Here is a 114898-nt window from a genome sequence, read left to right as displayed (position 1 = left end):
AGCCAGGTACTTATTAATTTGAGGAATTTAGGGTGAAGCGCTGGGGATTCCCTTTCCCTTCTATGTGTTTTTTTTTTTTCCCATGATTTTTTATTCTACAGCCAACCTCCATCCCAAGTGATTCAGAAACAGCCAGGACTGGTGAATCACCTGTAGCAAAGCACCTTCTGAGGCTCAGAGTACAAAGAATAAAGAGAAGAAAATGTGTTTTCCCACCTGGCAAAGGAGACGTTCCTTGTAACAGGTGAAGCACTCCCAGGGAAGCCAGGCTGCCATGCAGGCACCTTCAAAAGTCATTCCAAGGAACAAGCCATCCTCGTGCTGCCAGTCACAGGGGCCCAGCACATTCCCTGGTCTCTGCACCACCACCACACGCTGGATTTCCTGAGAAGGAAAGCTCCTCTCCAGTGACCCTCCCTGCAATGCCCAGTGTCAACTCACCCTGGTACCAAGAGCCACTCCTGGTACTCCTGGCATTAGGGAAGCACAACTTCATGACTTGAATCAAAACACAGGAGCAGTGGCTAATTAACAAAGATAACTGAGGGATTTTATTCCTTTCCGAGGAAGTCAGAGCTAAAGGTTTTAGTACATGTTTAAATTTTGGCCTAAAACGAGCTCTAGCCTTTAAACAGGAGCTCTTTGCTCTCCGTGAGTTCCAAACGTTTAAAATTATAAAGCTGCTTTAAAAGAAAAATATCTTCTTTCAAATAATTCCATGAATCTGGTCGCCCCTCTGGCAGAATAATGTGGAAAACCTGACATTTTACAGCTCAGATCTGCAGCACAATACAGAAATATACAACAGACCAAAATTCCACATGTTCCCAGGACAAGAACCCATTTATACAAGGAAAACCCATTAAAGCATCACACAAAAGACTGGCACTTGAAGGAAGCAGACTACAGGGAACACTGGAAGGACCTGTGGCAGCCAGATTCCCACATGTGCATGCAGCCTGACACAGCCCCCACATGCCAACACCACCGGGGAGCACAACGGGCACTTCCCGGTGTCACAAGAAATACTGGAGGAATAACAGAGTCACACAGTCACATTCAAATTTATAAACGCTTCCATATGATGACTTTTTGTTTTCAATTATTAAAAAAGCTTCCAACCCCTTTCTAGACGTGCCATTCCCAAGCTGTTTCTCCCTTTCTCACCAGCTCCAGCAGGAAAAGGTTTTGAATGTGAAATTCTGGAATACAGCTGTGCTAGAGTGTTCCTGGCCACCAGCACCGGCTGCTTCTACACATTGATAAATTCTCCCCCAATTAACCCACCTTCCCCTCTAATTTTGGGTAAGTCTTATCCAATACAGAGGACTAGAACTGTGAGAGGTAACTCCTGCATCCTGCTCAAGTCACTTTTACCACTGAGAGAACTGGGAATTCCATCCCTGTAACACCAGGTTTCACAACTATCTCCACCCCATATTTGGTCTCCCTGGGAGCTGGACTCCTGTGATCCTTGTGGGTCCCTTCCAACTCAGAGTACTGAGATACTGTGATTTAAACAGGAATCTCACGTGGTGCTCTGGGGACACATGATACACAGGATGTTAAAAACGTGGGATGCACGAATGAGGAGCACAGGAGCAGCCAGAGCAGCTGCAGCAGTGTGACAGCAGCTGTGCAAGGGAACACGAAATGCAGCAGGTGATGGTGCCTGTTGGATCACAGGGCAAGGGACACAGGAGCAGCAGCAATCAGGGACACCCTCTCCCAGCAGGCAACAAAGGTCTCTCACAGCGCCACCAGTGATGCAAAGAAATCCCTTCTTTCTCTGGCACTTCTCATTCTGCCTTTGGGGGAACAAATCTCCCTGGGAGGTCTGTGCTCTGGCATCATCACTCAGCACAGGGGACAACCCAGGCCACCAGGCCTCTGGTGACTGCTGTGACATCCCTTGGCTGGCCAGCTGAGAGTGACCTGCTGCTGTGCGAGGGGTGTGGAGCCTCCCAAAGCCACTGGATGGGCCACTGACCACCACAACACAGGCCACAGACACAGGAGCAGAGGAAAACAGGGAAAAAGTCCGCAGATTTAGACACCCCCCAGTAACTGCAATGACAAATGGCACAACGGTGGACAAAGCAAGCAGCAGAAATCCCATGGAAAACAAGACACTCCTGTACACTCAGAAGAGCTGCACCCACTGTCCAAGGTGCCACGTGCAGCCACTTCCCAGCTGATCCATGACTGCAGGGGATGTCCCCCCCCTTCCAAGGCAGCTCATGCTCCGAGTTGACAGCAGCAGGCACCTTTCCCAGGTGAGGCATGCTGGTGTCACCGACGGCACGGATCCACCGCTGGATCTGACCACGAAAGCAGAGGTGACCATCTCTTCGCCTTCAGGAAACCCCTGGAGCTCCCCTGGAGCTCAGAGCCGCTGGCAGTAGAGTTCATACAAGCTCTTGGCCATCCTCTGGGTCTCCTGGAAAGCCTCACAGCTCTGCTCCCAGCTCGGGGGCACCTGCTCCTCGCCGTAGTAAGCGCCGGCGATGGCCCCCGCCATGGTGGCGATGGTGTCCGTGTCCCCCCCCAGGGAGATGCAGTAGATGATGGTTCTCTGCAGGGCATTGTAGTGCTCGGGAATGTCGGGATCAGTGTCCATGCAGCGCAGGAAGGAGTAAATGGCAGTGGGGACGGAGCGCAGAGCAGCGATGCCATTGCCTGGAACACACCCGGCCATTACCCTCAGGGCTCCCTTCCCTCTTCCAACTGCAACTTCCTGCTGCCACTGACCTTCCATACCAGTATCATGGATTTTATCAGGAAAAGGTGCAAAGGTTTGTGCCTCAGAAATCCCCTCTGTTCCCCAGTATCACTCACATCCCAGAGAGCAACTCCCAGTTACACCAGTATAGTCTGGCCATACACATCTACCTGTTCCCATTCAACATGACAACCCACTGGCCACTAACAGATCTTTGAATATTAAGATGTATTATGCAAGATAAGTTTTCCTTAGCAAGACACAACAGAGAGTGGGAATCACTGGGTAGAGACTTGCAATTCCTGACAGGTCAGCACAGGCAGCTTTTCCAGCACACTCTGTGCCCAACAGGCAGCACAAAGAGAACTCTAGGGGAAGACACACCTACCAGGCTTGCTGAGGTAGTCTTGCTTCCAGCTCTTCCCTAATGCTAACAGTAAGAAAGGTACTCACCTAACTCAAACAACACATCTTCTTTGGGAACGCTGCTGAACTCCAAAAACTCCTTGATTTTCTTCAGACGCCTGGAAAACGGTAAATCCTCAAATCCCAGCCTGCAAGCAGAGAGGGAAGGGGGGGAGAACGTGAAGAGCCAGAACAAACCACCACAGCAGAGCTGGCGCTTCCCCCACAGCTACTCACGCCCGGGCGTCGCTGAGAGACTTGTCATCCGCCTCCACGTGCTCCATGTGGCCGATGAGCTGCTCCAGGAAGGTTTCCCTGCTGAGCCCTCCCTGCAGCGCCAGGTGCACGGCCAGGGCCTGCAGGATGGCCCCGTTGTAGCCCAGGGAGTTGGCGTGGGTCAGCTCCGCGCTCAGCTTGGCGAACTGCCAAGGAAATCCTGGTGTCAGCACAGCTTCCCAGGGGGCTGCCCCGGCACCAGGGACACCCCGGGGAGCCCAGAACGTTCCAGCACCTTCTTGACGTCCTGGGTGTCGGCGTAGACGAGGGGGATGCCGGCCACCCTCATGGCCCCGCCGTTCCCGTAGGAGCCCTTCCCGTTGAACTGGGCCCTCGCGGGCTCGAACACGTCGCTGCACTTGGGGCTCAGCAGCTTCTTGAACACGTTGACCACGGCCATCCCATAACCCCTGTTGGGCTCCTTCTTGTACTCCTCAGCAAACCTGGCGTGGGCAGGGCAGGGCAAACACATGGGGGGTTTGGTCTGTTACTGGTGTTTGCTTGTCTTGCTAAACTGAATTAATAACACACGTGTGAGTCAGTGACAGTCAGGGGTCAGGGGTTCAGTTCTGCAAGGAAACAATTCCTGAAAAAGTGTGAAAGGAGGAAAGGGTATATAAACACCACCTTCCACAACTCACTTGTTTCCCTCTCAGCTTTGCCTCGAAATAGAAGCAAACTGGAAACATTTCCGTGGGTCGCAACCACAAGGAAAGTCTTTTGTTCAAGTTCAATGGAAGAGTTTTCTAAACAAAGAAACGCTCTCCCTTAAGTGGAACCAAATGCTCCCAGGGCTGGGGATTCCAGAGGGAAATGGATCATAAACAAAGCCAAGCTGAGCTCACTCCTATTCCCTCACTAAATTGAGGGCAGCACAAACATAAATAGCAACAAATAAACATGAAATTAAGTGTTTCTGAACTCTCCAGGCATTCTGTTCCCCAAAGGTGAACACACAGAGGGCTGACATGTCCAGGCAGACTCTGACCCCACGCTGCAGCCAATGCTGCTGCAGGTCCAGGGCAGGGCCAAGCACACACCAAATTACAGGATTAACCACCACTGTCCTGACTTTTTTCCCCTCCACAAATTACCAGTGACTCCACAGAGAGCCACAGTGATGGTTTCACCTTCAGGAGGCTCCGTCCTCACCTCTTGGCCATGTCAACCTCGTCGAACTCCCCCCTGGCCAGCAGGGACTGCACCACCGACCTGCTCATGGCTGTGTCGTCCGTGTAGGGCAGCGACTCTGCGACAGGAGGGACAGGGTGACACCCCCAGCCAGGGACAAACTGCTCCTGCCCTCTGCCAGCACCTCCCTGATCCCCAAGGCCTGACTGGCACAGGTTGCCCAGCTGCCCCATCCCTGAAAGTGTCCAAGGCCAGGTTGGACAGGGCTTGGAGCAACCTGGGACAGTGGGAGGTGTCCCTGCCCATGGCAGGGGGTGGAATGAGATGTTTTTAAGGTCCTTTCCAACCAAAACCTCCACAGCTAAAACCAGAGAGAATGTACTTCATGGTTAACAGGATCCAGGACAGAGTGTTTGATATCTAGAGGCGCATAAGAGTCAGGTCAACACAGAACCACAGTATCCCAGATTGGGAGATTCTATGGGGGAAGGAGGGGGACAGCACTCCAACACCTGATCCTGGGTGGTATAAGGGTTCAACTCGAATCTCCGGGGTGCTGAGCTGGGTGCGTGAAGGGGCGGGACAAGCCGATCTTCCCTCACCCACCTCCTCGCGCGCTCCCCGCCGCCTCTCCCCCTTCCTCCTCAGGCGGCGCCGGTTCCAGCCCTCTGAGGAAACTCAGCAGCTCCGGCAGCTTCACGACGCTTCTGCCTTCGAAAACAGCTCCCAGGCAATCCCCCAACAACGCCCCGGCCAAACAGCCCCGGAAACGAGCGGGGCCGGGCCGGGGACGAGCCGGGAGCCGCCCAGGGCCCGAGGCCGGACCGGCGGCCGCCATCTTGTCCCGAGCTGCGTCTTCTTCCTCCGGGACGCTAGGGGGCAGTGTCCGCGGAAACGCCTTCCGGCGTTTCCGCGGACACTGCCCCCTAGCGTCCCGGAGGACCGAGGTGCAGACAGCAAACCCGCCTTGAAAATCCCTCCTGGAATCCACATGGATTTAATCCCCCTCGGATGACCACTGGGGACAAGCTGCTTTTGTTTTTTATTGTTTATAAATCTCCTCGGAGCGCGGGAGGCTGTAAACATCATCCAAGGGGCAGAGAGTTATAAAAGAAAACCAAGGAGGTGGGGTGTGTGGCGGGGGGGGGGGGGGAGAATTCCATTCTCCTAACGCGGCGCAGATGCCGCTTGTTCTCCATCCACCCCCCCCTCCTCCTGGCTCTATGGAGTCGTGTCACCACCGGGAGTTTTTGCGCGATTCCCAAACTAAGCCAGCTCCAGCTGACTGTTCCTCGGGAGGTTCCTGGTCCGGTTGACGGCGTCAACCTCTGGATCAAATTTCTCCACGGGGATCACGAGTTTCCTCCGGGTGTCCATGCACTTGTTGTCCAGCTGCAGGGAGTTGGTTTTGTAGCCAATGTCGGTCTGGATGCGGTGAAGTTGTCTGTATAGAGCGTCCAAGGCATTCCTGGGAACGAGGGGAAGGGAGAGGAGTTGGGATTAAACACTGCATTGCCCACCAGGGAAGTGGTTACAGCCCCAAACCTGCCAGAACTCAAGGAGTGTTTGGACAACACTCTCAGGGACAGGGTGGGATTTTGGCGTGTCTGTGCAGAGCCAAGAGTTGGACTCGATGATTCTTGAGGGTCCCTTCCAACTCAGGATATTCCATAATTCTAAATTGGACAGGACACACCCAACTTCCCACCTTCTTCACAGAGCATTTGGCCCTGTGCAAACAGCGAACTCATCAGATACTCCTTGGTGTGAGACACTCCTTGTTTGGGGCAGGGAATAGTGAGCCCATACCCTGGCAGCTGCCAGCCCACAGCAGCATTTCTCTTGCTTCCTCTTCACCCTCCTTTTTGCCCCTTTTGGAACCGTCTGTGCCTCGATGAAGTCAGAGTCGAGCAGGGGCCGTGGGAGTCCTGCTCCCCTCCAACCACACCGACCCCTGGTGCTGTGCCTCGTGCCCACCGAGCCCATCCCGTCCCTCAGAGGGAGCAGGACACTCACTGTGACTCTGTCCGCTTCTGCTGGAGCACTCGGATCGCTGCCTCCAGATCCTGCACCTCCCCTGTCAGCCCGAACTGCGCCTGCAGGGGGGACCAGGGATGGTTTGACAAAGGCCACACTTGTCCCATTTCCCCTCCACCCCAGCTGTGACATTGTTTCCTTGCTTTGCTCTGTCACTGTAGGATCCATTGCTCAGCCCCTCCAAAACTCATCCAGGTTTTGCAGAGCCCCTGTCCCGCACAGGGGCTGTGCCAGGGGAGGTACCTGGTCCCTGCAGAGCTCCACGTGGGGCCGGTACGTGCGGGTCTCCAGGCGGGTGTGAGCCACTTTCAGATCCAGCGTTCTCTTCCGGAGATCTTCCTCCAGCTGCCGGATTTCCTCCTCCATCTCAGCAATTTCCTCCAAAGTCTGAGGAGATAAAGATGTGTCATGAGGGACGGCCCGGGAGACAGGCTGGGACACAGCCCCCATGGCTCTGGGGATTTCACTGTGCTGGGGATGGGTTTCTGAGGATTTCTGAGAACTGAACCCTCTGCTTCCACAAGCTGCTTTCCATGTAACCAACAGCCTTTTGGATTCCATTCCCAGCCAGGGCTGTGGTGGATGACCAAAGAAATACCACTTACATTCTTCTCCTGCCATCTCAGTTCACTAAGGGCTCCTTCCATGTCTCTAATCCTCTTCCTCAAGGCAAACTCCGTAGCTATCCGCTGAGCATCCAGCTCATTGTTTGTCTGGGGAGGGAACAGGCTCCAGTCACACGTGGCTACAAGGTGTCTGTGCCCCCCAGCTGTGCCTAGGAGGTTGGGGCAAGCCCAGGAGCAAAACCAGCTGGGTTTGGCCACTGCCACAGGCGTGCAGGTCACCCTCCCCTGGTAGCCAGAAGGCAGGGATCGGTGGACAGGTACATGCCCTCCAGCTTGCTGACACTGCTGCATGCTCCACAGCACAGCCAAGCTCCTCTCTTATACCAGGAGGGCAGCTGCTCCCAGACAGACCCAGAGACATGCCTGCCACTCTCCCACACTGGATCCAGGACAGCACCATGGATCCACAGCCGAGGGAGCATTACCTGGGCAATGGTGAGCATGATGGCTCCTCGGAGATCAATCGAGGCTTTCATTTCTGCATCAGCACGATCCTTGTTGCACTGGCTGTTCAGTTCCCACTCACGAAGTGCAGTTGTTCTGTCAACAAATCAGTTAAGAAAATAAACTTGAGTGTTTGCAAGACAGCTCAAAGGAACCACCTGCTGCAGATGAGGATGGCTTTGTGCAGCACAAAACAATTCCAGAAATCTGGAGGTCACGTCCTGCCTCACCTCCTCAGAGACTGAACCCCACTGAGCCCAACAGCTGCTCCACCAGGGACACATCCAAGCCACGGAAGGGAATGCCAAGTGAAAATGTGCAGCAGCTCCCCCATGAGCTGTGCCAGGGGTGACACCACACCACTGAGTGTCACCTACAGCCAGGCAGGAGGCCCAGCAGCTGGCCTGGGTTTGTGGTGACGAATTAGCTAGCTCCCAAAAGTCTGTGGCTTCACCATTCCACAGCAAATCCCAGAGCCAAATCCTGTTCTGAGCTCTCTCCAAAGCTGTACCCATCAAACCAGGATACAGCACAGAAGGAAAAAGCGTCTCAGGGCTCTTCCAGGCACCAGCACAGATTTGGCCACACAAGGGCAGGTTCTTTCCTTACCCGTCTGGGATCCGCGTTGGGTTGACCTTGAAGGAGATGTTGCCGGAGGTGACGTTGAAGGACAAGCACTGCCGATCCAGATCCAACGCCTCCACCTTGTGCCGGTGGTCACAGTTCAGCTGCTGCCGAGCTTCCTTCAGGAGGCTGCGGAGAGCAGGGCTGGAGTCAGTGGGAGCAGGCCAAGGGGAGTGGCAGCTCTCAATTCCCGAAGCTTCATCACCATGCCAGTCATCTCTGAAATGAGGGATGACCTCCCACCCCACCGGGAACTGGGCCTGCCCCCCCCCAGCACTGCCTGTGCTGGCATCGCCCTGGAAAATGGAGCTGCAAAGGATTCCCATGGAGGATTAGGGCCTGGGACCTTTAACACCTCCCAGCTGCTGATTCCTGAACCAAGGCAGGTGGCACAAGAGATCTGTCTGGGCCAAAATTTCCTGAGGGTGCTTGTGAAGTCTCCCTTGACACACTCTCCCTTGCCAGTCCCCAGACCTTGACAATAACCATCCAAGGCTCCTGTGTGGTTCCCTGCCTGCCCGTCTCAGCGTGGAATTAGAGGCACGTTAAATATCTGGGGCCAAGCAAGGAGGGCAGAGTTTGGCCAAAAGCTGTCACTCCTCACCAGAGCTGTGTGAAGGCTTCATCCACTCGCTGCTGCAGCTCCTTCTTGGCTTTCTCGATCACCTTCACCTCCCTGTGCAGCTCCTCCTCCACAGGGTCCCTCACCACGTCGATGTCGCGGCGGCTCTCGCGGAACGTCAGGCACTCGATGGCAACATCCAAACACAAGTTCTTTGCCTGGAGGGCATCTTCTGCTGCCTCCTTCACCTGGAAGAAGCAGTCAGCCAGGTGTGTGTGTGGGGAACCTTTAGGGATGGGAGGAAGAAAGGAAGGGGAACCCACCCATGCCCTCATTAAGAGGGGCTCACACTGCCCATCTTTGCAGTTCTGAAACCTTTTAGCAGGTCTGGAATAAAAATTGCCAGAGCCAAACATCTTAGTCCTCTACACCTGCCACTGCCATTGGGAATCACCCCTTGCTGGGGATAAACAACTCAAGGAGCAGCAGGTTTAGAACTCACAGAATCAGAGATGTCCCACTGCTATTCTCTAGTTAAAACCAAACATTTTTGAGGGACGGTGTTAACATATTTTTCATTTTCCTTCAGAGCTCTAAAAAAAGCCCAAACAACAAAAAAGCCACCCAGAAACCCAAACAGGAGCATGCAGTGCATGGCTCCATATCATGGCTTGGCTCAGCCAAGAACACACAGTGGTTTGTCTTCCAGGAAGTCATTCCATCAGCTATGGATCCCAGTATAAAATATACATATATATATATATATATACACAAATATATCTAGTGAAAAGGCCTCCTTGAAATCCAGATGGGCTTGCCCATTGCACAAGACAAGCCTCAATTATTTCACATCCCACGTTGAGAGTGTAAGTTGATTTCCAGCCATCTGTTTTCCCAACATACTTTGGTTAAGGCATCGATTTCCAAGTCTATGTCTGTGAGGCATTTGGCCAGGACCTCTCTCCATCTGTCCACGCTGGTAATACGATCCTTCAGGCGGGTTCGGGTTTCACACTCATCCCATTTCGCCTGGAATTAGAGAGAAGTGCCGTTACTCTTTTCAAAATTGCATTTATGCACCTTGCTGAAGCCTCGCCTTGTTTTTGGGACTGACTGACCCTACACAGGAGCACAACACGTTGCCATTTGGTCTAACAGCCACTTACACAAACAGAGAGCACAGTTGCAACAGACATGAGAATCACACCTGAGGATTTCCTGACTGTACAGACACATCACTGCAGGCAGATTTACAGGACATAAATGCACATATTTAGCAGCTTCTGTACGGGTCCATACACCCAGATCCAGACACTCTCCCATGCTCTTGAGCCCGCTATCCCGACAAACCTGGGAGCAGCCCCCCTGCCAGAAGGCGCACCTGGTTGCCGGTGTCGTTGCGGAGAGCTCGTGCTTCCTGCCGGATTTGGTGGGAAGTAGAACGCTGGTGTTCGGCATCGGCCGAGATGCGGTGGGCGTTGTTCTGCCAGTCCGGCAGGGTGAACCGCTGGCCCGGCTTTACGCTCAGCGAGGCCATCTCGCTCAGCAGGTGACTGCATGGGAGTGGAAGATTTATCTGTTTATTCGTGGAAGTACGCCCGAAATGGAGCTGCAGCCACAAACTGCAGAGCTCTTCAAGAGAAAAGCAGCGGCAAACGGTAACCTGGCACCTGGCCTAACACAGACACGTGTCCTCACAACGGGGAGCATAAGGACAGGTGGTCGGTGCCGTTCCTCTGCCCCAGGTCAGGGGAAAGCCCTGTGCACCGGTCCCTCTCTGGGGAACGGAGCAGGGACAAGGAGCTGCTCACAGCACTGAGCTTGGACAAAATGGCTGATGATGTGACTGATTCTGCCGTGCTACAGCTGCAGGCTGAGCCCAGGGCTGTGATCCCGGGGCACTCCAAGGCTTTGCAGGGACAGCAGAGTTTGCAGCCATCTCCCTCGTTACCCAGCACATCCTGCACAGCGGGCAGGAACTGCAGGGCCCACTCCACAGACCCAGAGCGGGTCCCGAGGGGGCTGCAGGTGCCCAGCCCCACGGTCAGGGGCAGTTCTGGGGCGGGGTCCCCGTCTGTGGGATACCCCCTGTGGGATACCCCCCGTACCCGCAGCCCCCTCGGGCACGGCCACCGACACCACCGGCTGACGGGGAAGCGCAGACCGGGCATCCCCCAAGGGAAGGGAGCGCGGAGGGAGGGCACAAAGGGCCGCGGGGCACAGCGGTGGAGGGGGCTCGGCACCTCCGAGCCTCTCTCTCTCGGGCAACCCTGCTCCGCTCCCCACCTCAGGACCGGTCCCGACCCCTTCTCTCCCCTCACAGCCCGGGCCGGTCCCGACCCCTTCTCTCCCCCCTTAGAGTCGGTCCCGGCCCCGCTCTCTCCCCGCCCCAGGGCAGCTCCCGGCCCCGCTCGCCCCCCCTCAGGGCCGGTCCGGGCCGTGCTCCCCTCACAGCCCGGGCTGGTGCCGATCCCGCGCTCTCCCCCGCTCAGGACCGCCCGTGGCCCCGCTGTCCCCTCTCACCGTTCGCGGCCGATCCCCGGTCTGCCCTCACCGTTCCCGGCTCCCCCCAGGCTCGCGCGGGGCCGTTGCCGGGCGGTCCCGGGCAGCGGCGGGTGCGGCGGGTGCAGCACCGGCTGCAGGGCGGGTGTCGGGGACAGGGGCACCGCAAACCGCAGCCAAGTGGCACCCAAGGCAGCTAAGGATGATGATAATAATACTTTAAAAAATCCCAACAAAATGACCCATAGAGCAGGAGGGAGCGCCCAGACCCAGAGCACCTTCCCCACCCCACAGCAGCCATCCCTTCCCAGGATTCCTGCAGGTGGTCACAGGATTTAAACCACAACTTGAGCATTTCAAGCTCGGCCCCGTTCGGGGTTGGTTTGTTTGTTCGTTAAACTAAACGGCATTAAAATAAAATCAAACAGAAAAGACCAGAAGTAAGTGGTTTTCTGGCATGGGTGTGCCTGGAGCTCCCCACAGATCCCACCACCCAGCCCGACACCTCCACCTCCATCCGATCCTGGCTCTGGGAATAAATTAAAATGATGCAAGTAGAAATAAAATAAAGTATCATAGATGCATTTCAAAAAAAATTTATTTTTCAAATGAATACGGTTCGTTTACAATACACTCAAGTTGATGGTATCTATAGCCAGCAGAGATCGATGACTGCTGTGTCCTATACACAGTCGTACAGAGGTACAGATGCCTACGAGAGGGAAGGAACAGTGAAAGAAGTCGACATTTTACTGTGCTGGAAAGAAAGCAACTCTTGCAACAGGTAGAAAATTTTGGCAAGAACAATTTTTCCGGAAAGGGAGAAGGGGCAGAGGACACGGCTTCTGCTTAGCAAGTACATCTCAAACACCAACACGTTCCCTCCCACCCCGCACGGCTGCAGCCCACGCCCGCGGTACAAAGAGGCACACATGGTCAAGATGGTTAAGTAAAAATAAAGGCTTTTACCAGTTTGTTTGCCACCCATCTACAATCTATTTGTGCAACGTCTCAAGTCACAGCTCTGCTTTACTCCTGAAAATAATTCCCTTTTGCTTCGAAAGCCCCCAGGACCTTCACGGTGGGAACACATTCACGCTCCTGCCGAAGCAACGGGACACCAGAACAGGGGAGCAGTTACCAGCATATGAGAGAGAGCAGACACATGGGAGGGGATGGATCCCCCGGGCTGGTTTATTAGAATTTTATTGGGAAAAGGAATCCCAAACAGCATGATTTCTTTTTTTCTTTCTTTTTTTTTTTTAATAACAATTTAAACACATGATCTTAAATACGCAAGATTTCTACGCGCTACATTTCTTCCAGCAGTTTCCAAAACTAACCCAGCTCACTGGCCAACGATGTGTATGGCACCCACGATGCCACCTGAGCCACCTTCTTCTGAAGATCCTTTCTAGATTGGCTCATACCAAATGCTACTGATTTCTGTGAAAGCTTTAAAGGACAACGTTCTTGTCCATGATCAGACACCTCCAGCCAGGTAAACAGCCCAGTTTTTCCCCAACAAGCACCATTTATCCACCACGAGGTTACCTGGGGGAGCTGAACTGCTCCCACCAAGGGAAGGGACAAGAACAACAGACAGGAGGGTCTGTACCCTGTGAGCCCAAAGCGTCACCGCATCCATGGAATGCTGATCCGCACGCCAGTGCCTGTACACCCAACATTTCCAACCCAAAACTCGCTCTGCCAGCTCCACTGCTGTGCTGCAGCTCCCTTTTCACACCTGCCTGCAAACAGACACCGAACGCAGCGAGCTAGAAGCAGGTTTTTTCTACAGGAAAACAACATGAAGTTGTCTCAAGGTGAGATTCAACACTGAAAACTGCAAAAATCAGAAGATTTCGCTGCAAAACAGAAGTCAAGTCAAAGAAAGCTAAACACTACAGCCACAGGAGGGGAGTGATGTACAAAACTGAGTACCCAGGAGAAGCCATTCTTCGCTGCAAAGTTGCTTCCTCTCACCGAGTTCTGTGGGTGTTCAATTCTCCTCACTACCTGAAGAGCACTACTCAAGTTTCCACTTTGCTGGCACTCCATTGGGTTCCAAAACTCCCAAAAGTCCTTTAAATTCTCCACTGCTCCAGTGGGCATCACTTTGCTATTAGGTCTGAGCGGACACTAACCAGCAAGACACGGATTTTTCTATCAAAGAAACTAGTTTTGAAGATATTCAAGAGATTTGCAAGTGTAAGCATAAGGAAACTTCATTAGTAACTATTTTAAAAGCTAATTTTTGCACACCTGTATGTAAATGGGTTGTGGACCTATGATTTATGGGCCAGCATAGCCCTAAACTCAACACAGTCTGTGTATTTGTGTTGCTAGATAGTGTTACAGTGTTAATTTTTCAACTGCCACATGTGTTTGAAAGACCTGTATACTTCTCAGCAATGAAAAAAGCCCCTCCATTTAAATAAACTTGCCTTCTGACTGTCTGTTTTACAAGAAATGGATTATTTGAAAAGAAAGCAACATGTCAAACATCACGGGATCGACCCCGAGTGCCTTCGGCCTCGGGCAGAGCTGTGATGGGAGGGAAGAGCACAGGCTCCAAACAGAACCAGATTCACTGCAGATGCAAACGTGCAAGAGGTGCACAGGTTTGTATCAAGCAGTTACCATTGCCACGACACAGTTCAACCCCAGAACACCCAGTAACTCACTCTCATAAGGCGACAGGAACCATCACCAACATTTTCTAGATGAAAAACGAGGCAGTCGCTTCCCCCAGGTCAGAGAGGGAACTCGCTCCAGAGCCAGCTGGTATTGGAGCTCCTGGCTGGACAACTCCCCAGTATCTCAAAACTGCATCAAATAGAACCTGATGGAAAAACTCTTCCATTTTGGTCTGAAAATCCACTTTTTTTAGCAGCTTTAAGCCCAAACTGGCATCTAAGGACACAGGTGTCTAATTCTGCACAGCACACTGTCTAAAACAGGTACCTGGTGTCAGAGGATGAGGGATTGTTCCTCCCCTCACACCACTTTGTCTCTCCCAAGCGACCACATGATTCTGTTCCCTGCTGTTGGCAAACTGCTTCTTGAGGAATTATCTGTGATGTTTAACCCTCACCTCCACATTCCCACTGAATCAGAGCTCTGCACTGCTCCCCGACATTCACTGGACAATATTCCCCACATCCCTGAGAGGGGAGAAGCAATGGAGTGTATGGAAAGCTGCAGGAGCACAGGAAAGAGTGAGGACATCACTGGACAGGCAACATTCAAAGAAAGGCAGAATTAATGATTTTCACTGGATAAACACATCAAGGTTAAATTTTATCTTAAAAAAATTGCAAGTCTACCAGGAAGTAGGTTTATTTGATGACATTGTTCTTCAGAAACCACTTATTTTAAAAGCTTCTCCTCTCTGGGTAGTTCTAATTCACAAATAATTCAGGGCTCGCTTTGATTAAATAATTCAAACACAAAACCAACTCCATTCTGACCAAGCACTTCTAGCTTTAAAAACAGTTCCAGAAAAACACTAACCATCCTACCAATGCAAACACAGTTTTTTCCAGCTCTGTTCCTGGTCAGAAAAAGGCACATGCTTGCTCTCAGTGAGTTCAAGTCCAGCACAAACAGTTCAGGACCACCAAGCTCATGGCTGACGTCCCCATCAATGTCCCTGAAGGGCTCGAGCTGATCACAGCTCACCCAACACCCACCTCCTACCCAGTCCTTCATTTCTACAGGCTCTTGTCACCATCACAGCCCCACCCTCAGATCCAGAGCTGGCCTGTGTTCCACACAGCTACAGCATCTCAACATGGCTAATTCCACACAGGCAGGGGAGGGAGAGTGAGCCTGGTCAGGGAAAGGGGAGGGAGGCAAGAGCTGAGGAGGAGCAGAGCAACTGTAGTGCTGCAGCAGAATTACCTCTACCCCTGCCTGCTGCTGTTCCCGGGAGCCAGACACACCTCAGGGCAACCAGGAATCTGTCAGGGCTTCTGTGTTGGCTGGAGGGGTCAGATATTGCTCAGAAGCCCCTCGGGTCTGTTGGTTCAGGTAGCACCAATCTACTGGAACCTGCACCCGGTTTGATCCAAGTAAAGGAGTTCCAAGGTCTGGATAAACCACAGTTTGATTTCAGGGTGCAGCTATTCCAGGCACTGCCACCTGCTCACAGCACAGTCCTGGAGGAGAACAGGCACCGTTAAAATACACAGGAAAATGCTTTTCTCCTCATGTGATCACAGAATCAGAAAATAGTTTGGGTTGGAAAGGACCTTTTAAATGTCATCCAGTTCCAACCCAGGGACACCTTCCACTGTCCCAGGTTGCTCCAAGCCCTGTCCAATCTGGCCTTGGACACTTCCAGGGATGGGGCAGCCACAGCTTCTCTGGGCAACCTGTGCCAGGGCCTCCCCACCCTCATGATAAAAAGCATCTTAGATATAATCAGAATTGACCCTCCTTCAGTTTAAAACCATCACCCCTTGTCCTATGGCAACAAGCCCTGCTAAAAGTTCATCCTCATTGTTATCAAAGGGCCCTTCAAGTACTGAAAGGTACTGAAGGAAAACATCAGCTGTCAAACTTCTTTAGTACAGGAAGCAAAGAAGGCTCTGCTGCCTCTTTATCAGCTTCAACATTCCATTTAGATTCTCCCACTTGATGATTTTTAAAGCAGTTTGAATAACTTCTACTGGGCTCTGTTACTTTGAGTCTGCTCTTGCTGCCTCTTTCCAACACTTTTCTTCCTCTTGCAGAGCTGCCCCAGCAGCTGCAGGATCTCAATGTCCCACAGGTTCTCCATCTCCCTGACAAGGCCCTCCCTGTCCACCCACAGCTGCTCCTTGGGGTGTTTTGATTTGCTGTTTGGTTGTTTTTTTTTTAATTTGAAGTATTTTAGTAGTGTCTCTTTTCAGTGGTTTATTAGCTCCTATTTAATTTGGATACTTTACATCATCATACACCCTCAAATGACTGAAACAGAAACATTTCTGCTGGAATTAAACCTCGTGTGCAGCAGCTCATTGACACCAAGGCAAGAGATTTACGTCCAACAGAAACCTGCTTTGTCAGGTTCTTCTGTCATTTCTTTTGATAGAAAGAAAAGGCAGCAACTTCCTTCTAAATCTCAACAGCTCCAGTATTAGCTAAATGTAGGGAGAAACAAACCAGTTCACAGGTGAGGGAGGAGATGGAGAATATTGCTGCAAACAAGCTGATGGTGCAAGATTTTTGGCCCTTTTTAGTCTAAAAGATAAAAACAGCTACTACTAAAAAGGACAGGAGACACAGTTTTGGCTCAGAACTTAGACTGAAAAATGCTTTCTAAACCCTACTCTAGTAACACTAAGAAATTGGGAATATAAAACAATTGAACATCATGGCAAGCTTAAATACCAACACAGTGGCATTGGGCACTGTAATAAGACAAGAAAGTTGGTAACAAACTACAAGAGACTCACGTCTCGAAGTTGAATCAGAAGAAATTACAGAGCAAAAAGAGTCAACTTGTGTCTGGGGAGCGGAGCAGGGGCTGCACCGCAGGTCCTCGGGCAGCGTCCCCTCACAAGGAGGTGTGAGCACTCAGCAGGGGCACTGCCCCACGCTGGCACTCTGGGCCCTACGTATTTCATTGAGGATGTCCAGAAGCTCTGCTTGCTCCCAGAAAAAATCTGGACATGTACCCATTCCTGCAAAGATACCACTTGGAATTACTCAGCGAGTTCTGCGAGTTAAGCTCCTGATATTCAAACCTACCCTGACTGATGTCAAGTTATTCCACATCTTAAATGCCCAACGTTATAAACAGTAATAAAATGCACAAAATCATTTTAGTTGTAAAGAAACAAGGTACCAATGAAGCCTCTGTCTATGGTGAGTGGGTTTATTGGCTCCTCTCAAACACGACTGGTTAAGCTGAATTCGGAAAAGAAAACCAAAACATTCAGAAACTTCTCCCGCCTAAAAATAAAGTGTTAAAAGCAACACACAGAGCAGACACACAGACCTATGAGCTGCACACAGACCACCAATAAATATACAGAAATATCACAAGAAAGGACGAGGCTCATCATAAAAGAAAAGTCCCATAACTGCTACTCAGACCAAAGGAAAGGGAAGTGTGTGTTTTTTGCAGGCATGTGCAAGCACATTACAGTGTCATCAAAGCACAACTTTGCTATTATTATTACTTTATGCAGCATTACAAGGTTACTGAGGTGCAGTGTTTAATAGTCTAGTCTACAGCTTTTCCTGACTGGAGGAACGCTCACCAAACTCACCAGGAACCCACCCCCTCCATGGCACCCCCCACCCCCCAACCCACTCCCATCCAGAGCACCCAACTCCCAGCTGGGAATCAGAAGGACCCAGTGATCCATGACATTCCTCCTGGACACACACAAGCCATGTGAGGACCCACCATCTCCTAAGCCATCCTTAAGACATCCTCCTAAGACACCTTTCAGTTTGTCTTGATCTTTGGGATGTCTCTACCCCTAAGAGATGACATCCTCCAGTAGCTATGGATTCCTTTGGACACTAACCACATCCCTAGAGCTTCTCCCACACCCTAAACCCCACACCCCCTCAATATGAAGAGGCAAATCACATTGACCAAACCCAGCCCAAGCCCAGCCTACCAGCTGAATTTGGTGATCGCTCCTCAATGCCTCTCCCTCCAAAGGAAAACACCTTCCTGGTTATTCTTGGTCCTGACTCAGAGAAGCTGATGCTTGAAAGTACCTAAAAGATACTATCAAACACTTGGCATTTTTCAATAATTTATCTTAAATTTGCAGCCACGTACAACTGGAAAATAAAAATCTACAGCACCATCTTCTAAAAAGGCACTTTCTGAGGACTGTCTTGCTTAAAAAAAAAATAAAAGTCATTCCAAGTTTTAAACAGTGGAACTGCTTTGTTTGAAAAGAACCCTACAGTAACGACCCGTGGCAGGTGAGGGGGTACCTCAGACAGGATTTGAAAGGCCAGGGCACGTGGGGTGCAGAGATGGATGGAGTCTCCCCAGCACCCTCATTTCTGCCAAACCCATGCTTTGATATTTTCCCCTCACAAACCTCTCGCTTACAACTCCTTCCCCTCCACATGCACCTTTGCCTAGTCAGGGACAACAGTTTGGGTTTTAGTGTCACACAGATCAGGATTCTTAAGACTCTGCTTGGGAGGTAAAATGTAGGATCCTGTATCCATCTCGCTCATACCTCAACTACAGAAAGTACAAAATCTTCTACCAGCAGAAAGCATCAACGAGCTCAAGCTCTAACCATGATATTGTATAAAAACCAGGAGTGAATTGGCTAAGTGAAGTTGGATTTCAACATGTGCCAAAATAAAAATGATATTCTGACACCCAGCATCAACCTAAAGTACCATCTTTGGGTAGAAAAAGACAGGAATCTTTCCCTTTGATTTTTTCAATAGATCCAACCAACCTGCCAGTAGCAGCCACAAAACCCCACGGCACTGAAAGGGACAGGGCATCAGCCTGGCCTGGCCAGAGACCACGATGGCCATTTAGAAACAACCTCCTCTGAAAACTGAATTTACAGGTCTGACATACATAATCTGAGCTTGTGATTTCTTGGGTTATAAAAGTGCTTCGAGAAAGGTTCTAAACCCTCAGTTCAAAAAACAGGGAAAATATCACAACAGGACAAGATATGAAGAAAGTGTAGAAAAACAAAAGGCCTCAAGCTTGAGCTTGGAATTTCACCAGAGTGAACTTTAAGACTAGTAGAACACCAGTATTTGTAGCTGGAATTTGTACAGCAGATGACTGTCTGGTATTTCATGTTGAGCATTTTTTAGGACAAGAATTCATACATGAATAAGTGAAAATCATTGAGGACCAAGAGCATCTTGAAATAATTTGACTGACAGCTTCCAGAAACCCATTTAACTCCTGAAAACCCATTTCTGTGGCCAAACAAACTTCCAGAAGGATGCCGGAATGAACCCTATAAAAATAACTTTTGGACACGTGTAACCAGATGACACATTGAACAGTGACACAGCGATCCTGAGTCAAATGACCACGGCTGAAATCCCTACCAAGGAGAAAAGGCGACTTAGGGAGTCACTCGGTCTGTCTGCAGATGTCACAAGTTTAATGCCTCGACCACAAAACATTCCAGGGTTCCCTCCAACTGTGGATCTACCAGTGGCCAGATGGCAGGATTGGGCACAGCTGGCTCCAGGTGAGGAGGGGCACTGATGGCACCCCAGGGTCCATCCCCATGGCCAGCACCATTCCAGCAATACCCTACAGCCACTCCTGGCCCAGCCCTGGGGCTGCTCCCACCACGGGAGCACTTAGTGGCACTTGTTAAGTACAAGTGAGGTCTCAGTGTCTGAGGAGCCGGGAACTGCTTTTCCCGACAGGCATAAACCCGGTGTCTGCAAAGCAAGAAGAATCATCAGCCTGTGCCCACGTCCCTCTCTGGACTATCCACAGCCAGCTCCCACCAGGAGAGGGGGGATCTGCTGTGCCACTCAAGATTTCCTCAAACGGCACATAAAATCTGAGAATTTTTTTTTTCTTTTTAAAGGAGAGCAGGTACAAAAATAAAAGAAATCCATATACTCTGAAAATATACTGGAAACTGCCACCACAGATGAGGTACCATTTATCCCGACCCCCCACCCCCAAACTGCAAACATCAAAATATATATGTTTTTAAACAAAAGAAGAATATCTGGCTATTTAATCTCAGTTAAAATGACAGCACCCTTTGTTACACTTGATATTTCACACCATTATTTCTCTTTTGAAAAAAAACCCAAGATATCTAACTAACCTTGATTCCTTGCTTTTCTCCTCATTCCTTAGTGCAGTAATTGTCCATCTCCATTTAAATAAATATAGCAGCTACAGCATCATTAATGTGTGGCCCTCACAACGTCAGTAACTTGATATCGTAATACAAAGAAGTATCGGCACTTGACGTAGATATTTGCAAAACCAAGAAGAGAGATTAAAACTTCCAAATACTCTTCACATGAAAACCAGGTACAACGTTACCTTGACAACTGAAGTCACTTTGCCAATGAAGGTTCTTTAGTTTTTGGTGAAAGCAGCGAGCAAAAAAGCTTCTCAAATCCGAGTTGCCGAGCGTGGGTGGGATGAGAAGCATCCAGCAGCTTTGAAAGGAGAGTCAAAAGGCTTTGTAAAAAGGAGTTTTCACCTAGATGCCAGAACTCCACAAGAACTCCTTGTAAAACAGAGAATTTTTTAAAAAAAAAATAAAATTATTTTAAAACAAATTTCTGTAAAAAGCCTAAGCTGAACCTGTTACAAACGGCACCGGGAGAGGCTTTAGGAGAAAACTGTCAGGTCACAGACTGGGAAAAACATCTGAGAGACTTATTGAGAAACCACCTTGCTCAAAGGACTCTGTCCCACCCACCTCCCTGCACCAGGTTTCTCTGAAGGTGCTGAGAGGGAACAGCCCTGGCTCCAGGGGTTCCTGATCCCTTGGGATCTGCTGAACCCCCCAACCACCCCCCACCTCCTCTCCGAGCACCCCCAGCCCTGCCCACCCTCACGACTGTTTTCAGTGCAGTTTTAACTTTGCCAGGTTAGTCTGTTTCCATTATTTTCCTTGATTTTGGGAGATAAAATAAGTATCTACACTAACTGTTAGTAAAGCTCCTGTGGACAGTTGTGAGCAGCACTACGGACATTTCCATACAATATACAAATGCACAAAATACAGTACTTGGTTTTCTGGCAGAAAAAAGGGGAGGTTCATGCCTGGTGAAGCAAAACGGGCTCAGATTTTAGGCTCAAAATACAGTATATTGGCAAACAGTGGATTTGGTGAGAAAAGAGGAGAGAAGCTACTTAGACCAACCCACTGGTTTTCATGTGAGAGCAGGTGGAGGTCAGGAGGGCTGGGATCAACAGCAATGCCCATACAAACAGCTGCAGTAAATATACTATGAACCAGTGCAAATAAAAACAGTCAAAAATGCAGTTCACGAGTTTACAAAGTGCAAAACTCCCCAGTCCCCTCGTTGAATAAACGCTTGTCTCTGACATCTTAAACATTGGTTTTAAAGTGGAATGAAAGAGTCTCATCGGTTTGATTCACATTTCAGCGATTTAACATGTTAGAACTATCCCAGCCCTCTTTATTTGCAAAGTGAAATGAAGTTACCAATAACTTAATTTTAAAAGGAAAGTCATTATCAAAGAGGAAAAAAGCCTAAAAACTTTTATTAATTCCAGACATTTTACTGATGTCAAATAGGTTTAACTAAGCATGTAAAAACTGAGATCTTAATACAAAACCCTTTCCATTTAATTCAAATATGCTCCACATTTCAAAGCCAAAAATAAGGCCAATTCCTTTGTTAAATCAAAAGACTGCAGCGACAAGTAAAGCTTGCAGAAGTCTAGAAGCATTTTTGTAATTTTTTTTTTTTTTGATTTAAAAAAGGAAAATTCAAGATTCCTTCTGACTATAAAACTTTCCTTTCAAAATTAAGGCTTTTACTTTGTCCTTTTAAAATCCTGGAGGTGTCCATTCTCCCACGGTCCGTGGTACAGACACTGCTTCAGTACAGCTCAATGGACACAGTTTTTCTTTAGAACGCTTATTGCACTAAAAGATAGCAAAACAAGTTGTCAGTTTCTTTTTTTAAAAATAAACATGGTTACACTTCTAAAAAATAAAAGTTGATGTTGACCACATGTTCTGTAATAATTAAATTAAAGCATTATTATTACTCTAATAAATATAAAAGAAACAAAAGGAAGCTAAACTTCAAACACACATACATATGAATCACATTAAGGTGTGAGAGGCAGCAAGTAAACTAGCAGGTTTCTTTTTTTTTTTTTTCCAAAAAGACCTTAGCTCTAAAGTTTCAGTTCTGGTGGTTACTGTACGTCATCCCAGAAAACCTGGAACGTTGGATCTCACGTGAAGCTTCAACAGATTGGACTTGCCAGATAGGAAAAATTGAAACTTTCGGACTAGGTGAAACAGCAGCTTTAGTAAATTCCCCGGGGAGCAAGAAGAGTTGGGTCACTACTGCCTGCACATGAACCACGAGCTTCTTGGATTGCTTTTGAAAGGGAACTCTTGGAGCTGAGAACTCCAAAGCTGTGAGAAAAGACACAAAGGCAGCCGTTGGCTAAATTAGGTTCAAATTATTGGATTAGTGTGCAAAACTTCTTCCCCCCTCTCTGTTTCCTAGCTAGTGCTGCACATTCCAATGCACTCGGATATGTTCACATTCGAATGCTCGATGGCAATACTGGGAGAAGGATTCCTCAACGCACGGGGGTTAAAAACTTAATTATTTTCTTTTTTTTTGCACACTTCCCTCCCTCCAAACAATCACTGTGATTGTTCCTAAAAGGTGGTTTGCTTTTTGTTTTTAAATTCCACGACAGATTTTAGTTTATTATTACTATTTTTTTTTTTTTTTTTTTTGCAACAATAGTTGTGCTGCCGAGCAACTTGAGGTAAGGCAGAAGAAGAGGGTTAAACTACGAGAAATAATAATTAAAAAAAAAAACCAACAAAAATGACGGCGGCGCTTCCCACGGGAGCCCGCCCCAAAAAAGCAGTTGGCTGGTTTCATATTGCATAATAGTGCTGTGTTCCTGGATGAAGTAAACAATCTTCCTCGTGTCAATTTAAGGGTGAGCCTCTCGCCCCCTGCACAGCGTCAGCTCCAGCACGATGGGAGGCACAGCCCCTAAACCAACCCCCTGGAAACATACATTGTATGTGGCTTAAGTTCTCAAGTTCTCCTCTCGGTGAGTGTCTCCCGGGTCATTGACTTAAGCGAAGTACATCGTGCGTAAGGTGTCTTGGTGAATCTGTACAGCCTTCGCCAGGGCCTGGGGGTCTCGCCCGTTGCTCTGTCCTGACACGTGGCTCCCTTCAGCACTGCAGGGAACGAGGGAGAGACAGGCAGGGCTGTAAATTGTATTAATTTGGATCAAAAAGCTGCTTTTGCATCTCTCCCGACAGAATCGCAGGATCACCGAGGATGGAAAAGACCTCCAAGATCAGAGTCCAACTGTGCCTCATCCCCACCTTGTCCCCCAGCCCAGAGCACTGAGTGCCACGGCCAGGCCTTCCTGGGCACCTCCAGGGCTGGGCACTCCAAACCTCCCTGGGCAGCCCCTTCCAACACCTGACTGCCCTTTCCAGGCAGAAATTCCTCCTGATGTCCAACCTGAGCCTCCCCTGGCACAGCTGGAGGCCGTTCCCTCTCCTCCTGTCCCTTGTTCCCTGGGAGCAGAGCCCGACCCCCCCCCGGCTCCCCCCTCCTGTCAGGGGGTTGCAGAGGCCAGAAGGTCCCCCCTGAGCCTCCTTTTCTCCAGGCTGAGCCCCCCCAGCTCCCTCAGCCCCTCCTCATATGACTCTCCAGACCCTTCACCAACGTTCAGCAGAGCAACACAGCACCAGGAAGAGAACTGAATACTGAGGAGAATCAACTCTTCTATTCACCCAGCAACCTCGAGGCTTTTCACAAATCCCTCCACTGTGGCTGCTCAGCTTGTTCATCTAAAAATAAGCCTGTTATAAATATATTGATGGCTTGAAGGTTATAAAATATTTCTGACGTACGGAGTTAGATAAGTGGAAGCACTTAACATTTGGTTCATTCGTGACAACTCCAATCCTAAGCAAATAACTAAATGCGTTGCTTGATTCCCTCAGACCACGTCAAAGTCATAACAAAACACTTCAGTGAACTACACTTGATTCTTTCAATCTGAGTGTTATTCCACAGAATCCACCAACCCACCCTGGCCTGATGCAGAGCAGCAGCTGTCAGCAGTGATGATCTAAAGGCTGGTCCCAGAGGTAACAAAAACTAAACGCAAACCCAGGTGGGTTTTTTTTTTTAACCGCAGTCAGGTGGCTTTAGGCCTGACAGTGGAACAGAGGTCAGTGGGGACACAAACCTGAGCACACAGTCACTTACCTGTCGTGTTCCTTGTCCACGAGGTGGTACCTGGCCCGGAATGCCACCAGGTGAGCGTAGTAGGCTGGGGCTGGGATGGACACGGAGCGGGTGCAGCGCACGTAGGTGTGGCACAGCTGGTACGTGAGGAGCTGCAGCTCATCCGCTGTGAAACAGTTGTCATCCCACAGCACGTGGTAGTGGGAGGGCCGGCTGGTTCCCTGTGAGAGGGGAACATCCATTCACTCACCTGGTTCCAGACAAACAAGTCACACCAAGTTCAGAAGGGGTCAGACTGTCCTGTCTGAACTCCCACGGAACAGCAGCTGATGAACATTCAGTCTCATGTCAGCCCTAAAAGCACTTAAAGATGAGTAAGTAACATTTACCTGATTATACTGCTGTAATTATTCTTGCTTGGATAAAACCCCACCTGCCTTCTACATAACCTTCAATGATCTACACCTGCTCCCAACACGACCAAACCATGATTACACCACTTCTTACCCACCTTCAGTTAAACTGTTTCTCACCAAGACACATTTCCCAGAGAAATAACTGCTGCTTTTACTTCTTTGCAATTCCTGAGCATCCTAATTTCAAGTATGAACACTAGAAACTACAGTTAAATCTTACATTGCACCTGAATTAGGTCAATAGTTGTGCTTTAGCCAGGTAACAAGTCTCTCTTTTCAAAAAATGTATTGAAAACATAAATTTACTTGCGGCCCTTTTGTGGCTTGCTGTATTAAAATATAAATTAAAATGAGCTGAAACTACATCTGGCAATTTCTGCTTCAACTTATATTGATACAATTCTTTTTTCCAAAGGGCCAAAAACCAGCTTGCCCAGACCTAGGGACAGACAAAAAACCACAGCAATGACTCAAAACTGGAAAAGAAATCATGCCCATCCAACCTAAACAAAACTCATTATAATGTTGTCACACTTACATGATAAAAATTAAGGAGTTAATTTTTTTCCATTTTAAGCAATATCCTGATACAAGTAGCAAGTTTTATTTTCAGAAATAAAAAACGTACAAAAAAAAAGTGACCCCTTTAAAATAAACTTTAAAAAGCATCACTTACCATCAGTGCAAGTTTAAAGGTGCAGAAGACACCACCACCTCTTAAGCAAATAACACTTAGTCCCAAAATAATGTGATATCATATAAAACTGAGATAAAATGACATTTCCCTCCCAAATAACTGTTTGCAAACAGGCGTCGCAAAACGGAGAAAAACAACACGTTCTAAATTCACATTTACTTACAAAGAAGCAACTGTACCTGTATTCCAGCATGGCTACAGAGGTAAAAATCGAACTCGTAGGGGTGTGTAATGTCTGTATCTACAGTTGTCCCCGCTGGAATATTGCCACTCCGTCCGACCTGGGGAGAAGGTTTGTTAAGTGCGGCCTCAGCTGTTCTTACAGCTCAACCCTAATGGAAAACACAAGTTTCTATTCACCACTGGCAAGGGTTTGGTGCAAGAAGTGCCTCAGGAATGTGCCACTAGAGCAGCCTGGGAGGTTTGACAAGGACACTGGATGGCTCTCCAGCACCTCAGCACTGCACCTACAGCACTTCAGAGCTTTCCAGCTCAGCCTCAAGAGCTGCACAGACATTTGTATTTCCAATTGTCAGCTTCAGCTTGGATCGACTGACTCAGAAAAAAGGCTCCACCATTTTGTACTTTCTGCTGTTCCAATTGCTGGGGACTGGTCCTGGTTACTCACAGGAACGTCACCTCCAGTGGGGATGTGTGGGGTCTTTTAACCTACTTAGGTCAATGATTTTTCCATTTGGGGCCACATTTTATCAGTCCAACACTTCCCTAAGTGCACAGACAACCAGATGGACAGAGAAGCCCACACTATATTTCCTCCAGCAGCATAAGAGCTTGACATGAAGCTTTCCCACAAGGCTCCTAGGAGAGGGCAGTGCTCACCCTTTCTGTTCTGTCAGCACAGAACAACCGCGTGTGGTGTCGCTTCTGCACCACGATGTAGGTGATCCCAGGCTGGTAATCCTTCTCCAGACTGATGCAGGCTTCTCTAATGGCCAGCAGCTCATAATACAAAACCTACAAGAACAGAAGAGTTCAGGCTTTCCTTCCTTTGCATTCTACACACAACACCTAATAAAGGGGCTGTAGTTAACAACACCAAGTGCAACTCTGCTTTAGTAATCTTAGGAAGCACCTAGAAATACGTGGTTTCCCAAGTTCTAGGACTTCCCCTTCCCAGACAGGAAAGAAGCAGCAACTCTTCTTACCCAATGTGATTAAGAAATTCTTGACCTCAAAGTCTCAATTACTTTCTGCTATCTTGGTGGTAAGCAACTCAAACAGCACAAAAATGAGACCTGGAGTTACTGTGGAGCAACAAACCCCTCCAAGAAACCCCCAACTGAACCCACCTGTCGGAACTGTCCCTCAGAGACCCCGTCCCTGTAGAAGATGATACGGGTGGGCTTGAACCGTGTTGACTTGTAGAACTGGATGAGCAGCTCCCTGACCATGGAGGCCAGGTCCTGGATGATCTCCTGCCGGGGCCGCTGGACCCTCACCGTGGCACAGTACCGGCTGGGGTGGGCATCCATGCTGCCTACAACCTGTGGGCACAGCACGGCAGCCAAGGCTTCAAGATCCAATCCATCCAAAGAAATCAACAGCAAAAAACCCAAGAGCAGCAATTTTCAAGTAAAAGATGCTTATGTGATGCAAGAGTAATCTGGAGTAGGTACAGGTTTAACACCTTCTGAGAAGAGGTAACAAAAATTGCCCTCAAGCACCCTGAAATGCATCTACAGAATTTGCCTTCCCCTCTGTCCCACACCTCATCAATGCACGTTCTTATAATCCAGACAGACTTTTTCCTGTGAAGTTTTCTCACTTTTTACATGGCCAAACACCTCAGTTTCCCTCAGTCACTTTAAACACGGACACAGTTTCCATAACTGCAATCAATGACATCTAAAATACCAAGGGGACAAAACAGAAGAGGACTGACCAAGCCTCCAACCATCACCTTCATCTCCTGGACTGTACCAACACAAAAGGTAAGAAGTATCAAAAATATTTCTGCCAAACCAGGCCTTTAGTTACATTTTTTTCCTTTAAAAAGACAAGGACATTATTAGCTAACATTATTAGCTAAAAGTTGAGAACATTTTTGCAGAAATATATTATTTAGCAATGCTATCTTACCTCGATTTAAAAATTAAAGAGCTAAGAAACCAGACAGAAGTATCAAACATTGTTTTTTCCTTTTAAAGACATGACTTTTAGTATCATTGGGAATGTGTACAAAGAACTGGCATAAGCCCTGACAGGTATTTGACACAGACACAGTCCATGAGTTGTATTTTGTATTCTAACATTTACCTAAGATGAAAAAACACGTTAATGTAACAAAACTCACAGCAGCGATGGAGGGCTTCTTTCCATCTCCAGCTGGAGGGTGAGTGACATCAGCTCCCAAAAAGATCACTGGCTGCTGGAACACAGAAGGTCTTCAAAAAGAAAAAAGTGCTAAGTCACACTCGTAGCTGAGCAGCTGCCACAAGGTCGTCGCTCTCGGGGGCTGTTTCTGCCTCAGCCCTGTCAGGTACTGGGGCCAAGGCTCAGCAAGGGGGTCTCTGACAGGAGGTGAACCTGGAACCTGCCCCAGCACAGAGTCCAACACACACTGGGAACACACTGCCAGAACTGGGGCAGGATTCTGGTGAGGAACAGCCATGGAGCTGTTCCAGGGGGGATTCTGGTGGGGAACAGCCACAGAGTTACACCTCAGTGGCACATCCAGCTGCTTCCAGAGCCTGCCATGCTGCAGGTGATCAAAGCAGTGCCTGGAGATCACCCAAGCCCCACTGTGGTACAGCATCAGCCCTGCAGCTGGGAGCAGTGGCACACACACTACTCTGGTTTACAGGACTTAGAGCAGGATGGTCTCCCAGGGCCTTTAAAATACTCTCCCACACAACCACTGCTTCACATTTCACCTTTGATACTCATCAAACTTGGCTTAGGACCGAACTCACAGGCCAACAACCACTCAGAACCTGTGCTGGAAGGAACTGAATTCTACCTCAAATATCATGTACTACTACCAGAAGAATGTTTCAACTTAAAACTTGGCCATATTTAAATTTTGGGTGCAAAGTAGCAAAAGTAACCACGCCTGTTAAAAGAAAGCCCGAGTCAGTCTCCAGAGTCTTACCGTTGATGAGGTACAAGGATGTTGTTGATTCCTCCTAGTTTAACATTGATCTTCAGGCACAGATTTGAGAGGGTCTGTGGAGATGTTTTGATGACGTTCTTGACCTGAACACACTGTGTGGCCATTCCCAACAACGTATCTCCCACGCGCTTCACCTCCGCTGGGAAGCAAACAGGAGGAGACAACCTGAGTCCATCTGAGGTTACTGCTGCATTTTGATCTTAGATTAAGTCACAATAATTTCAGTGCACATACTCTGCAGTAACTTTCGACTTACCTGCGTGCTCAGACCTGCTTCCAGTTTATCTTCAGACACAAAACACTGGTTTCTAGTGCCTAAAGAACGGTCCTAAATAATTTTCTAACGTACGCTGGGCAGCAAATTTCTCCCAACGATACCTGACCAACCCGGCAGAGACAGAGGTGTGCCCTTACCATACACAGGTGTTTTCCCTGGCAGGATGACAATGATGAGCTGAAGGCCCGAATAGGTGTTCTTGAGGTGTCGGAACATGGGCTCCACACTGTCTGCACCCTGGGCGTACTTGCAGAAGCAGGGCTGGCCCTGGATGGGCATCCCGGCGTCCTTGGAGATCTTGCGCAGCTGGTCTGTGAAACCCCTGAAGAGCAGCACAGTTTTGGGTTTTTGCAGTAGCAACAGCACACAACAACCAAAGCAGAAGGGGACCAAAGAACTGTGGTAGTCAAATGACAACAATTCCAAATAGCTTTTTAAGAAAACATTCACTATGTGGAGGTTGTGCAGCTGTGAAACACCACAGGCCAGAACGAGGGGGAAAACCCCAACACATTTAGACACCTTAAGTATTTCATTCAAGATACCAGAAGGGACAGGACCAACACCCCACAAGGCTCCCAGGCACAGTGTTTTGACTATAGCTTCCAGCAAGGAAGCAAATCAGCCTGGATTCTCTCTGTAACACCTCAGATGATTAACCCAGGTAAATGCTCATTAGAAATCCTGTACTCGTGTTTCACTTCATTAAGAGAACAGTCCAAAGCCTGAACCACGACATGCCTTACTTCAATATTTCTTCTCTGCATTGTCTCTGTGTTGCAAAGCAAGCTATAGCCCACATCTTGATCTCCACACCAGTGTGGAACTGCTTCCCTCTCATGTCCCACACTCCATGGCTTGGGGTTGCCACAGTTCGATTCTGGGGAAACAAAAGCAACAGACATTTAAGTGGCTGCAAAAGAAGCTGCCTGTGCTACCTGCAGTTTCAGGATAACAAAAACCCAATTTATCATTCAAACTCTTATCCCTGTTTAGTCAAGGTGCACAGGAAATCCCTCCTCAAAATGGAAAGGAAAGGAAAAGCCAAAGCCTCACCCGTCCCCCGTACTGCAGCATCGGGGCTGGGAGCACGCGCCCCGTCACATGGGCCATCTCATCCCGCACCTTGAACTGGAACTCTTGGACAAAGGGATCTGCATCATAATTTGCACTTCTCACCTAGAAGAAGAGGTTCTCCACGTTACAGAAGTACCTGATTATAACTCATATAACAAACAACAGACTAACAGGAACACTGCAGAAGTGTTCTACAACAATTTCGCTGGAAAAGGCTCGGATTTAACTGCTCAACACAATCCCCAGTAAAAACAATTACTACCATGAGTTATCTTGGATGACATGTTTTTTTTGTTCCCACTTGTTACTGAAGTGCTCACTTGTAGTTTGCCTATTCAAAAGCATTTTGTTTCCTCACAGTAAATAAAACACCAACTTGGAATTAATTGTAGAGGTGATAATGCAAGAGCCTGTACTACAGACTCAAGCTATTGTTGAAGGCTACTGTAAATAAGTCCTATTAAGAAAGTAGTTACAATCTGTTAAGTTGAAGGACAAGAAGGAATGAAAAGCCTAGGTTGGTGTATAAGAAGTTTTGCACTGATGGAATCTAGCCCAGTGTCACCCCCAGCTGGGCTCAGGGACTCACCAATCTGCTGATCTCCTCCTGCCTGTCTGGGGCAGACCTGGCTGTGGCTTTTATCATGGTCGAGGTCTGATTGTCCGTGAGCTTCTTGATGCACCTCTGGCCAGCCACGATGTTACACACCTGCAGGGGAGAGCCAGAGGCATTAATCCACAACAGGAGCACTCAAACCCCAACACACCACACACACAACACCACGCTGTCACCATAAACCACAACCCCAGCGTGTCTAAGCAACTGCATGCTCAGACTTTCTTGTAGCTCTAACCCTTAAAGCACTTTAAGATACAGACAGTCTCTAGTGAAATTAAAGTAATGAACATGTAAATCTGCAAACAAGCTCATGCTGCAAAGAGCACTGATTCTTAAACTTTTTGCAAACTGACAGAACCTACCCCAAACCCTTCTGATTTATCAGAGTAGGGCCCTTACTTCTAAAGGCAGGTAGGTGTGTTTTTGTTCTTGTCCCACTTGCAGACAAGGAAGGTGAGGGTATTTCAGCTGGAGGTTGTATTTCTCTCTGAAATACTGTGCTACTGTCCTCTCCACAGTCTGGCCATTTTCCAGCTGCAAAGGAAAGCTGAAAAGACAGACATTTTAGTAAAGTCTTAGTTGCCAAATACCATCATCTCCAGAATTAATGAAACATCAGGTCCTGTTGCACACTCAGTGTGAAGCTCTCACACACTCCAGGCTCTGACAAAAAGCCTCTTACGTTTGATGACTTGCAGGTCGCCTCGTGACGTTGCAGACACGGTACTTCCTTCTCATCGTCCCACAGTGAGTCACTTCTACCTTCAGACCTGCAGGAAAGCATCAAAACCTGGTGTCATAACTACCCAAAAATGTGCACAGGAGACACAAGGTTTCAAATGACAGAACACGACAGCTTTGGGGTCAGCATCGAATAGCACAAACATAAGGAATTATTATTCTCTAAACATTTTTGCTTTCATTATAATTTGAATTCTGACTAATCCTGATTACTACCCTCAAAAAGAAATTATGATGTATAACACTTAACGTTCAGTGTCTTCTGAATTTCCTGTAGCACTTTCATTTAACAGGCACTGACTGAACTCAGAGGCCTGTTTTCACCATATCCTCTTGTTCTCATTCTCAACCTCGTGCACCCTCTTCAAACTACCAGTTCCAATGTAATTGAAATTAAGAGGGCAAACCCATATTTCTACTTTATTGTCTTCCCCCCCCCTCAGCTTTATGGCCACATTCAGCCTGTAACTTTCTTTAATTCCACTGTCCAGGTTTAACTTTGGATTTTGAGCATCTCATCTCAAAGCACTCAGCCTCCAGAGCAGAGCCTCTCCTGACTTATCTCTACCCATGATCATCATGACAGTGGCAGTTCCAAAATCAGGTCCCCATGTACCAGACAGCAGACTGTGCTTGGTTTACTGGGGACAGAGACATCCCAAAGAAGCACCAACTGTACTTCTTTGCTCCCTGACAACACTAATTGCATCAATAACATCAGTATTACTCAGAGGACGGTACAGTCAAAAATAAACCACCACTGCCCTGACAGAGCATTAAGAGAAAACAAAGAAAAGAAACCACGGGGCACTGTGACCACAGAAAAGGGCTGTGAACACATATCTGGAACCCATCTCTGCTCTGCCATTTCTCTGCTGTGACACTACCAAGGCACTGCCCTCCCACAGTGCTGCTCACACACTGCCAGTGCTCTGATGCAGGGTTTGTTTTGCTCTATGTGGTCACAGCCTGGATGGATTTCCCAGATCCTACAGCAGCAAAGACAAGTTTCAGAGCAAAGGTAGTATTTCAGTATTTTCTGACTATGGTAACAGAGTTTCTGAGGCACCTGAGATCAAGCAGAGGCAGCTCCTCGCTCTCCAGTTACCCATCCTCCAGGACAAAGACAGATAAATGTAAAAGGAGGCATGTTAGGACTACTACAAAACAATTCCTTTAAGGTTTTTTTCACTAATGACTATGCTATGAACACATCCCTTTATGACTACAGTTCAAATTTACTTTTTAGCTGCCCAGTATTTCAGTAGAGTCTAATCTTGCATCAGTGTTTAAGAGCTGAGCTCCTTCAAGGCTTCTCTCTCTGCAAGTTACACTGGAATGAAGGATATGGGAAAATGCAGGCCCAAGTAGCATATATGGAGTGAAACCACTCAAACCAGCAGCTTATGCAATTCCTTTGGAATGGAATTTGGCCTTCAGCTGCAAGTGGTACTTGTTTTTCCACAAGGCCATCAGTTATTAGAAGCCACTGCAACAGCATTCTTTCAAAGAATCAGCGTTAGCCTCGACATCAACGTTCACTTTGCCACAGGACTGGAACAGCAAGAGCCCACACACAATGCCAGGTGGCCTCAGGGACCCTGGCTCAGGAGGGGTTGGCACCAGCCACCTACCTCTGCCCAGGCAATGAACAACATGCTCTCTCTTTCCCTCTAAGCCACTGGGAATGTTTTTCAGCTTTCATTTCCGCAGAGCCGCATTGTTCCATTCCGGATTAGAACTACAAACATGGATACTGCAATTCCCTTGGCAGTTCCAGGCCCTTCTGATGCATGCTATAGCCAGGCTTCCAGTTAAAACAAATCCCTTAGGATTACTTTGATTGTGTTACCTGAGACCAAACAGATCCATTTCTACTCACCCTTTATCTCTTTGGTGAATTTTACCCGATGAGAGTCAGTCAGAGGTCTTGGTTGTTCATCAATATTATGAATGTCAAGGACTTCACACATGAACTGAATTACGGGTTGTGCTTTGTAGAAGGCAGTGGCAGAAACTACAAAGAGCAAAATATTAAGTGTAAAAAAAAAAAACCCAACCCAGTCAGAGTGTTGTGAAGCAGCACATAAACGAAGGCTTCTTAGAATTCCACGCAAACCTCAAGAAAAATGCTTGTTTAAAAACAGGTCAGCAAACCCTGCCACAGTGAAGCATCCAAATGCCAGTGGAGGGGCCATGGTGACACATCAGTCTCCAGCACAGTCATCCTGCTACTGCTTTGCATTTCAGAGGTTTGAAGGGTTTTTCCCCAGGGAACATTTATTTCTAGAGAGCTGCAATGCCCCAGAGAGACATTCTCCTTCACCTCTGTATAGAGCTGCAGACACAGGATTAATATCTCTCTACTGCACTTTTTTATATTAAAAGCTAACATTATTCAACATGCAAAATAATTTTGTCAGTTATACAATCTACTCAATTACTGAACCAGTACTTGGTAGAGACACGAGCACTACTTTGACTACACACAAATTGTGTTGGTGTAGTGGGGAGTGCAATCCTTGATCCACTCCAATCTCTGCCCCTCCCCACATGCTAATGACACCCTCACTTTGACAGTATGCTGGTTTTAAGCAGGACAGTTAATTCATTCCATGGAAGATCATAAATCATCTACTTGACAAAGTTACAAGAAACTGGAACAACACCTCTAGTAGGGAAGAGTGAGGTGGCACCAGATAGAGCTCAGTCCCATCCTGCTTCACACACTGAAAACTTCAATTGGCAACAACAGAAAAGACATACTCGACAAGCATTTATCAGTTTCCCAGATCTCATGTACCAAACCTGCCACATCTGTGCTCACACAACCCAACATTCCTCAGACGTGTGTCACTTGAGCCGGCTGCCAACTCCCCGTGACGCACCAGCCACCTCCGGGCGCCTCAGTTACTGAGGGACCCCAAAGCCTCACACTCCCCTCCCTGGCAGCGTGTGGGTTGTCTCCCACAGCAACACTTTCACAGAGAACCTGGTACAAATGAAGCAACCAAAAACATCTCCAGTGATGGGATTTGGAGGCAGTTTCACAGCCTCAGACCACGACCCAGAGTGACGGCTCACAAAGGGCTCGGGTTTCCCACTCACAGGAAGGACTGAAAGATTTCTACTCCAAGAGTTGCTACTTCACTTGCTACTGCTGGTAAGAAAAACTTGCTTCACAGCACAGTACATCATCAATTGGTATAAATTCATGCCCTTCTCCTGCCTGAATTGCAGCTCTCTCAGCACCTTGCACAGAGAGAGACCAGCACTGGTTATTTCTGAGACAGGTAAGATTTTGACATTTGTTTTTCAAACCACAGCTGATGCTAGAAAGGCAATTTTACAAGAGCAAACCCATCTGAAGCCACGTGAGTATCACCCACAATTTAGGTAACCCAGAACACGCAGACTTGCAAATTTTCAGTGTGAAAGCTCAGTATCTCTGATATTTTATTCTGCTCCAAGACAGATGCGAAACACAACCTGACTGTCTAACCTGGAGCAAGACAGACTATTTACCTTGGGTTTATAGAGCATTTCAGACAGTGAGAACTGAATGTGAATCAGAGGAAAATTCAGGCAGCACCTGCACCTCCACCACTGGCACTTTTCAATGGGGGTTTAACAACTAAACAGACTCAAGTGCTCAGAGTCTCACACAGGCACCAGTTGCTCTCAGATCCATTCATCTGGGACTCAATACAGTGGTGCAGAGCAGATCTGCTTTTGCATAAGAAAGCCCAACCCAATCAGCCCTATTCACAGAAGTGTTTGGGATATGTTTTACAGAGTTTTCTTAGAAATACTGAGTGCTGCTCTCTGTGTACAGCTGCACAGAGACAACCTGCCCCTGTCACTGGGGATGGACCAATACAGAAATTCAGCAGGAAAACAAGCCATGTGCAATTCCTTCCTATCCAGGAATATTGGTTTTTATATGGCAGTTAAATTTCGGCTCAAACACCAACATGATGACAAATCCAGAGGAAAAAAAGACTAGGATTTCTAGGCAGCCTTTGCCATATAGGTCTGGTCAGAATCTCTGCCCTGAATCTCAACTTACCATCGATGTTGAGCATCATCTTCCACATGGCAGGTCGGACTGACTGATGGAATCCAAACCAGACCTCCCTGCCCCCTCCCAGGGGGTGGTCATAGCCTTCTGGAGCTGAGAAGAAGGAGCGGCCCACAGGGGTGTACCTGGTGAAACAGGTGGCCACACGTTTTTGCTCTTGCCTTCCAAACATAAAATTTATGCAATCAAGATTATAACACAGAGCACTGTTATTTTTTGGAATTTTGTGCACCAGGAATCTGCGCCAAGAAGCAAGTTTAAACAAAATTCCCTGAATGCTCCTGTTCCCATCACAGTGCTTTCAAATTCAGACAAAACATTTACTATTTTTAGAAATGAACAACCACTTTCATTTTTTACAACAAATCAAAAACTAAATGAACTTACCCTTCCTGATTTTCTACCTCAAGAAGGTAAAGTCTCCATCACAGCAGAGTCTGTACAACAGCCCTGTCTATACTGCCCTGACCCTCCAACACCATTTTGCCTGTTTCACTAAGGAACTTTTTTAATACAGGGTGCACCAACAGAAGCAAAAGCTGTGGGGAAAAAAAAGAACTAGAGGAACTACTGCTTCTCTCTCTGGTAGAAAACAGCTGCTCCTGAACCTCCACACCTCCTCAGTTTTGTAATCACAGGCATTAGTACAGAGGTTAACATCTAAATGTTTCCTTCAGCTCCAGGGAAGCTGAGGAACACTGGCTTCCATAAAACCACAAGCCCCTTTTTTTAAGAGCCAGTTACAGCCAGTGAAACCTCCCAGAGCAAAGCCATCCTGGTGCCTAAAGCCAGCCAACTTCAAAAGTAACTCTCACTGACCAAATCAAGCAAAATTAACTTCTCTCATTTGTTATTTTTACCTCAAACCCCTGAAATTTAGAGACTGTTAGGATGTGTATCTAGTCCCAGCCACGTATTTCAGCCCTGAGAAACTCACACTGGTGATGGGTGTCAGTGGATTGAAGAGACTCCTCCTGCCTTTCCACAGCCACTGCCATCAAGTGCAGACACTTGGCTCAAGCTGAGCAGAACCAGGACAGCAGAGCTCCAGCTCATGGAACCTCTCAGCATGGCAATTAAGGCCTATTATCAATGCCTCCTGTTCCCTCCTCTCTTCAAACACACATCACCTGCTCTGCCCACAGAAACACACTGGTACACAGCTGGCTCCAATCTCCCCCCTCAGCTCACCAGCTGTGCTGCACAAGGGGCATGAGCAGCTCTCCTTTTCACCTGTGAAGAAACAGGGACGAAGGTGTCCCAGTGGGGATACTTCAGGTAAAGACAGACTGCAGGAAGACAGTGAACCTACTTCATGGAGGGGAGGTGTCGTAGCACCACATCGACAGCATGAACAGGGTTAGTGCTGATAGGTTTGTCTAGTTCCAGAGGCTCAGGCAAGGTTCTTCCTGTCAAAACTTCATGCAGCAAGTGCCAGCTCACCCGAGAAACAAACTTTATTGACACTTTGAAGGGACGGTCTTTTCCACCTTCTCCCGGTAGTGTCACATCCAAATCCACCTGGGCAGGGGAGGGAAGAGAGAAATAAAAACCAGCTGTTTAACCTGGACTCTGGCAGCCTTGAGTTTCCACTCCTCCCCATAACTGGGCCAGAGACTCAAACTCAGATATGGAGGACAGAGCACATTTGATAAAATACATTATAAAATGCACAGAGTGAAGAGAACTGGGCCCTGACCAAACAGAAGAGAATCATGTAACTTGTTGTCACCTCAAATCAGAAACTCTTCATTCCAGAAAAAACATGGTTTGATTTTTTAATTCATCCTAAGAGCATGTTTTACAGTCTGCAAAACCGAGTGTTTAACAGATTTTGCTGTACAAAGTGGCTACTAAATCCTAGGGGAGGTTCTATTGCCTCTAAACCATTACCTGCACATTTACACACACTGGAACTTGCAGGAAATACATCACAAGGACTCTGTTTCAGCACAGCTACTGTAAGACACGTCCAGTTTTTCTGAACTCTTTTTCCTTCCCACGAAGCTGCCAGCAGTACAACGTTTTCCCAGTTATCTTACCCCAGTAGTGGCCACAGGAAGTGGATTGGCTGTATAGAGGCTTCTTTTCCCATCATAAACTGGTCTACGGTCCCCAAATATTGTCACTTTAAAATGCTGCACCATGGAGTCCACCACATCCCTGGAAAAGGGGATATTTTTACATTGAGGATGTTTCCAAAGAAGGATCAGACTGGAGCTGGCTCCCAACCCCTGCCCCATATTTTGCTGAAGTAGTTTCAATAAACAGCACTCAGTGATTTATAAACACCCACTGGGTATTCCAAAAGGTGCTTCACAGGCTTCAACTAAAATAATAAATAAACACTAAATAATAAAATCAGAATCAAAGCAAATGCTCAAATATTGGGAAATATTGGAACTGAAATAACTTCAGAAACTCCTAGAAATGACTGAGGCCTTTGTGTCACCTTTATTACGGAGAATGAGGACACAGTTACCTTGGAAGAAACCCACAAGATGGTATTGTGATAAAAACCAGTACAAACTCCCAGCTGGAAGCTCTGCCAGCTCACTGTACAGTCTGCAGCAATGTTCACCTGCTCTTCAATTAACAAGAATTTTGAATTCTGCCTACGCTGGTTATAAACATGTGGTACCCTAACAAAAAAGTCTTGGCTTTAAGTCCTTAATAACCTGAGTTTTTACCACAAAATTAAGTAAAAGCCTGATCAAATTTGCACACAATTAAAGATTCATCTCCCTTGCTTTATTATAAGTTGATGGCAATAAAGATTAACCTGATATAAGCACTGAAATCAGACTTGAAAAAACACCATAAAATTTTTATACAAAAAAGGCTTCTTGACACAAGTAGTAAATAGAACCAGAGAGACTTCTGCAAGACCTCTGACTGAAACCTGCCCTCAGGATCTGAATTCTTTGGGGAGCCTTTGTGTTTCTGTGGCACAACAGCCATATCTCACTTGACACACAATTCCCTTATTCTACAGAATGGAAACACTTTCCTTAGGCACCTGCAAACCAAAATTCCTGCACAGCAGCAGCTTCCAGGCACCATTTCCTGGCCAGGCAATATTAACCCAAAGCACTTCAGGAAGATGATAAATATTGACTTCCTCTTCAAGCTACGTGAGCAGCAGCACTTTCACCTCCCAGCTGGGACGTGGGGAAAGGAATTCTCCCTTTCACAGTTCCTGATGGTACTGAACATTCACACTGGCACAATGCACAAGATGAACTTCATCTTCTCACCTGTTCACCCTCCGAGGACACTTATCTGGTTTGATGTCCACCTCATAGAGGTAGACATCAATCTTTGGGATTTCAACTTGGAAGCAGTTGGCCAGCAGTTTAATGGGCTTGCCCATGGTGCCATAGCCGGGACGTCTGGGCACCATGAGCAGGGGCTGTGCCCCGACGGGTCCTGCGGAAGGAAAAACCCCACAGATTAGGAGAGAAGCACAAGAGACAATCCCCTGACCCAGCTCCCAGGACAACCGGGTGGGCAAACGGGACATCAGCCGTCTCCAAGAGCACACATCCAGCAGCCTGCTGCCCGCCACCTTCCAAACAAACACGTGCCCATTTTTAATTCTGAAGCCTCCACCCACATCTAGGCTGTTCTCCTACCGATGAGCTTCTGGGATTAGCACGAATAAAACCAGGAGATTCTGGTGAGGAGATTTCCTGAACGAAAATCAACCGAGCAAAACCAAAACCAAAACAACAAAACCACCCCGTAAAAATATCAGAGGAAGTTTTACCAGTCTGTCCTGAACACCCTGGTAATAACAAAGTGGCTGCAGAGTACAAAAATGCATTAGTAGTTCTGGACTGATGCACAGGGTTTGTGATAAACTCTTCATTTCAGTGCCATTATCAGCTTAGTCTCGGAAGACAGATTATTCTTGAACTTTGCTGGCTGAAAATGGATGAAGAGTAAGACCATTACCTCCTGTCTAACTGCCCCCACAAAGCCAATTTGCCAGAAGAGTAAAGACTCAGATTAAGACGCAGGATTGTAAAACTCTTGATTACTCATAGACTAGAGAATACTCAGAGCTGCTCAGAGAAACATCCAAATCTGCAGTGAGATGGGTATTTTCAAAGTCAGCTAAAAACACCTGCCCAGTAATCTGGTCCACTCTCATCTATTTAATTTACTTTGCACCACTTAGATGAGAATCCTGCACTCCAGATCTGCATTACTCATGCCTTACAAGCCAAACACAGTAGTAAACATAGTCCATTTCCAAGAATTTCTACTGATATTTCCACTTAAAAATACCTCTTTCCAGTCAAGAAGCAACAACAAACCCAAAACCCTTTGTAGCCTGAATTATAAGAAGCTGCTCGTGGTACAAATGCCCTGATTTACAGAGCACTCCAGTGAGTTAGTGCAAAGTTCTCCCCTCTCCTCCTACTCGGTGACGCAGGCGACTCCAGCCCACTCCTTTTCATAGCAGAGTTAAAATGTCAAGTGCTGGGAAAAATGTTTTTTATTTGCCTTCTGATTAATCTCCATAATTCCTGGAAAAAGAACCTGCATTGTCTTGAAGGAAACCGTGTCCTGAGAACAGGTGAACATCAAAGCCAAGTTCCCCTGTAACATTTGTCTGGCTCTACCCAGAAACCTCCCGAAAAATTCTGAGTGAGGCTGGCGTGGAGCCACGAGATAAAACAAAACAGAAACCAAGAAGCATCATTTAAAACCCGCTCACAGACTCTGCTTATGCAAAACTTGTTCCAAGCATCTGCTCTCTTCAACTTTCCCTTCGTTTTAATACTCTCACACGAGTACAAGCAGCTCTACAATTCACTCCAGCTACACTGCAGAATATAATAAGCATATGCAAAAAGCAGTTACTACTAAACATTTGAGTGGCATAAAGGACTCAATAGCTCATTTTAATATTCCAAAGACATACACACCACAGTTGGTTTATATTTAGTTCCTATCTGTGGGAAAGACTAACAAAACTGCCCAAATAAAGATAACGCTTAAAAGGTTATTTCAGTCTGGCCTGCCCTGTGTACCCCTCACCCAGCTCAGCCTGGAAGGCTCAGATTTTGGCAGCTGGGGATTAAGTGACCAATAAATGAATAAGAAGTGCAGGTCTACACACTGTTCAGGCATAATTTTTAGAAATTCAGCTATTTTGCTGTCACTGGACACATGTTCCCTTGGACAAATTAACTTAAAAAACCCGAGTGTGCTGTAAGTCAGTTCTGCCATTACTGCCCACTCAGAAGATCCTGCTTTCCAGAAGACACTGAACTGCCAGATTGTGTGTTGTGAAAGTCTGTGTCACTGGCTTCAAAGCTGTGACTCAAAGCCCAGCAAAACACAAATAAACCAGCGACGCTCTGGGGCCGGTGCTGCTGCCCAGCTCTCGGTGACTCAGCCCACCTCATGCCTGAGTCCTGTGTCAAACTCATGGAAATAAACACACAAACCAAAAATACTCCAAGCAGCTTCGATCTGCAGAGCTCAGGGCGAGCGAGGGGCAGGCTCCTTCCTCCAAGGCATTTAACCACTGCAAAAACAGGGTGGGCAAAGTCTCAAAACCCTTTGTCAAGGCAGCAGCTCTGCGGGGCCTCCTCCTGCTGCTCCTCGGTGCTTCCAGACAGCAGCTCTGCCCTGCTCAGCTGCCCACAAATTCTAGAGGAGAAACTTCTTTGTGTTGAAGAAACCACTCTACTCTGCCATTACAGCCTCAGGAATGTACACATCATGGAATCACAGAATGGGTTGGGTTGGAAGGGACCTTAAGGATCATCCAGTGCCACCCCCTGCCATGGGCAGGGACACCTTCCACTAATCCCAGGTTGCTCCAAGCCCCGTCCAACCTGGCCTTGGACACTTCCAGGGATGGAGCAGCCACAGCTTCTCTGGGCAACCTGTGCCAGGGCCTCCCCACCCTCACAAGGAAGAATCTCTTCCTAACAACCAACCTAAACCTCCTCTCTGCCAGTGGGAAGCCATTCCCCCCTGTCCTGTCACTCCAGGCCCTTGTAAACAGCCTCTCTCCATCTTTCTTGTAGGCTCCCTTAAGGTAAACACCAAAGATGTTCTTAAAAACCCAAGGAAAACCCTCTAACCCAAGCCTGGCTCAGCGTGCCAGAGCAGAGCTCAATTCATAAAACCCGCTCAGGAAGGTCCCCAGCACTAAAAGTCACCTGATTTATAACAGAAAACAAGGAACACACAGAGAGGAACTAAAACTGGTGCCTGGGACAGATTCTTGGAAGGCTTTTGTGCAGCCAGGGAGCACATCTGGGGACAGCTTGGGCTGGAAGGGACCTTAAAGCTCACCCAGATCCAGCCCCCTGTGGAAGCCCCTCTAAAGGTTTGGAGGAGCTCTGAAGGCAAATCTTTGCCTCTGTGGGATTATCGATGCTCTGATCAGGAATCCTGGCCCGGGGCCAAACACCACCTGCATCCACCTTGGCAACCAGAGGAAGCCCTGCTGGGATGAAGCCTGAGCACAGCGAGCAGGGCTCAGAGACCTGCAGCTGCTCCCAGCACACCCCTGCACGGACAACTGAGGCTGCTGGCAGGCACGACAGCTCCACAGCACCGAGCAGAATCCTGAGCCCTGGCAGGATGCTCATAGGAACTGCAGATTTCCTTACATGATCCTTTCCTTACAGAAAGGCCTCCCAGCAGAAAATTATCCTCTCTCCTACCGTTGCTTCAGCATTACAAAACCAGACTGCATTATCAGAGACAACAGTTTTATTTTTGTTTATGCAACCATTCTAAATTTCTAACTGAACGGGTGATGGAACAGACCAAAAGAGACCATTGAGGCCTGAGCAGGTAAAATACAATTTAAACTCTGGCTCAGGACCACGAGGCAGATTTGTGGAACAGATCCCAGCCTCAGGCTGGAGCTGCACCCGGGAGAGCTCCCCACGGAGGGGGAAAAATAAAAGATTCCCTTGCAGAGGGCCCCTGGCCTCTGCCTGGACTCAGAGGCCCAGCCTGTGGAGCTCTAAGAAAATCCTAACACTACCAAAAAATAACTTAATTCTAGATTAAAAAAAAACACATAGGGAAGATCAGATTCAAACGTTGGTTTCAATAATCGAGCTCCTCCTGCCAGAAATCCAGAATTGCCTCATTTCTGTCGCTGTGGCCTCGCTGGGTGGCATTACATTATTTATGAGTAATGCAATCCACGTTTTCTAAACATTCCTCCTTGCAATTTAGGGTTTGGGGTTTTTTCAAGGTTTCAGGTATTCAGTCATGTTAAAACTCATCAAAAGCCAACATTTTGATGCCATGCTCAGTGACTGCCAACTGCACAAGCAAACACTGGCGTGGTAACTCAGTTCTGGCCCAATGGAGTTACAGAAAACACAGTGAAGTGTTTTGGGAGCATTTACAAGACAATAAATGCTCCTGAACCATTAAAAAAAAATCTAAATACTAAGAGCTTTAAGCTCAAAACAGCAGTTTATATGCACATAGTGAAGTTAATACCCAACTGCTCTGGGAGAAGGGAACAGGCCAGCCCACACAAACCCTGGAAGACTTTTCCCTGGAAGGTATTTCCACAGACCAAAATCAGGAAGGTAAAAATTAGCTCAAGAAATACTCTTGACACCTTCCTGCCCGAGAAAGCAAAGCTCTGAGGACGAAACAATTTGTAAAGTTCATACTGTGAGTCAAACAGCTTCCACAGCAACCCCAAAGGAAATCTGCCATTGTATCTCACAGCACAGAGGAACTTTTGAAGGCACCTATGAATCACCCCCTTCCCTCCTCTACCCCACCCACAAAAATGGGACTTTTAATGGGCCTCCCAAATCACTACTCTGAACTCAGAAAGAGAAAAGCAGCTTCTCAGGATTTTCTCTGCCAGTTTGTACAGAAAAGCAAATGGAATATTAAAAGTGCCTGTTAAAAAATAGAGCAAAAACTCCAAACAACAATTTAACACTTTTAGCACAAAAACCTGTGAGCTCTGAAGGAACAATGCAGACATGGAAATAAAGACACACACAGCACTGATCCAACTCGGTTACACCATGGAGCATCCCCAGCTGGTTGAATCTCTCTGCCTTTTAGAAGTTTACTTCCCATTCTCCTGGTGGAAGTGCAATGTGAGACACTGGATTCAAGTACCAAGAGCTGCTTTTCCTTCACTGTACCTTCTCCCAGTGAACATTTTACTCCTATTCCTCAGTCATTTGACTTCACCACGACTTGCACCCTGAGCAGCCACCTTCACATCCTGCTCCTGCTTTAAGCCATGTTCCAATTCCACAGACTGGGAGAGCCATATTTTCTAGATTTCACAGGCTGAGCCTCTCACACAAACAGGACATCACCCACAGCACTGCTTCACCTGAGATGTGCCTGCACACGCTCCCACACTTCACTCCAGGGATACTCACACCCCCACCTCTGCTCCCTTCTGCTTGTTCTATCCCGTGTTTTCAGTGTCCTCCTTTTGATGACAAAGCTTTAACCCTCGTTTGTTCTGCCAAGGATGTTTTGTGTCCTCCTGTTCCAACACCCCAAAACATCACACTTAACACTTCCCTCATCACACAGCAGAGGTGGAAGAGTCACCCATTGTGCTGGACACAGGCTGAGCCCACCAGGAACTCAACTTTGCTAAAATCCAACATCTTGCAGCCCAACAACAGGTAAACTCATTCCAAAGGGAAACTAAAGGGTTTAGGGGCTGCTCTTGCAAATCTCTTCATCAGGAGACAACTACCATTGCAGCAGGTTATAATTAAAGTTAACAGATGAGTGTATCACCTGAATTCCACCAGACTGCTAAAATCCTGCATCTTCCTAAGATATTTTCAACTCCTCATCAAGCCAGGCAACAGCTGAGATAGGGAGTTTTTCCAGCCAAATCCATCCTTGTCCTTAAATCTCCAAGTAAGTTACAAAAGGCTCTACACATGGAGGTGAAAAAGCACATTTTGTGTTGGCACCTTCAGTCTCATACTCATATGTTCAGCACCTGTGGCACCTCTTGATGTGACAGACACAGAACTCCAGGTGGCTTTGGACATTCCCTTTGCCATCCAGGTTCAGTCAGGGAACTGCTGATTAAACACTGCCCAAACCTGAACTGTTCTGCCAACCTTGGAGACAAATTCTTTCGACAGACCAAAGAAGAAATTCCTTCTCTGATACTCAAAACCCATTTAAAACACAAAGCTTATAAACACCAAGCACGTGCTTCTCTGGTAAAGGGATCAAACGGCCAAAATGTGAAGATCCTCATAGAACAGTCTGGGCTGGAAGGGGCCTTAAAGCCCATCCAGTCCCACCCCCTCCCATGGGCAGAGGCACCTTCCACTATCCCAGACTGCTCCAAGCCCCTTCCAGCTTGGCCTTGGACACTCCCAGGGATGGGGCAGCCACAGCTTCCCCGGGCAATAACCACCCTGGCGACTGCGGAGCAGCACACCCAGAGGCGCAGGAATCAGCCTTAAAACTCAGCGTGCTCCGCAGCGGGGCCCCGTCCCGGGGGAGCCCTGGCGGGCCGGTCCCGGCTCGGGGCGGGTTACGCAAGGCGGGCGCTCGGGTTATGAAATACCGACCGTGCCCTCGGCCCCGCGCGGGGAACCCGCTCCCTCGGCCCCGGGGCCGTGCCCGTGGGGTTCCCCGGCCCCTCCCGGCCCCTCCCGGCCCCTCCCGGCCCCGGGGGCTGCGCGGCGCGGGGGGACCCGCTGCGGGTGTCCGCGGTGGCCCCGCCGGGCCCGGACTCACCTGCGCTGCCGATTTCCATTCATGGAGCTGGGGCGCAGCCGCTCGGGGGCTGCGGCGGCGGGCGCGGGGCTGCGCTGGGCGGCGGCTCCCCCGCCGCGCTCCCGGGTGTTCCCGGCGCCGCTCCCGGGTGTTCGCGGTGCGTTTCCCGGTGCCGCTGCCGGCGGTGCCGGCCCCTGGCGCGGCGGCGGCGGCGGAAGTGGCGTGGCCGCCCCGCAGCCCCGGCTCCCCGCGCGGCCGCTCCCGCTCCCGCCCCGCTCCCGCCGGAAATCCCGCCCGCGCTTCCCCTTCCCCCGCGCGCGCCCCGGCCCTTTCCGGGGGAAGCGGAAGCGGGAGGGGCGCGGGGCCGCCGCGGTTGCCACGGAAACGGGGGGGCCGCGGGGCCCGGGCGGCGCGGGGGGAGCCCCGCAGGCACCGGCGGGTCCGTCCGTGCGGGAAGACCGGGCCTGGGACACCCCCGACACCGCGGGCAGAACGCGGCACGTCCCGCGCGCGGGGCCGGGCCGGGACACGGCGACGCTTCCCTGGAGCTGCGGGACCGGGGACACACGGACCCCCCAGAGGGTGCTGGGGCACTGACCAGGCTCCCCGGGGTTTGGTCACGGCCCCAAGGCCGACAGAGCTCCAGCAGTGTTTGGACAACGCTCTGAGGGACAGAGTGGGATTGTTGGGGTGTCTGTGCAGGGCCAGGAGTTGGGCTGGTGATCCTTGGGGGTCCCTTCCAGCTCAGGATGTTGATTCAGATGTACCAGGGTCAGTGCTGGGTTAGGCAATGGCACCTTTATCATTTCCTCTGCCCCTAGAAGATAATTTTTTCATAAGAACAGTGAATTGAGACTTGTTCAAGTGGGTTTGAACCTGCTACCTGTGAAGTCACTTTTTCTGATGGTGAGAGGGGCCTTTCCCCAGGGAAACAGCTGAGGAACTGGAACTTTGGGCCATCAGGAATTTGAGATTCATAATCCAAATTTCAGGATCATTATTAAGAATGACCATCTTGGACTCTGCTAAATGAAGTCTGTAAAAGCCTAAGTGAGCAACACAGTAAGGTTTCTAAACCTATGCAAATTAAAGGTAAATTATTAGAGAATTTCCTTAACTGAAATCCGGAGCAGGAAGGGGGAATGTGATCACTGAGATGAAGCAGATATGTGGGAGGGAGGGATCCCTGTAAACACACATCCCTCAGGGGCAGCACGTCTAGTCCTGCAGCTGTAACCAGAACCAGGGCCGGGGCTCAAATGCCAATCTAACACCTGAAACCAGTTTTCTGACCCGTTTTCCAGACTCCAGACCCAGCTGCACGAGGCACGATTTGCTGTGAAACCTCTCACAGAAACAGCCCCCTTAAAACCGCAGAAGATTTCTGTTATGTAGTAGAACCCATTTCAAACAGGTGATACAACCCACAAAGCAGCCGATGAGTGCAGAACTTGTGCTGCTGCCCAGCTCAGGACAGAACGTTCTGGTGCTGCAGTTCAGGTAATTAACTAACGAGTGCCTGCCTGCCATTAGTGAGCACTTCCCTAAAATTCCTTGGCATTATTCAAAACCCAGTTAGAGCTCAATTGCTGAATCATTCATCAGGAAAGGTCTGTCCCTGCACCTTTGTGAGGTAAAACATGGCCAAAAAACTCAGAGGGTCCAGTTCTGGACCCTAAAAGTCAACCATAAGCTGTTGGCACTGGAGAGGACTAGGATGTTTGCAAGAATTCTGAAGCTGGGAAATGTAAAACCTGATGGGAAATGTAAAACAGGATGGGAAATGTAAAACATGAGGCAGTACAGAAACCCAGAGGATCAAGTTTAACCTCAATCCAAGAGGCGTCTGAAGTCTGTCCTTGAAGCACCTCGGAGGCAGCAGCCCCCGAAGCGCTCGGTGAGGCTGCAGGAGCAGCACATTTTGATGTCCATTTCTGACAGAACCCAGGAGCCCCAGTCCAGTCAGTTCTCAGATGACACTTTAATAAAAAGTAGAACTGGTTACTGTATTCCCAGAAGTCTTAAGCACGTATTTGTTTACTGAAGTGTTTCTCTCATTAAATGGAGATCTGGACAGTGAGGGGTGTTGGATCCTCTGCAGTATCTGATGCAATTCAGCTCCAGGCAGCGTTTCCCTGCTTGTCCCCAGCCTTTCCCAAGGGAACGGGATGCACGTGTCCCTTCCCCTTCACACGATGTGACTCAGGAGTGTCACCCCGACATATTCACATTGCTTTTATTTAGGTCTTCCGCCAACAGTTACAGGTAACAGACACTTGGGACTGCAAAGTTGAAGTTGCAAGCAAAAATCAGGACCAAGGCAAAAAAAAAATAAAATCCACAAAGGCAATTAAATCAAATCCAATATAAATACAATGTTCTGGAGCTCTTTAATCATACTGCTTTCTTTAATAAAGAGGTGGTTATGATCTTACAGTATTTTCTTTTGGCCTAATCCAAGGATTTTGTTACTCTTTACCAGTCTTAATTCCACACATACAAAAAAAACCTGATATTCAACCTTTAAAATATAAGCCATATTTTCTTAATAAAATAAGTTTTGTGCTGCTGCTTGTTTAGTAAGTACTGTACATCAGCTGTTCACGGCTATTTAACAAATGGACCATACAGAGTTCAAGCTAGAGCAAAAAAAACCCACAAGAAAAGTAACAACCCAAAGGGAGCATCCTGTAAACACCCTATGTACAGTCCCACACTTGCTCGTAGAAAGGAGGTACGAAAGGGGCTGGAAATCGAACACAAAAGCACTGGAGTCCTGGAAATTTTCTTTCACAACTATTGAAGTGCAAATCACTCAGGCAAGATATGAATTTCACTTGTTTATTGCTCTCCTGCTGTCTGGCTTCCCTTCCTGAAACAATCACATTCTTTTTATTTCACACTGATTTTCCAAGAAGAAAACCTTCCGCGAGGCAACGCTGGGTGACACTGAGACATCGGGTCGGACACGTGCGATCCCAGAACACCCCGACCGCCCTGGAGCTGCGGGGAGAGGGCAGAGCAGACCTCCCGCCCCGTTCTGTCCAGATATGAGATAAGGGGAACAACAGCATTCAACAGGCAAACGAAAGCCACTCCTCTTCCCACAGGACTGCATGCACCCGGCGGCGCTTCCAGTCGCAGACGAGCTCGTGCGCACGGAGAAGGCAGAGGCTCGGAGCCCATCGGGATGTCCGTGGGGGGGTTGTGGCTAACTACAGTCCTGGCATGTACCTGGGTAACACCTATCGCCTACGGCAGCAAAACGCACCTCCACATGCAGCTACTCGTTTGCATCTCGGACAAGGGGGAAATGCCGGTGCCGGAGCGCGGACAGGGCACGGTGCATAGTCCGGTAGAGAAAACATGCGGGTCACTCCAACCTCTCTAAAGTTCTTCAAAGTGGAAACTGGGTTTAAAGGGCACAGCAGCTACTGAGTTTGGCTTTTTTTATTTATCCAAAACCATGAAAACCCAACGCAGAGGGTGAAATAAGGGCAGAACACGATCTGCAAGTCAACAGCTGAGAGTTTCAGAAGCTGTGAAGCTTTTGTGTAGTTAAAATTGCTGTTAAAAGTAGGTGCTACATCAGCAAGTCTTCATTCATAGTTTTCTATGAACAGCCACCTTACAAATGAGTGCAAATCTTAAAGGTCCATTTTACATTTCAAGTCTCAAGGTTAAAAAAAATTGTTACAGAGCAACAAGCTGTTTCTGTAAATACCCACACTATCTCTTTTCAAATGGTTAAAAATGGCACGTGCTATGCCACAGCTACTAAAAGACATTTCAGAATTCTAGACCCAACTAAAACACTAAAATAAAAACGAGGAACCAAAATCCCTTTGCCCCTCGCTGCAGAGCAGCAGCCAGGCGCGTTCCGGTGTAATGCTGGTGAACAAACTGATTTGCAGAGAGAACCTTGACCTTGACCCCGATTTTATTCTTAATGAGAAGCTTTCTACCACCAGGTGAGCGGGAACAGCCCCTCTGAGATCGTTTTGCTTTCAATGAACACAAGCCAGAGTTCGGAGGATGAGATGGAGGTGCTGATTGGTGTCACTATGCAGGCACTTGTGTAGAGGAATGTAGGCTTCTCATGTTGACACTTAGTGTTGATGCGTTCCCTACGCTCTAAAAGCCTTCCTAAGAGTTCCCTACCTACTGACCACGGACAGTTCCTGGTCTCCTCCTCGTCACCTTGAGGATATACAGCAGTGGAGGTTGACACAAGGTGCAAAGGAGAATATGAACCAAACACTGTGGTCTTGAGGAAAAATAGGACTGTGCTAAACGTAGGATCTTCACCAAACGTGACATCAGTGGGCTCAGCACTTAGTTTGCATAGCATAGTGATGTCTTCACTGTTCACAAACACGTTGCCCCAAAAGAAAACGGGAAGAGTGAATTCCCGGGGTTAGGACAGCTCAACAGGCCAACATGACCGGTGTGTTTCTCGTGAAGGCAAGGCAAGTTTCCGCGTCAGAAAGTACAAACCAAAGAGGTGTGGATGTGCTCCTGTCCGCGCGCGGGCCGGGGCAGCGCTCGCGCGGGGCTGCCTGGGGCACGCGTCGGGCAGGAAAATGAGACCAGAGCTCTTCCCCGCAGAGCGTGCGCCTCGTTCGTCCCTTGAAGGAGGCGCTGGGAGCACTTTCATCTCAAAAACCCCAGATAATCTGCCCGGATGATATCGGTACTGAGCTGCCCCCACGGCCCCGCCGCCGTGCGTGCGGTCGCTGCGCAGCAAAACGGGCCTGAAAAGCAGTGACCAGGTTCCTGCGGGGAAAAAGGCTGTTTTCCTGCTACACACACAAATCAGGAGTTTCCCCCGTGACAACAACAAGGATTTCATCATTCTAAGGAATGATCTGGTGTGCTTTCAGAATCAAAACCCTGGGCATGAGAGCAGTGATACTGTGACACGAAGAGCAGCAAAACTGAGCAGCAGAGAGAGTGAGCCGGGAGGTGCTGGAGGTGGGGGATGTGGTAGTTGGAAAGCAGCCAGCCCGGGCAGACACATGCTGGATGCACAGGGACCACGGGCACTGCGGAGCGCCCGGCACGGAACGGGCTGCAGGCGGCAACACTCATCGGACAGGAAACGCTGGAAAGCTCTGGCATGAGCACACAGCCTCAGGAAGTGCGGGGATGTAAACTCTGAGAATGTTAATGACTTGTGGATTTTGGCAACAGACTCAGTATCATATAAAAATAATGTCTAGTAAAAAAATCCCGGTGTCCCATCATAAAAATTCGGGGGGGAAGAAAAAAAAAAAAAAGAAAGAAAAAATGGATAGTGCTTTCTCTCCTCATGGGATGGAGATGCCCCCATTTGTCAGAACAGTTTTAAATAACAAGTAGTACATTGGAAACAAAAATGGGTCAGCAGCCATTAAACGTGTCCTGTATGAAAGTGCACATCTTTCAATGGGGTTTAACCACCGTGAGGTCGTGATCTGACACAAACTGCAACTGAGGACCATAGAAATTAACTCCTTCTGATGGAAATATGGACCACCATCAAGACAAGATTACTAGTTTCCTTACAAGATTAAAAACATTGAAATTTTGCAGCATCATAGTAAGGCACTCACCCATGGAATAGTCTGTGACTGTTGCTTCGAGCGGCAGCAGCTGACTAGCTTGTAACACGAGGAAGACAGTTTTCAGTTCTGAGCTAAGTGCTAGGGTGCCTTACATTATCCGGGGGGAATTACTCGGGGGCGGGGAACTGTTAGTGTTAGAATTCTCCTATAAACTAGTTGTTTTTTTTTTTTTCCCCCTTAACCCATTAAAGCATCTCATAATCTAAAATATTAGTTTTATAAATCTAGTCTTCTGTTTTAAGGCTCTAAAAATCCCCTCCCCCCAACCCCCACAAAAAATACCTACCAGCGCCTGGTGGGCAACGGAGGACCAAAGCCGCCAGTTCACAGTCAGGAGTCTCTAGTATTGCATCTTAAAAATGAAAACCTGCTTCCGCCTCCCGGGAGTTTTATCCCTTCCCTTGAATGCCTTCATGTGTTTGGTCAGGTCAAAATTTTGCAAAGCCAGAAAAAACTAAAAAAATAATCATCATCATCACCATCATCATCATCATCATCATCAGTCTCTTTCTTCCAATCCGACACAGGTGTTGGATCGTTCTGTCCCGTGGTGCTGGTCTCCTGCCTCGAGTCGACGCTGCCTGCCCTGCAGTGATTTCTCATTGGAAAAAAAAAACAAGGTGTCCCAATGCTTCCTTTTTTGTATGGCTCCTACAAATCTGAAAGCTTTCTTGAGTGAGGTAACAAAAGTTAGGCTTTCAAGCAAAGTACATGGTACGTAAAGTGTCCTGATGAACCTGCACAGCCTTCGCCAAGGCCTGGGGGTCTCTGCCGTTGCTCTGTCCAGATATATGGCTGCCCTCGCCGCTGAAAATCAAGGAAATCGCTGCATAATTATTTCATATTTTCCCCCCAGGAACTCCCCTGGAGATGGGAGTCAGCTGAGTGCTGGCAGCACAGGAAGGCACCTCACTGCAGCACATGGAGATGCTGCATGTGACAGTGCCTGTGCCTGGACTGCAGAGATTCCAGCACCTCGAGGCAGCTGGGAATGCTCAGACAGGCCAGGGATGCTCCCGCTGGCTGAGATGAGCTCAGGATGGGATTTAACCCTCCGCTACCCCTGCTGCCCCCGTGCTGGGACTTAAGAGGATGCAGCTACATGCAGGTCTCCCCCCCAGAAAGGCTGTGCTGCAGCACCACTCGGACACAGACACTTTCATGCCCCTTGTCCCCTGCCCATACCTGGCTGTGCCCTCCCAGGGCCACAGGCTGAGCCCCTCACCTGTCGTGCTCCTTGTCCACGAGGTGGTACCTGGCCCGGAATGCCACCAGCCGGGCGTAGTAGGCTGGGGCTGGGATGGACACGGAGCGGGTGCAGCGCACGTAGGTGTGGCACAGCTGGTACGTGAGGATCTGCAGCTCATCCGCCGTGAACCGGTTGTCATCCCACAGCACGTAGTAGTGGGACGGCCGGCTCGTGCCCTGGGAAGGAGGGGGGCAGTGTGAGAGGTGCTGCCAGCACACGGACATGGGCAGCCACAGGCAGCTGCCTCGCACCCTCAGGATCCCCGCCCTGATCCAAATGATCTCTCAGACAGCCTGGGCAGGAGAGAGGCCTGTGCTTCCCTGCTGTGAGAGCCCCACGGGGTGAGGCAGGAAAGCCCTTGGCACCGAGGTGCAAAGCAGCACTAACGCCACTGCCCGGTGCCTGTTCCCTGTGTGCCGCTGCTCCCGGCGTGGCACAGCCCACGGGATCCCCACCGACCCCGGCCAGCTCCCACTGTCCACGCAGGGGAGGGGAGGCCAAGCAGCCTTCCTTGTGGAAGCAGCTGCAGATTAAGTGAGAGCAGTTTTTCCAGCCTGGTTTCTGACTAATCTTGGCTGCCTGCAGCCAGGCAGCTGCAGAGCAGGCAGGGACGGCTGGCCCAGCTCTGCCGCCCACGGCCAGACAGCAGGTCCCTGCTGACAACCGGGTGCCTGGCGAGCCCAGCACGCTCAGACACCAGCTGACAAGCTGCTGAATTGGCTGCTCTGAAGGAGGAAAATCTCTTAGGAGAGATCCTTGGCTCCAGGAGAGAAATGGAGTACGTGCCACACAATGCAGCAGCAGTGCGGGCCCGGCACCTGCTCGCCAAACCACCGCAGTGGCAGCTTGGATCCAGCTGCCCTCTCTCCATGCCAGAGGGAGGCTGGGACAGGGCTGGGACAGATGCATGAGAGCAGAGTCTGCCACACCAGCCAAAAAACCCTACAGCACCACAACAGCCATCGCTGCAGCGCGGTACCTGAATGCCTGCATGACTGCACAGGTAGAAGTCGAACTCAAAGGGGTGGGTGATGTTTGTATCCACTGTTGTTCCTGCTGGGATGTTCCCGCTCTTCCCAATCTACAGGGAATAGAAAGAGAGATCTAAGTGCTGCAGAGCTGGGTTATTTCCAGGTGCCCAGAGCACCATCCCTAACACAGCTGCCCCAGGGCCCCAGCGCAGGGTCCCCGTGTCAGTGTGAGAGCAGCATGGAGAGCCACTCCCCAAGTGTCGGTTCCAGGGGGACTCAGGCAGCTCTTCCTGCTCTGCTCCCTGTGTAAACAGGCCTGCTGGCATTCTCTGCAGGCAGCAACATGGGGACAGAGCCAACAGCAGGGTGAGGGTTGGGCACTGGCCCATCCTACTGCAGAGATGAGGCTTAAGTGAGCAAAACTCCAGGGTTCTCTGCAGAACATGTGCTGGAGTCTGTGCCACAAGATACTGGGGCTTTTACATCCTGATCAGAACAGTCCTCAGTTCCCAGGATTAAATCTTGCTGCTCTAACTAGAGCAGAGTCTGGTTAGACTCGATCTACCCACTAAATTCAGATGACATCTAGGAAAAGCGACAGCATCAACATTGCTGCAGAGCACACACAAACAAGCTGTGAGCAAGGGGTTATTCAGCCTGTCACGTCAGCAGCTCCAGCTATCACCAAAACAACAGATGTTTTCAAGCTGACAGAGGTTATTTCAAGAGTCACCAGGATCATCAGCACCCAGTAACTCATAATAACAGCAAACAGCTGGCTGGGGTTCTAGAGGCAGCCTAATCCACGTGGCTGTGGGAGTCCAGCGAGCAGCACGTTTCATTCAGAACAAGCTCTCGCTGCCAGTGTTGAGATTCCCCCTTGGCAAAGCCAGGGCTGGCTCTTCCATCAGACAGAGATGAATCAGCTGCCTCCCACCCCACAGTGCTCACCCTCTCGTTCTTGTCTGCACAGAAGAGACGGGTGTGATGCCTCTTCTGGACGACGATGTAGGTGATGCCAGGCTGGTAATCTTTTTCCAGTTTGATGCAGGCGTCTCGGATCGCCAGGAGCTCATAGTGAAGGATCTGGAGAGACAAGGGCACAGAGTGTGGGGATACACCAGCACCCAGCTGTCCCTGGCACCCTTGGGGAGCCCTGCAGGAGTTGGTGCATCCCTGCTGCCCGACAGGGATCTGGGGGGTCCTCACCTGTGGGAGCTGCCCCTCGGGAACACCATCGCGGTAGAAGATGATCCTGGTGGGTTTGAAGCGGGTGGATTTGTAGAACTGGATGAGGAGCTCCCTCACCATGTAGGACAGGTCCTCGATGATTTCCTGGCGCGGGCGCTGCACGCGCACCGTGGCACAGTACCGGCTGGGGTGGGCGTCCATGCTGCCCACGACCTGCAGCGACAGGCCAGGCCCGAGTGTTACACCGGCAAGGACAGCTGGCCGTGGGCAGAGCACCTGAGCTCACAGATCAGATGGGACAGCAAATACTGTACAGGCAACCAGCACCCAAAAGGGACATCCCTGGTCGTGGCCACATCCCGGTGTCACAGTCTACCATGACCTTTGCAACATTTACAGGAATTTCCAGTGAGACAACTTTGGCTGGTGCCACTGAGTGACGTGGCTGTGGGGGCTGCTGCTGCTCTGCCCAGTGGTGAGGGGGAGCAGGGCTGCCCCGGACAGCCACGGGCTGTCCGAGGACACGGTGGGTCAAGTCACCTCAGAGACGTCAGAGCAAGAGGCCAAGAGCAGCCAGGCTCGGCTGTGACACAGGGACAGGGGTGCAGTGTGAAGCAGGTGCTGGCCCACCCTTGGGGACATGCCTGGCTGCTGTGACTTTGCTGTGTGCCCCATGTCCCCCTGAGCAAGGGGGAAGCACCACATATCCCCCCCATCCCAGCAGTGTGAACCTGCTGCCCTTCCCCAGAGCTTTCACTTTTGCTTCACAAACAGCTCTGGGGTTGGGGCTGCTGCACTGGAGCCAAGGCACACAACAGAAATAGTTCCTCCAGCCGTGGACTCCCCTTGCCTAATCAACAACACACCAAGGACAAGGTCAAGTCCCTCTGAAGGCTCTACCCTTCTCCTCCCCTGCAGCTTCAAAAAAGCTTTCATAAAAAGTAAGAAAAAAGCCCCAGTGGTCCTGCACAAACCACAGAAGATGTTTTCAGAGGGGAAGTGTCGCCGCCAGGAAACAGACTGTTCTGTCCCACCCACACCTACAGCAAACAGCCCAAAGCCTTTCCCAACCCCTTCTAATTAAGAAAAAACACTCTTCCAAAGATGCATTTGCATGCCAAGGAAAACCTGAGCTGTGAGTCCTGGAAAGTTAAGAACTTAATAGGAAAATGCTGACGTGCTTAATTAAAACAGACTCTGAGAGAACCTGACACTCTCCTGTGCTCCAAAGAGCAGAGGGCAGCGTCTCCCAGCCTGAGAGAGGGCACGAGCTGCCCCCAGTCCCACTGGCACTGAGCAGCACTTCGCTCCTGGATGCTCATTATTCATTTGAGGAGAAAGCAAATCCTCCTTCCCAAAAGGCTCAGAAGCCCAGTCACCCCAGTTTCCCCCATCTCCAAAATCCCAGCTCTCCCGCCGGGGGAAGGTCCCTCCGGGGCTGCAGCTGGCCCAGGATGCTCCAGGATGACTTGGTGCAGCTCCAAGCTCCCTGCACGTCACGAGCCCCATCTGGTGGCAGCTGCCAGCTCTCCCTGTATCTCCCCAAAACTGCAGCTCCTCTGCCGAGAGGCAGAAGAGGATCAGGGAACCACCTCCCCAGGAATGGGATGAAACACCCGACAGAGCACAGGGCCACCCTAATAACTGCCACCATGGGGACAGCAGTGACACAGCCCCCTCAAGGACACATGAGTCCCATTCCAGCTCCTGCACCCTTGCAGGGCTTTTGGGCACCAAACTGGGAACTTACAGCCGTTATGGAGGGTTTCTTCCCATCTCCTGCCGGTGGGTGAGTGACATCGGCCCCAAGGAAAATCACCGGCTGCTGAAAGACAGCAGAGCTGGTGGGAGAGGAGAAAAAACCACAGTCAGCCTTTAGGACCACCTCAGGGTGATGCCAGCCCAATGGAGACGAGAGATGACACCAAGGACATCTCCTGACCTCCAGCTCTAGTCTGGGCACATCAACAAGATGAGACAGGCTGCAAACCCGCATTTGAAAGAGCTGCTTTATGCAGGCCCCCTCATAAAGCCAGGCAGGCAGCACCACCAGGGACTTGGAAACAGCCCCAAAACTGTGAGAGGCAGTGGCAGTACGAACCGCTGGTGAGGCACAAGGATGTTGTTGATCCCGCCAAGCTTGACGTTGATCTTGAGGCAGAGGTTGGAAAGGGTCTGAGGGGAGGTTTTCACCACGTTCTTGACCTGGACACACTGCGTGGCCATTCCCAGGAGAGTGTCCCCAACACGCTTCACCTCAGCTGCAGGCAGAGGAAGCGGGTGAGCACATAGGCAACCAGCACCACACTGCTCCCAGCAGCACCCTCAGGAATGGGGAGAGAGAGCACCATGGGAGCCAACCCTGCTGAGGCAGAGCAAAGCCCTTCTCCTCTCTCTGCTCGCCCCAGACGCACCGTACACCGGCGTCTTCCCTGGCAGGATGACAATGATGAGCTGAAGGCCCGAATAGGTGTTCTTGAGGTGTCGGAACATGGGCTCCACACTGTCTGCACCCTGGGCGTACTTGCAGAAGCAGGGCTGGCCCTGGATGGGCATCCCGGCGTCCTTGGAGATCTTGCGCAGCTGGTCTGTGAAGTTCCTGTGCCGGGAGGAGAAGCCGTGAGCCCCGAGCCCTCCCGATGGCAGCTGTGCCATCCCGGCACCGAGCACGGAGCCCCTCGGCCGAGGGCTGCCTACGGGACAGAGACAGGGCCATCCCAGCATCCTGCCATGGCTCTACAGCACCCACCAAGTGCACACGACCAGCATGTGTTAGAGCTCAACTGCCCCCTCTCTGTGCCCTCTTACCCATGTACTGACTCTTCCTGAAATGACAGAGCCCTTCTCTGTTGGGAAGCTGGAGAAGCAGGGAACGGACCTGCTGCCTGGGACAGATAATTTCCAGGTGATTGCAAAGCTGTTGCCAGCCTCACAAAGTGCTCAGCCAGACTCTGGATTTTTGGATTGCCAAGGATGGATCTGATGCAGTAAGAGCCAGAAGGAGCACGGGGCTCTCAGCTCTGCCCCAAAAGGGGCATGGGAGGAGCATGGTGCCACTCCCACCTGCACCCAGGTACTGCAGACATGGACACTCTGAGCTGTTCCAAAACCCAAACTGACCATGCCAAACACCCAGAAGAGGCACACAAAGCGCTTGCCTTAATGCATCCACTCTCAGTCAGGAGAAACAGAGGCCCCATCAGAATCCAACACAAAAGTGCCCATTTCCCGAAATCAAATAAATTGTCACTGCTCTACATCCCTTCACTACAGAAGCAGTTTCTCTAAGCTACCAAAGCTTTTCAGAAAGCCCAAAACTTCTCCATAATAACCCATGAGAACTTGAGATGCTTCCTACATGAATTATGTTATTTCAGACAGATTATCGAGGAAACTCTAAATCAAATATCCCTCACAACCCCTTCTCTCTGAGGAGATTCAGCTAGAAGAGTTCAATACAGCTTTAGTGCTGACAGTATCAGCTCACAATACTGCAGCTCCCTGATGCAAAGAGCAGATTGAGGAGAGCCTGACAGGCAGCTCACAGGTGCTCACTCTAACCTGGCAGCTTTGGGATGGCTCAGGGACTGTTTGCAGCCAGGACAACCAGCCAGGCCCTCTGGATAAACCAACAGCAACAGGAACTGAACACCCCAGATCAGACTGGTACCACGAGCAGTGGAGCTCTGTGCAGCTCCAGCACCGGTGATGCTGGATGTGCAGCCCCAGGCTGGGAGCAGCAGGGTGGCCACAACAGGAGCCACAGCCCTCCCAGCTCCCCCAACCCACACGGGCTGCCCCTTTCCTTACTTCAGCACCTCCTCTCGACACTGCTTCTGCGGGGCAAAGCAGGCAATGGCCCAGACTTTGATCTCAATGCCGTTGTAGAACTGCTTCCCTCGCATGTCCCACACGCCCTGGTTGGGAGTTGCAATGGCCCGGTTCTGCAAGGCAAACAGAGGGTCAGAGCACTGCAGCCTGCCCAGCCCCGCAGCCCAGAGCCCGCACGGGCCAGGCTGTGCTCCCTGTCACGGCGCCAGAGCCGACTGCTGGCACTGCTGGTGATGGGCAACCCACAGCCTCAGCTCCTCAGCAGTGACAGCAAATTCACCCGACCTGCCCTACCCTGAGCATCCCTCTCCCCTTCACCTCTTGGTTTTGTCACCAGTGACTCTCGGCTACAACTTCCAGACCAGTTATATTGCAAAAAACCCAAAACCCACAAACCGGAGGCACTCTGATAAAAAATTCCAGCTCTAACCTACAAATGTGAAGGTAAGACAAATTTTGTTGAGAAGCAGCGTTTTCAGGTGTGACAGCATCTCCCTCACAGTGCAGCTGAACCCAGGCAGGGCAGCCTTGCTTACCCGGCCTCCATACTGCAGGATGGGCGCCGGCAGGACCCGCCCCGTCACCTCCGTCATGTCATCCTTCACCTTGATCCCAAACTCCTGAATGTATGGATCCAGGTTGTAGCTGGCGTTCTTCATCTGCAGAGGGAAGGAAGGGCCATGGGAGGGAGTGAGACCAACTGCTGCATCCCAGGCAGTTGCAGCTGGCTGGGAACTGTGGGCATTTGTGGGAAGTCCTCTGTCAGGGGAGAGTGAGTGGGTTAACACAAAGGCCCAGACCCCGTCCTCCAAACTGACCCACGGGGACCTGATTTTGGAATACACTGACCAATGCAACTAAGAGCAGAGCCTGCTCCTGAGATTTAAGGCTTCAACAGAAGGGTTCAGACTGGAGAGACTTATCAAGAGTCCCAGAAGGAATATCAAATGTCTCTGGCTTTGAAAGCCCAGGGACAGCCGTTTGGGGAACAACAGCCCCATTAACCAGCAGCCAGGCACAGATAGAGTTCCTGTACTGCAGCCCCACCATGCACAGCCCCACGTACACCCACAGCCGGGGGCATTTCTCTAATTTTTTTCCCTATTTTTAGTTCCAGCTCCCTTTGGGTCAGGTTCCATCAGCACGAGGACCTGAATTTGCCATACACGCATTTCTATGGTCACTCTGAGCTGGGCTCCCCTGTGCCAGTGTCCATTACACACATGCAGGCACCTCTGACTGCAGATTCAGTGGGAAGAGGGGGATAAACCCACTCCATTAACCCCACCAGCACCTTCTGAGCAGGTCACAGCTCCCTGGTGCAGAGCAGCTGAGGAGCAGGACCACGGCAAGGTCCATCACGGACACAGTGCTGTAACCTGCCCTCGGAGCCGCAGCCCCAACAGGTCCCTCAGGGACTCGTGCCACGTACCAGGCGACTGATCTCCTCCTGCCTGTCTGGGGCAGACCTGGCTGTTGCTTTTATCATGGTTGACGTTTGATTGTCCGTGAGCTTCTTGATGCACCGCTGGCCAGCCACGATGTTACACACCTGCACGGGAGGGGACAGCACGTGTTGGGGACAGGTGAGACATGAGGGACCACGGCTGAGCACAGCACTCGGGCCCTGCAGCCAGCCCCAGACTGGAGGTGCCAACACTCACCTCCAAGGGCAGGTACGTGTGTTTCTGCTCCTGGCCAACCTGGAGACAGGGCAGGTGGGGGTATTTCAGCTGCAGGTTGTATTTCTGCTTAAAGTACTGAGCCACTGTGCACTCCACAGTCTGACCGCTCTCCAGCTGCAGAGGGAACCTGGCAGAGGCAGGACATGAGGGATGCACCTACTCAGAACAGACACTTCCAGGCCTCAGGCACTATATACTGTGCCTGGGAAGAGGGAGCTGCCAGGCTCCCACCCTGAGCTGCCGTACAACAAAATAAAAGGCATAACGGTGTATTTCAGAAATGGAGTCAGGAATACTCTGACCCAGTGTGGGACTGAGGTCCCTAAATAAAGCTCTCCCTCACTAATCCAGCTAATCAGGGCAAATGTTTATTGCAGGACGTGCCACACATGCCACAGTCAGGTACAGAAATACAGCACACTGGCACTTGGGAGGGCTTGTGTGCCCGGTGCCCTCCCTGGGAGCTGAGCTGAGCTCCAGAGACAGGCAGACAGGCCTCTCCTAGTGTGGGGCAGCAGCCCCAGGGTGGGCAGAGTGTGGGGGGCAGGAGGGGACATTTCCCTTCAAAAACACAGAAAAAAAAAATCCACCTTCCTGGCTGCAGGGCTGAGGGGTGCCACAACACCCACAGCCGGAGCATGATACCCAGTCTCACCCAGCACCAGCTGCTCCCAGCTCCATAAAGAGCTCCGTGAAAATGCAGAATTGACTTGATATTCTTTATGGAGCCAAAATTAGACAGGAGAGCCAGGCTGAACACCCTGGTGAGGCACCACATTCCTCCTGTGCTTGCCAAGCTCTGGGGCTGTGACCCAGGGATGCTGGAGCACAGGGGACACCGAGGGGTGCCGAGGCCCAGCCTGCTCCCAGGCACACGCGAATAATTCCAAGGCAGACACTCATGTTATCCCCTGACAAAGCCTCTGCTCTGGCAGCGGCTATTTTAAGAAAGAAGAAAACCAAACTCGGAGGTAAAAACTAGGACAATTCCTGGCACGTCAGCTCCCGCCCGCCGCCGCGCTCCGCCTGCCAGACACAGCATCCTCTGTGCTCCCACCTCCCTGCATCCTGCTCCGCGTGTGGCACAGGGCTCCAGAGCCTCCCACACGTCTCCTTCTGCCATCAAAGGCTGGAGCTCCCTGTCCAGCTCTCCCTAACGACACCAGCAGCTGTTAACAAGGAGAACAGCGTGGATTTTTCCAAGGGCACTGCCCACCCGCCTTACGTCTGGTGGCTGGCCGGCCGCCGGGTAACGTTACACACGCGGTATTTCCTCTTCATCTGCCCACAGTGGGTCACCTCCACCTTCAGACCTGAAGGGAGACAGGGAGACACAGCACTGTCATGGTGAAGGTGGGAGCAATTCCCCTTTGCCCAATTCCCCCAAGGCACTGCCAAACCTTCCTTAGCTAATCCCCCACTTGCAGACACCCTGACAAGAGCACGAGGGAGGCAATGGTGTCCCATGAGACATTTAAAATGTGCAACCCTTGTACCCCCACCTCGCTGCAGGGGCTGGGGGGGTTACAAGCCACAGCAGCTGTCAGGGGATGGGTCCCAGTGTTCCCTGGGGGCTCTACCTTTGATCTCCTTGGTGAAACGCACTCTCTGCGAGTCCGTCAGGGGCTTGGGCTGCTCGTCGATGTTACGGATGTCCAGCACCTCGCACATGAACTCGATGACAGGCTGGGCCTTGTAGAAGGCGGTGGCCGACACTGTGGAACAGACACCACGATGTGTCTCTGGCCCCCACCAGCCTCCCCAAACACACCCGGCCCCACCGCTGCAGCTCCCCAGCATGAGAAATAACGTCACCATCGATGTTGAGCATCATCTTCCACATGGCAGGCCGGACTGACTGATGGAAGCCGAACCAGACCTCCCTGCCCCCTCCCAGGGGGTGGTAGTAGCCTTCGGGGGGGGAGAAGAAGGAGCGGCCGACAGGGGTGTACCTGTGAACGGGGGCAAACCACGTCAGCACACCAGCCCTGTGGCATCACCCCCAGCCCCCCGAGCCAGTGCTCCCCCCCACCGGCTGCACCACCCACTTTATTTCTTTTCCAGGAGCACCCAGAGATGCAGCAGGCACAGCCACCTCCTCCCAGCAACCGTCAAGGCCAGTGCCAGCCACAACAGCCTGGCAAGGGCAGCGGCCCCCTTCCCTCCCTGGCACAGGTACCTCATGGAAGCCAGGTGCCTCATGGCAACATCCAGCGCCTGGACGGACTCCAGGGGGACGGGGATCTGCCCGCTGACCAGGGCCTCGTGCAGCATGCGCCAGCTCACGATGGCCATCCATTTGATGGAGACCTTAAATATCCTGTCCTTGCCTTCCCCCGGGATCGTCACCTCAAAGTCAACCTGGGTGCAGGAAGGAAGGGACAGTGACCGTGGCATCCCCGCAAGGACAAGGTGGGGTTGTTTTCAGCTGGTCCTTCTCAGGAAGGAGGGAGGTCACACTGTCTGCACGGGGCTCGCCGCCCCTCTTACCCGCTCGTTCCCAATGGGCAAGGCTGTGACAGTGTAGATGTTCTTCTTCCCATCATAGACTGGTTTTCGGTCGCCAAAGATTTGCGGTTTGAAGTGCTGCACCATGTACTCCACAACTTCCCTACGCAGGCAAGAAAGAGGGGCAGGGGCGGAGAAGGGAGAGGTTTGTTTTGCCAGTTTCTTTATACCCTGACACCTCCTGTGACCTGTCCAGTGCCCCTCAACCTCCCTCCCCAGGGGACCTGAGAGTTGGGCCGAGTCCCCCTGAGGAGGAAAGCCCCTGGACAAATGGCCACGTGCCTTGCCCCACAGCCTGGTACACACGCTTTGGCAGAAGGGGTGTACATGGCAGGGGGGAAGGCGCAGCCGCCGGAGCTGCCGCAGACCCGCCGCATGTGCCGGGAGGGAGCAACTCGCTGCCGAAGGCATGTGCAGCATCTGCTCTCTGGCCTTTGGGTCACAGAGCTCCCCGGGCTGCGGGGGCAGGAGGGGACAGGCAGCAAACTGCACATCAAAAAGGAAAACAAAGGAAAGTAAAGAACACGATGGCCTGAGGTCCGGGGTCACTATTTTTAAATGGGGGATTGTTGCCAAAATAACACAGCTGTGTTGGAGCAGCAGGGACCGTGCTGAGGCTCCGGACCACTGAGGCTGCCGGGGAGGAACCAACGCTGCTGCACAGATATGGCTGGGGGTTCCAGCCACCCGTGGGTGTTGGGCAGCACCGTGACCCCTGCCACTGCTGTGACCCCTGCCACAACATCACCCTGACGGCTTCCATTGCAAAGACAGAGACAGGCACTTATGGAGCCTCCACAAGGAAACTGGAAGCAGGAAACAAGTGCCAAAACCTCTAATACTGCTCTAATACTTGCCTTACCTGTTGACTCTGCGTGGACATTTGTCGGGCTTGATATCCACTTCATAATGATACACATCGATCTTGGGAATGTCCACTTCAAAGTAGTTGGCCAAGAGCTTGATGGGCTTCCCGACGGTTCCTATCCCGGGCCGCCGTGGCGCTTGAAACACCTGCTGCAAGGGGGGCAGGTATGCGCCTGCAGCTGCGGGAGAGAGCTCAGGTCAGGAGGGCTGGGAGCAACCCTGTGCCCGGACAGACAGACCACGCACAGCCACAGTGCTCTCCAGCACCGCATCCCAAGCCAGAAGGTCCCCCACTACCCCTGCTCCTGGCAGGAGGTGGCAGTGGCAGAATTCAGAGCAGCAGAGGAAGCAGCTTCCCTGGGCACTGTCTGGGGAGCACCAGCACTAGCCAAGCCATGGAAGGGCAGTGCCACAGCAGCCCCACCGCCTCCCTCGGCACTGCCTCCTCTGATGGGAGAGAAGCACCAGCTCCACCAGCATGGAGTTGCAGGTCTGCCCCTCTCCAAGGGGATGCAATTCCCTGGATACTCTGTCAGCAGGGACCTACAGCATTTCCCCTCCATCCTCCAGCAAATTCTGACTTGCTGCTGGAGAGAGGATGTCAAAGAAACAGGAAACACATTATTGCATCTGCACTATAGCAATGTTGAACTGCTGGGTTATGAAAAAAACCCCAAACCCAAACCAATCCTAAATCCCCACTTCAAGTAGTGGGGGAACCCATAAAGAGGGAGACACCAGTTTTTCCACAATTCCCATTATACAGATTCACTAACAAGGCTCTGGAGACATGGGATGGTACCAGTGCATGGCCACAGGACAGAGTGGTGTTTCTAAGCCAACAGTATCCTCAGACTCAAAGGTATTTAAAACACTGCCAAGGAATTGTTCCACTGCTCTCTGAGGTGAGCCTTGTCCTTCCTGCCCCATTCCCACTTTACCCCTCTCCACCCATCCCAGTTTGCATGTTCTGTGTGTTCCTCAAGCCCTGTGAGGTCTGGGCCAGCTGGGCCGGTGTGGGGAGTGGGTGTGGGGGTATTCACTGTGCTCCATCTGCACAGCCAACTGTCCTCGCCAGCCCCAGACAGCGGCCCGGCTCCAATTCAGCCTCCTGAACACATGGTGCTTTTAACACCCCTTTCTCCCATCCACTTTCTTTTTAAATACAAATTTCAATTCCAGACTAAAAATACCAGGAGCAGAAAAACAGAAGAGCAGCAAACTAAGCTTCAAATTTGTTTTTCACTTTTGCACCCAACCTCTGCAAGACTTTTCCTGCTGATGAAATGCCGGATACCAAGGGGATGGGGCATCTCTGGTGAGCATCCCTGCAGCAGAAGCTCCAAAATCTGCCCTGAGCCTGGGGCAAACCTGGCCCCAGCACCTCCTTGGGCAGGGCAGCATGGGACCTGGAGGAAGGTGGGGATCCCCGAGGGCAGGGCTTGGACCCTGCAGGTACCTGCAGCTGGCCCAGGACAGGGTGACTGCCAGACCCCCCCGGACAAACAGCTGCACTTGGCTCCGGGGGCAGCTTGTTTTAAGGAACTGACTTTCAGACAAGTTGCTCCCGGTGTAAGTCATGTCTCCACATGACTAACATTTCTTGGCAGCGGCCAGCTCCCTGCCTGTGAGCTGATGCATTTCTAAATCATGGTTTGCAATCAAAGAGGTGTTTGCCAGCGCTGCAGGAGCCTCCAGTCCCTGAGTTTGAGTGAGGAACCACACAGCCCATCTGTGCAGGACCTGCCAGGCCACAGCAGCTCTCTGCTGCCTTCCCTGCAGCCACATCATGGCCAGCATCTGCAGCTCCTCCTCCTCTGGATCAACTCATCCCCAAGATGACCCCGACAGCCGTGTGTGAGCAGGAAAGCATCTCCATATGCCCAGATCTCCATGTGCCCATGGCATCCCCATGCATGCAAGGGACGCAGGGTGGTCACAGCTTGGCAGCTGCTCTGTGCCACCTGGGTGCCCAAGAGGAGCTGAAGCTGGTTTGGGGCTGGCAGGAGCTGTAGAGGGGCGACCCAATGGCCCTGCACCAATCTTACACCCTCAGCTCTGCTCCAGTCACTCCAAAAATAAAGCTTTGCCATACAAACCCTCTTGCCACAAGACCCCGAGATGCTTCATGAACATAACACTCTGCAATCAGGCTCATGAATCACAGGTGAAGGAAGAAGCCAGCCTCCAGCAACGCAGGAGTTGGCTCAGGAGTCTGATAGGAACCAGGAGATACAGCAAACACAGGGTAAGATAAATGTGGCTGGAGGGAGCAGCACCCAGTGGCACAGAGATGCTCTGCAAAGAGCAGGGCAAGACCACAACAAGCACTGAGGATGGGCAAGTTCACCCTTGGGCTGACTCAGAGGGTTTTATTTTTGACCACAACACACGTTCCTTGAATGTCACAAGTGGAAGCAGCTGCCACAGCAGCACCTCCAGGATGTGAGCCAGGCTCTCACCCAGCCTTGGCTGCTCCAGCCCAGGTGAGAGGGACCCTAAAGCCTTTTGGTGAACACTCGGGTTAGGTTCATCCCTTCACACACCACATTCCTGCCCTGGGTGCTTAGGGTCCCTCCATGATTTGCCTCGGTGCAAATCCTCCTGAAAGCTGCCCTCTGCCTGGCTTGGAGGATGCTGTGCCAGGGAATCCTGGGCAGCTCGACATGGCATCCCCAGGCACCTCTACAGCCCTGGCAGCAGCTCGGAGCAGCAGCAAAGGGGCCAGCGAGAAGAAGCCTCGTTAAAAAGTGACCCAAAGTGCGTGGAAACAGGAGGGCTCCTGTACGTGGGGGGGCTCCTACACACGGGGAGTGGGGGGCTCCTGCATACCTCGACTCTCCATGGCAAAGCTGCACAGGCTCCCACTTTGTCATGTAAATGTGGTCGCCGGGGCCGGGGGCTGCAGGGCGAGTGTTGTTCCTGCAGCACAATGCGGCCAGTGAGCGGGATGAAATCCGCTGCCATTAGGAATTCCGCGGCCCGGGAGGAACCACAGACTTTCGCACACAAAGCCGTGCCCTGGGGACGTGCCGGCGGCGGGAGCATCGCCGGGTACCGCGGGCAGAGACGGCGGCCAGGGCAGCGCTGCGAGGTGAAAGCAAGTTTGGGGTAATTAGCGCTGGGAAACGCTTTGTTTCTGTTATTTATTGTAACAGCTGGGGAACATGACCCACTGCCCAACAGCTGCCTGCGCCGGGCGAAGCCGCCGGTGGGACGGCATGAAATTACCATGTCATTGAAATCCTCTCCAGCGCCGCATTCAGCCGAGGGGCCGCGGGAACGGCGCCCAGACAAAAGGGAGTTTTATTGCGGCGGCGGCGGGTCCGAGCCGGCCCCCTCCCCGCACACCCACCGCCGAAATACAGCCGGGAACCGGAGAGGAGCAAACGGGGCCGCGGCACCACAAACACCGCCAGACATGCGGCGTGGCCCAACCTCACCCTGAGCCATCTCCCACCTTAAACCACCCCAGCAACTACCCGGGAATTGAAACCTCTATCGGGGGGCAAAGCGAGGGGCAGCACCAGCGGGAAAGGGCACTGCTGGTGGGGTGAGCAATTGGCAATCCAAATCTCCAGGCTCGACACCTTCAAAACCCCCAGCTCTAAGCAGTGACCGATGCCATCCTATGCATCCCAGACTTCAAAAAGCCCCATCTCAGCTCTGCCAGCCCAGATATTGCTGCCTGCTCCTTCCTGAGTCCCCTGAGCACCCCAGGATCACGCAGCTGTGGCTGCTTTTGAGTTTGACACCAAACTGAGTTCCAGGAGGTGATGCCCACGCAGGGCAGAGGCTCCCACGCAGGGCAGAGGCTCTGGCTGCAGCTTCAAACCCGTGTGTGCACCAGAGCCCAGCTCCTGAGGGCAAGGCCGAGCTGCCCAAGTGCTGCTCCTGCCCCGTGTCCAGGTGGCTGCGCCCAAAATATGAGCCAAAACAGGCTTTCCTCTGTTTTACCGTGGTACTGATTTCCGAAAGCAGCTGAGTTCTTTGTAGCCTCAAATCGAGCGCTGCAAAGGGCATTGTTGTGCCAGGTCAAATCTCAGCTTCCCGCCTGGAAATCATGGATGACAAACCCCAAAGTGCAAGTTATACAACTGCCTGGCCAAGGTGGGTGTCCCTGCAGCCCCACACCCTGCAAGCACGGTGCCACAGCCCAGGCCAGGTCAGAGCAAAGCTGTGGATGCTGTGACAGAGCACGAGGAGCAGAGCAAGAGCACCACCACATGCAGGGGCTGCACTCCAGCTGCGCTGGCTCCAGAGAACAGCAGGGTGATGCCAGCGGTGTGGTGATGCCAGTGGTGTGGTGATGCCAGTGGTGTGGTGATGCCAGCGTTGTGGACACATCTCGACCCGCAGTGCCATGAGCCAACACATGAGGGTCCTGCCAAGCCAGCCCTGACTTTCCAGCAGCCCCACATCCCCCTTTTCCACCTCTCTCATGGTGTGTGAGAAGCCGGCACAGCAAGTGCCACCACCCCTGCCGAGCACACCGGGCGGCACATCCAGGCTGCGTGACCCCGATCCATGAGCTCAGGGTCCCCCCTAACAGCGCCTGGACCAGGCAGGGACTGACATCCCCTGCCAGCCCCGCGGGGTCTCCCCCCGCTCCCACACTGGCCAGGCAGCAGCCAGGGACAGCAGAGCCAGGAGCCGCAGACAAAGGCGGCCCCCAGTGCCGGAGGGACAGGACAAAGGCGGCGCCGGCTCCTCTTCGCGTCGAGGCCCCACAGAGCCGCCCCACAGAGCTCCTGGCACAGAGGTTGAACCCGCCTGCAGCCCCCGAGGATCACCTGGCCCAAGGAGCAGCTCCTCTGCCTGATTTGCCGTCCTCCCCGTGTCTGCCATCTTAATAACTTGCCTGTGTTTTGTTCTTCCCGGGGTTTAGGGACAGGCTGCAGAGAGTGTTTAGAGATAAACCATACGTGCCTTGTCTCCAGGCAAGGTGCTTCTCTTGGCTTTGTTTCTCGGCCTAATCCCTTCCCAGAGCCAGGCACACGCGATTTCGTGTTTCCTGAAGATAAAGAGCCCCAACAGACGGAGCAGCTTTGGGGTTTCTGCAGGGTTCAGCACAGGAAGACAACGGTTGAGACTAACAGCCTTTAGGAAGTTTGGGAGGGATAAAGAAAACTGAAAGTTGGGGGAAAATAAGTTTAGTTTTTAAAACCATCATTTCTGTGTGCCTCCTTGAGCGGTGCCTGCGGGTCAGATGTCCCAGGTTTCCCTTTCCAGGCATCTCCACGTTGGGTGCATCCAGACACACGCCAGTTTCTGCTTTATTGCCCTGACAGGCCACAGCACTGTCAGAGCTTGCACGTGAGGCTCAGCCCATACCCAGGGGCATGGCAGGACCCACAGTGGTTCCGGTGACATGGGGTTTGTGTGTCCCCTGCACACAGGGTGACACAGGTGGGAGCAGACATCCTTCATCCAGACTTGGGTAGGGAAGGGAAAACTCCCCAGGGCGCAGCATCGGAGCCCTGCTCCCAGTGCAGCCCCCACGGCCATGGGGATCGAAACCCAAACCTGTCCCCCAAGTGTGACCCCATTCCATCTGAGAGACTGTTTTAAAACAGTTTAAGAGCATCAGTTCAGGCTGGGGTAGGAGGGTGCAGGTGCCTGGCAGCGTTATCTGCGTGGCTCCGAGGCGGCAGTGCCGCTATCGCCCCGAGGCGCTGGCAAAGCCCGCGCTGCCGCCAAATCACGGCTTCCAGAGGCCATAAATCAGCCCCAAACACAAAGCGCCAGCAGCCAGAAGGTAACACAGGCACGGGGAGATCTCTGTGCCAGACTTAAAGTAAATACGGTAAGAAAGGACCAAAGTTTGATTACAAACATGCAGCAGGTTTGTGTCAACATCTCACCGGGTCAACGCATTACTGTGGGTGCCAAACCCACCAGCACGAGAGCGGCGGCAGGGCAGCGACCACTGTCCCCATCGCCCCGTCCCTCAGTACGGCAGCAGCTCCCCGTCTCCATCACCTCATCCCTCCTGCCTTATTTTAGGCACCAAAATCTTCCGTGACTCAGAGCAGCACAAGTTCGCGACGCTCACGCCGGGCACGAGCGAGCGGCCACCGATGACGGCAGAGTTTTAGGCCTGGACCAAGAGCACCATCAGTGCTGCCGTGCCCAGCCGGTGTGTGAGGAAGGGGTGGGGGACATGGGCATGGCTCTGGAGCTCGGCGCCGCACAGGCCCCGGCACCGGGAGAGGAGACGCTGTCACGGCATTGCCGGCCTGCCACCAGCTCCAGCCTGTCCCTGCACCCTGAAACCGGGGAAACGGGGAGCTGGGGGACGGACAGGGAGCTGGAGGCATGGATGGGGAGCTGGGGGATGGATGGGAGGTTGCAGAGGATAGATGGGGTCCTGGAGGATGGATGGAGTGCTGGGGGATAGGTGGGGTGGGAGGGATGGGATGGGAACTGGGGAGATGGAATGGCAGCTAGGGGAATGGAATGGGAGCTCAGCGGATGGAATGGGAGGTGGGGGCATGGAATGGGAGGTGGGGGCATGGAATGGGAGCTGGAGGGATGGATGGGGAGCTGGGGGGATGGATGGGGAGCTGGGGACATGGACTGGGAGCTGGAGGGATGCTGCTGCTGCTTTGTACAGAACAGGCCCCTTGCGCAGGGCTCGCCCCGCGCCCCGGGGACGCTGCGGCCGGACGTGCCCCCCGGACCTGTCCTCCCTGCTGCGGGTGCTCTGCGGGCACGGACCCCTCCGTCGCCCCCCGCCCGCCCCCGCCGCTCCCGGGGCACCCGGGGGGACGCGCCCGCCCGGCGCCCCCGGCCCCGGCACAGCCCCCCCGCACTGCCGCTGCTCAGACCCCGCCGCGTCCCCCGGCACCCCCTGACCCCCGGCATCGCCCCCCGCGACCCCGATGGTCCCCGGCATCGCTCCCCGCACGTCCCTCGCTCCCCGCCGCCGTCCCCGCCGCACGCCCGCCCCCGGTCCCACCGGCCCCATCCCTGGCGGCCGCCGCCGCCGCCCCCGCGGTGCGCAGCGCCCCGATCCCCCGGCGGTACCCGCTCCCGAGGGTCCCGCTTCCATCCCATCCACGCGGGCGGCGCTCCGAGCCGGGGGCCGGGGCAGGGCCGTGCCGGGGCCGGGCAGGGCCGGGGCCGGTGCCGCAGCCGCCTCACGCCCCTCGCGCCGCGCGCACGCGCCGCCGCCGCCCGGCCCCGCGCGCAACAAAGGCGGCGCCCGCCGGCCCCGCCGCCATCTTGGGCAGCGGGAGGGGGGAGCGGGCGGGACCCGGGGCGGCCCCGCCGGGACACACCGGGGATGACACACCGGGGAGGCCCCGCCGGGACCCCCGCGGCGCTGCCCGCCCGCGCTCGGGCCTGGCGCTGCGCCGCCGCCGCAGATGTTTGTGTCGTGGCTTTTTCCTTTTTTTTTTTTTTTGTTTTGTTTGTTTGTTTTTGACTCATTTTGTGCCAGGCCGGGCCGAGGGGGGAGCGCTGGGAAGCAGTTTTTCTGTTCGGCAGCTGTTGGGTCGCTCCTGAGGTGCCCTGGGCCTCGCTGGGCAGGGATCCCCCATGGCCCTGCTCCAAGGGCAGAGCATCCCTTTTCCATCCCTTTTTTCCATCCCCTTTCCCACCACACTTACCAGACTCGGCCTCCCCAGCGAGCACAAACCTCGCCCCTGTGCCGTGGCTTTGGTAACAGTCAAACCCCAGGAGCATCATTCCCATGCCATGCCCAAGGAGCCCAGGGTGTGATCCTGGCTGGGCTGTTCCAGGGGAAAGAGGAAAAGCCGCAGGGATTCACTGTCAAAGTGTTCCCACCTCGTGCTGCACCCCCAGAACGGGAGCGAGGAGCTCCAGGTTCCTGGGGGTTGATCCGTGAGATCTTTGCATGATGTTTGGAAGACCTCAGGATAAGTCACCTTTGGCTTCCCAGCTCCTCAGGTTTGCCTGAGGCTGAACCCCCTCAGTCCCACACCCCCAGGATGTGCCCTCCTTTAGGATCCCGGGAGATGTCACCCATATTTCTGTCACTTTCTAACTCCAAGCGCATCAGAAATAGAGATATTGTGGCAATGAGTTCCACAGGTGACACGTTGTGTACAAGTTTTAATTAAAAGTTAAATAATTTAAGACATTTGTTTACAGGCAACGGTATCGGTTGCTCACTCTGTACATTGCATTTATTGGACAGCAACAAGGAAAAACAGAACATTTGGCACAAGAATGCCAATTTTTTTTTATTATTATTAATATTTTTGGACACATGAACACAAAATATCCCTGCAGGCTAAAAAAAAAAAAATACATTGCAATTGTACACGACCAGCATGGGGCTGTGACCCCCAGGACAGTTTAGAAAGTACCTCGTATTGCTAGAGACATACATCCAGTCCAAAGTTAATAAAATACCATTTGAAACATTACAAGTCTAACAATATAGAAACCAAAAAATTACATCAGAAGTCAAACTGAACAAATGCAAACATTTTACATTGAAGTTGCAGCCTCTAGACATAGAAATATGAAAATGTCAATAGCAAGGTCTAAGAAAATCTGTGATATTTAGTGCAAGATCTTTCCTCCAGTGCAAAGGGAAAGGAACTTGCAGTGGATCAGGATCGGGATGGATCCAACGCCCTCTCTGGCCCTGCCTTCTGAAAATGAAAGCAGAGTCACTCCCTCGCTATTGAGCAAGAAAACTCCTACAGCACATCCACAAAGGGGTCGGGGTCGGGGCTGTCGGACGCTGGCTCTGAACGAGGGCCCTCCCCCGCCCGAAGGGCCGAGCTGAGGGTGGGCACGGGGCACCCCTGCCCATCCAGCCACCTCTGCTCCCTCCGGGTGCAGCTCCAGCACCACCCTGGGTAACTCACAGCTGGAGACGGGCTAGCCAGGGATTGCCAGAGCTCGTTCAGAACTCAGCAGGGACAAAGCAAGCAGAACTGGGTGGAAAACAGGATTTCTGCCCCCTCCCCCCCCTTTTTTTATATATATTTTTTTTATATTTTTTTTTTAATATGTCAACCACTCCCTCCCCCAACTCTTTGAACTTTGCTACATTTAAAATCTTTCACACCACAGAGCTAAACAGTGGCCAACAGGCTTTATTTATAAAAAAAAAAAAACAAAACCAAACAAAACCAAAAAACAAAACACCCTAAAACTACAGCTACAGAATGCACATCTTCCCATTGATTGACACATGCAGAACGAGTCACTCAGGCCCACGGGGCTCACCCAGGTCCTCAAGTCCTCCAGACTTGGGCTCAGACCTGCCTAGGGCAGCACTGCTGCGACTTGGATCCTGAACTTCAGTGCTTTCCCCCTCAAACTCCAGCCCTGTGCCCGGGGTGGGCTCACACCAGCCCTGCTCAGGTGCTGGCCCAGGGCTCCACCTGGTCTGAGGTCAAATATCCAGTCACAGGCAAACCAAGGAGAGGCTCTCCCTTCCCTCAGTCTCAACCAGGAGTGCTTGGCACTGGACAACTAATTGGTGATAAAATTAATTCATTTTTTATGCACCCTTATTAAACCAGCTCCATTCCTAGTGCACAAGCTCAAAACAGGGATCTTGGATCCTACCACCTCCAACAGGTGCTCAGGTGCTTTTCAAGGTGCCAAAGTTCTCTGTGTGTGTTGGGTCAGTCAGAGTTCACTCTAAAAAGGGGGTTTTTTGTCTTCTCCCTGAACGAGTGCTGAGAAAAGCAGCGGTCAGTCTCCCACCCACATGTCCTGATTTTATTACACAAGTGAGGTATTCTTTAAAAAAAAAATTAAATAACTAAAACGAATCTTTCTGATTTTTTTCAGTCTAAACCTGTCCCTGCACATGCCAGGGACAGGGTTCACTTCAGTCCCATTTTCAACAGAAATGAAAAGAGGTTAAACTTAATTTATGAGACGTACTACTGGCAAGGAGGTTACAAAACTGCTTGAATAAGTTCAGTGTACTCTGGTACAACTGAAAACAACAGCATTTAGAAATGTAAACTTTCATTTATTTACAAGCTTAAAGACTGAAGGAAACAGCGTTTCCTATTGCTGAAATTTGGGGGGGCTGGTTCCTAAGCTTTGGGACAGCAGACAACTTAGCAGCAAACCCCACAAGAGTATCAGAGACCACAGTGCAATCCTTGGGCTTCTCAAACTCCTCCTCAGGTTAGGAATAAGCTTTAATCTGCACTAAGTTGGGTTTACACTAATACTAACTCAGGTTTGCACTAAGAGGAGTCTAGTCTTAAATTACTATGTTCATGGATTCCAGGAATACCCAGGGAAACCAGGCCCCTGGCCTGGATTACAGGTTGCAGCTGAAAAAAGCCAAGCAGATTAAAACCCCTAATTTCTAGGCTGGGATAGAATCAGTATTTGAGACTTACATGGGTTCAACATGCTATGAATGCAGTTGTGTGGGCAACCCAAATTCCCAGGAAAAAAACAGTTCAAAATGCTGGTACAAGTCCTCAGGTTGCCTGTCACACAATACATTTCGACTGTACACATTGGCCTTTCCTACACGGAACACCCAGTTTCCAAGCTTATAAAAAATGTTGTAGACAGGACAGCAACAGTGAATATAAAACAGTTAAAAATAATTCTTAAAAAAAGCATGGAAATGCGTCTTTTCTAATTAGTTTCAGAAACTGCCAAATTGTGTGTTCAGAAAACGACACGAGAATGTTGGTCAAACTCATGCACAGTCCTCAGCTAGAAAATTACACTGTTGGGGGGGCTTAAAAAACAAAGATTTATTGCCAAAGTTAAACCTTCTATGAGAAAAAAGTTTTAAAATCACTTAGATTTATCAAACCACACAGCAGCATAAAGTGGGCACTTTTGTAAAAGTTTGCAAAATACCTAAAAGCTAAATTTTTTTTTTTTGTTTTATCATTTTTAGAGGGGGGAAATGATGGTTCAGTACTTGTTACGATACCATGGCAGTATTATTTATAACCATTATCATTAAAATCTACTGACAGGCATCACTATTGGTTATATTACACATTCACAGAACAAGAACCACCTATTAACTCGCAGTATAGTGCAATTGCTTTGCAGCCCAAGTCTGCAGAGATTAAAAAGATAATTAGTAAAACTGACAAAAAACTGCAATACCTGTGAAAGTTATGTTTGTTAAAAGGCATTTACAGTAGTGAAGTCTAAAATCTCCATTAAAAAATCTATGGCCCCACACGACAGAAGGATTACAGCGAGCTGGATAAAACATTTTGCCATCACATCATACTCACGAAGCAGGGCACGGAGACAGGGCAGCAGTCACCGTCAGCTCATGGGATGAGGAGAACTTAAAAACCACAGCTAGCAAAAGATTCGATAGAAACCTTTCGTGCCAAGTCCTTGAAAAATTTCAGGATGATCGGCCTTTGCGCTTTGAGGTAAAAATTCAGTCCAATGCATCAGAAAAGACAAGTCTATGGATTTCTAGTACAGAAAACAATGAAACAAATGGCTCAATTGTGTTGGTGCATCAGACGTTGCAGTGAAGAACAGATTCAGTGCGACTGTCCGGAGCTGCTGGTAGTGGGCAGTCCGAAACCCCCCGGCCCTGGCGAGAGGGGGAGGCTTCCAAACACTTCGGGACTGCGTGGGTTGTTGTCTTGCCTCATGCTCCCAGGTGCTCTCAAGCGAAATACATGGTGTGCTGGGTGTCGTGGTGGATCTGCACGGCCTTGGCCAGCGCCTGCGGATCGCGGCCGTTGCTCTGCCCCGACACGTGGCTGCCCTCGGCGCTGCGAGCAGACACACACCGTGATCAGCTGGGGCAAGCAGCACAGCTCAGCTTCACTGCCTGCCTGCCGGGATGACGAGGCCATTCCTTACCTGTCATGATCCTTGTCCACGAGGTGGTACCTGGCCCGGAATGCCACCAGCCTGGCGTAGTAGGCGGGAGCGGGGATGGACACGGAGCGGGTGCAGCGCACGTAGGTGTGGCACAGCTGGTACGTGAGGAGCTGCAGCTCATCTGCTGTGAAACAGTTGTCATCCCACAGCACCTGGTAGTGGGAGGGCCGGCTGGTTCCCTGTGGAGAACAGGTGAGCACTCAGCTGCACAGCAAGAGCAGCAGCAGAGGTGGTACCTGCGGGCTGCACCTTCCAGCCGGCACCGAGGAGTCAGTGCCAAGCGGGTACTGCTGCACTCTGAGTCTGCCAAGCTACCAACAGAAGTGACATTCCTCATGGGAACAACTACGAGGATTTAGTCCCACAGCCTGAGCACGGCAGAGCTGACATTACCTGAATTCCTGCATGGCTACAGAGGTAAAAGTCAAATTCAGAAGGATGTGTGATGGTGCTGTCCACAGTAGTGCCTGCTGGTACGTTGCCGCTCTTACCCACCTAGTGAGGAAAGTTTATTATTAGCCCATGCGTTTTTTGGAAGTGACCCAAAGCTACCTCCTAAGGTAGGTTCTACTGAAAGCTGCTGGAGAATTTACTGCTCAAAAAGGTGGAAAAACATTAAGGCTGTTTACATAGGAGGAATGAAAATGTTCTCTGCAGGTTCATTTTTAGAAACTTCACCAAATCCAGCTGGTGTGTCATGAGAGGAAAACAAAATCCTTGCCAGCACCATTAGAGCTGGCACGAGTAATTCAGGATCTGAAAACGCAGGGTTCTGAGATAAATTTATTTCATACCCTTGTTTGCCCTCACACCCCAGAGATCTGGGTTTTTAAGCAAATCTGAGATCAAGAGCTTCCCTACAGAAGGTTCCTCAGCTGGCCTGTGGATTTGTGCCACAGGCATGTCTTAGATGTGCCCAGAGACAGAACACGGAATGGCCAGGTCAGCTCATGGTCAGGAATCCTGGACTATAAAAACCCAGGCTACACCTCCAGGTACACAAATATCGGGATACAGAGCATACCTATTCCAAAAGGGGCTGGGAACAAGCTGTTCCATCTGATGTAGAGCAATAAAAAAGGGAGGAACGGGTTATTTTGGTAGAGAAAGCCTGTTAGCACCCAGCTTTAGTGGGCAGGACAGATCCCACCCCACTGAACGAAATAATCCCACTTTCCTGTGCCATCACCTCCCCCTCATGGAGTCAGTACTTGCCCTTTCAGTTTTGTCGGCACAGAACAGCCTGGTGTGATGCCTTTTCTGCACAACAATGTAGGTTATTCCTGGTCTATAATCTTCCTCCAAACTAATGCAGGCCTTCCGGATCGCGATCAGCTCTGGCCAAGCTACCTGCAAGTACAGACATTAAATGATGAACTGAGTACACATAATATTATTTTAGTTTTTTCCTGTGCACAAATGCCATGTCGCAAGAAACATGATCAGACAGGAAAACTGCACATTGTGCTTACCCAGGAAAACTCAATGATAATTTTTCCAATAATTATCTTCAATAGTAATTTTCCAACATATATATATATTTTTCTGAGGGCCAATCCCTTGTAATCCACATAAACACATAATCAAGGGCAAATCCCTTTTCACGAGCAAGAAGAAACAATCAGACAATACCTGTTTCATCTGCCCTTCCGACACTCCCCCTCTGTAGTAAATGATCCTCGTGGGCTTGAAACGAGTGGATTTGTAGAACTGGATCAGCAGCTCCCGCACCATGTTGGTGAGGTCCTGGATGACCTCCTGGCTGTAGAGCAGCTCCTGGGAGGTCTCCTGGCGCGAGGTCTGCACGCGCACGGTGGCGCAGTACCGGCTGGGGTGCCCGTCCATGCTGCCCACCACGGCCGCGATCGACGGCTTCTTCCCGTCCCCGGCCGGGGGGTGCGTCACGTCTGCCCCCAGGAAGATCACTGGCTGCTGGAACACCGAGGGCCTGGTGGGTAAGGTTAAGGTTTATTAGCTAGTCATGGAATCCCAGGATGGTTTGGGTTGGAAGGGACCTTAAACATCGTCCCATTCCACCCCCTGCCATGGGCAGGGACACCTTCCACTATCCCAGGTTGTCCGAGCCCTGTCCAACCTGGCCTTGGACACTTCCAGGGATGGGGCAGCCACAGCTTCTCTGGGCAACCTGTGCCAGGGCCTCCCCACCCTCACAGGGAAGAATTTCTCCTATATACCTAACCTAAATTTCTCCTCTTTCAGTTTGAACTCATTCCCCCTTGTCCTAGCACTCCAGTTCCTGATGAAGAATACCTCTCCAGTTTCCTTGCCTGCCCCTTCAGATACTGGAAAGGGTTGTGAGGTCTCCACACAACCTTCTCTTCTCCGGGCTGAACAGCCCCAACTCTCTGAACCTGTCTCCACAGTCTCCTTAAAAATTAATAATAATAAATAAGAAAAAGGAGGGCAAGAAACAAAAAAAAAAAATTACAGCCAAGGAAGGTCCAAACCATCCAAACCAGTGAACAGAATCAAAAAGAGAATCTTTAAGGACAATGATTTCTGCCTCAAGCTCTTACAGTCAAGAGAGAACACAAAATGAAAAGGACAGGATCAAAGGCAGACCAAGTTACAAGCACTGATCACAAGTCACTCCTCTCCATTCCTTCTCTTTCAATTTGAAAGAAAACACAGGATGCTTTAGGAGGTGGCAAGATAAAAGGTAGACAGTGAACTCAAGGGCAGGAAAAAGACATGGAAAAAAAGCCTTGGTGAGCTTGTTTTCCTATGCATTGCTGGATGGCTCTGACTCCCCTTGGCACAGGGCTGACTGGGCAGACAGTGCATGGAGATGCATCCTCCTCTGTCCACTCCAGACTGTGGGCATTTCTAAAGCATGCTTTGTTTTGGAAGGTATCATTTCAGCAAACACAACAAAAGGACACCATTTTGTTTGACAATCCAGACATCAAGCAGAGCTTTTAATTGCACCTCACCTTTGATGAGGTACCAGCACATTGTTGATCCCTCCGAGCTTCGCGTTGATCTTCAGACACAGGTTGGACAGAGTTTGTGGTGAGGTTTTGACCACATTCTTTACCTGAACACACTGTGTGGCCATGCCTAGAAGAGTGTCTCCAACCCGCTTGACTTCAGCTGTGACAGAAAAAGAAGTCAGTGGTTCCAATTATGCCAAGAGGCAGGAGCTTCATCTGCTTGCTCTTATTTTATTTTTTTGAAATGTTACTGTAATTCAGACCCTTGAAACTTCACTGAGAAAGGTTCAGTTTGCTCTTTGGTAACACACAAGTTCTCCAATCAGATAAACCAGCTCCAAAACACTCTTTTAAAGGGAACACATTTCCTCCTTCCTGCCACCCACTTGCAGTACAACCCATTATCACTCTACAGCCCCTTCCCCGTACCATACACGGGCGTCTTCCCGGGCAGAATCACCACGATGAGCTGCAGGCCAACGTAAGTCAGCTTCAGGTGTTTGAACATGGGCTCCACACTGTCTGCACCCTGGGCGTACTTGCAGAAGCAGGGCTGGCCCTGGATGGGCATCCCGGCGTCCTTGGAGATCTTGCGCAGCTGGTCCGTGAAACTCCTGAAATAGAAATGGATTTGTCCTGGCCTTTCCACCACGGGTCACTTTGGCATCAGTTTGATCAACCAGGTCTAAGCTGCTCCCGCTATTTCACAGCAGTACAGTAATTATTTTTTAGAAATTCTATCCCCATCAGGAACTCACTAATACGGCTCTAATCCTCTCTGAGGAAGTTCATCAGCTTCTGTAATTTTACAAGTCTTACAGAAACAAACAGACATTTCAGTTGAACGCCCTGAGGCAGATTTCCAAACTAGTACTGATGCTCTGGTAGATTTTTATTCATCCACCAAACTTATCTGAGCAATATTGCAACCACAATTTTTGCCAGTCAGTGGTTCACACGACCTCTGTCTTTAGGATTCTGTAGAGTAATTTGAAGGACAGGAGAAAAACTGTGGTGTATGTTGTTTTTACTATTAGATGCATTAAAATCAGAAATTCAGAAACATGAGAAAAATAAACCTTGAAATAGAATCCTGAATGAATAGAAAAATACTTACTTTAGCAAGTCTTCCCTGCATTGTTTTTGAGGAGCAAAACAGGCAACAGCCCAAACTTTAATCTCAATGCCAGCATAGAACTGTTTCCCTCTCATGTCCCATACGCCTTGGTTTGGTGTGGCCACGGTCTTGTTCTAGGTAAAAACCAAAGGCAAATTAAAAATAAAGTGCTGCTCTGTTTTGGCTGTAGCCCGACAGTGCTCACACAGAGGAAATTTCATGAGAAGATACATCAAACACCTGATGAATGCCAATAACCTCAGGACAAGACATGGAAACTCACCCTGCCTCCATACTGCAGCATTGGGGCTGGCAGAACTCTGCCTGTCAGCTCCGTCATTTCGTTATGGACAACGATTCCAAACTCCTTCAGATACGGATCAGGCCCACCAACCATACTGTTACTCTTCACCTGGGGACAGGAGAAGTATTGGTGTCACTACGTTAAAGCTTCAGGTGACTCTGCCCTCTTTGCTTTCTCTTTAAAAGGATTTGTTTTAAACAAGACAGATTTTTAACTTCTCTCTTGGTCACTGTGCTCATCATCACCTGCTCCAATGCTCTGGAAGAGCCATGAGAAGTGACAAACACGGCCTGTGCAGCTGGAAGAGCACTCACCAGCCTGCTGATCTCCTCCTGCCGGTCCGGCGCCGACCGCGCGGTTGCTTTTATCATGGTCGAGGTCTGATTGTCCGTGAGCTTCTTGATGCACCTCTGCCCAGCCACGATGTTACACACCTGCAGGGGAGAGCCAGAGGTGCTGTGACACCACCGAGCACGTTTAACAGAGGATACACCACAGTACCAGAGTCAGACCCTCACCTCCAGCGGCAGGTACGTGTGTTTCTGTTCCTGTCCCACTTGGAGACAGGGCAGGTGGGGGTATTTCAGCTGCAGACTGTACTTCTGCTTAAAATACTGAGCTACTGTGCACTCCATGGCCTGCCCGTTCTCCAGCTGCAGAGGGAACCTAGAAAGGACATTTGTTCTGGTTAGACTTTGCAAGAATTTTTTAAAGGAAAAAATGGTACGGAAAACCTATTCCAGACAAGGAATGTTGCAAACCTTTATTTTCCTTAGCTACTGGATCTCTTCTTCATGAAAAGATTTTATAGACTATGTACTGAATTTCTCATATTTTAGCTGTTTTAAAAATTAGAACCTTTGATAACTCCATTCAAAAGCCAGGATACAGCTCAGTTTTCCTTGGGTTGAAGGAAATAAAGCAGTGGTCAAACCCCACAATATTCCTGTACTCCACTAAGACTAAACATTCCTGTAAAGCCACACGGCTGCTTCAGCATAGAATCATGTTTATTCCTGCATAAACAATATACCAAATATATTTAATAGGTTCAAGATTTTAAAAATTGCCAGGAATTGGTTGACACATACGTCTGGTGACTGGCTGGTCGCCGGGTAACGTTGCAAACTCGGTATTTTCTCTTCATCTGGCCACAGTGGGTAACCTCTACTTTTAGACCTGAAAAGCCAACAGAAAATAAATTCAGGCACAGGAACCAACTTGGAGGAGGATGAAGGCACAAAGGAACAGCCCAGCTTCCCAACTGCCTCGCAGATTTTCATTACAACATAACATGAGCAGGTTTCAGTAATTTTGTTGCAGCACCTTTAGGATAAGCCTTACCTCTGATTTCTTTGGTAAACTTGACACGCTGGGAGTCTGTCAGGGGTTTGCTTTGTTCACTGATGTTCTGGATGTCCAAGACCTCACACATGAACTCAATGATAGGCTGGGCACGATAGAAAGCAGTCGCTGACACTAAGAGAAAAAGAGAGGACAATTAACGGAGAAGCAGAAAGAACCCTGTTGTGTGGGCGAGACAGAATCTCCTACACACCGTCGATGTTGAGCATCATGTTCCACATGGCAGGACGGACCGACTGGTGGAAACCAAACCAGACCTCCCTGCCCCCTCCCAGGGGGTGGTAATAACCTTCGGGGGGGGAGAAGAAGGAGCGACCCACAGGGGTGTACCTGGAAAAAAAAAGAAAATTAACACTTAGATAATTTCTTTCTGATACACTTTTTTACGCTGACACCTGTAGCGTTTGAAACACGTTTCTACAGCGTGTTAGAACAGTCAGAGCTCACTTATGGCAAGACCACAAAGCCTTTTCCGACAGTGCAGCTGGAAAGGCTACAGCAAATTCCTGTTAGAAACATGACCAGCAGGCACAAGGCCTGAGTTCAGATCACATTTCCCCATTCTAGTGCAAATTTGCAAGGCAGGCATTGAATTACACAGCTGCATCCTCATCTCTTCTGCCACAGGGAAGTGTGACGGCAGCAGAGCAGCAGCAAGGAATAACTAACACAAATGTTAGGATGGATAGAGGATGACTCCAGTCAGGAAGGCCCCACAGGTACCCACCTCATGGAGGGAAGGTGCCGTGTGATTACATCCAGTGCCTGAACAGAGTCTTCAGGAACTTCATTCAGGTGCCCTGCCAGAGCTTCCAGCAGCATCTGAAGGCTGACGACTGACACCCACTGAATGGAAACCTTAAATGTCTGGTCCTTCCCTTCTCCTGGAAGTGTCACCTCCATATCCACCTGCCATGGGCACAACAGAATCAAGCACAGGCTTTGGTAATGGACTGCAGACAGACACAGCACTCAGCAATGGTATGGTTTTCTCCTAGCTGTCCTTCGGATCTCTATTTTTGATGATTAGTTTGTGTAATGACCTTAAAATATGACAATTGGTTTCCTCAGGACTTTGAAAGTTTATCATTTATTCATCTGAGAAACTGCAGTGGGGCATCTTTAAATGTAAATTTTAAGCAGTAATTAGTATGGTGACATCAAAGCTCTGGAGAACAGTGAGTCATTTTTTTAAGTCAGCCAGTTAATAGCAAGATGTGTTGTGAACCAAACAGGAAGGCAAAAAAACCTTTCGGTCAAAAAGGAGACTCACTGGGAAGCACAAATCTCAGAGTTCTGGCACAGCCCTTGGGATGATTCTCACAACCCGTCAGCCCAGAGGGTAACTGTGAATTCATCCTGAGCATTCCCCTTGGCATGGCAATAACCAGATTCCGGGGGGGAAGAGTAGATAGGGTGAAGTTTTGGGGGGTGCTGGCGAGCACAGCCCAGAACACACAGGGCTGGAGCAGCTGATCTGGTTGTTCCCGTGGAACAGGAGGATGCATCTCCTCAGCACAGCCAAACCCAACTAGAGTCATTGTCATCTACAAGGACTTTATCATTCAGCAACAGAGCAAGGGTTAGAACAGGGAAAAGGGAAGTTTCCATTAGGGTGAAAAAAGTATAATATACTTGTAGCTGAAAGAGCAGAACGTTAGTTCTCACTCACTGACATTCTCCAGCTAAAGATCTGGAAATTAGAAACCTGAGGAAGACAAATATCTGTAAAAGACCAGTAAGTTCCTAAAGATCCTGAGTGGCCCTGTCTGTCATTTCCAAGACTACACCAATAGGTGTGGTTTGGGTTTATGTCAGTAAAAGAACACTTTCCAAATGACACTGTAACAGTTTTCCCACAGAAACTCAGAGCAACACTTACCCTGTCCCTGCCAATGGGTAACGGGTGTGCCGTGTACATGTTCCGCTTCCCATCGTAGCCAGGCTGCCGATCCCCAAAGATCTGCATCTTGAAGTGCCTCACCATCGTGTCCACCACCTCCCTGCCAGGGGATTCATCGAGTTAGGGTGAGGAACAGAAAATTCGGCCATGGCCTTACACAGTTTAAAGTTCCTTTTTCACATTTTCTTAACGGTCTGATAAAGAACAATGCGCCAGAGCACCCCCAGGTCACACCAGGGCTCTCAATGTCACCTCCAGGTTGAGACACCCGAGTGTCACACACTGCACAGGTATCTGTATTGTCAGCAGAGCTACAGCTGAAACAGGCAGAGGAACCTGGAGAGCTGTTCACACACAGGAGCAGATCCAAGCACCTGCCTCGGGGTGGGTGGGAGTGCTCCATGGATTGGTTCCACTGACAAAGCATCCATGTGTGGACTCCAAAACCTACAAGCTGAATTCCCTCCCCACAGCTGCTACACAGGTTTGAGTAACAGACTGTGGAACAATTATCAGGGACATTCGCTTGTAGACTGTAAAATAAAACCAGCCTGAGTTCAACACTCAGTACATTTCCCAAAGCCTTCCAGATTACAGGCCACTTGCAACGCATCTTCATAAAAACAAGGAGAACAGTACAGTTCACTAAAAGCTGATCACAGAAGAGAAAGAAACAGGCCTTTAGCAGATGGAGAATTCCAAGGACGTACAGTTTCCTTACATTCAGGAACATACTCCTATGTCAACTAATAAATCTTTATTAAGCAACTCCTACCTGTTGACTCTTCGGGGGCGTTTCTCTGGTTTGATATCAACATCATAGTGATAAACATCAATCTTGGGGATCTGCACCTGGAAGTGGTTGGCCAGGAGGCGGATGGGTTTCCCAACAGTGCCCAGGCCTGGGCGGCGGGGCGGCTGGAAGAGGCTGGCTGGGGGCCCTGGGAAGTCAATAAACACATGTGAGGTGGGATGGCTCACTCCGTGCACCTCTCAGGGCTTTGGGTGACTTTCTGACTGGAAGAAATCTCCAGCAGCTTTCTGAGGTTGCAAACACAGGTGTTCCAAGAGGCTCAGCCTTCCAGCTGCTCGGAACTTCCTGGGAAAAAACGTGTTCCCTAAAGCATGTGCAGGTTGGTACCATAATTCATTCTTAAAATTTTAGTGGCATTTATCCATGACTGTGGTTATGAACTTCATGAGAGTTCCAAGACGGAATGCACCATGCAGATATTATGTATTTTCATGTAATGTAAAGATAAATACATCCCTACCTCCGTTTCTAAACCAAACCAGCAGCCACACAAGCCACATTTTCTCATTGTTTTTGTTATAAACTTCAGATCTTAATGATCCAATTTAAAATTCCAACACAAACACAGGAGTGAGGAAAGGTTTACACTTTCTTCTAAATAGAAGAAAGGGAGAAGTAAAGGAGAAAACAGGCATGGACTCCTCAAAGATGTGGAGATAATTTATTTGGATAAAAGAGCTCCAGGAACAGCTCTACGGAGGAAATTCTTAGAGGTCTGGAAATGTTACTCATATGCAAGCTGGTCACTAGGGAAACCTTTAGTTACCTTCCTCAAAGTGTTAAGATCTGAGATACCATGTTAACAAGATTAAACTGACTGTTTTTTTAAATCGATCACAGCCTCAGTTGACACTGCACATAAAGCAAATGGCACTGGTATATTTTCGTGGGTTTGGCTATATCTGCCAGTGCTCAGTGTGATCAAAGTGTCTTCCCTCTGTTGCAGACTAGCAAAGGAGAGGGGGAAAAGTATCACAAGAACTCAGTAATAAACCAATCATAAAAATTAGGGCATGTGTAGTATCATGACCTGACAGCATCCATGTAAGTCAAAGGCTCAGAGGTGAGACCAGGAGGGTAGAGAGGTAGGTAACTCCTACTTGGATAAACTTCAGCACAACCGTAAACTGAACCCAGGACCAAATTTAAGGAGATTCCACACTGGGTTTACAAGCCATCCACTGGTTACTGCATTACCAAATAAAATTATCAATCTGAGGACACCAGCCCTGGAATGTTTTTAAGCAGAAGGAACACGGAGCATGTAAGCAGCTGGAGCCCACTGCCGTGTCAGCTCCCCAAAGCCACAGTGGCAGGGGCCGTCAGGGCCACAGACACCCCTCAGGACACATTCCGGGCTCTGCACCCTCCGTCCCGGAGCAGCTCACAGCACCACAGTCACACCAGTTGTGGGGTACAGCTGGTGCTTAAAAAAACTACAGCTGTCTTGACAAGTGTGAATCATCGAGGGCAATCAAAGTTTGCTGTGCTTATTTGGATACGAGAGATGATCCACTAATCCCATGCTAATTAGTCTGAAGGAAGTGCAGGCACTGACCTCCTGCGAGAGATTAAATGACAACTATATTTACCTATTTTCCTCCCTCAGCACTGACAAGTTCTGCAAACAGGCACAGCAGCGCTGCCCTCGGTTCTGACCAAAGGAGATAAATCTTACTTCTCCTCCTTCCTAAAGTTATTTCCCAAAGGATTCCAGAGAAGCAGCTAAAAACTGTTCTCCCGTTTGAAGCCAGGCTGCCCTGGCGTCACAGGATTTTTACCTGATCAGCCTGACTAGGGCTGCATGTGCTGCTGTATTTCAGTTTCTTCTACCCCATGACAATTACATTCTAAGCACCTCAACCGAGTTGCTTCAGACAGGAAGCCGTTTTCAAAACTGAAAGAGGATCTGCTTCTCCAGCTGTAAGTCAGGGAGGCCACGATACATCACACACATACAGCAGGCTCTGAGTCAGCCCTCGCTACCTCAAACTCTGGATTCTTCTGGAATTGCACCTCTGTGTCAAAAAACATTTCCTATCACACCAAAATTAACGCCACTTCGATTGTACCAATCGTTTGAATGGGAACTCGATGGGTCAGGTGTGCAGGCCACTGAGGGAAAGAAATACATCCTGCAGGCATTTGATGGAAGAATAATCTTGGAATAAGGTACGAGCAGGAAAATGCCACATGCAAAACCCCACCAAGTTTGTTAAAGAAATAAACAACCCTATTTTCAGACAGCATCGCCTTAAACTCTCAGCAACGGCTCAATGTCAAATGTAAAACTTATCATCACACAGGTTGCGGGGCTCGCACCGCTGTGACAGCCCCGCCTGTCCCCGTCCCCTCGCTGTCCCGCTCACCCCGCCGAGGGCGAACCGAGTCCCCCCGGCAGCCCCGGGGCCGCGAGGGCACCGCGAACCCCCCGCGCAAAGTTTCGGACCCGCCGCGGCTCCTCCGCGGCGGCGGCTGCGAGCGGGGCCCGGTGTCACCGGGGAGCCCCGGCGGGCCCGCGGCCTCTCTCCCTCCCTTCCCCCGCTGCCACGGCCCGGCAGGCCGCGGCCCCGCGCCCCCCCCGCGGCTCTCACCGGGTCCCAGCGCCTCCATGGCGGCGGTGGCGGCGGCCTCGCTGCTCTCGCCGCCGGCCCCGCCGCCCGCCCCGGGCCCCGCCGCCGGCCCCGCCGCCGCCGCGTAGCGCTTGATCTCGGGAATATTGGCGGCGGGGTGGGCGCCCGGCGCGGACACGGGGGCGGCGGGGCGGGGGGCGGCGGACGAGGAGGAGGAGGTGGATGAGGAGGAGGCAGCGGGGGCGCGGCGGGGAGCGCTCCCCGCGTTCCGCTTCCCCGAGCGGCGGCGCGAACAATCCCCGCGCGGCGCCCCCGCCGAGCCCGCGCGCGCCCCCGCCGCCGCCAGCACGCGCCCGGGGCGCGCTCCCGGGAACGGGGGGTGAGGAGGAGGAGGAGGAGGGAGAGAAGGAGGAGGAGGAAGAGGCCTCTCCGCGCTGCCCGGCGCCGCCGGCTCGCGCACGCGCCGCCCGCGGGAGCGCGCACGCCGCCCGCGCGGCCCCGCGGCCGCAACAGGTGACAGGTCGGAATCACAGAATCCCGGGATATCTGGGGGGGTCGGAAGGGACCTCTGGGGGCGTCACCAAGTCTGACCCCCCTGCCAAGGCAGGGTCACCTGGAGCAGGTGGCACAGGAACCAGCTGGGGTTGGGATGTCTCCAGGAGGGACACTCTGCACCCATCCTCTCCATCCCCCATGGAAAAAAGTTCTTCCTCATGTTGAGGACGTGTTTTGAGTTTATGGCCACTGCTCCTCGTCCTGTTGCTGGGCACCTCTGAAAAAGCTCTTTTCCTTTGTGCAGCAACAGGACGAGGAGCAATGGCCATAAACTAAAACACAAGTTCCGCCTCAGCATGAGGCAGAACTTCTTTCCGTGGAGGGCAGAACATCTGTCCAGGGAGTCTCCCTCTCTGGAGACATCCCAAACCCACCTGGATGTGTTCCTGTGCCACCTGCTGCAGGTGACCTGCCTGGGACCTGGTGCCCCACAGCTCCTGGGGGTCACCTCCCCGTGGCCCCCATGCCGGTCACTCCCCCTCAGCACAGAGGATCCCCAGCCCCGTCGAGGCATTGGGCTCAAAGACAATACATTTGTACTTTTCTGAAAGCCAACATCTGCAGCCAAGTGCCCTTAAATAAAGGGGCTGGGGACTCCTGGCCTTTCTAAGCAGCTCACGCTGTTTCAGGGAGCTGCTCCCTCGCGCACCCCCCCCGGGTTCTGTTCAGCCAACAACCCTCTGCTGACTCACCGGGAGGTCAGAAGTCAAAACATTTTATAAATAATAAATGCCGAGTCCACTTTATTTGCCTTTTATAACCTGCAGGGTTGATGTTTTCCAAGTTGAAACATCAAAAACCTATTTTAAAATGAAATGAAATCGGAGACTCTCATATAGATCTGGGATTCTCATATAATCCCCCTGACAGCAGCTGATGAACACTTGAGGGAAACACCAGTTTTACAAGACCAGCAACAAACCCCGCGGTCTCTGGCAACATTTCCATGCTATTGTTCAGCATATCTATGTATAAAACACATGTATGTAGGGCTACACAAATAGTACTTAAAAAAACTCACCAAAGATATAATCTCTACCTCAAGAAAATTGGCAATACAAAGGCTCAATCCTGTAAGATGCTGAGTATGACAAGCAAAGCCTATATTTAAAGTATTATAAATTCAATTAACTTGATAAATATTCCATACGTATTGAGACATCCTGACTGCCAGAGTGGTCAGAACCTCATTTCTACATGTTAACCCACCCTTATATTGAAAACAGCCACATTTCCAGGAGCAAGACTGGATTTGGGAATGACAGGCCATAGTTATGACAGGATTTGTTCTGAATATTTGCTTCTAAACACCTCACCTGCTACAAGCTGGGGAAGGAGTATGTTGTTTAATAAAAAATAGATTCATAAGCCAGTTTTTAAAGCATGAATGTCTTAAGTGCTGAAAGTCTGTGGTTAGTTCAGAACCTCCTTAATGGCAAACATTTACCTGTTCCGTTGCCTCTGTGTGCCAGGTATGAGTAAGAAGTTGGGAGCAGAAATTACCTAATAAGGCTTGTGGCCAATCTTTTTGCCACCTTATTCTTGTCAGCTGACTCTGAACTATTCCTGACGCAGCAATGAGAGCACAGCTTTGAGGAGGTGTTTTTGTGCAGAGCCAGCATCTGTCCCCTGTTACTAAACACTAATTATTAAATTAATTACTGTAGCTCCTGCAGCAGCTACAGGAAAGCAGAATTGTGGTGGTTGTGGTGGGTTTCATGGACATTTGATTTTCTCACTTCCTTCATTCTCAGGCTCGTTGGCTCCATGGGAACTGTCGTGGTAGATCAGTTCATCTGCTCCTTGTCCCTCACAAAACTGTGGCTCTTCCCCTTAATGAGCGGAAAGCTGCAAGGTTAAGAAAAGAAGCCATCATACAACTACACAGTGAGACCAATCACTTATTAGAGGCAAAACTTAAATTCTCTGTATGCAGAGGGGTATAAACTATTGAGAAATTCAAGGGAGAAACTGAAAGGATTTACCCAAAAGGTTCAAGCCTTCACAAAATCCTTGATGGGGTTGGCCCAGAGCGCGGCTGTGCAGACACCAATGGAAGATGGATATCTTTTATTCCATAAATGGAACAGTGCCGGCACTTACAGCTGTGTGTATCTAATATCCATGAGCACATGGCAGCCAGCAAGGCAACACCCAGTTACTTTTTAACCATGTGCATTGTCTTAAAGAAGTTTACAAAGCGGTCACTTAGAACCTGAGGGAGGCTTCAGATAGAGAAGACCACCAAGGTCCGTGATGAAGACCCTCAGAAGCCTTATAAGGACATGCATATCTGCGTTGGGAAATGTCATGAATATGTAAGAGGAATGTGGAGAATGGACAGTGAATAATCATGTCATGCTAACATATACGCTGCAGTGAACATACCTCGGTGTGCACTTTGGTGAAATGATTCCCAGGGCACCCGTCGTGCTGCGGCCGCGCAGGGCGTCGAGGTAAAGGAATGCCTGGCTTCTGAAACTCACGAATTGAGCCTCAGAAGTTTCTTTTAAGTGCCGCTTTTAGGCAACAGAGGTAAAAAAAAGGGACATAGGCTCCGTTTAACCCATAGACACGATGTGAAATTTGAAATGCTGCCCCCCCGTCCCACAACGTCAGTAACTGCCCTCACGGCCCCTCACGGCCCCTCACGGCCCCTCACGGCCCCTCACGGCCCCTCACGGCCCCTCACGGCTCCCGCGCGCGGGCAGCGCCCCCGCCGCCAGGAGGCGCCACAGAGCCCGGGCGCACTCGCAGCGCGAGCAGCGATTGGTCCCGGTCGAGGGGGCGGGGCTACGCGGGAAACCCGCCCAATAGCGTTGTGAGGGGCGGGGCTGCCGGGGCCGTTCCTCGCGGCCATTGGCTGTCCCGGGGCGCGGGGCGGGGCCAAGGCAGCGCGCGAAGGCTCGAAGCGGTTCCCGGGCGGCGGGAGCGCGGGCGGGACATGGCGGTGGCACCAGGAGCGGCGACAGCGGCGGGCCTTGCCGAGGTGAGTGCTGCCGCTCCCCTCCGCTCTGCGCGGACGGGCGGCTGCTGGCGGCTGCCTGCGGCCTCGCGGCTCCTCTGGCAGAGGGGCAGCGAGGAGGTGGCGGTAGCGGTGCCCGTGCCAGTGGCGGTACAGGTATGGGGGCTGGTGGCTATAGCCATTCCTGCCCGCCGGCCTCGGTCCCGCGCCGCCACCGGGCTTGGTGCTCCTCGCGGACTACAACTCCCGGCGTGCCCCGCGCCCGCTCTTCCGGCCGCGGGGCACGCCGGGAGCCCCGCGCGCGGCCTGTCCCTGAGGGCGCGGTGCATGACGGGGGGGGCCCGGGCCGGGGGCTTTGGGGGAAAATCAGCGAATAATGAAATATCGTGTCTGAATAAAATCCCATCGCCCGGTGTGGAGTCTGTTATTCTTCTGCGCAAACTCGCCTTTAAATTGTAGCGAAAGCTGACGTAGTGTCACCTCCCCTTTTGTAAATAGCCATGTGCGTTGATAAATATGGTAAATACCATTAATAAATATCAGTAAACGTGTAGATACCAATATTTAAAATATAACACGGTAATGGGTGTGTATTCAGTTGTGTGTGAGGTTGGCCAGGTTTTGAAATGAGTTCGGAGTCAAACCACATAACCAGTGTTTGCCATGACGAGATCAATTGTGTTTTGCTTTGTAGTTGCCGTTGGCAGATTTAAACCCCGACTTGCAGAGGGCCCCGGACAGCGACTCTGACAGTGGCCAGGGCAGCTGTGAGACGGGCCAGGGCTCAGCCTCCTGTGAGGACAGAGGTCTGTAACCTTCCCAGAATCTGCTTTTCCCTACAACGCTGCATTTTTTTGTTTCATAAATGCCTTTCTAGGAACTTGCCGTTGCTTGGCCTGCAGGAATCCAAACTCCTTTTTGTTGCTCAGGCATCTGTAAATCTCTGAAAAGCGTTTTTTGAGGTACAGAAAGGAAAATAATGAATGGGATGTGAGTGCCTTAATTGCTTATTCCCTATCTTTTATGATTTTTTGACCCCTGTACTTTTACTTTATCTCTGGGGTTTTATTACTCTTTCAAGGCAAGTCACCATCAGTGAAGGATTTTCAGCATTGCCTTTTTTTTTTAATAGGTTAAAAACCTTTAACATCAGTTTGGGTTTAATTAAATGCTACACTACGGGGAGAAGTGGGTTTTGAAAAGTTGAGTTCAAGCTGATTTGGTGTAGATGGCGACACCCGTGAAATTTGGAACTCTGACTGCTTGTTAATTAACTTGTGGGATTTCCTGTTTTGTTGCCATGTATTTCATCAGATTCAGAAGAAGAGATTTTTGTACGTAAGAAAGGAAAAAGCAAGAAGGTGCTCCAGGACAGTGAGAGTGAAGATGGAGAGGAGAGAGGCTCGTCCCTGCAGGAGGAGACTCTGGGTGGAGACAAGGGAAATGGGGAGGAAAAGGAGAACGTTGCTGCCCAGAGGAACAAGAAATCCAGTCGGATTCACCAGGCTCTGCTGGACAGTGAGGACAGTGACACTGGTGACCAGCTACAGACTGAAAACCTGGAAACAGGCAGGATGCCTGGCTTGGCTCAGGGTGAGCTGGGAGCGGAGAGACCCCTAAAATCTGGGAGAAATTACAGGAAACACAAACACGATGTTGAAGAGGAGACAGAAAGAAAAGCTGTAGGGAAATCAAGAAGAAGGAAGGAGAAGGAAAAAAGAATGGAGGTCCTTAAACAGCTGAAAAAAGAAAAGAAGCCTGGGGCAGAGGTGGGTTTTTTGGCAGAAAATCTCAGATATTTTCTCAACTAAGTTCAATTTATTGTTGCTTGTGGTTGTTCTGTTCCAGTGCTTCAGTGTTGTGCTGTCCACATTCCTGCAGCAGGTGTGGGATCCACAGGGATCCACAGAGCACCAGACAAGTCTAATCTGCAAATTTTGCAGATTAGATTAAATTAAATTAGATTAAATTTGCAGTTCAATCTGCATCTAACACTTGAGGATTTAACGTCATCTTAAATTAGTGCCAAAGAACCAAAGGGACCTTCTGAAATGAGTCACACAAATACTTCACTCTTCTGGAAGCAGGTGGATGGTGGTGAGAGGTTTCCCTTCAATGACAGTGGATGTCTTCTGGATGACAAAGAGCTCTTTGATAATGGCTTAGAAGATGAGGATGATCACCCCCCCGAGGATGAGGAGTCCCTGGAATCCATACGAGCAGCAATGAAAAACAAAGTGAAAAAACACAAGGTAACAGTTGATTGTGGTACAAGATTATTGTAAATATACTCTCTTTCAAACTGCCAGAGGGCAGGGTTAGATGGGATATTGGGAAGAAATCCTTCCCTGGGAGGGTGGGGAGGCCCTGGCACAGGTTGCCCAGAGAAGCTGTGGCTGCCCCATCCCTGGGAGTGTCCAAGGCCAGGTTGGATGGGGCTTGGAGCAACCTGGGCTGGTGGAAGGTGTCCCTGCCCATGGCAGGGGGTGGCACTGGACGGGCATTAAGGTCCCTTCCAGCCCAAACCATTCCATGATTATTGTTTTTTAGTGAGGAATTTGCACATGAGCAGGTACTAAAACTCTCTTTGACCATGGTGGAGTTGTATCACTGTGGCAGAGGGGAGAACAGTCTTTTGGTTTTTGTTCCTAAAGATGGAGGGGTGTTGTCCTGGCAAGTTATAAAGATCACACTGGGGCAGGACCTTTGGAAATCTGCCATTATGTGGGATTTGTGGTGGTTTTGCTGACCAGTGGTGGTTCTGTACAGTTATTTTTCACTGGTTTGCCCTTGGTAGTGCCTTTGTATCAAGATAAATAATTGAATTTTTATGCCCTGTAGAACAAGGAACGTTTTTTGGAGGGTGAGGGCTACAAACATGTATTTGATGAGGAGGATGAGGAGCCTGTGCTAAAGGAACCAAAGAGGAAGGTGAGCTGGTATTCTTTTTAAAGCTCTGTGTTGTTTTTTGTGACACAAATGTGTGCTCAGTGTCCAATGGTTTTGTTGGTTTGCTATTTTTAATCTATTTTTTTTAAACTAGCTGCTTTATTCTGACTCCTTTCTGTTTGAAGGGAAAAGTAAGCTATTTAAGAAGTAGAAAGAGAGCCCCGTGTTTTGTTTCCTGACTTCAGAAACCTTTCTTTTCTTCCCCTAAGGAGCGGAAAGCAGCAAGGTTAAGTAAAGAGGCCATTAAACAACTGCACAGTGAGACCCAACGACTTATCAGAGGTAAAACTTTAATTCTTGGTGTGTAGAGGGGTATAAACTGTTCAGAAATTCGGGGCAGAAATTGAAAGGATTTACCCAAAAGGTTCGAGCCTCCTTTGACCTGGCAGGAGTTACTGAGGGTCGAAGGGTGCTCGATGCTGTTAAAGGTATTTTTGTAACTAATGAAAACAAAGACACTTGTTATCAAATAAATGTCTTGGATGTTTTGAGTTTTCTCTCACCTCCTTTCTTTGGCAGAATCATCCGTGTCTCTCCCATACCACGTGCCTGAGACAAAAACCATCCACGACTTCTACAAGCGCAGACCTCGACCAGCCTGCCAAGGAAATGCCATGGCCTTGCTCAAGTAAGGACTTAAACCTTCCTCATGGTTCTTTTTTCAGGCTTTGTTAGGCTCCTTGAATTCCTTGAACACCTGGCCATTTGGAGAATATCACTGTTGGCATAAAGCACTGCTGCAGTCGTGACACAGTGCTACTGTTGGAGTAATCAGAGCCCAGGAGTAACTAAGATGAATGAATTTCCTCTTGCAAAGTTGCTTTACTGGGGTTTAGGCTGGACCCCAATGTTTTGGTGGGGTTTTTTTGAGTAATGAGTAGTAAAATACTGAAGCTACAGTAATCACAGGATCCCTCAGGAATTTGGTACTGTGATAATGGAACTAGTACAAAGTCTTTACACTTCCTTCTGTTCTCCAAGTGGTTTTCCAGATTTCTGTCCTTCACCTCTTCCTACACATTGATGGCAATAATTGGAAAATGATTTCTTTCTCTCTGGGTTTGTTTTCACCCTCTGCTCCCTTTCACACCAGCCATGGATGATACATTTCTTTCTGCCTTCGTTAGGTCCTCAAAATACCAGCTGCCCCTAAATGAGGAATCTGCAGCCACTGGGAACTTGAGCAGGGATTGCAAAGAGGGGCCAGTGGAAGGTGATCAATCAGCAGCTGCTGAACCAGAAAGGAGCCTTGGCAGAGATGTTGATGCTGCTGTGAATGAGCCTCTTGCTGCTGTGGGGAAGAACTTGCCAGAAGACTGTGCTGAGCAGCCCAGGCAGGATAATGAGGGTTCCTGTGCAGTTGGGACTGTAACAACTGGTGCTAACACAGAGGAGCAGCAGCTCTCCAACCTCCTGAGCACTGATGGTGGTGAGCAAAAGGAGAGTGAAATTCCTCCAGCAGCTGGAGATGCCCTTGAGCAAAGAGGCCAAACAGCACCAGACGTACCAGGTGAAGCAAACAGTCACCAGGCAGGGCCTGGATTGGTGGCACAGCCTGAAAAAGTGAGGAAATCCAAGCTGGATAAACTTCGTGAGCTGGGAATAGACCTGTCCATCAAACCAAGAATCTGCTCTGACAAGGAATCCTTCATAAACCTCGATGAAGCTGATTCAAACAAAGGTATCACTTGTGTTGTAATCCTGAGCAGCATTGACCTGACTTTAGCTGGAAAATCTCTGAGAAGTATTTAGGTGATAGAACAGTCAGGCACATTCACTTACTACTGTGGATTCTTTGAGATGTGTTAATAGAAATTTGGAATTGCCTGGTGTCTGGGAGGCTGGGCTGGAAGTGAGGTCTTGTGGATAAATGGTAGTCACTGGTAAGGTAATCCAGTATCAGCTAATATCAATAAAATACAAATTACTGCAAAAATATCCTATAATGCTTTATTATTAGAAAATAGAATGGCTTTGCAAATATTTTAGTATTAAAGATTTAATTTTTAAACTACCTTTAGGAAAAAAAACAATCTCAAGGCCTACTCTTGCTACAACTTTCAGTGCTCGATGCTTTTAAATGCTATCAAACTAATTTAATCTAATATGCCTTTAAAGAACTAGAAGCCCTGAAAGCACGTTTCTTGAAGCACACTCTCAGAACATCAAAATCCAAACCAGAACGGGCCGTAAACATGAACATCATCCGTAAGGAGACAACATCTGATGGGAAGGAGGAACTGAGAGCAGATGTGGTGCCAGCAGTGTTGGCTCCAGAGAGCCTGGAGGAAATGGCCCACACAAAGCCAGGTTGGTGGGGGAGAAGTGATGAGGATTGAATTGGAAAACACTTGGTCTTTATTCTCCTCTCTCATTCTGTGTTTCCCAGCTCTGCCCTTGGAAATACAGGTGAAGGGATCTTCATCTCTGAGATGATTATGGTCCCTCTCTGTCTTTAAAAAAATAAATCTTGGTAGGCCTCTTAAATAGCAGTGGCCAGTGTAGAACAGCCTCAGTCAGATCTCTGCAACTGGTTCCTTGCATTTTTCATGCTTCCATGAGAAGCTGTGGCTGCCCCATCCCTGGAAGTGCCCAAGGCTGGGTTGGACGGGGCTTGGAGCAACCTGGGCTAGGGGGAGGTGTCCCTGCCCATGGCAGGGGGGTGGAACTGGATGGTCTTTAGGGTCCCTTCCAGCTCCAACCATTCCCTTGTTCCATTCCTGCCCAGGGGAGAAGCTCCAGGCCCTGAAGGCCAAGCTGCAGGAGGCCATGAAGCTCCGCAGGACCGAGGAGCGCCAGAAGCGGCAGGCGCTGTTCAAACTGGACAACGAGGAGATGCTGGAGGAGGAAGAGGAGGAGGAGGAGGAAGAGATGACAGATGAGTCTGAGGAGGAGGAAGAAGGTGACCACGAGGTCTGTATGCAGCACTTTTCCATAACCTCATCAGCTTCTCTGTTCCGCTTCCTCTCCCCAGTGCAACGTGACTTCTGTACACTGTTAATTAGGGAGATTCCTAGAAGCTAAAAAGTGGCTGTAGTTGTCACTTTCAGGGTTTGGATTGTCTGAAACTTTATTTATTAGTATTTTCTTTATTTGTCTAAACACTATTAAAATCAAATATAAGCGTATAAAAGGTTCTGATGCTCCTTTCTCTTTTTACATACCCTTGGCTTGTTCCTGGTAGGGCCAAACAGGTCACCTGCCTGACCTGGGGTAGGGTTTGCCATGGCAATAATCACCATCTCTGTGCCATATTTGGGGATGTCTTTTAGGAGTCAGAGTTTCTGCTTGATGAAGCAGAGGAAGACAATGAAGATACAGAAGAGAAACACGTTGAAGATGGTGATAAAGAAACGGACAAAGAATCAGTTGATGGAGAAAAGCTGGAGAAATCTGAGCACTGTGATTCTGTTCTAAAACATCCTTCAACAGAGTCTACATTGATGCTTTTTAAGGACAGCTCCTCAAAAATGGGGTAAATAGCCTTAAAAACGGTGACTGAGCACTTTTAAATTTGATTACATGTAGATGGTTTTATTTGAAGAGTTTTATAGGAATTTTTGTTTGTCACCTTGTTTGTTTTGCAACTCATCCTGAATTTATTAGCAAATACCTTTTATTTAATGAATTGCAGGTATTCTCTTCCTGATGAGAAACTGGAAATGGAAGAAGCTGCAGACAAAGGCTCTACCAAGTTAGGTAAAGTAGAATTATTATCCTAACTAGCATTTTTTTCACTTGGCACAAGTAGAAGTTTAAATTTGAGATTGGTACTCAGTATTTCTGTTAATCTCATCACCTATGCAGTTTTACAGCATGATTATAAAACTTTAGATTGATGAAAAAAATGGGAGGGCTTGAAAAAACTAGAGGAAAATAAAGTTCAAAATAATACTGGAAGAAATATGAAATATCAGGAATCAATAATATGAAATTCCATACAAAAAGTGTAACATGCATCCTCTGAGAAGAAGGAAATCCAGCCTGACCACAAAATAATGAATCTTTAGCAAAGTGTCAGAGTTGCAAAATGTTGTATTGAGGTTCTGCTGGGTCACCCACACACAAAAAAAAAAGAAGTTAAGCACTGTATTTTTTTATTTCCAGAGGATGATGATTCATTTTCTCTGCCAACACTGGCAAAGGACAACAGCCACAACAGCAGCTTTGAGTTCATTGGCTCCATGATCCCGTCCTACCAGCCCTGTAACAAACAGGCCTCCCGGGGAGGGACCTTCTTCCCTGCAGCAGGAGGGTTCAGGTCACCCTCCCCAGGCTTCTTCAAAACAAGCTTCATCAGCTCTGCTTCCAAGGTGAGGTTCTCAGCCTCCCTGTCTTATATTGACACAGTGGGTGGGGAATAAATGTATTTTATTCTGCTGGTCAGGGCTATCAGAGAAATCAAACCAGGCAAATGCTTTGGGAAGAGTAAGATTTCAGAGGAGCAAACTGTCCCTGGAGCTTACAACGTGTCCACATGGGAATGGATAAAAATGACTTTATAAAAACTTATATTCTAAAGCATCAAAGATGCTATAATCTGGTTTTTATATCTAAAATATGTACATCATAAATATGGTTTCTAAGAGTATTTACATGGACTGCACAACATGTGATGTCAGTGAACTCCTGTAATTTATCGGAGCAGTGTGGACAGACTTGACTCCTGCACAGTCTTAATCCTTTAAAATAACTTAATTGTTTTATTCCGTTCTTGCTTTTGAATTTAGGTTTGCAAAACAACTTAGCTATTTTCATGTTCCTTTGAATAGAGCTCAGGAAAGACATCTGAGCCCTCCCTTCCCATAGAAGATTCCCAGGACCTGTATAATGCCTCTCCTGAGCCCAAGAGTTTGTTTCCAGGGCCTGGGGAGTCTCAGTTTCAGTTTTCCCTGGAAGATGACACTCAGAGCCAGCTGCTTGATGCAGATGGGTAAGTGATGGGTGTAAAGGATGGTGTTTTGTGCCCGTTAGTATAAACAGGATGTACCATTCAGCAAGATTTTTCTAACTACAGCCTTTCTTTCAGGTTCTTGAATGTTGGACAACACAGGAATAAATACCAGTCCTCCAAGCATCAGCTGCCTCTGGCAAGCATGGATGAGAATGCCATGGATGCCAACATGGATGAGTTGCTGGACCTGTGCTCTGGACAGTTCAGCAGCCAGGCTGAGCATGTGCCAAACCCCAGCAGCAGCAAAAAGCAGAACATGGAAGAACTGCTCAATCTTTGTTCAGGAAAATTCGTGTCTCAGAGTATGTCCTGAATTTTCAGCTTTGCTGGTTGCTTCATTTAGAAGCTTTTTGCTGGGGTACCTTCAGGTCTGGGCACTGGTGCCACGTGTGGAATTTCATCTTTGTTGGGAGCTTGCATGCTGTTGTTTCTGGGAAGTTCTCTGACACTTTAAGTGTAGAAATAAGTTGCCATCTTACTGCTTTCTGTAGCAGGTTCTCCCACATGGGCTTCTTCGGTGTCTTCCAAGGCAGAAAAAGACAGTGACATAGAAGATCCAATGGCAGAGGCTCTGGAGCTCTGTTCAGGCTCCTTTCCCACAGACAGGTTAGCATGGCTCTCCTAAAATTTCCAGAAGCTTTTCTAGCACCTGTCTTGTTTCACTCTTGACATGTTTTCTTGTTTGACATCAATTTGCTGTCAGCAAAAGTGTGGTTTGTTTTGGAGCTGAAGGGGAGGAATATTGCAAATTGCTCAGCAGTCACTCTCTAAATTGGCAGCATAAACTGTTTCCCACAGCTACCGTGAAGGGGAGTTCCTTGACTTTCAGTGGTAGTGAGAGAAACATTGAAGAACTTGCATTAAACTGAGAAAAAGTGGTTAAAAGTGGGACTTTTGAGGTCTGTTCTGGGCTGTCACCAGACTGCTGTAACCAAGTGTAAGTTGGACACTGGGAGTTTTTTATTGACTAAATTGAAAGGTGTTAAGCCTCTTGTCAGGCAGCCATACAAGTGGGAATGTGAGGGGGATGCAAGAGGAGTTTTAGAGGGGAACACATTTGGAAATTAGTACTTGTCCCATGGTTTCTGCAACTGAAGGCCTGAGGTGTTAAAACATGGACACTAATGGGGATTTGGGGCATTTAAAGGTAAATGCTGGTGGGAGACTGTAACTGTACACTCACAGGGAATTGCCTGATACCAGCTGGATGGTGGTTGAAATTTTGATTTGATTTAATGCAAAGCCTGAAAATGTGCATTTTTCCCATTTACTTTTCCCCTAGGGAAGAGGAAGAGGAGGAGGAACAAGAAGAACTTGATGGTTTTCAGCTCTTAACAGATGAAGATGCCTTTGCAAGTGAAGAGGTGGGGACTGATGGAGCCAGGAGGCTGCTACAGCTCCTGACTAAGATAATTCCATTTATTTTCCTGTTTTTTTAATATATCCATCAATGCAAAGTGTCACAACTTCCATACCAAGCTACTGAGACACTTCTAAGAGTGAAGTCTGGATCATTCAAAACGTCTCCTCAATATTATGATACACTGGATAATGTGTCAGCATAGCAAATCCTCTGAAAAACCTCTGGTGTTTTAGTCTGTTTCTTGATTGAGAACAGCAGAATCTGTCATTACAAAGCAATCCACTGCCAAAAATTCCTTTATTTCTGAAAATTTGCTCTCTGACAGGATGAAAAAGATGGAGACAGTGCTACTGAAGAAGCAGAAACGAGCGACGAAGAGGAAGCAGTGCTGAGACATAGACAGGGCTTGAAGAAGAAACTGTAAGAACATCTTTTTTTGTAAATTAATTGCCAGAGAATAGAATACTAATAGCACTAGAAATGTGATTTGTAATTATTCCCTCTCCAGCATTAGTAGCTGATGTTTACGTGGTCTGGTTTTTCATATGTCTCTGGTTTTTTGCTCTGGTGCTGTCACATTGTGTGAGTCCAACTGTGTTGCTGGTGGGTTGTAGATAATTTTGATTACAATTCTCATTATTAATGAAAATCAAAAGGCCACAATGAAAGCAATGCAACATTTTTTTTTTTACCAAGAAATAGGATGCAAGAGAATTGTTCTCACTCCTCGTGTCTTAGATCTTATTTGTTCTAGTAAGTAAAAGCTCTGGTTGGTGGTTCCTGCCATCACCTCTGGTAAGGAATCTGGTGGATGACACTACTTTGGGGTGCTGCATGTTGACAGGCTGTGTGTGTGAATGGGCAAGAACTCAAGGCTTGGTCTTTCCAAAAATTGCAGGAGAAACTGATACATCATTAGGAAATGTGTTAATTTTATGTCAAAGGATCAATCTTGCTTCCTGAAGATTTGTGTGATGATTACTGTGCACCCAAACTGAACTCTTTTAACATCCTTCTCCAGAAAACTGCGGGATTTCATGGAAGACGAGGCAGAGCTGTCGGGGAGTGACGTGGGAAGTGAGGATGAGTACGATGGCGAAGACCTGAACGAGTATGAAGAGGAGCTGATCGACGAGGAGCTGCCCAGTGAAGTGGAATTAGGAAACCAAATACATAAACTACACATGTCAGTGACGGTGCCAGCAGTGTGTGTGAGGTCTTGGCTCTGGGGTGTCCCCTGGCCTAAGCTCTCCCTGTGCCCTGTGCTGCAGGAAGGCCGTGCTGGATGACGACAAGCGCCAGCTCCGCCTGTACCAGGAGAGGTACCTGCCCGATGGGGACCTGCACAGCGACGGCCCGGGCAGGACCAGGAGGTTCCGCTGGAAAAACATAGGTGAGCTGGGATCCAGAGCTGACAGAGGGGCAGGCGTGGGAAACAGGCTGTGTCTGGACATGGAGCAGCACTCAGGAATCCTCAGTGGTCCTAAACAAAGCACTTCAGGGATAAATCGGGGGGGGGTGTTTCTGGGGTTTTGTTTGATTGGAGTTTTTTGTTCTGTTTGTTTGGTTGATTTTTGGTTTTGTTATGGATGGTCTTTGTTGTTGTTTTTTACTAGTCTGCATTTTTAAAATGGATGGATAACCATCTTGTTTCTTTGCCTAGATTTTGCCTCACAGATGGACTTGTTCCAGGGAGACTCGGATAATGACGAGGACAACGAGCAGTTTGATGAGACAGAAGTGAAGTGGAGGAAGGAGCGATTCGAGCGAGAGCAGTGGCTTCGTGAGCAGGTATTGCTGAGCTGCCAGAGAAAGGCTTGCTCAGTCTCTGTCATTGCTGGATGGGAAGCTGTTTGTTCCTCAAGTTAAACTTCAGGATTTGGTCAGATTTCTCAGCTGAATGTGATGCTGTTCGTTAATAGAACAAGGATGATAAAGTATCTAAGAAATCGTAATGAACTCTTACAGTAGAAAGTAAATAAATAATATATTAATTTACATAAAGAAAATACTTGGTCTACTTAAAATACTGAATGAAATGTTTGTTCTTAATAGGAATTTTTTTTCTACTTTCTCTGTTACAGAAGGAAAAAAACAAAGAGCAGGAGGAGGAAGAGGAAGAAATTGGTGAAGACAGCGAATTCATGAAACTAGCAAAAAAAGTGACTGCCAAGTCCCTGCAGAAGAAAGGTGAGCTTGAATTTTATTGAAGTGACAAGCAAATAAAGAGAAGGAAAGGTCAGTGTCTGAACTCTTTGTGTGTCTCTGCCAGCCAGCCCAGCAGTGGTGGCACGGGACACTGCCCTGTTACCCAGGAACCCCTTTGAAGCGTTCAGACCTGCCAGTGACAGCCAGGTGAGTGATGATCCTGAAAAATGGCATTTCCCAACACAGCCAAGTCAGCTGCCCCTGCATGCTGGGCACTCCTGCTTACTTGTATTGTAGTAACATTTGAGTAGGGAGTAGTTTTACTATGAAGAGTAACTTGCTAAACAACCTGTCTTGTTCCTGTGAGTGGTTTAACACAGCTTTTCTTTGTCCTTCAGATAAAAAATGGGTCTCTGTTGAAGAGACCTAAAGCTGTCCTTCAGAAACTGGCAGCAATGTCAGATCTGAATCCAAATGCCCCTCGAAATTCAAGGAATTTTGTCTTTCATACACTTTCCCCAGAGAAGAGTGAAGAGGCAAAAGAGAAATCAAAACCTCAGGTAAAGATGTGGGTGGCAGGTGCTGCCAGTTGTGTAGATTATTTGAACACACAGGCACTGGACTCTGCCAAGCAGTTAAGAGCATTGCTGTCACACCAAATAATTATCTCATAACTGAGAGTTTAATCTTTTGGGAAGACTTTGTGTATCTTTATGTATTTTACTCCCCTTAGGTGAAGAAGAGAGGCCCTTCTGCAGTGGTAACATCGCTGGCCAAGCGGCCCAGGGTGGAGAGCACAGAGGAAACCAGTCAGAGCCGAAGCATCTTCCAGTTCTTGGAGAGCTGAATATTCCTGTTCAGGGCCAGAAGCCATGTCTCCTTTTTGCCAGCTGCAGTTTGCTCAGCCAATCTGCCAACAGTCACCAGGCAGGGAAACAAACTGCTGCCACCTCCTTCACAGGTTCCAGAGATTTCCAGGCAGTGGTTCTGTGCATTCCCCTTTGTTTCTTGTCAGTTCTCCGTGGCAGATGGCAGCACAGAATCCATTCCTGGTTTGGAATGAAATGCTAACCTGGTCTTTCCCAAGCATTAAGGAACCTGACCCTGCTGTTAGGGCTGCCCTCACAGGTGTTGCAGTGGTATCAGTTCCACCTGGAAATGCCATTTGTGTGACAGGGATGACACAGAAATGCCTCATTTAGCTGAAAGCACAAGAAAGGAGGGATTTCTGCAGCCCTGGGAGAGAAGGCAGCTGGTGCTGGCTGTGGCAGGACACTGTCCTTTACACCTGCAGCACAAAGTTTTAGCTGTGCCTTCCTCCAGTGTCTTGTTTTCTCTAACGTTGAGCATTTATTAAGCTTCACCTTTTAAGAAGCTCTAATTTATCTCTGAAATGTTTACTTTGTAAAAAAAAATCCCAGTATGAGAAGGGTTTCTTTCCAAGTTTTTATTACTGTTGATATCCTTAAACATGCAGATGAATGTGTGTGTGGAGAGGGAAGGATGTGAGTAACGTGGGAGAGGAGGTATGTGGGATTTTTATTTGCTTTGGTGGGGAGAGTTGGCTGGTTTGGTTTGGTTTGCCCAACTTCAGACTGTCTTAAATTATCCATTCCGTTGTTTTCATGGAAGCTGCACTCATCCAGGAGAAACCATCCATTCCTGAGCAGCCAGTAAGGAAAGGGCTGGTCTAGGATGAGGGAATTAAGAAGGAACCATCATTCACAACTATTCTAAATAGTGTGAGAGAAACTTGAGCCAGCGTATCCAGCATTCCTGATGGTTCTGGTCACATGTTGAAGGTGTTGGAGAGCAGATAATGGTGCCACAGGACCCTGCTCTGTGAGACTGAACATCTCTGGGACTGGATGTCACATTCTTGAGGTGCCAACATGTCAGAGAAGTGTCTGGGCTGTAAATTTTGTACCATCGCGAGCACACACCTGGTGTGCTGTGTGTAAAATGTTTTATTGTATATTATGTTTATAAAGAATTATGGTACTAATTGAAGTGCAAGTTTACAATAAAATGTGGTTTTAATTTTGGAGGCAGTTGGAATTAATTTACAGGGTTTCACTCAGTTGTATGTATGTGTGTTGGGTTTTTTTTCCCCAATATTTTTGTCTGTCTCTTTGTTTTCATTGCTTTTGTAGCCACACTATAAGCCTTTCACTAGGAACAGCTGCAATAATATTGGAACACAACAAAAACAACCCCCTGTGTTTATTGGAGTGTGAATTCTCAACTCCCCAAGTCCTCCACTTGGGTTTGCATAAAATTCTTGGCCTGAAGAATATGTTGCTTTTTTCTTGCTTCAATAGTTTTGGGTTTTTTAGTTGCTAGACAAAACTTCCTTTATCCTGGGCTTGAGGAGTGCCTGTTTCAGCTCATACCAGCAATTCTAGTAATTAATGTTACCTGGATTTGGGATTGGAGGTTTAAAGGAAGAGAAATAGGCTTTCCTCCTTCATTATCAGAAGTTTCCTAAAGAACAGTGTAACTGAAAGGTGATTTCTGAACATCCTCTTAATTCCCTGTCATGATGTTTCTCTGATCAGTAAGTTGTACTAATTCAGCACAGATTTATTGGATAAAATTATTCCAAGCTGCAAAATTGGGCATTTTCTCTGAATTTTGCCACTAGAGAGCAGCAAGAGAATGTGCTTCCTCTGGCAAAAGGGGAAGGCAGAATCACTAAAGCTTAAACTGTGTCTTGACTCCAGGGGAAATTCTTGCAGTTGTCCATGCTCTGGCATTGGAAAGGATTACATTTTATAGAGACCTGAAACTGCTCCATTTTTGCATTAGAAAGTGGAAGCTTGAAGAGCACCTTTAGAGGGTTGGCTGAGTCCTAGTGGCTTCCTGGCCTCTCTTCAGCACATGCTGGCCATAATTCTGGCTTTTATTTTGTTTTCCCTTCAGAATTTTCCCTTTAAGATAGATTCCTTGCCTGGGAGCACATTCCATGGAAGGGGAGCAGTGGTAGGAGGCCAGGGACACGTTCCGTGGGAGCTGGAATCTTGACAGCAGGAGGGTTGAGCCTCGTGCTGAGATGCTGCTGCTGCTCCTTGTGCCAGACTCCATCCCCAGAGCTGTGGGTCTGGCCCCGGCCCTTACCTGTGCTCCCACCCCTGTCCTGCCCTGCTCCCAGTCCATCTCCTCCCTCTGGCTTTTCCAGGGCTCCCCCTGCTCCTGTCTGGCACATTGACTCAGCTTTGCCTTCTCATTTTCAGGTATCGATTCAGCTCCCCCCTCCTGGCACTGACATGAGGCCGCTGTGTTAACAGGGAGAAAAATCCTCCCTCTTGCTGCTGGAAGTGCCAGGAGTGAGCTGGGAAGGAGGGAATGACTGGGCAGAGCAGGATGAGGGTCCTGGGCCCAGCCCGGGCAGTGCTGCGGCTCAGCCTGAGCAGGAGCTGGTCAAAGGTTGGACTCGATGATCCTGGAGGTCTTTTCCATCCTAAATGCTTCTGTGAAGTGGTGTCTGCAGGGCTGTCCTGGGCTGAAGGAAGAGCTGCTTCTGCTTCCCTCCCTACTTTTCCCCTCTAGTTGTACCTTGGGATAACTCCGAGCAGTTACAGCTGCAAGTCAGGATCCGTGATGTTTGGGTTTGATTTTGTTTGGTGCAGAAGTGGCTGCAGCCTGGCAGGATGTGGATTTTCACCCGAGTTGGGCAGCTCTAACAACAACACCTCCGTGCCTCAGTTTCCCTTTCCCCTACAGGGAACAGGAGGAATAAAGCCTTTGGGATCCGAGCTGCTGATCCTTGACAGCACCGCAGTGCTGCTAACATGTGCTGTTACCTGCTGAGTTTGCAGAGAGAATGAGCCTTTAGGAACCCAAATGATAATGAAGAAATTAAAAAAAGGGGCTTAAAATCAGAGGGAGGAGCGGCCTTGGGTGCATGGTGCAGGTTGACATTGCAGACACGTTTATAATCCCAGCTCCTGCTGCCGCGCCGCTCCTCGGGGCTCAAGGCACTCACTGAATTATGTTTTCTTTCCCTTTTTTGCCAAGAGACTGAAAGGGGGAGAGAAAAAAAACTATTTGTTTGTCTTGTCTAATTTAATTTATGTTATTTATCAAGTAGACAGGTTATTTGGGAAACCAGATGGACCCAGGCTAAAATCATCTGTATTTCCAACGTGTGAAAAATTATGTCGGAGTGGACACATGAAAAGCAGCGTGGGGCAGGTTTGGTGAGCACTCACCACGTGAGCTCTGCACCTCATCTGTCCTGGGCCTCTAATCAGTTGTCCCAGACCCATTAAGGGGGTTAAAGGACAAAAAGCCCCCCAGGCACACAGGGGGGGTGTCTGCCAGAGCAGCCATGTCACAATTATTTACCCTCTCTGGTTTTCCCCTGCTCGTGGGCTGGTGCATCCCTTGCCCAGTGATGGATGGGGCAGGTTTTTGGACCCATAGAAGCATTTTTAATGTGTGTTGGTTTTGGGAACAGAGCAGGCGATGGTTTTGGTGCCTGTTTCTTTTGCTTTGGGTTCTCTTGTTGGAAAAGCAAACAGAGGAGGCAGAGAGCAGCAGGGATGGCTGGAGTCAAACTGACACGGAGGAGATAAATCCAGAAACAGAGAAATACAACAGGAATATAGTAAAAACAAGAGCCCTCTGTTACCGACAGGTTGGACACTCCAATTGCTGTTGTATTCCCAAAAGCTGAGCCTGAAACAGCCCCCCCCTCACTGGAATTCCTTATGCCCCAAGACAGGATCCCAGCAGCCAGGGGGGCTCCTGGGTGTGCAGAGTCCAGACAAGCTCATGGCATGGAAAACAGCTCTGTGAGACCTGCAGGGTTGGGTTTAGTGGGTGACCTGTAAAGCAGCAGTTCCATCCCCTGTTAACTCTCAGCCATCACTGTTAATCCCAGCGCTGCCCGTGCTCTGGGTGGGCAGATGTTCCGTCCTGGGGGGTTGTTATTTTCTCCTGTATCATCCAGAAGCCCAATTCAGGGCTGACTCCAGCTCTGCTTCTCCGGGCAGCAGAGATCTAAACCAGCTGTAATTAAAGAAAATGACATAAAAGATTGCAGTGGAGGGGGGAGGGGAAGCAGAAATCTTACAGCTTTGCAAGAGATTAATTTTATTTTTAGCTAATATTTTTTCTCCGCTCCTCAGGGCTGTTTTCATGCAACACAGTCTGTGCTGCTTCCCTTGCAGTGGCCCATTGATTTTCAATATTTGATGGTGTTTGTGCCTGCAGTGCAGTATCCAAGGGGCACGTTCACGTGTGCCCTGGCACCCACCTGGCACCGCAGAAGCCCCTGTGGTGTCCAAGCCCTCACCTCTGCCACGGGGATGCTGCACAGAGCCCAGGATTGTCCTGCATCCCAGCATGGCTGGTTGAGGTCACTGTGCCAGGCTGGGCTCAGCCCCAGGGTCCTGGCTGGAGGTGGACGTGGCCCAGTCCTGCAGCACCTTCCTGCACTGCCCAATTTCCAGCTGCCACTTCACTGACTCTCGTTGCTGTGCAGGAAGAATAATTAACCACAAGGCACTGACGCTGCCTTCCCGCCTGCCTGGGATCCAGAGGTGGTGTTTCCACGTCCCTGTTTTACAGGAAACCTGGAGGAGGGCTTTGAAACCCCCGATCTTTCGAGAAAAAAATGTTTTTTCCTTCCTCCTCCCTGCTCCTTAGTGAGCCTGGCTGGGGCACAGGGGCCTGATCCTGCCTGGGAACGTGAGGTCTGGGAGCTGCCACTTGGGCCGGCTTGTTCCCAGTCCCAGCTCCAGGCTGGCACCGTGATGGGATGGGCATTGCTGCGGGTCCCCAGGGCACCCCGAGCCCGCAGGCTGGCAGGTTGTGGTGCCTGAATGAGCCACCCCACAGCAGCCTCCCAGTCAAGGACCCACACAGAGGTTTTGGCATCCAGGACATTTTCCATCCCATCCCAACTCCATGGCAGGGCAGTGACCACAGCCAGCATCTCCTGCAGGATGCACATCCCAGCTGTCCCAACCAAAGGCAACACCAACCCCTCCAGCCACTGCTGGGAGACGATAATTAAAGCAACAGGCAATTAAAGCCTCCATGTGGTCCCGATTTCACGACGCTCGGGGTACAAAGCTCCGAGTGAGGCATCCGGGATGAGCTCACAGGCAGAGCTGGGCCGGTCTTGGTGGCCTTCGCTCCCCCCACAGATCTGCTGAGCGTGTGTGATCTCCGGGGCTGGGATGACACGAGCCCCAAAGTATGAAAACAGCTCCTGAGGTGCCCCAGCACCCACCCCCAGCACAGCCTCCCATCGTGGTGCTGGTGGTGACCCTGGCTTGGTGAGCCTGGTGCCCGTGGGCTGGGGCTGCTGCCTGAAGCCACAGCTGTCCCTAGAGCTGTGCCATGGTGACCACAGGGTGCTTTTAATTCAAAATTCAGGGACTTGACAGCAAGATCCTCACCCAAAATTCGCCAGGGCCACAAACGAGGGCACAGGGCTGATGTGGCCCCACTTTGGTAGAGGGCCAGTGTGATCCTCAGCAGTGGGGGAAAAGGGGACATCACTCCCTGCTCTGCCCTGGTCCCCCCACAGTCCCCTGGGCTCTGGGGGTCGAGGCAGCCGAGCCGGCGTTGCCGGGAGCCACGTGCACATCCTGCGAGGGGAAGAGCCCTGCTCCCAACATCTGCTTGGCGTTTGTTTGTCTTTCATTCCCATTCCTGCCCTACCTCCCCCTCTGCTTTCATCCCTCCATCTGCACAGGCCTAAAAATAGGGCCGTGGCCGGGCTCGGTCTGTGTCTCATCAGCCCGTCGGGACCTCGGTGTGATCCCGTCTGTGGAGGGGACGGGACCTGCTGGTGCCCCTCTGGTGCCACTTCCCTGCCAGAGTGTTGATGCCAAGTGGCCATGTTGGGGTCCCCAACAGTTGCCTCCCCTAACTTTTGTCCCCGGCACTGTTCCCTGCTCCCAGCCCGAAATTCATGGGGCGTGTCAGGCTGAGCCTCACGTCAGCCCCTACATGGCCCTGCTGCTGCTCCTGGGGCAGGGGTGACGCCAACTGCAAAGGTGCCCATGTGGCAGAGGAAGAGCAGAGGGGTGTCCCCAAGCCCCTGGATTGTGCACCCCCAAAAAGTGCCTGGCCTGAAGAAGTGGAGCCACAGGGACACCCTCACCATCTGGATGGGGCTGCAGCAGGACCTGGCTCTGCCACCCAGGCTGCTCCAGGGTCCCTGAGTGCTGCTCCAGGGTCCCTGTCTGCTGCTCCAGGGTCCCTGAGTGCTGCTCCGGGGTCCCTGAGTGCTGCTCTAGGGTCCCTGAGTGCTGCTCCAGGGTCCCTGTGTGCTGCTCCGGGGTCCCCACGGGCTGTTCTGGGGGTCCCCACGCCTCCCACTCCCCGGGCAGGCTCATCCCCTGAGCCTCTCCCAGGCACAGAGCAGGGCAAGCATCACTTCACTGTATCCCGGTGTCCTCCCGCCCCTTCCCCAAGTCGCTATGAATAAATCATTGTTTTATTAAAGAGAAGCAGCTGCTTTTTTTCTTCTCTTTTTTTTTTTGACACCCCATCCGTACCCACGCGAGCCCTTTGGCACATGCTCGAACGCAGGAGCCCCATTGAGGGCCCCCGGAGCACAGCAATTGATACACAGACATCCCCAAATCCTATTCAGGCCCAGCTTTTCTGCACGAGCAGCCTCTAAACAGCTCATTCACTGCTCTTTTTGTCGCCGGGGTTAAGTGGTTAAGTGTGTGTGGATCCCATAAAAGGCCTTTACTCCATGAAAAGCTATATTTACATTGTAATCACCAAAGAACTGTTTAGGCAGTCAATAGTGGGGCAGGACAGGCGGGAGCTCAGCGATGTGTCCTTCCCCTCTCCCGCTGAGCCCCCCGGAGCAGGACTTTTGTGGGATTATGTCCCCCCACACCAGCTGCCGGGGGCTGCCAATGCTCTTTGTCTGGACGTGGAGCTGGGGACAGCCCAGGCTCCCCACCCAGCATCCTGCATCCCTGTGGCCCTGGTACCCTGGGCAGGGGTGGCATCCTGGGGTACCACTCAGCACTGGGGGCCTGGGATGAGCCTGATGCTTTGGGTGCTCGTGGCCACACAGGTGCCTGGTGGAGTCCATCCCAGCATCACTGGGAGGTTTAGGTTGGATCTCAGGAAAAGGTTCTTCCCCCAGAGGGTGGTTGGGCACTGCCCAGGCTCCCCAGGGCAGTGGGCACGGCCCCAAGGCTGCCAGAGCTCCAGGAGGGTTTGGACAACGTGCTGAGGGACAGGGTGGGATTGTTGGCATGTCCTGTGCAGGGCCAGGAGTTGGACTGGAGGATCCCTTGGGGGTCCCTTCCAGCTCAGTATATTCCACGATTCTGTTCCATGATTAACCAACCCCCCAGTCACCCACCAGGGCCTCCCTGGTACCCGTGAGTGAAGTGTGAGCTAAAATTGTATCACTTTAACAAGATTAATTGAGCACAGCCAAGAATGGCAAAAGCGAAATTAATTCACCGAGAGCAAGGGAAGGGCTTCCCTTTCCACCAGCAGCAATTTCCATGTAATCAATTAGATGATGTTCCAACTGATATCCCCGTCGGGGAAGGGGGAATGCGCCTGCTCTCCCTGCATGGGGGTGAATATCCACAACGGTGGAGTAAATGTGGGAGAATCCCCCCATATCCCCCTGGAAACCCCCAGGGGGTGTGCCCAGGAGGGATTACCTCTGGGGTGACCGGTGGGAATGGGATGCTGCATTCCAGCAGGCACTGGGATGGGGATGGAGGTGGGAATGGGGTCAGGAATGAGGCTGGAGATGGAGACGGGGATGGCGTGAGGATGGAAATGGGGATAGAGATGGGCACAAGGATGGGGATGGGGATGAGGTTGAGAATGAGGCTGGAGATGGAGATGAGGATGAGAGAGGGATGGGGATGGAGATGGTGGTGGGGATGGGATGAGCTTTTCCTGGTGCCTCCTGCGAGCTCTGCAATACAACAAGTTCAGAAATGTTTTACTTCACCCTTCTGCTCGATGGGAACTGGAATTGTGAGGCTGAACAGGCTGGTTAAGCAGAGGAGGTGATTTTTCCATTGGGCAAAACCTCCCCATGGATGGGGCTGTCTACTCCAGCATGGCCTCGAGGCTCATATTCCCTGGATAGGAGTTGGGACACGGGTGCCTCATGTCCCTCCTGTCCCTGTGCCATGCCCTGCACTGGCAGCACCACAGATCTTTCCAGCATCATGGCTGGAGCCTCCAGCACCAGGTCCCGGCCCTGCCACGCCGAGCCATTCGCAGCATCCCAGGGTTTTGTTTTCCCTCTGGTTTGGCTCCCGCCTGGATTTTTCAAAGGCTCTGGAGCAGCGAGGGCCCTTCCTCCCCCGGCCGGCGCACATTGTTCGAATTAGTGCCTAAATGAAAGGATATTGTTGGTTCCTGTTGGGAGATAATAACCTCGGTAGCGGAGGGAATTTCACCCATGCAGAGAGAATGTGCCGGGCTGTTCCCGCCAGCAGAGCCCCTCGCCGGGACCGTCTCGCTGGGGCTGCGGCCGATGGGAATGGATCCGCCAGGAAGCAGGGATTTATCTTGGCATGCCGCTCTAATTGCTGAAAACTCCGCTTTCTGACCTCAAAACCGTGCCAGTGCTCCCTGTGGCACAGCCTGGGCACAGCCGGGATCGGCACCGAAAGGCGGCGGCTCCCTGCTCATGCCATGCCCGTGGAAAAGGGCTCCTGTTCCCAAATTCCCGTGGGATTTTGGTTTTCCCTCTTCCTTCCCATCCCTCTGCCTTCTGCCACAGATTGGAGAGATGTAAACCCCTCACCCTGCCACGGGAGAGGACGAGAGGAAGGAGAACGAACCCAAGCCTGGAATCCTGATGTTTTTGTTTGTATTAAAGCACAGAGGATTTCAAGCATATAGAAAACGTCCTTTTCAGCCCAAAAGGCCCCTTTTGCCCCATTTTTCTGCTGGAGTGGTCCTGGCCAGCACTGAGTGGCTCCCAGTGCCTCCCTGGGGCTGGCACCTGCTGCCTTGGTGTCCCACTCGGTGCTGGGGCAAGAGGGGATGGGGTGGTGGGACCCCCCCATGGGACCCCACTTCTCACAGCCTGTGCTGGCCAGGTGGGCACCCTGTGTGCCAACCCTATGTGGTGCCATCACACCTGGCTGCAACCTGCACAGTCATTTCATTGCACACCCCAAATTTTAATTTTTTTTTCAGCCAGTTTTGCTCTGATTGAATTTTTAACAGATGTTTTGACTTGTTATAGGTGAAGGAAAAATAACTCAGAGTGTTTCTTGATTAGAGCTTGTTCAAAGTTCTCCAGTGGAGCCGCTTCCACATCAGAAAATCCTGACTATGTGCAATCAAACATTTAATTTCCACGGACGCAATATCAGAGGATTCCTTCAGGTTAGAATCTGTTACAGTTATTAATCAAAGCAGTGCGGCTGAAACGAAACCTTTTATTGAATGTTGTGACAAAGGGATAAATTAAAGCATTTGTGGAATGTATCAGATTTGGGTCCAAGACCGAAATTTCAAAATCCTGAAATTTTTCTGCTTTATGAGGTCCAAATGTGGAGCCTTTCTGTGTCAGGACAAGTGTGCAGCAGTTGGGGGGTGGTGGGAGCCGCAGGGCCATCACTGTTCCATCGGCAGGGAGGGAGGGGTCTGGGCTGCAGGACACGTCACAAGTCCCCTTCCCCTCTAAAGACATCAGCCCTTCCACGGGCACTTGAGCTGAGGATCCTGTGCCCAGAGGCTGATGAGGCACCGAGCTACAGGTACCAAACGATGGGAATGTTTCCCTGCACGCCACAGCCCCGGCACAGCAGCCAAATAAAAAATCCACACTTCAATGTAAGCAGAGATTTTCACCCTCCAGCCCTTGCAGACAGACAGATCCATCCACTGCAGAGCTCTGCCTGCAGCCAGGGGTGGGCCCGTGGCCGAAGCAGGTTTGGGGATCCCAAGGCAGGGACCTGCCCGTGGCACTGGGAGGTGACACTGAGGGGCAAAGCCACCCAGAGGCACCGGCTGCAGTGAGAGCCCAGCCCTCCCCCTTCCTCTCCATTTCCCAAACAATTTCCTAATCAGACCTTTCTGTCTGGAGTTTATTAGTGATTCACAGGCCGAGAGGAAATGGTGATTTTTGGGTCCTGGTCCGATGAAAGGGGTGGAGTCGGCAGCAATATTCCCTTTCTGTGGCTCGGCAGCGGAGGAGCCGCAGAGGGAACGTCTGTGGAACGTCAGCCCCGCTCCCTTGGCCAAGAGAAACCCCAAATGAAGAGAAACTGTTTTTTTGGAGGTTTTAGGAAAGCAAAGAGGAAGGAGGTTTCCTCCCCAACAGGAGTGGTTTGGTGAGGGGTGTCTCCCCCCTCCAGGTGACCAGAGTCCCCATCACCGACGGCTCATCCCTCTGGAGGGAGGGTCACACCTCCTCTGGGCTCCCCAGCCCTGCAGCCCCTTCCTCCACCTCCTCTTCCTCCTGCCCCTGGTGCCGCCCCAAAGGCTAATCCCAGGGCTGGGAGCTGTTGCAGGGAGCAGGCTCTGACCTCCAGTCCTGTGCAAGTGGTCTGACAGGGATGGGGACAGGGACGAGGCTGGAGCATGGCTGGGGATGGGGCTGGGCTGGCAGAGATGCTTTCCCCCATCCTGGCCAGCAGCTTTTCCAGCCCCTCTCCAGAGAGGAATGCCAGCACTTGTACAGCCTGGGGTTGCTTTTCTTTCCCTCAGCCTACAAAAATGCCCAGGATCTATGAAAATAAGAGCATTGTTTTTAAATTTTGTGAGGCCAAGAAGACAAACCCTTTATAGCATCCTCTTCCTCCTCCTCCTTCCTCCATCTGCAGGACCCATCAGTGCTCCCGACATGAGGTTTTCCAGCCCCAACCCTGCAGTCGTGGGGCAGCATGAAGGTACCAGTGGCTCCTGTTCCCACTGGCAGTGTCAGACCTGAAGCCTGGACCACGTGAAGCCCTCACAGCCAGGGGGGTCCGTGGCCACGGAGCCCAGACCCTCAGCCCACGGTGCCTCCCCCGGCTCTGAGCCGATGCTCAGCCCGGATTCCTGCCGGTTGTGGGGAGAGCTGCTCCCCCAGGACCCCCCCACGGCCCCCCCCTCGTATTTACCCGAATGTGTTTACAATTACAGGGAATGCCAGGGAAGGCAGAGCGCCGTGGCCGGCGAGTCAGCGGCGGGGCAGCGCGGGCTGGAGGTCAGCACGCTGTTTACTTTAATTTCTCAGAGAGCTTTTTGGGAGATTTCCCTCCTCCGTTATTAAACTCAGATGAGCCGCTGGGGAGGTTAGGTCGCATGTGGTTCAGGGCACTTTTTTCTTTTGTAATTTTTTTTCTTTTTTTTTTTTGTTTGCAATGCTTCACCCTTAACTCTTTCGGGACAAGCTCCCCTTCTCAGCACCGGGGTCCCGGGATGAGCCTGCTGGTGGGATGGTGGCTGCTGGGCGACCTGTGTGCTGGGTGGACTGATGCAGGTGTGTGGTTTGGAACTCTGGTGCCTCCTTCCCGGCAGAGGGGTCGGGCACTGGCCACGGGGGCTGAGCACCGGGGCTGCTTCTGGGACCAATTTTGTCCAAAGCCCGCGGCACGGGGCAGGGCTCGTGGGACACACGGCACATGAGGAGCAGGAGGCAGCTTCCCTGCACAGGGTGAGCACAGGGAGCAGGGAACTGGGACTGAAGCACCGTGTTGGGGTGTGTCCCAAGGCATCACCAGGCCTCTGATGGTGCAAGGTCCCAGTGGCCATGGAAGGCCCCAGAGTGCAAGGGGGCTCCTGCAGCTGGGACAGGAGCTGCATCCAGGCCACAAGGACCTGCCTTGGTGGAAAAGTCTGGTGCGAGTTCTGTCTGGAGAGGCTCTGGCAGGTCACCCCAGCACCCCTCTCCCCTCCAAGCCCAGGATCTCCAGTCCAAACCCCCAGCACATCAGGTCCTGCGCTCAGCCTTCTTAAATTATTTTTCATTTCCTGGAGGGAGAGCTTTTAATTTATTTCTGGAACAAAGTGGTTGAAGGGGAGGGGAAGACGACTGAAATCCATCACTAAGCCCCCTCCACCTCCAAACCTTCTCTCTCCCACCATCCCCAAAGGGAGCAGCCCAGCCTTCCCCAAGTCCCCACATTCCCTCTGTCCTGCACCCCGAGCTGGGGTTCCCTGCTCTGGGGTTCCCCACAGGTGGGTGCTTGGGATGAGGGTCAGCTGGGGCTGAGGGGACACTGGGTCATAGGGGAACAGAACTGTAGTCACAGGAAGCACCAAATCCTGCTGGTGTCCAGACACAGAGAATCCCAGGGCTGGGGGAGCTGGGCTGAACCCGAGCTGCACCGCTGCAAAACCATCCCCAGCAAGACAGACCCTTGCAAAGGCTGCTCCTGGATCCCTCCGTGATTCCAGCACTGCCCTGGCTCCCACCACTGCCAGAACTTGCAGGAGGAACCCCCAAACCAGTGGAGCCAGAGGCAGGGTAGCAGGTTTGCAGCAGGTTCCAGCATGGCCAGCCTGTGGGAATTCCTGGGGTGGGGACAAGGAAAGCTGAGAGAGGAGTAAACCCTGTCCTGCCCTGCAGCCAAACTCCAGCCGGACTTGCAGTTTTCTTTTGCTGTTGAAGCCTAAACTGGGATGGAAAAGGCCTGTTTGGGATGTGTCTCTAGGTAAACAGGGGGAGAAAATCCACAAATGCATTAAACCTCCCTCGGTAATGAATATTTCACTGTTAGAGTTCAGGCCACGATGGGAGCAAAGTTCAGAGCAGCACAAAGCAAAAGCTCAGCTCAAGGCAAAGGCTGAGCTGAGTCCATTGTGTGCCCAAACTCCTGTTTCTGTCCTGCCCATTCCCAGACGCCTGAGTCAGCTCCTGCCTTTCCTGTGCAACGGGAAGGGTTTGTTTCTTTAATCCCAGGCTTCCCCTGGAGCTGCAGCCTGAGTGTCCCAGTTACAGCTCTCGTCCTCCCCTCTGACTGCTCCTCCATGGAGGTGTCAAAGCCTTTGGAGCAGCCGAGAGCAGGAGAGGCTCCCGAGGGGCTTGTCAGGCAGACGAGAACTTAAAACAACTTATTTATCACTTATAAGCGATATTCCAGTGCTCCAAACCCTCACAGATATTCCAGTGCTCCAAACCCTCACAATGTCATGAGGGGACATCTGCTCTCAATGTTTCTCTCCCACATCCCACCTCCAACAGTCCAGAGCTT

The 114898-nt window shown here is 50.3% G+C and overlaps 6 protein-coding genes and 1 long non-coding RNA gene across 10 annotated transcripts; 1 reads left to right on the top strand and 6 right to left on the bottom strand.

The window, feature by feature from the left end:
* Positions 1-525: 525 nt before the first annotated feature.
* On the bottom strand, positions 526-5372 carry ADPRS (ADP-ribosylserine hydrolase). Its single transcript, XM_027719281.2, has 6 exons — positions 5141-5372; positions 4556-4652; positions 3639-3846; positions 3365-3549; positions 3176-3276; positions 526-2679 (listed from the first exon to the last, which is right to left on the bottom strand). Exons 1-6 carry the CDS (start codon positions 5370-5372, stop codon positions 2387-2389), a joined length of 1116 nt encoding a protein of 371 aa, XP_027575082.1. The 3' UTR covers positions 526-2386.
* A 185-nt stretch (positions 5373-5557) lies between these two features.
* On the bottom strand, positions 5558-11425 carry TEKT2 (tektin 2). The gene is made up of 10 exons (XM_027719280.2): positions 11351-11425; positions 10209-10380; positions 9731-9856; positions 8870-9075; positions 8251-8394; positions 7623-7737; positions 7177-7284; positions 6815-6958; positions 6551-6630; positions 5558-6002 (listed from the first exon to the last, which is right to left on the bottom strand). Exons 2-10 carry the CDS (start codon positions 10362-10364, stop codon positions 5801-5803), a joined length of 1281 nt encoding a protein of 426 aa, XP_027575081.1. The 5' UTR covers positions 10365-10380; positions 11351-11425; the 3' UTR covers positions 5558-5800.
* A 9685-nt stretch (positions 11426-21110) lies between these two features.
* On the bottom strand, positions 21111-45229 carry LOC113987019 (protein argonaute-3). 2 transcript variants are annotated; one of them, XR_003540353.2, is made up of 20 exons: positions 45057-45229; positions 38564-38735; positions 37349-37469; positions 36619-36827; positions 35295-35431; positions 33108-33242; positions 31167-31254; positions 30884-31031; positions 30455-30574; positions 29845-29967; positions 29535-29668; positions 28926-29110; positions 28491-28650; positions 27693-27783; positions 26689-26883; positions 26219-26353; positions 25558-25659; positions 24287-24486; positions 23070-23238; positions 21111-22443 (listed from the first exon to the last, which is right to left on the bottom strand). XR_003540353.2 is itself a non-coding variant. In XM_027719273.2 (19 exons), the coding sequence occupies exons 1-19, from the start codon at positions 45073-45075 to the stop codon at positions 23130-23132; spliced, it is 2583 nt and encodes an 860-aa protein (XP_027575074.1). In that variant the 5' UTR covers positions 45076-45229; the 3' UTR covers positions 21111-23129. The 2 variants fall into 2 exon arrangements, 1 of the variants encoding a protein (XP_027575074.1); XM_027719273.2 differs by having other exon boundaries at positions 21111-23238.
* Positions 45230-47254: 2025 nt separating this feature from the next.
* On the bottom strand, positions 47255-70071 carry LOC113987020 (protein argonaute-1). Its single transcript, XM_027719275.2, has 19 exons — positions 69973-70071; positions 62939-63122; positions 62059-62179; positions 61748-61929; positions 61384-61520; positions 61149-61283; positions 60794-60881; positions 59548-59695; positions 59316-59435; positions 58420-58542; positions 57863-57996; positions 56467-56651; positions 56154-56313; positions 55803-55893; positions 54071-54265; positions 53813-53947; positions 52870-52971; positions 51867-52066; positions 47255-51448 (listed from the first exon to the last, which is right to left on the bottom strand). Exons 1-19 carry the CDS (start codon positions 69995-69997, stop codon positions 51340-51342), a joined length of 2574 nt encoding a protein of 857 aa, XP_027575076.1. The 5' UTR covers positions 69998-70071; the 3' UTR covers positions 47255-51339.
* Positions 70072-71002: 931 nt separating this feature from the next.
* Positions 71003-86117, bottom strand: AGO4 (argonaute RISC component 4). Its single transcript, XM_027719271.2, has 18 exons — positions 85830-86117; positions 83197-83362; positions 82401-82521; positions 81246-81427; positions 80712-80848; positions 80498-80632; positions 80245-80332; positions 79672-79819; positions 79468-79587; positions 79133-79261; positions 78850-78983; positions 78162-78346; positions 77733-77892; positions 76411-76726; positions 75994-76128; positions 75172-75273; positions 74758-74957; positions 71003-74666 (listed from the first exon to the last, which is right to left on the bottom strand). Exons 1-18 carry the CDS (start codon positions 85846-85848, stop codon positions 74558-74560), a joined length of 2586 nt encoding a protein of 861 aa, XP_027575072.1. The 5' UTR covers positions 85849-86117; the 3' UTR covers positions 71003-74557.
* A 1577-nt stretch (positions 86118-87694) lies between these two features.
* Positions 87695-89015, bottom strand: LOC120323316. The gene is made up of 2 exons (XR_005563646.1): positions 88752-89015; positions 87695-88211 (listed from the first exon to the last, which is right to left on the bottom strand). It is a non-coding gene; the product is annotated as an uncharacterized LOC120323316 (long non-coding RNA).
* Positions 89016-89293: 278 nt separating this feature from the next.
* On the top strand, positions 89294-102804 carry CLSPN (claspin). 3 transcript variants are annotated; one of them, XM_027719342.2, is made up of 25 exons: positions 89294-89352; positions 90023-90134; positions 90643-91097; positions 91416-91580; positions 92170-92259; positions 92487-92559; positions 92797-92905; positions 93405-93958; positions 94396-94587; positions 95006-95190; positions 95550-95752; positions 95912-95976; positions 96385-96590; positions 97050-97210; positions 97307-97533; positions 97723-97837; positions 98514-98595; positions 98920-99014; positions 99616-99780; positions 99866-99987; positions 100258-100385; positions 100679-100784; positions 100867-100949; positions 101141-101302; positions 101476-102804. In XM_027719342.2, exons 1-25 carry the CDS (start codon positions 89308-89310, stop codon positions 101587-101589), a joined length of 4014 nt encoding a protein of 1337 aa, XP_027575143.2. In that variant the 5' UTR covers positions 89294-89307; the 3' UTR covers positions 101590-102804. The 3 variants fall into 3 exon arrangements, with proteins under 3 accessions (XP_027575143.2, XP_027575142.2, XP_027575145.2); XM_027719341.2 differs by having other exon boundaries at positions 91413-91580; XM_027719344.2 differs by lacking the exon at positions 89294-89352 and adding an exon at positions 89734-89847 and having other exon boundaries at positions 91413-91580.
* The last annotated feature ends 12094 nt before the right edge of the window (positions 102805-114898 follow it).

This window comes from Pipra filicauda, unplaced genomic scaffold, assembly GCF_003945595.2.
Source record: "Pipra filicauda isolate LSUMZ 115617 unplaced genomic scaffold, ASM394559v2 scaffold232_size1229904_pilon, whole genome shotgun sequence".
In the NCBI taxonomy this organism is placed as follows: domain Eukaryota; kingdom Metazoa; phylum Chordata; class Aves; order Passeriformes; family Pipridae; genus Pipra; species Pipra filicauda.
The sequence above is the reverse complement of the archived record's forward strand: the minus strand, read 5'-3'. Positions and strand labels throughout refer to the sequence as shown.

Coding starts and splice junctions, on each gene's coding strand:
- AGO4 (XM_027719271.2), bottom strand. Junction 79,588..79,671: donor ACACGTACCTGCCGCTGGAG/GTGAGGGTCTGA, acceptor TCTCCCCTGCAG/GTGTGTAACATCGTGGCTGG. Junction 74,667..74,757: donor GTGGACAAGGATCATGACAG/GTAAGGAATGGC, acceptor GTCTGCTCGCAG/CGCCGAGGGCAGCCACGTGT.
- CLSPN (XM_027719341.2), top strand. CDS start 89,308: ATGGCGGTGGCACCAGGAGCGGCGACAGCGGCGGGCCTTGCCGAG. Junction 94,588..95,005: donor AATGGCCCACACAAAGCCAG/GTTGGTGGGGGA, acceptor ATTCCTGCCCAG/GGGAGAAGCTCCAGGCCCTG. Junction 99,988..100,257: donor GTTCCGCTGGAAAAACATAG/GTGAGCTGGGAT, acceptor TTCTTTGCCTAG/ATTTTGCCTCACAGATGGAC.
- LOC113987020 (XM_027719275.2), bottom strand. CDS start 69,997: ATGGAAGCGGGACCCTCGGGAGCGG. Junction 53,948..54,070: donor CCGAGGGGCAGCTCCCACAG/GTGAGGACCCCC, acceptor TTGTCTCTCCAG/ATCCTTCACTATGAGCTCCT. Junction 52,067..52,869: donor GCAGTCATGCAGGCATTCAG/GTACCGCGCTGC, acceptor CCTCCTTCCCAG/GGCACGAGCCGGCCGTCCCA.
- ADPRS (XM_027719281.2), bottom strand. CDS start 5,372: ATGGCGGCCGCCGGTCCGGCCTCGGGCCCTGGGCGGCTCCCGGCTCGT. Junction 3,847..4,555: donor GAGGTTGACATGGCCAAGAG/GTGAGGACGGAG, acceptor TGCCCACGCCAG/GTTTGCTGAGGAGTACAAGA. Junction 3,550..3,638: donor ACACCCAGGACGTCAAGAAG/GTGCTGGAACGT, acceptor TTTCCTTGGCAG/TTCGCCAAGCTGAGCGCGGA.
- TEKT2 (XM_027719280.2), bottom strand. CDS start 10,364: ATGGCCTCGCTGAGCGTAAAGCCGGGCCAGCGGTTCACCCTGCCGGAC. Junction 9,857..10,208: donor GCAACGACACCGGCAACCAG/GTGCGCCTTCTG, acceptor CTCTAATTCCAG/GCGAAATGGGATGAGTGTGA. Junction 8,395..8,869: donor GAAGCCTTCACACAGCTCTG/GTGAGGAGTGAC, acceptor TGCTCTCCGCAG/CCTCCTGAAGGAAGCTCGGC.
- LOC113987019 (XM_027719273.2), bottom strand. Junction 29,669..29,844: donor TGCTGCAGTACGGGGGACGG/GTGAGGCTTTGG, acceptor TTGTTTCCCCAG/AATCGAACTGTGGCAACCCC. Junction 24,487..25,557: donor GTAGCCATGCTGGAATACAG/GTACAGTTGCTT, acceptor CCCCTCTCACAG/GGAACCAGCCGGCCCTCCCA.